This window comes from Cebidichthys violaceus, unplaced genomic scaffold (assembly GCF_023349555.1).
Source record: "Cebidichthys violaceus isolate CVI_PGR_0920_01 unplaced genomic scaffold, fCebVio1.0.p SCAF_74, whole genome shotgun sequence".
NCBI lineage: Eukaryota > Metazoa > Chordata > Actinopteri > Perciformes > Stichaeidae > Cebidichthys > Cebidichthys violaceus.
The window spans coordinates 935425-1058610 of record NW_027176958.1 but is presented as its reverse complement, the minus strand read 5'-3'; the positions used below and the strand labels follow the sequence as shown (position 1 = coordinate 1058610).

Sequence of the window (123186 nt, the reverse complement as noted above, 5' to 3'; positions counted from 1 at the left end):
GGAGCGGGGGCCTTTAAGCGAGGAGCTGACACCATTGCAGAAAACATGGAAAGAGGAGGAGGAGGAAGAAGGGGGAGGGAGGGGGATCAGCCAATCTGGATATGGAGAGCAAGAGCTGTATTAGCCACCCTAGCTACACACTATCTGCTCATTACTTAGTCATTAGCAGGGCCATGGTTTTTTAAGGAGGGAGGGATCAATCAATTGTCATGGGTCAATGTTTCGCAGGCCCATTATGAACCTTGGGTGGCTCTGTAAATTAAGCACAGTAATTACTCATGTTAATTACACAAAGATGGCGGTCGCATTGATCTACAAATACGTTTTTTTTTTCCATAATGTAAATGGTATGATGAGTAAACACCGGGTCGCACTTGAGTATTTAAATGGTCGACCCCCGCGCTGATCAGATGAGAGCGGTAGAAAGGGAGCTCTGAGGGGTTTCTAATCGTGTTTTTATTTTTTGTACAGTGTTAGCGCTGAAACCATTAGTTAATCAATTAGTCCATTAACAGGAAAAAAAACTATTTTGATGAACCATTTGTCATTCCAGCTTCTCAAATGTGACGATTCGTCACTTTTGGCAGCTTGAAATACTGCAGGTCAAACTAAAACAAGCAGTTTGACGACATCGTGTTGGGTTCTGGGAACTTGTGGCACTATTTTCTGGTTTAATACTAAATGATTAGTCAATTAAATGAAAGAATAATAATCTGGAGGAAGCTGCAGCTAGCGATTAAAGCTCCAGATTTAGTGGAAATTTTGGCAAAGGGCGTTATCTGGTCATCGCATACCCTGAGGGCTTCAGTGAGCAAATGTGAATTTCACATAAATAATCTGAGAGCATTTCTCTAAATCTAAACCTAATGAGCAGGGACAGTAACCAAATCCCTGGACACCCGAGTCCTGAGAGACAGAGACAGTCTTCCTCACTCTGAGATATTCAATTCCTCCACAGGGAGCACTGTGTGTGTTTGCTCTTGATTGGAAGATTACTGTGTTTGATACATAGTTTATACACAGACGCTCAACAGGCACTTTTAGGGGGAGAATCACTGAGCTGCCTCTCAAGCTGCAAAAAAAAAAACATTGTCAGCAGCAGTCCCTCAAGTGTTTTTTTTTAAAGATAATTTATTTTGCTCTTTACATATATTTAAACGGATATACATCTGCACGACCCAAAGTTATGTGTCCCCAGATGTTTCACTATTAGAGAGGCCCAGCTCTTTGGGGATGCGTTGCCTCCAGAGGCAGATTTAGAAAGCCCAGACCACGATGAATACTATATTAGAGGTTTAATTAGAGGCCCTTCGCGATATAAGTGGCAGCAGAATTAGAAAATGGAAAATCAGATACAGCCGGGCAAATTTTCACCGTCGGCGGTTATCAGCTGACAGAACAATTAATCAGTGCGTGCACGTCGTGGAAGGAAATCCTCATCAGGAAGTCATCAGCCGCCATCAGCACTTCCACGCCAATGCATGAGACAAAACACAGGTACAAACAGGTTTGTTTAGGCTCTGCATCTTCCCTCTCTGCATGCATCTGGTGCCATCTGGAGGCAGGAATTCTGACTGTACCAACACGTATCCCACAGGCCAACAGTGATGTCTTTTGGAAAATAATCCTCATAATCTTATTAGTGCCACTTCACTGCTGAATGATATGAATGCAGCTATAAGCACACAAAGGGATGTATGCTAAATGTATGGTAAAACCCATATACTGTATATATTTTATTTTTATATATTTGAGAATATATTGGTCTACTAGAGTACATTTCTTCCCTGATCCTCAAGCATAAACATAACAGCATTCCTTTAATTAAGACAAGGTTGGCAATAAATAAATAACATTTATTTAATTATGACACCTAAATCCCTTCTGGAGATATTACACCTTTTAACCGCTAGGGGTCAGCACTCACTTGAGACCGACTGCGCTCGCGCTCCGTAGACTACTCTTTCTTACTGTTGTTGTGCGTAGGTTTATGTTGCGTTCAGGTACTTCTTGTAAACTTGTTTTTTTCTACAAAGTTTAAACAAATACGGGTTTTCGTGAGCTTTACCATCATATTCCGAATACTTTGGGTCTGGGTTGTCTATAAATTAAAACAAGATAGACGATACGATAAAACTCAAGTCACCATACATACTTTTCGTCACAGATTTGTTAACCTTTAAGGAGTTAAATTCCTAGATTACCGGTGAACCCTGAAGGCAGCGCTTGCTGTAAGCTCACATGCTATCTTGCCATCGCATTGCACGTAGCTAGCCGGATGCTAACATTTACACAACATGGCAAAGTAAAGCAACAGCGTGCTGGTTACGAGCGTAGACTTGCTCCGCTGTAATGAGGACACAACTGTAGTGTCATTATTCCGGTCGTTATTTGTTGAGGAGAAGCTGCCAACATGGTGAAGGAGCAGTTCAGAGAGACGGATGTGGCCAAGAAAATGTGAGTATAGGAGCACTGCTAGCTAACTTTTAACTAGCTAGCTCGCCCGGTTAGCCAGTGTCAGTCAGTCAGTGCTGCAATGTGGCTAATATTGACCACTTTGTTTCTGCACGTTCATAATAAAGAGGATACAGTGCCCCCCCCATGTTGACATTAGAGTTAACGTCAGCTATGATGTGGGGTAGAACGTGGAGTCAATGTGTATATATATATATATATATATATATATATATATATATATATATATATATATATATATATATATATATATATATTTTGTATTGGTTCTTTATTGTTTTTGTTTTTTGTTGCTTTACTCTTTGCATGTGTTTACAGAAGCCACATCTGCTTTGGGATGAAATCTGCTGAACAGATGCGTCAGCAGGCCCACATCCAGGTGGTCAGCAAGAATCTGTACAGCCAAGACACCAAACACACTCCACTAGCCTATGGAGTGTTGGACCACCGCATGGTATGATGCATCGCATGCACACACATACACAAGAAACCAACATGCAACAAGGATGTTGTCGCCCCATCGATGCAGCCCGTGTGGTCCCTCCTCACACTTGCAGGCGCTCACGGCCCCTCTCTTGTCTCTCATGTTTCCCTGCAGGGCACCAGTGAGAAAGACAGACCCTGTTTGACATGCGGGAAGAATCTGGCAGACTGCTTGGGACACTACGGCTACTTGGATCTGGAGCTGCCGTGTTTTCATGTCGGCTATTTTAAAGCCACCATAGGAATCTTACAGGCAGGTTTACAGTGTGTTGCGATGTCACGGTGATTCCACAGCCAACCGTCTGATGTTGTCTTCCGCGATGCATTAGTCGCCGCACGCATTGTGGAAGACAGTGTCAGATGGTTGGCGTACGTTAATAGGGAGATACCTCCATCTGTAATGCCAGCGAGCAGAAATATATTTTTCCTGTAGGTGTCACTAGAGTATCAAAATTAGAACAATATATCACCAATAGGATCATGTTTATCCGGCTTTTATTAGAGTTTTATCCAACTTTCGTATAATGTATGTAAAGTTATTGCTGTTTTCTATATATTTTATATCATTAAACAACTCGACCGTATCTATTTATGTATTCGTAATAACTTGAGCGTTTCTGTGAGAGTCTGTTTCCCTGGCCCTCATTGTGATGCGCTACGTCGTCGTGTCTCCAGATGATTTGTAAGACGTGCTCGAGCATAATGCTGACGAAGGAAGAGAAACTGCAGTTCATGGATTTGTTGAAAAGGCCCAACCTGGCCTATCTCCAGAAGCGAGGGTTGAAGAAGAAGATCTCCGACAAGTGTCGCAAGAGGACAATCTGCCTGAGTTGTGCAGCTTTCAATGGTGAAAAGAGCGATTTTTTTTTTTTTTCATTTTTGATATTTACTTTTCGACACCAACCCTTTTTTGGTGTGTTCCGTCTCGATGTAATAACTGGACAAACTTGAGTCTCCGTGTTTCTTTTTTTCTCTCTCTTCAGGACCAGTGAAGAAGTGTGGCCTGCTGAAGATCATCCATGAGAGGTATAAAACGAACAAGAAGGTGGTGGATGCCTTCGTGTCCGAGTTTCTGCAGTCCTTCGACACTGCCATTGAGCACAACAAAGTGGTGGAACCGTTGCTGACCAGAGCGCAGGTGAACTTTTTTTTCACACCGACTGTGCAGTTGGTGTCGTTAAGTGTTGACTTACAAACTTAAAAAAAAAAAATTCTTATCCCCTCTCCAGGAGAACCTGAACCCTCTGGTGGTGCTGAACATGTTCAAGAGGATCGCCCAAGAAGACATTCCCTTGCTGCTGATGAACCCCGAGGCAGGGAAACCCGCCGACCTCATCCTCACCCGCCTCCTGGTGCCTCCGCTCTGCATACGACCGTCCGTGATCAGCGACCTGAAGTCGGGCACCAACGAGGATGACCTCACCATGAAGCTCACGGAGATAATCTTCCTCAACGATGTCATCAAAAAGGTCGGTGTCTTATCATTGAGGGGGGGCTACTCGCCTTCTATCCTTGTCTTGAATACAGTTCATTGTATTTGACTTTCACGGAGATGACCCACATTAAGGAACTCTATTTGTTTGTATGATTTAGCATCGCATGACGGGGGCGAAGACCCAGATGATCATGGAGGACTGGGACTTCCTCCAGCTGCAGTGTGCTCTTTACATCAACAGCGAGCTTTCTGGCATCCCCCTCAACATGGCGCCCAAGAAATGGACCAGAGGCTTCGTGCAGAGACTCAAGGGGAAGCAAGGTACACTGCATAATACAACCTGTGACACATTGTACGACGTTGTTCAGTAAATGTCAAAAGCGAGAACATGAAAGAGAAAAAAAAATGATTGCTGAGTAAGTACCTGCCAAACACCTACATCCTCCGCTATACAATAGGGAGGGTTAGTGGTTTGCGTGGGTTCTGACATCAGTCGATTTAACCCCTTGAGACACATTTTGAAGTACTTTGTCACTTGGCAGGTATTCATTTTGTACTCAATTCAGTGAAGAAAACTGAGAAGAAGTAGACATTTTGAATTACAGAATGACTGATTTAGCTCCCGTAAAAATTCAGGTCGATTCCGAGGAAACCTGTCGGGAAAGAGAGTGGACTTCTCTGGCAGAACCGTGATTTCCCCCGACCCAAACCTGAGGATCGACGAGGTGGCCGTCCCCGTGCACGTGGCCAAAATCCTGACGTACCCAGAGAGGGTAAGCCTCCCTCTTACTAAACTACACCTTTTTCATGAGAGGAACTAAAGCTACATCTAAATGTGACGCCGTGTTATAGGTGAACAAAGCCAATCTGGAGCTTTTGAGGAAACTGGTCCGCAATGGTCCCGAGGTTCATCCCGGGGCCAACTTCATCCAGAATCGGCACACGCAGATGAAAAGGTCAGACTTTTTTAAAAAAAAAATTTTTTTATACAAAATATAAAACCCAGTAATTCCTTTGCCCCGTGGTTCACACCACCACACAAAGTGTATCGTTTCATTTCGGTCAGGTTTCTGAAATATGGAAACCGGGAGAAGATTGCTCAAGAGCTGAGGTTCGGCGACACGGTGGAAAGGCACATGATAGACGGAGACATCGTCCTCTTCAATCGACAGCCCTCCCTGCACAAGCTCAGCATCATGGCCCACATCGTGAGACATACGCTTACTGATCTTTCTTATGTGTACTGAAGCATCAATGAGGGTGGTTAAATGAGGCTGTTAAGTATCAATTATGTGAGGTTTTTTATATTGTTCTTCACATTCTCAGGCCAGAGTCAAACCTCACAGGACGTTCCGGTTCAACGAGTGTGTGTGCACGCCGTACAATGCCGACTTCGACGGCGATGAAATGAACCTTCATCTGCCTCAGACCGAAGAAGCCAAAGCCGAGGCCCTCGTCCTGATGGGGGTATACATCTCACACACACACACACACACACACACACACACACACACCTACACACACCTACCTATCAGTGTGTTGACGTTCCGCAATGAACAGATGTCTCTGGTAACCGTGGTGTTCGTAGGAAATTGACTTGCACTTTTGACACAAATTATCTTTTCTACCAGACAAAGGCGAATCTTGTCACTCCGAGAAACGGCGAACCTCTGATTGCTGCCATTCAGGACTTTCTGACAGGTCGGTGCGGCGACGTGTGGCAGTCGGTTCACAGTGGTCTGTTTTCATATGATGGGATGGGAGGCCTTCGGGTGCTTTGTCTCGACAGGCGGATATTTTAAAATGTAGCTGTTTTGGATAGGACTCCACTGCTAGTAGCATACTTTTTTGATACTTTTTAAGCAGAATTAAGTGCCTTTGCCGGGAAAAAATAAGTTCAAATAAGTTATGGCTTATTTCGACCTCCTAGGGGCTTACCTCTTGACGCTGAAGGACACCTTCTTTGAAAGATCAAAAGCATGTCAGATAATCGCTTCAATCCTCGTGGGCCAAGATGAAAAAGTCAAGGTCTCTCTCCCCCGCCCGGCTATCATGAAGGTACTGTGCACTCTGGTGAGCTTTTTACATAACTCCTCTTGTTTGTGGCCCGCCGCTAACATTTTGCTCTGTGTGTGTGTGTGTGTGTGTGTGTGTGTGTGTGTGTGTGTGTGTGTGTGTCTCCCTCCATCAGCCCATGACTCTGTGGACGGGCAAACAGATCTTCAGCCTCATTCTGAAGCCAAGCAAGGAATGTCCAGTCAAGGCGAACCTGCGGACCAAGGGCAAACAGTACTGTGGCAAGGGAGAGGATCTCTGTTCTAACGACTCGTGTGAGTTTCTTCAGTACAAACGTCCATAAACGCACCAAATGAAAAGCTTATATTTGGCAAGTTATGAAATGTGTTATGTCCGTTATTTAACCATTTAATGAGAGAGAGAGAGAGAGAGAGAGAGAGAGAGAGAGAGAGAGAGAGAGAGAGAGAGAGAGAGAGAGAGAGAGAGAGAGAGAGAACATAACAGCTATTTGTGTCTTTTTATAGTCTTATTCAGCACAGGTCAGTTTCACTTTTGTGAAATGTAAACATCTGCAATATGTTTCTTATCACCACACTGTTTCCAGTGGGAGTTGATGAACGAGGATTCTTTTGAATAATTTCCAGCTGAACGTCTTCCAGCCTTCACCAACGCCCCCGAGACGCTCGCCCGCTGTGTCTGCTTCTATCCTAATTATATATATATGTATGTATTCTCACGTTTCCCAGTCGTGGTGATCCACAACAGCGAGCTGATGTGTGGCTCTTTGGACAAGGGTACCTTGGGGTCTGGCTCCAAGAAAAACATCTTCTACATCCTGCTGAGAGACTGGGGACAGCTGGAGGCGGCCAACGCCATGTCTCGCCTGGCGAGACTCGCTCCGGTGTATCTATGTAAGGCGTCCTCAGGGACGTAACATTTTGTAACGAAAATTGAGATATCCGTCAATCTTATCACCTGTCAAACAGAAATAGATGATAACAGAATAAGTGACTCTGAAACTGGAGAATCTATAGAGATGCTGATTGCAATTTTTAGTTTTTTTTTAACCCTCAACTTTTAGCCAACCGCGGCTTTTCTATCGGCATTGGCGACGTGACACCTGGCCAGGGTCTGCTGACGGCCAAGCAGGAGCTGCTGGATGACGGTTACCAAAAATGTGACGAATACATCGAAGCGCTGCACACGGGCAAGTTGCAGCAGCAGCCGGGATGCACGGCGGAGGAGACTCTGGAGGTAGGCGTGCATGCATATTCATTATGCATCATCATATTCTTTTAATCAGCCGTGTGCACGCCTCGTACCATGTAAGGTCTTTCGTCCAATACCTTAATTAGCAACTGACACCTTGTCCCCTCATGGCACTGACTGGATGACTCATCAGTGACTCATCAGTGGCGTGAACCTCTTCCTGTTGCAGAAGAACCAGTAATTGATCTTTAAAGTGAATTAGATGAGCGTTGAAGTTTGCGATTTTGGTTTCTCAGAAGTATGTAGACTAGGGTTGCAAAATTCCGGGAATATTCAAAGTTGGAAACTTTTCATGGGAATTAACGGGAATGAACTGTAAATTTTGGGGTAATTTAACTGTATTTACCTTGTCATATGTGACAAGGTAAATACAGTTAAAAATGACATTTTTGACTTAATCCATTTGTAAGTAGTTGGTTTACAGTAGCTGCATTCTTTGCAAAGAAACGCAGCATGTGCTTTAAAATATAGTTTTGAATCATGTTTTTATTGCTCAGCCTTTCATTTGCAGTAATTACTTTTATTTATGATGAAGTCGCCCAACTCGCGCTTTTTGATGGACCCCAACAGCCGTGAATAATGGAGGTGATGGTGTACTTTAGTGTGGACATGCATACATCCTACTGTCACTGCTGTACACAGTTAGCCTACTGTACACAAATAAACGTGTTGTTAAAATGGACATGGCTTCAGTTTACCAAGTAATCAATATGCTAGGTGATGACGAAGACGTTCTATGTTTACGGTTCTGGCAGACAATGTTCCCAACGAGCTGCATCCAGGGTCCAGCTGAGCTAGGCTTGCATAGTCTTGTTCTCAACTACATTTAAGTTCCCTGTTATATGCTTTTGCAAAAAAAAAAAAAAAAGAGGTCAAAATTCCCGAGCTTAATGGAAAGTTTTCGAATATTTACCGAAAATTTTCCGCCCCTTTGCAACCCTAATGTAGACTAATGTTATTAATCTATAATTATATCAACCACTATTGCTGTAGTATCGCATCACAAACAAACCTGCACAACAATGCTGCGATATATCTTAAGAGATCTCACTTTTGCCGGGTACCTGTTGAAATACAGGTGTGTCGAAAATGAGCCGGAATCTTGATTTAAAAGCCAGTTTTGATAGATGCAAGTCTTTTTAGCTGCAATTCATCAAAACTGCACTAACTAGGCGGTCTTTGCCTCTAACAATAAACTTCATGTTTAGAAATAAAGGAACATTTAAATTTAATGTTCTGTCTAAAGACGGAAAAGTTGGGAGAATTTCAAGTTTAATATTTTTATATATATCTCTTTTTTTTTTTTTTAAATATATTTTTTTCACCCGATCACAACGCAAGAAATCAGAGACTGAATAAAATCTATAAGCGCAGACGAACCCGATCCCTTAGAGGAGCAGTCGCTCACCAGAACACCGAAATTATTGGTTATCGAAAAAGACTCGAAAGGCATTCAGACTCCTACAAGCGCCGCTCAGTCGGCGTTTGTGGAATGTTTCAAAAGGCTTCTCGCGTGGTTAATAACATGTTGTTTGCCTTTTTTTGTGTTGCCTGTTTGTCAGCCAACAAGGTTGTTTTATTCAGAACATCTTTCTTAATAGGCTCTCATCTTGAAAGAGCTGTCTGTCATCAGAGACCGAGCTGGCAGCGCCTGCCTCAGGGAGCTCGACAAGAGCAACAGCCCTCTCATCATGGCTCTTTGCGGCTCCAAAGGTAAGCTCACTTGAAAGGAAACTTTAATAATCATTTTAGTTTGGCTCTGTATATTTTCGATTTTTTTTTTTTTTTTTTTTTTTTTTTTTATGAATGCTGAGGCAATGGATGAAACTGGGGGAAACCCCCCATCAGGAGCATCAAAGGATGTCATTTTTCCCCTAATTATCCTTTAATCCTGTACAGACTTTGTTTACTCTGACGGTTGTTAAGTGCTTAGTTAACCACATGTGTGTGTGAGTCAGTCGTTCTACAGGACTGTGATGGCTGAAGTTTCAGTAAAGTGGACTAACGGTGACTTCCAAAATACCAGCAGGAAGTAGATGACTCCTTTTCTTAAGAGGACTCTATGCAGGATGCAAAGTACTGAGTTGCAATGAAAGATGGAGCCGTTGTCATGCCGCTCGAGGAAAATGAGAATAAAGCGTCTTATTGACTAGACGGTGTGGCCTTCTGCTGTAGTCTATCGATATTCACAATCAAGACCGTGCCTTTCTAGTCATGTGGTTAAAAACAAAGAAGGGACAAATTCAGTTACTTACAGAGGAAAGCTTGTGAGACGGGAACAAAAGAAGGATAAAAGCCTTTATTTCTGAGCGGTCCTTCTTTAAAGCAAACCGAATGAATTGGAATCCAAGCGTGTGTTCTGATTTCATTATTATCAACTTCTGGTTTGTTTACCGTATCTCGTGTTTTTCATCCATTTCCTCTACATGTACACACAGGCTCTTTCATCAATATCTCCCAGATGATTGCCTGCGTGGGCCAGCAGGCCATAAGTGGCTCTCGAGTACCTGATGGGTTTGAGAACCGCTCCCTTCCTCACTTTGAAAAGCATTCAAAAGTAAGATCCAGTTCTTGTCTTTATTACTGTGCTGTCTTTTCCCTTTTTTAAAGGGATCATACTTGTTGTAATCGGAATCTGTTTGTTGGGATATACAACCATAGATTAGAGCTATTTGAGCTTTTTGCAAATGGCTACGACGCATTACGTGTTTAAATAGGTCCTGTTTTTATTGACCTGTTTGAATCCTGGTGTGTAGCCGTGGCGTGTCTCACGCGTTTAAGTGTTTTGACGTAGGAACCATTATTTTAACCCAGCATCAGTGCATTCAATTTCTGTTACATCTTTATTTATATCTTTGTTTATCCAACGGCGGCGGGGGGGCACACACACACACACACACACACACACACACACAGGCTCCCTGCTTGAACTTCCGTTCCCGTCTTCCAGCCTGATTTAGCTTCATCATTTCATTAAATTGATACTAAACCTAACTAAGTAGTCTTGTTGTTTTAACCTAACTAAGTAGTCTTGTTGTTTTAACCTAACTAAGTAGTTTTGTGGTCTCAACCTAACTAAGTAGTTTTGTTGTCTCAACCTAACTAAGTAGTCTTGTTGTCTCAACCTAACTAAGTAGTCTTGTTGACTCAACCTAACTAAGTAGTCTTGTTGTCTCAACCTAACTAAGTAGTCTTGTTGTTTTAACCTAACTAAGTAGTCTTGTTGTCTCAACCTAACTAAGTAGTCTTGTTGTTTTAACCTAAGTAGTCTTGTTGTTTTAACCTAAGTAGTCTTGTTGTTTTAACCTAACTAAGTAGTCTTGTTGTCTCAACCTAACTAAGTAGTCTTGTTGTTTTAACCTAACTAAGTAGTCTTGTTGTTTTAACCTAAGTAGTCTTGTTGTCTCAACCTAACTAAGTAGTCTTGTTGTTTTAACCTAACTAAGTAGTCTTGTTGTCTCAACCTAACTAAGTAGTCTTGTTGTCTCAACCTAACTAAGTAGTCTTGTTGTCTCAACCTAACTAAGTAGTCTTGTTGTTTTAACCTAACTAAGTAGTCTTGTTGTCTCAACCTAACTAAGTAGTCTTGTTGTCTCAACCTAACTAAGTAGTCTTGTTGTCTCAACCTAACTAAGTAGTCTTGTTGTTTTAACCTAACTAAGTAGTCTTGTTGTCTCAACCTAACTAAGTAGTCTTGTTGTTTTAACCTAACTAAGTAGTCTTGTTGTCTCAACCTAAAGAGTAGTCTTGTTGTCTCAACCTAACTAAGTAGTCTTGTTGTCTCAACCTAAAGAGTAGTCTTGTTGTTTTAACCTAACTAAGTAGTTTTGTTGTCTCAACCTAACAGACTTGTGTGACTTACTCATAATAATTAATGTTGTTCCTGTTATGATGTCATTTATTTTGTTTTTATTGTATCTACTTCTATTGTTTCTGTTCTTACCTTGTAAAGTGTCTTTGAGCACCTTTTTTAAAGGGCTATACAAATACAATGTATTATTATTATTAATGTGATATATATGTATGTATGTATGTATGTGTGTGTGTATATGTATATATACAAAAAAAGATGCATTGAAATACATGTTTAGACGTGGATTATCATGGCTCTGGTCAAAGTCTTAGAGGCTCATTTTCCGTGTTTCAAGAATCCCCAGCAGGCCTGCTTCACTGCTTCACGGCTTAATGTTCTTCCTACAGCTGCCTGCTGCGAAAGGCTTTGTGGCCGACAGCTTCTACTCCGGCCTGACACCCACCGAGTTCTTTTTCCACACCATGGCTGGCAGGGAGGGTCTGGTGGACACTGCTGTGAAAACTGCAGAGACGGGATACATGCAGGTAACGCCTGAAGATCTTTCCCCCCCGGGGTTCACTCCTGTTGCCATGCTGACGCCGCGTATCTGAATGAAAGGACGTGTCCATCTGCAGTGTCCTTCACACTTAGTAGTAACTATTCTGCTGCACAAACTTATAATACTGTGTTTCCAGCCTATAAGCTTCTTTTGGAACAAAACACCCAATACAGGCGACTGTAGAGGGGCAGTTAATTATCAGACGTCTTTAACTAGACGTGCATAACTGTTCTACATTGGTGCCACTTCAACGTTTTGCATGGTATGCTGGGACTTTTCTGACAACAGAGAGCATTCTTTAATTATCAATTATCGTTTAATCTGTAATGCAATACATTTTTGGAAAATGACTACCAAATATAGTTCATAGAGCCCACATTACATAACATTTGGATGTTTTACAAACGAAAGAACAAAAAAATTCAAAATTTTTTTGTTTTTGTTCTTTCGTCTGAAACATTTTGTTTCAGATGGATGTTTAGCTGTCCGGGTCGTGACTTCAGTGTGTTTTTATTCACTCTCACCGCTCTCATATTTTTCCATCTTTCTAATGTAACATTTTGTCTAAAAAATAAAATAAGAAATACCCAGGAGGACATCCCTCCGTATATATATATTACCAGCAGTCCAAAACCCAAAGACATTCAATCTAAAATGGTTCACTGAAAAGCAGAAATCCTCGCATGTGGAAGCTGCAATTGGTGAATATTTTCATTTTTACTTAAATGACAAATAGATTATCAATAATAAAACAATAGAGCACTTAATTAGGTTGCATCTCTGATGTATTTTCGCACATATGCCTGAACCCAAAGTATACTTTCAGGTCAAGTCAGATGCTTTTTTTCACTGTGATATGTTTCTTGTGTTCCTGCTCATGCTTGCTTGGACAGAGGCGTCTGGTCAAGTCCCTGGAAGATCTGTGCTCGCAGTACGACCTGACGGTGCGCAGCTCCACCGGCGACATCATCCAGTTCATTTATGGCGGCGATGGTCTGGATCCAGCTGCCATGGAGGGAAAGGATGAGCCGCTGGAGTTTCAGAGAGTCCTGGACAACATCCGGGTGAGAGGAGAGCTTTCGGGCCTGCTTTGCTCGGCGTTCTTTTCCTTCTTCTTGCCTGCTGTTTTTCTTCCTCAGCCTTGCTTTCCTTTGGTCTCATACGTCCGTATCTGAACTTTCATGGACTATTTTAATGCCGGTGCTCTGGGAGGGAAAAACATTTTATCCTCCTGCTGCGGTGAGCCGACTGCCCGCTTCAGAAGCCGCTCATTAGCAGAGAAGCTTTTCATGCGGAAATGGACAAATTACAGCAAATAGATTTTTTTCTCAGAAATACGTCAGCATATCCAGGCAACTAAAAGTTTACATTAATTTCCCCCGGTGGGAAAGTGGCTGAGTTATTTGATCAATAGATTCTAATAGATGTTCTGGTTTACTCGATCTATTGGCCGTCGTCGACGTCCTTCTTTTTAAATCAACAAAACCTCCTCGGTCTGTACATATTCGTATCCGTTATCGGGTTTAGATGCTGTAGTTCCCAGCTGTTTCCGTGTGTTCTCCTTATTACAGTGGGATTAGCAGTCTGCAATCTGAAATGTCACCTGTGTTTACCGCAGTGACTGGTGATTGAGACGAGACTGATCCCAGAGAATGTGAGCTCTGCAGGAGAACCACCTGCTCCGTGTTGCTGTTATGTTTATTTATATGGTGCATTTCAAACCAATTCAAATGACATGAAGGAATAATAAAGGAGTTATCAATCATAGTAAAAGAGCAACAGTTATTAATTACGTCTGTCCGCTTCATCGGTTTACAGTAAAGCGATTACATCCATCTATCAAGAGGTTAGAGGACATGTAATGGTACAAGCAATTGTAGTGATTTTATTTTGTTTAAAAGCAAAATAAAAGCACTTGCTAGTAAATGGAGATCAGATATGACATAAGTAGGTGATTTTTCTGTAAGCGTTGGGGCGAGTAGTTTCAGATGCAGCGAAACGACTACAATTACCTTCTTTTTGATCCTCTCCGTTCCCCCGCAGGCGATCCACGGGTGTCCAGACGAGCCTGCGCTCAGTCAGAACGAGCTGGTCCTCACCGCCGACGCCATCACCAAGAGAGTCGACTTCTTGTGCTGCAAAGGCAGCTTCTTGGAGGTAGGGGTCCGTCGAAGTTTTCTCTCCCGATACGTTTTTGTTTTTTTTTATTTACGAAAAAGTTCTCCGCAACTACCTGCCGTCAAAAGACTCTCTCAAGAGCTCAAAACTTCTACTATCGAGTAGCTTGTCGATGTTAAACGATCACTGAAATGTGTCTTCAAGTCGTCGCTTCAGGTAAGTTCACTAGGTAATGAGAGAAGGATGCGTCTTTGGTGTCTTGCAAAGTTAAGACATCCAAACAACAATTCTGGATTTGCACCAAAAAAAGGCCTTCTGAGTACGAATGTATAGTTTTTAAAAATGTCTCGGTAATTTCATATTTTTCTCTCCTACAGACTGATACTCCTGTTTGAGTAAAGTTTGCTAAAAACTGTCAAACTTTAGTCAAACAGGATTATTTCTTCCTGAATTTATACACATTCAGTGCACTACTTATTGTATTTACGTGGGGATTTTATCAAAATAAACTACAGTGCTCCTGTCCACCATAATAAAAGAACATGTGACGGTAACAACGGTGTAGCTCACTGATGTGTTTTTAATAGTTTTGGGCAGAGACCAATAGCTTGTAACAGGCTTTGGCTATGCTTGTTGACAATAATTAAACATTTCCACAGTTTATATTTTCTGCCCGTCCAGCTGCAGAAAACACAAGAATTATTTCACCAAAACGCAACAGATGGATGCACAAAGAAACGTCCATGAAAAATCAAAAGTTGAGGCAAAACACCCACACGTCCACACGTATTTTAAGGTCGATATTCAACACTTATTTGAAAAAGCAGCTTTTTTTTTTTTTTTCTTTTCTTGACTGATTATCAGGTCTGGTGAATGGTGCAGACAGAAAACCTTCCACCTCCTGTGGTTATTATGCAACGCCTCCACACTCATGAGTACAAAAGAAAACTTTACTTTATATCCTGTCGGCTTTTGACAGCGTGCTGTAATAAGGAATTACATGGCAGCAAAAAATCAAGTCAAGAGCCATTTGCCTGCAGTTACTCATGTGAACCTTCCCCCCCCCCCCTTTTTTTTTTTTTTTTTTTTGTGAAGGAGTTAACTGACACAGGCTCAGAGAAGTACCTGGAGGTATAGTGACCGAGCATGCTGGATTGCGGTTTAACCGATTCGAGAATGTTGTGACAACAAGACCTTGAACAGATTATGTATTTAATAACCACATTGTTGCTATTTCAAAAGCCCCTCGTCATTCGTGCTTTCACATCTGACCGCTCTCTTTAAAGCAAAGCTGGTGTTTTTGTCTTTTAAAGAGTTTTGCTCGATGTGATTTACTGGGTCATGCCTTTACCGTAATATCTATAATAACTGCATGACAGTGTGTCGTGTCAAACAGCATACAGTTTGGTCATCCCGAAAGATACTCCTGTGAAATTGTTGATTTATTTTCCCTCAACTTTTTTTTTTTTTTCTTTTTTTTTTTTTTTTAGGAGATCAAGAAATTTGTCAAGAGTATCTCAGAACGGATCAAGAAGACCAGAGACAAGTACGGAATCAACGACAACGGCACCAGCGAGGTAGGCGCCGCACGGCTGTATGCAGCCGTATCCTGAAGCTCCGCTACCTTCTGAAACCTAATCGCTCGTCGCTACCGTTTTGTGTTGCAGCCCAAAGTTCTCTATCAGCTGGACCGCATAACCCCCACCCAGCTGGAGAAGTTCCTCGAAACCTGCAGAGACAAGTACATGAGGTACGACTTTATGTCTTATTCTACGGCTCATCGTCTTTTTGTTTGGTGCACATTTTCAGCAAAACAGGAGCAGATTGATGTCCCCATGCTGCCAGAAGACACTGAACTGTAAACAGCATACTTTTGGGACAACACAAATTTTGCCTGTGGTAATAGAAAGTAATAGTGGGGAAAAGACAAATGAGCTGCTGAATATGTTCCCGAGTTCCTCTAAGTAGAAACCATCCTACGGGTTCGGGCTATGCTGCAAAATGACTGGTTCTAATGAAGTGTTGTCGAACCACGTCAGAGGGCAACTGTCAAATAGTGTGACGAGAGAAGACGACGACCTTTTTAACCTAGACGGCAGCCGCGTGAAGTGGCCGAGAATGTGAGATTGTCAGTTTCGCAATTGAGAAATGTCACTCACATCCACAAATGTCAAATTCACGGTGACAACAGAGTAACAGGCCGGATCCCCTAATTATCCGGTCTGTGCCGAATTTCATGGCAATCCATCGAGTAGTTGTTGAGAGACAGGCTGCCAATCCCCAGATTTAATTAAAATATGAAATAGATAAATGATAAGATAAATGCGTTGGTAATGCTTCCAGCCGATTCTGTAGGAGTAGATTATCTAGTTATCTTTATTTAATCCCCACATGCACACTCCTCTGTACAGTCATCTGAGGGCTGTTGAGATGACGATGACGTCCGTAGAATAATTGCCAATCTTCTCTCAGTTTATTGAAGGCTGCGTCGGCTCTCTCTCTCTCTCTCTCTCTCTCTCTCTCTCTCTCTCTGATCATTCCTTTGTTCGCACAGAGCCCAGATGGAGCCCGGCTCAGCAGTAGGGGCCCTGTGTGCCCAGAGCATCGGAGAGCCCGGCACTCAGATGACTCTGAAAACCTTCCACTTCGCCGGTGTGGCGTCCATGAACATCACTCTGGGGGTGCCTCGCATCAAAGAGATCATCAACGCCTCCAAGAACATCAGGTAGGCTATTTAATTAGGTTTCCTTATAGGTTTCCCTTTTTTAATATTTGAGCAGAAGAAGAAAGATGGAAGCAATTACCGTGTTTGACATTTGCATTTTTAGAAAGTTTTGGAGCTCGAAGTGGCCGTAGCTACTTTTAATGAAGCATCCATGGTTTAGACACTGAATTAGGGCATTTAGTTGTATCTTCGTTGTGTCTTCGTCACGCCCCCCTCACTTGTTTTGAATAAATCCATTGAAAGCCCTCTCCTCGCCACTCAGCACCCCTATAATCACGGCTCATTTGGATGTGGAAGAAGACGCCGACTTCGCCAGGCTGGTGAAGGGAAGGATCGAGAAAACTCTACTCGGAGAGGTATTCGACCAGCGGCGCATTTTAATAAACGCGGCGTTTTCCCCCTTTTGTATACGCCAGTAGTTTCAACAGAGTCATTCAGAGTATGAAGCCGACGTCTCTCTCTTGCTTCTCTGCAGATCTCCGAGTACATAGAGGAGGTTTTTCTACCTGACGACTGCTTCATCCTGGTGAAGTTGTCACTGGAGAGAATAAGGCTGCTGCGGCTGGAGGTATCACGGTTTCTTTTCTTTTTACTGACACATTGTTGGAATACTTCAAATTTATCCCCAACTTACTTTCATACCCATACATTGATTTAAAGAGGAATTCTAGTTTGTTACAACCTGGCTCTTATTTTTGTAGGTTTTGGCTTTAATTTCCATAATACACTCACAGCTTATTGAGCGTGCTACACTATAGATTAGGGCTTTTGTGTTGCGCGTTAATCACTACGGTAGCTGTGCCTCTGATTTGAGTTTTTCGTCTTTCAGGTAAATGCAGAAACGGTGCGTTACTCCATCTGCATGTCTAAACTGCGAGTGAAACCGGGCGACATCGCTGTGCACGGCGAGGCGGTGGTGTGCGTGTCTCCGCGAGAGAACAACAAAAGCTCCATGTACTACGTGCTGCAGTCGTTGAAAGAGGAACTTCCTAAGGTGATCGGTGAATTGATGATTGGAAAACTGTTTGTTTCTAAAGCGCTGATCAGTAAAGAGGGAGGAGTATGAACGTGCGGTGCTTAAAAAAAAAAAGTAAATGTGTGCATTGTCTTTCTTCTTCTTCTTTTTTTTTTTTCTTTTTTTTAACTGTTTCCAATTTCTCCCGTGGAAAGGTGGTGGTTCAAGGCATACCGGAGGTTTCCCGAGCGGTCATTCACATTGACGAACAGAGCACCAAGACCATGTACAAACTCCTGGTGGAGGGGGACAACCTGAGGGCCGTCATGGCAACGCACGGAGTGAACGGAAGCAGGACCACGTCAAACAACACTTACGAGGTAATCCGTAACGGGAGATCGAAACCCCGGTGGGGCCGAAGCTTGGATTGGAGCCCTGCATGCGTCCTTTATTTGGTTCCACATCTGCCGCCTCATTATCCACGCCGTCGTCTCATTTCTAGGTCGAGAAGACGTTGGGTATTGAGGCAGCGAGATCCACCATCATCAACGAGATCCAGTACACCATGACGAACCACGGAATGAGCATTGACCGCCGTCACGTCATGCTTCTAGCAGATCTCATGTCCTACAAGGTGTGAGCAGTCTAAATCTTGATGTTTCTTCAATGTGTGTGTGTGTGTGTGTGTGTGTGTGTGTGTGTGCGTGTGTGCGTGTGTGCGTGTGGTTAGAGCTCTTTTCACCTGTGTGCATACTGTCTTAAAAGGGGGAGATTCTGGGAATTACCAGGTTCGGTTTGGCCAAAATGAAGGAGAGCGTCCTCATGCTGGCCTCCTTCGAGAAAACAGCTGATCATCTCTTCGACGCCGCCTACTTTGGACAAAAGGACTCAGTCTGTGGTAAAGTGACGCTTCATCTCTGCAGTGAAATTGACCCTTGACCCCCTTTTGTCTTAATTGGGCCTTGACGTTTTGCCGCGTTCCTGTTCCAGGTGTGTCCGAGTGCATCATTATGGGGATTCCGATGAATATCGGAACGGGACTGTTCAAACTGCTACACAAGGCTGACAAGGATCCGTCTCCGGTCAAAAGGCCGCTCCTCTTCGACAGCGCAGACTTCCACATACCTCTGATCACATAGCAGCAAGGAAGGCTGAGAGAGAGCCCGCTGTCTAAAGACCTCTTGTGCCTGCCAAAGTGTCAAATGATTTCCCTTTTTGTTGGGATCAAAAACTAAATATATCGTTTTGAGGGGCGGACTGTGAGGACCCTGCATTCATTGTTTGCATTGAGAAGTAGTGGACTTGCTTATTATTTCAGTTATCTGTGAGGAGATTACAGAAAACTTCAGATGCGTTGGTGTTCTTTTTACTTGTTTGATCAACGGTGTGTTTCCTCTGTTGTTAAGATGTTTCATAATCTTACTCTCCCTCAATGTAACGGCACTGAACACGTGTGCAGCAGACGTAAAGATGACCTCTTAATCATGAAGCAGACCTGATGTCTTCAGGTTCGGCACTTAGTTTTACATTATACTAAGAACTGCTTGTTTTTAGCCTTGCAGCTTCGAGACGTCTTTTCTAAAAAAAACAACAACTGCTGTTTTCATACAAGAATCGGATCAGCGATGGTTCATCAGGTTGGCTTCCTGTTTAAAAGCCTATTCATGTAATAATGTATATAATGTAATAAAATATATGACCCAGGAATCGGGTTTTTTTTTTCCATCAGTTAATCTCACAGATGCATCTGAACATTGTAAACCAGTTTTTGAGAGATGCTCTGCACAGTAGTTCAGATTGTATGAGTGTTTGCCACACTTTGATCTGTTGTCACATGGGCCTCATGTCCCCCAACTAAATCCTTTTTGATTACTTCTCACTGATACTTGACTGGTTCTGGAGGCATATGTAGAAAACCTGGTGATTCTGACTTTTTTTTTTATGTCGTACTATATTATGTAATTTTTTATGACTTTCTTCATAACATCCTGTGCCATGACTTTTTAAATGAATTATTTTATGACGTGCTATAAAGTGACTTTTTTTTAAGGCTTAATATCCAATGACAATTTCTATGATTTTCTTATGACATACCATATTACTTTTTAATGCCATACTATACTATGGCTTTTTATGACATTCGAAACTATGACTTTAAATATTCTATGATGTACTGTGCAATGAGTTTCGATGGCATGTAGTAAACTGACCTTTTTCTCAAATTGTTAATGGCATACAATACTATGACTTTTTTTGGACATACTATGACGGTTTTCGACATACAATTCTAAAAAAATGTATGAATGATGCTATACTATGACTTTTTCATGACAATACTCTGAATATGATATTACAGTATATTTTTTGACATTCTATACAAGCTTTTTTCAACATGCTATACTATGACTTATGATTTTTTTTACATGAATGCCTATTTTTATGACTGACTTTTTTCAACATAAACCTCTTTTCAACCTTTTTTATGTATTTCTTATGACTTTTTTCAACATGCTATACTATGACTTTTTTTAAGACTTGCTATATAGAATGTCAAAAAAGTGTATATATATATATAGTAAATATTAATGCGTTTAAAATAATTCCTTACACATTTAAGTACTTTAGCTCACCTGGTAGAACAAGCGTTTCAAGACCATGTCCTGAATCACAATAACAGGTTCGGAACCTGCATGTCCCGTCCCTTAAAACATGTCACCGTAAACCATAGAAAGAACTTGTCAACATATTATGTTATATAATATGACTTTTTTCGACACGCTATACTATGACTTTTTTCGACACGCTATACTATGACTTTTTTCGACACGCTATACTATGACTTTTTTCGACACGCTATACTATGACTTTTTTCGACACGCTATACTATGACTTTTTTCGACACGCTATACTATGACTTTTTTCGACACGCTATACTATGACTTTTTTCGACATGCTATACTATGACTTTTTCAACATGCTATACTATGACTTTTTTAAGACTTGCTATATAGAATGTCAAAAAAGTGTAGTGTGTTGAAAAAGTCATAGTACAATCACAGCATTACGTATCAAATAGTCATACCATATTAGTAATGCAATATTAATGTGTTTAAAATAATGCCTTACACATTTAAGTACTTTAGCTCACCTGGTAGAACAAGCGTTTTAAGACCATGTCCTGAATCACAATAACAGGTTCGGAACCTGCATGTCCCGTCCCTTAAAACATGTCACCGTAAACCATAGAAAGAACTTGTCAACATATATTATGTTATATACTATGAATTTTTTTGACATGCTATACTATGACCGTTTTTTTCACTTTTTTCGACATGCTATACTATGACTTTTTTCGACACGCTATACTATGACTTTTTTCGACATGCTATACTATAACTTTTTTCAACATGCTATACTATGACTTTTTTAAGACTTGCTATATAGAATGTCAAAAAAGTGTAGAGTGTTGAAAAAAGTCATAGTACAATCATAGCATTACATATCAAATAAAGTCATACCATAATAGTAATGCTGTATTAATCCGTTAAAAATTATTCCAGACACACTTGAGTCCTTTAGCTCACCTGGTAGAACAAGCATTTAAAGACCATGTGCTAAGTCTTAATGATAGGTTCGGAACCTGCATGTCCTGTCCCTTACAACATCTCTCACCATAAACTATAGAAAGAAATTGTCAACATATATTATGTTTAAAACATTGTCTTTCTCGCCGCAGCTAAAAGTTTCCTATCAGCTGGACCGCATAAACCTCACCCACCTACGCTGGAGAAGTTCCTTGAAACCTGCAGAGACGAGTACATGAGTTACGACACGCCTCGTCTTATTCTACGGCTCATTGTCTTTGTTTGATACACACTTTCAGCAAAACGGTAGTTTTTTTTAAAAGGAGCAGATTGATTTTAAGTACGCCACGCACCCAAAAGTTTTGTTGTATGCTGCAAGAAGACACTGAACTGCAGATATCTGTAAACAACATATCCTAACCATCCTGAGGGTTAGGGTTATGCTGCAAAATGACTAGTTCTAATGAAGTTTTGTCGAATCACATCAGAGGGCAACTATCAAATAGTGTGACGAGAGACGATAACCTTTAAATATGAGGATAACGGCAGGCATTTTCAGTCAGTTCAAGAGTTAAAACCCTGCTTACTTTCTCACCTCTGCACAGCTAGACAGTAGCTGCATGAAGTGGGCGAGAATGTCAGATTGTCAGTTTCACAAAAGCGACAATTGAGAAATGTCACTCGCATCCACAAATGTCAAATTCATGGTGACAACAGAGTAAAAGACTGGATCCCCTAATTATCCGGCTCCCTAATGGTTCATCTGGGACCAACGGATGGCTGCACTAAATTTCGTGGCAATCCATCGAGTAGTTGTTGACAGATTGACAGCCTGCCACTGCATCCAAACCAACTGTGTTGGCTCTGGAAATGCTATATTTGTAACCAGATTTTCACTTTTGTAAGATTTGTTTTTAAGCTCTTTATTCCCCAGATTCAATTAAAATATGAAATAGATAAATAATAAGCTATATGCGTTGGTAATGCTTCCAGCAGATTCTGTTGTAGGAGGAGTAGATAATCTTTATTCAATTCCCCACATGGACACTCCTCTGTACAGTCATCTGAGGGCTATTGAGATGACGATGACGTCCGTAGAATAATTGCAAATTTTCTCTTGATTGTCAGTTTAATGAAGGCTGTGTCAGCTCTCTCTCTCTCTCTCTCTCTCTCTCTGATCATTCCTTTATTCGCACAGAGCCCAGATGGAGCAGCAGTAGGGGCCCTGTGTGCCCAGAGCATCGGACAGCCCGGCACTAAGATGACCCTGAAAACCTTCCACTTCGCCGATGCGGCGTCCATGAACATCACTCTGAGGGTGCCTCGCATCAAAGACTGTGAGGACACTGCATTCATTTTACAAAGCAAGTTTGTTAGCATTGAGAAGTAGTGGAATTGCTTATTATTTCAGTGAGGAGGTTACAGAAAACTCCAGATGCTTTGGTGTTCTTTTTTCGACCTTTTTACTTGTTTGATCAACCGTGTGTTTCCTCTGTTGTTAAGATGTTTCATAATCTTACTCTCCCTCAATGTAACGGCACTGAACAAGTGTGCAGCAGACGTAAAGATTACCTCTTAATCATGAAGCAGACTTGATGTCTTCAGGTTTGGCACTTAGTTTTACATTATACTAAGAACTGCTTGTTTTTAGCCTTGCAGCTTCGAGACGTGCTATACTCTGACTTTTTTCAAGATGCTATACTATGACTTTTTTGACATGCTATACTCTGACTTTTTTCAAGATGCTATACTATGACTTTTTTGACATGCTATACTATGACTTTTTTCAAGATACTATAATATGACTTTTTTCAACATGCTATACTATGACTTTTTTCAACACGCTATATTATGACTTTTTTCAAGATGCTATACTATGACTTTTTTCGACATGCTATACTATGACTTTTTTCGGCATGCTATACTATGACTTTTTTCGGCATGCTATACTATGACTTTTTTCGACATGCTATACTATGACTTTTTTCAAGATGCTATACTATGACTTTTTTCGACATGCTATAATATGACTTTTTTCGACATGCTATACTATCACTTTTTTCGACATGCTATACTATGACTTTTTTCAACATGCTTATACTATGACTTTTTTCAACATGCTATACTATGACTTTTTTCGACACGCTATACTATGACTTTTTTCGACACGCTATACTATGACTTTTTTCGACACGCTATACTATGACTTTTTTCGACACGCTATACTATGACTTTTTTCGACACGCTATATTATGACTTTTTTCAAGATGCTATACTATGACTTTTTTCGACATGTTATATTATGACTTTTTTCAAGATGCTATACTATGACTTTTTTCGACATGCTTATACTATGACTTTTTTCGACATGCTATGGTATGACTTTTTTCAACATGCTATACTATGATTTTTTTTGACATGCTATACTATGACTTTTTTGACATGCTATACTATGACTTTTTTCGACATGCTATACTATGACTTTTTTGACATGCTATACTATGACTTTTTTCAACATGCTTATACTATGACTTTTTTCGACATGCTATACTATGACTTTTTTCGACATGCTATGGTATGACTTTTTTCGACATGCTATACTATGACTTTTTTCAACACGCTATACTATGACTTTTTTCGACATGCTATACTATGACTTTTTTCAACACGCTATAATATGACTTTTTTCAACACGCTATACTATGACTTTTTTCGACATGCTATACTATGACTTTTTTTGACATGCTATACTATGACTTTTTTCAACATGCTATGCTATGACTTTTTTCGACATGCTATACTATGACTTTTTCGACATGCTATACTCTGACTTTTTCAACATGCTATACTATGACTTTTTTCAACATGCTATGCTATGACTTTTTTCGACATGCTATACTATGACTTTTTCAACATGCTATACTATGACTTTTTCGACATGCTATACTATGACTTTTTTCAACACGCTATACTATGACTTTTTTCAACATGCTATAATATGACTTTTTTCGACATGCTATACTATGACTTTTTTCGACATGCTATACTATGACTTTTTTCGACATGCTATGGTATGACTTTTTTCAACACGCTATATTATGACTTTTTTCAAGATGCTATACTATGACTTTTTTCAACACGCTATACTATGACTTTTTTCGACATGCTATATTATGACTTTTTTCAACATGCTATATTATGACTTTTTTCAACATGCTATACTATGACTTTTTTCAACATGCTATACTATGACTTTTTTCAACACGCTATACTATGACTTTTTTCGACATGCTATACTATGACTTTTTTCGACATGCTATACTATGACTTTTTTTGACATGCTATGGTATGACTTTTTTGACATGCTATACTATGACTTTTTTTGACATGCTATGGTATGACTTTTTTGACATGCTATACTATGACTTTTTTTGACATGCTATACTATGACTTTTTTCGACATGCTATACTATGACTTTTTTCGACATGTTATACTATGACCTTTTTCGACATGCTATACTATGACTTTTTTCGACATGCTATACTATGACTTTTTTCAACACGCTATACTATGACTTTTTTCCACACGCTATACTATGACTTTTTTCGACACGTTATACTATGACTTTTTTCGACATGCTATATTATGACTTTTTTCGACATGCTATATTATGACTTTTTTCAAGATGCTATACTATGACTTTTTTCGACATGCTATACTATGACTTTTTTCAACATGCTATACTATGACTTTTTTCAACACGCTATACTATGACTTTTTTCAAGATACTATAATATGACTTTTTTTGACATGCTATACTATGACTTTTTTCAACACGCTATACTATGACTTTTTTCGACATGCTATACTATGACTTTTTTCGACATGCTATACTATGATTTTTTTCGACATGCTATGGTATGACTTTTTTCAACACGCTATATTATGACTTTTTTCAAGATGCTATACTATGACTTTTTTCAACACGCTATACTATGACTTTTTTCGACATGCTATATTATGACTTTTTTCAACATGCTATACAATGACTTTTTTCAACATGCTATACTATGACTTTTTTCAACATGCTATACTATGACTTTTTTCGACATGCTATACTATGACTTTTTTCGACATGCTATGGTATGACTTTTTTCGACATGCTATACTATGACTTTTTTCAACACGCTATACTATGACTTTTTTCGACATGCTATACTATGACTTTTTTCAACACGCTATAATATGACTTTTTTCAACACGCTATACTATGACTTTTTTCGACATGCTATACTATGACGTTTTTTGACATGCTATACTATGACTTTTTTCAACATGCTATGCTATGACTTTTTTCGACATGCTATACTATGACTTTTTCGACATGCTATACTCTGACTTTTTCAACATGCTATACTATGACTTTTTTCAACATGCTATGCTATGACTTTTTTCGACATGCTATACTATGACTTTTTCAACATGCTATACTATGACTTTTTCGACATGCTATACTCTGACTTTTTTCAAGATGCTATACTATGACTTTTTTGACATGCTATACTCTGACTTTTTTCAAGATGCTATACTATGACTTTTTTGACATGCTATACTATGACTTTTTTCAAGATACTATAATATGACTTTTTTCAACACGCTATACTATGACTTTTTTCAACACGCTATATTATGACTTTTTTCAAGATGCTATACTATGACTTTTTTCGACATGCTATACTATGACTTTTTTCAACATGCTATACTATGACTTTTTTCAACACGCTATACTATGACTTTTTTCAAGATACTATAATATGACTTTTTTCGACATGCTATACTATGACTTTTTTCAACACGCTATACTATGACTTTTTTCAACATGCTATAATATGACTTTTTTCGACATGCTATACTATGACTTTTTTCGACATGCTATACTATGACTTTTTTCGACATGCTATACTATGACTTTTTTCAACACGCTATATTATGACTTTTTTCAAGATGCTATACTATGACTTTTTTCAACACGCTATACTATGACTTTTTTCGACATGCTATATTATGACTTTTTTCAACATGCTATATTATGACTTTTTTCAACATGCTATACTATGACTTTTTTCAACATGCTATACTATGACTTTTTTCAACACGCTATACTATGACTTTTTTCGACATGCTATACTATGACTTTTTTCGACATGCTATACTATGACTTTTTTTGACATGCTATGGTATGACTTTTTTGACATGCTATACTATGACTTTTTTTGACATGCTATGGTATGACTTTTTTGACATGCTATACTATGACTTTTTTCGACATGCTATACTATGACCTTTTTCGACATGCTATACTATGACTTTTTTCGACATGCTATACTATGACTTTTTTCAACACGCTATACTATGACTTTTTTCGACACGCTATACTATGACTTTTTTCGACACGTTATACTATGACTTTTTTCGACATGCTATATTATGACTTTTTTCGACATGCTATATTATGACTTTTTTCAAGATGCTATACTATGACTTTTTTCGACATGCTATACTATGACTTTTTTCAACATGCTATACTATGACTTTTTTCAACACGCTATACTATGACTTTTTTCAAGATACTATAATATGACTTTTTTTGACATGCTATACTATGACTTTTTTCAACACGCTATACTATGACTTTTTTCGACATGCTATACTATGACTTTTTTCGACATGCTATACTATGATTTTTTTCGACATGCTATGGTATGACTTTTTTCAACACGCTATATTATGACTTTTTTCAAGATGCTATACTATGACTTTTTTCAACACGCTATACTATGACTTTTTTCGACATGCTATATTATGACTTTTTTCAACATGCTATATTATGACTTTTTTCAACATGCTATACAATGACTTTTTTCAACATGCTATACTATGACTTTTTTCAACATGCTATACTATGACTTTTTTCAACATGCTATACTATGACTTTTTTCAACATGCTATACTATGACTTTTTTCAACACGCTATACTATGACTTTTTTCGACATGCTATACTATGACTTTTTTCAAGATGATATACTATGACTTTTTTCAACATGCTTATACTATGACTTTTTTCGACACGCTATACTATGACTTTTTTCGACACGCTATACTATGACTTTTTTCGACACGCTATACTATCACTTTTTTCGACATGCTATACTATTACTTTTTTCAACATGCTATACTATGACTTTTTTCAACATGCTATACTATGACTTTTTTCAACATGCTATGCTATGACTTTTTTCGACATGCTATACTATGACTTTTTTCAACACGCTATACTATGACTTTTTCGACATGCTATACTCTGACTTTTTTCAAGATGCTATACTATGACTTTTTTGACATGCTATACTCTGACTTTTTTCAAGATGCTATACTATGACTTTTTTGACATGCTATACTATGACTTTTTTCAAGATACTATAATATGACTTTTTTCAACACGCTATACTATGACTTTTTTCAACACGCTATATTATGACTTTTTTCAAGATGCTATACTATGACTTTTTTCGACATGCTATACTATGACTTTTTTCAACATGCTATACTATGACTTTTTTCAACACGCTATAATATGACTTTTTTCGACATGCTATACTATGACTTTTTTCGACATGCTATACTATGACTTTTTTCGACATGCTATGGTATGACTTTTTTCAACACGCTATATTATGACTTTTTTCAAGATGCTATACTATGACTTTTTTCAACACGCTATACTATGACTTTTTTCGACATGCTATACTATGACTTTTTTCGACATGCTATACTATGACTTTTTTTGACATGCTATGGTATGACTTTTTTGACATGCTATACTATGACTTTTTTTGACATGCTATGGTATGACTTTTTTGACATGCTATACTATGACTTTTTTTGACATGCTATACTATGACTTTTTTCGACATGCTATACTATGACTTTTTTCGACATGTTATACTATGACCTTTTTCGACATGCTATACTATGACTTTTTTCGACATGCTATACTATGACTTTTTTCAACACGCTATACTATGACTTTTTTCGACACGCTATACTATGACTTTTTTCGACACGTTATACTATGACTTTTTTCGACATGCTATATTATGACTTTTTTCGACATGCTATATTATGACTTTTTTCAAGATGCTATACTATGACTTTTTTCGACATGCTATACTATGACTTTTTTCAACATGCTATACTATGACTTTTTTCAACACGCTATACTATGACTTTTTTCAAGATACTATAATATGACTTTTTTTGACATGCTATACTATGACTTTTTTCAACACGCTATACTATGACTTTTTTCGACATGCTATACTATGACTTTTTTCGACATGCTATACTATGATTTTTTTCGACATGCTATGGTATGACTTTTTTCAACACGCTATATTATGACTTTTTTCAAGATGCTATACTATGACTTTTTTCAACACGCTATACTATGACTTTTTTCGACATGCTATATTATGACTTTTTTCAACATGCTATATTATGACTTTTTTCAACATGCTATACAATGACTTTTTTCAACATGCTATACTATGACTTTTTTCAACATGCTATACTATGACTTTTTTCAACATGCTATACTATGACTTTTTTCAACATGCTATACTATGACTTTTTTCAACATGCTATACTATGACTTTTTTCAACACGCTATACTATGACTTTTTTCAACATGCTATACTATGACTTTTTTCAAGATGATATACTATGACTTTTTTCAACATGCTTATACTATGACTTTTTTCGACACGCTATACTATGACTTTTTTCGACACGCTATACTATGACTTTTTTCGACACGCTATACTATGACTTTTTTCGACACGCTATACTATGACTTTTTTCGACACGCTATACTATGACTTTTTTTGACACGCTATGCTATGACTTTTTTCGACACGTTATACTATGACTTTTTTTGACATGCTATATTATGACTTTTTTCGACATGCTATATTATGACTTTTTTGAAGATGCTATACTATGACTTTTTTCGACATGCTATGGTATGACTTTTTTCGACACGCTATACTATGACTTTTTTCGACATGCTATGGTATGACTTTTTTCAACACGCTATACTATGACTTTTTTCGACATGCTATGGTATGACTTTTTTCGACATGCTATACTATGACTTTTTTCGACATGCTATGGTATGACTTTTTTCGACATGCTATACTATGACTTTTTTCGACATGCTATGGTATGACTTTTTTGACATGCTATACTATGACTTTTTTCGACATGCTATACTATGACTTTTTTTGACATGCTATACTATGACTTTTTTTGACATGCTATACTATGACTTTTTTCGACATGCTATACTATGACTTTTTTCAAGATGATATACTATGACTTTTTTCAACATGCTTATACTATGACTTTTTTCGACATGCTATACTATGACTTTTTTCAACACGCTATACTATGACTTTTTTCGACACGCTATACTATGACTTTTTTCGACATGCTATGGTATGACTTTTTTCAACACGCTATACTATGACTTTTTTTGACATGCTATGGTATGACTTTTTTCAACACGCTATACTATGACTTTTTTCGACATGCTATACTATGACTTTTTTCAACACGCTATACTATGACTTTTTTCAACACGCTATACTATGACTTTTTTCGACATGCTATACTATGACTTTTTTCAAGATGATATACTATGACTTTTTTCAACATGCTTATACTATGACTTTTTTCGACACGCTATACTATGACTTTTTTCGACACGCTATACTATGACTTTTTTCGACACGCTATACTATCACTTTTTTCGACATGCTATACTATTACTTTTTTCAACATGCTATACTATGACTTTTTTCAACATGCTATACTATGACTTTTTTCAACATGCTATGCTATGACTTTTTTCGACATGCTATACTATGACTTTTTTCAAGATGCTATACTATGACTTTTTCGACATGCTATACTCTGACTTTTTTCAAGATGCTATACTATGACTTTTTTGACATGCTATACTCTGACTTTTTTCAAGATGCTATACTATGACTTTTTTGACATGCTATACTATGACTTTTTTCAAGATACTATAATATGACTTTTCTCAACACGCTATACTATGACTTTTTTCAACACGCTATATTATGACTTTTTTCAAGATGCTATACTATGACTTTTTTCGACATGCTATACTATGACTTTTTTCAACATGCTATACTATGACTTTTTTCAACACGCTATAATATGACTTTTTTCGACATGCTATACTATGACTTTTTTCGACATGCTATACTATGACTTTTTTCGACATGCTATGGTATGACTTTTTTCAACACGCTATATTATGACTTTTTTCAAGATGCTATACTATGACTTTTTTCAACACGCTATACTATGACTTTTTTCGACATGCTATATTATGACTTTTTTCAACATGCTATATTATGACTTTTTTCAACATGCTATACTATGACTTTTTCAACATGCTATACTATGACTTTTTTCAACACGCTATACTATGACTTTTTTCAACATGCTATACTATGACTTTTTTCAACACGCTATACTATGACTTTTTTCGACATGCTATACTCTGACTTTTTTCAAGATGCTATACTATGACTTTTTTGACATGCTATACTCTGACTTTTTTCAAGATGCTATACTATGACTTTTTTGACATGCTATACTATGACTTTTTTCAAGATACTATAATATGACTTTTTTCAACACGCTATACTATGACTTTTTTCAACACGCTATATTATGACTTTTTTCAAGATGCTATACTATGACTTTTTTCGACATGCTATACTATGACTTTTTTCAACATGCTATACTATGACTTTTTTCAACACGCTATAATATGACTTTTTTCGACATGCTATACTATGACTTTTTTCGACATGCTATACTATGACTTTTTTCGACATGCTATGGTATGACTTTTTTCAACACGCTATATTATGACTTTTTTCAAGATGCTATACTATGACTTTTTTCAACACGCTATACTATGACTTTTTTCGACATGCTATATTATGACTTTTTTCAACATGCTATATTATGACTTTTTTCAACATGCTATACTATGACTTTTTCAACATGCTATACTATGACTTTTTTCAACACGCTATACTATGACTTTTTTCAACACGCTATACTATGACTTTTTTCAACACGCTATACTATGACTTTTTTCGACATGCTATACTATGACTTTTTTCAAGATGATATACTATGACTTTTTTCAACATGCTTATACTATGACTTTTTTTGACATGCTATACTATGACTTTTTTCAACACGCTATATGACTTTTTTCGACACGCTATACTATGACTTTTTTCGACACGCTATACTATCACTTTTTTCGACATGCTATACTATTACTTTTTTCAACATGCTATACTATGACTTTTTTCAACATGCTATACTATGACTTTTTTCAACATGCTATGCTATGACTTTTTTCGACATGCTATACTATGACTTTTTTCAAGATGCTATACTATGACTTTTTCGACATGCTATACTCTGACTTTTTTCAAGATGCTATACTATGACTTTTTTGACATGCTATACTCTGACTTTTTTCAAGATGCTATACTATGACTTTTTTGACATGCTATACTATGACTTTTTTCAAGATACTATAATATGACTTTTTTCAACACGCTATACTATGACTTTTTTCAACACGCTATATTATGACTTTTTTCAAGATGCTATACTATGACTTTTTTCGACATGCTATACTATGACTTTTTTCAACATGCTATACTATGACTTTTTTCAACACGCTATAATATGACTTTTTTCGACATGCTATACTATGACTTTTTCGACATGCTATACTATGACTTTTTTCGACATGCTATGGTATGACTTTTTTCAACACGCTATATTATGACTTTTTTCAAGATGCTATACTATGACTTTTTTCAACACGCTATACTATGACTTTTTTCGACATGCTATATTATGACTTTTTTCAACATGCTATATTATGACTTTTTTCAACATGCTATACTATGACTTTTTCAACATGCTATACTATGACTTTTTTCAACACGCTATACTATGACTTTTTTCAACATGCTATACTATGACTTTTTTCAACACGCTATACTATGACTTTTTTCGACATGCTATACTATGACTTTTTTCAAGATGATATACTATGACTTTTTTCAACATGCTTATACTATGACTTTTTTCGACATGCTATACTATGACTTTTTTCAACACGCTATACTATGACTTTTTTCGACACGCTATACTATGACTTTTTTCGACACGCTATACTATGACTTTTTTCGACACGCTATACTATGACTTTTTTTGACACGCTATACTATGACTTTTTTCGACACGTTATACTATGACTTTTTTCGACATGCTGTATTATGACTTTTTTCGACATGCTATATTATGACTTTTTTCAAGATGCTATACTATGACTTTTTTCGACATGCTATATTATGACTTTTTTGAAGATACTATACTATGACTTTTTTCGACATGCTATGGTATGACTTTTTTCGACACGCTATACTATGACTTTTTTCAACATGCTATGGTATGACTTTTTTCAACACGCTATACTATGACTTTTTTCGACATGCTATGGTATGACTTTTTTCGACATGCTATACTATGACTTTTTTCGACATGCTATACTATGACTTTTTTTGACATGCTATGGTATGACTTTTTTGACATGCTATACTATGACTTTTTTTGACATGCTATGGTATGACTTTTTTGACATGCTATACTATGACTTTTTTTGACATGCTATACTATGACTTTTTTCGACATGCTATACTATGACTTTTTTCGACATGTTATACTATGACCTTTTTCGACATGCTATACTATGACTTTTTTCGACATGCTATACTATGACTTTTTTCAACACGCTATACTATGACTTTTTTCGACATGCTATATTATGACTTTTTTCAACATGCTATATTATGACTTTTTTCAACATGCTATACAATGACTTTTTTCAACATGCTATACTATGACTTTTTTCAACATGCTATACTATGACTTTTTTCAACATGCTATACTATGACTTTTTTCAACATGCTATACTATGACTTTTTTCAACATGCTATACTATGACTTTTTTCAACACGCTATACTATGACTTTTTTCAACATGCTATACTATGACTTTTTTCAAGATGATATACTATGACTTTTTTCAACATGCTTATACTATGACTTTTTTCGACACGCTATACTATGACTTTTTTCGACACGCTATACTATGACTTTTTTCGACACGCTATACTATGACTTTTTTCGACACGCTATACTATGACTTTTTTCGACACGCTATACTATGACTTTTTTTGACACGCTATGCTATGACTTTTTTCGACACGTTATACTATGACTTTTTTTGACATGCTATATTATGACTTTTTTCGACATGCTATATTATGACTTTTTTGAAGATGCTATACTATGACTTTTTTCGACATGCTATGGTATGACTTTTTTCGACACGCTATACTATGACTTTTTTCGACATGCTATGGTATGACTTTTTTCAACACGCTATACTATGACTTTTTTCGACATGCTATGGTATGACTTTTTTCGACATGCTATACTATGACTTTTTTCGACATGCTATGGTATGACTTTTTTCGACATGCTATACTATGACTTTTTTCGACATGCTATGGTATGACTTTTTTGACATGCTATACTATGACTTTTTTCGACATGCTATACTATGACTTTTTTTGACATGCTATACTATGACTTTTTTTGACATGCTATACTATGACTTTTTTCGACATGCTATACTATGACTTTTTTCAAGATGATATACTATGACTTTTTTCAACATGCTTATACTATGACTTTTTTCGACATGCTATACTATGACTTTTTTCAACACGCTATACTATGACTTTTTTCGACACGCTATACTATGACTTTTTTCGACATGCTATGGTATGACTTTTTTCAACACGCTATACTATGACTTTTTTTGACATGCTATGGTATGACTTTTTTCAACACGCTATACTATGACTTTTTTCGACATGCTATACTATGACTTTTTTCAACACGCTATAATATGACTTTTTTCAACACGCTATAATATGACTTTTTTCAACACGCTATACTATAGTATAGCGTGTTGAAAAAAGTCATAGTATATTATGTCGAAAAAAGTCATAGTATAAGCATGTTGAAAAAAGTATGTCATAATATAGCATGTGCAACAAAAAAATCTGAATAAACTATGTCAAATAATGTCAAACCATAATAGTAATACTGTACTAAGGAACCTAAAATGACTTTGTACCACATGCTATAATATGATTCATTGAACACTTTTTTGACATGATACACTATGACTTTTTCCTGACATACTATAAAATGCCATTCATAGAACTTTCAAACAGTCCCTAAATTAGAATGCCCTTTTTGGATGCATGCTGAAAACAAAGAAACAAGTCACAATAAGTAATTTTATTCAACTTAAAATTTAATATACCAGCAGGATTATGACCTTAATTACTGCAAAATTCTTGCAAGGAGACAGGGCACAACTTTCAATAAATAATTGCGTGACAGAAGCCAAGAACAGAGCCTACTGACATTGTAATCCAGTGATCTGCATAAAATATTTATAAACAAAGAAACAAATTAATTTACAATGATGATTTAAATTTTAAAGCAAAATGTTTAAAAGTAACAATCTGTACAGAACAATGAATAAAAGCCAAGCTGTTGTTACTAATCAAATTACAGAAAGTCTTTCCGACTTTAAAGGTACGCCAAAATGATAACATTCACAAAAATTGCATCTAGATATCAACGTTACAAAAATATTCCACAGCACCATAAAGCACACCCATTAAAACTAGACTTGTCCTTCGTTTGTGAGTAATGCCACAACTCCCTTCAGTGGATCCAATTTACTTTTTTTTTTAAAAAAAGATTTGTGTGAAATCTATTTTACTACAGTGACAGAAGAAAGATGCTGCGATTCATCTTGTCGTGATTCAATTTGTCTCATATCTAATAATAAGAGGCTGCATAAAATTACAAGTTTTGTGTGTTATCAGGTTTGATCTAACAAAAGGCTGGGTCTAAGTCCTGCATGGTGTTCAAGGAGCACCTTTTAAAGAAAGATGTACAAGGGCTGTGTTTGCAGGGCCATCTATTGATCATCAACAGGTCAAAGACTTTTGACCCCTAGTGTGAAGGGGTTTTTCCATCATCTGATATCATTTTTTATTAAGTAGCTGTCTCTGAAATCTCATTAAACCTTATTAAAATACCGTCTCGCAATTGAACCTGAACTGAACTCAGTTTCATGCTGACTTGTACGGATTTAGCGGTGCAGTAAAAGCAGAGGCGCAACCCTTTCCTGTTAAAGTCAGTGTCCTCCATGTTGTCTGTTCCGAACAGTTCTCAGTACTTCATACCACCGCCGTGGTAACAGTTTATGCTTATTTGAGATGGAATTGAACACGGTTCCCTTTCGACAAATCATAAAATGCCGACTGAGAGAGTCTATATGTCCTGCAGATTTCAGAGACATCTCAACAGAATTGATTTCTCTATTCAGGTAAAAGAAGAAGGTGTTTCACTGTCTGAACCCTGGTCCTGAATGCCCCAAGTGCAGCAAAACTGCCCCTTTTTTTGTTATTCCTTCATTTCCTTTCTACTGTTTTCCTGACCCGAATGAAGAACACGCTCTGACCTCTGGCACTGCAGAGAGAGATTTTGAACCACAACTGTGAGATTTGAAATCACATCTGACGCACCTGCAGCTGTTGATTGACAGTGTTCAATACACCTGAACTTTGAGCCGGTTCTCATTTGACTTGAGAGGAGCTGTTTGCAGGGAGCTCCGTTTGTATGGTGGAGATTTTTTCTCCTATTACTTCTAGCAAGCCATCTCCGTGCAGCGAACTTGTAGGTCCTTTCTCTGCCGAGTGCTGGTTCAAGCTGTTGCCTTCATCTGACACCAGGAAGGCGTCTCTGGTTTGGGGTTTGATGTACTGCACGGTCAGTTTCGGCATCGCCACGGCGCCGCCTTGCTGGTTCGGCTTATGAATGCAGTGGGACAGGGTGGAGACGCAGCTCTTCTTGAAGTTCTCGTTCATGAAGGCGTACACGATTGGATTGTTGAAGCTGTTGAAGAACCCGATGGCCTGAACGACGGCGATGATCATGTTTAATGTGACTCCGTCATATTTTCTTTCCAGGTCATCTGGACAACATTCACACAAGACAAAGAGATACAAAGTCAAACTAATTAGCTGGACAGATACTTTAAATAAACAGCTATATGCTACATTACATATTCACAAATTCATATAGACTCCAGCGGTACTTACAGTACTCAAACAGCATGTGGACTGTGTGGAACGGTGCCCAGCAAATGGTGAATAGCAGAACAATGGTGATCATCATTTTAACGGCTCTTTTCTTTTTCCTGCAGACGAGTTGACTCGTTAAAGCAGGAAAAGCACAGGTAAAACTAATAGCACTAATGATTGCACTCATGCATTCAAATTTGCCAATCAGCGTGGAAAATATTAGGACCCCGGCAGGAAACGTCCAGAATCTATGAATATGTAAATACTTTTCATGTCAGACGTCTCCAACTTCACTGAAAAGTCCATCCTCAGTGTGCACCGCGAGCTTTACGTTTCCACATCACACTTGGAAGTTAAAGTTGAGCACAGACAATGTGAAACATTGTGTACACGGCCTTCTAATGTAAAACTACTCTGTGAAGATCAAACATAAGTGACATTTTTTTGAGTTTGAAATCAACCGGGATTTGCAGAAACGGCCTGAAAATGCGATGCGCGTTGCCCTTTAGTTACCGACATTGACGAGCAAACATCTGACATTTTGCACCCCTGCCTATCACAAAATTAAAGATTTTTTTCACATTCAGTAGCAAAGGCAGAAAGCAGCAAACACGAGGTCAGGATTAATGGATTGGTTTCCAAAGTGTGTTTGCCTTTCTTCTTCTTCTTCCCTAAACATTAACATCATTTATTTGGCATCATGACGATCTTCAGTTTAGGCTTTCAGTGGCCTAAACTTGATAAGTTTAAAAGGACCAACATAACGATCCTTCACTGGCTTCCCATCACCAACTACAGCCAATTTAGCTTTTTGAAATGCGAAAAACAAAGCCAAAAATACTACTCGGAGGAGTTAAATCCATACTACCAGGAGACATGCTGCCTAGAATAAATATGTCTATGTGATAAAAATATGACAGGGAAGACACCTGCGCTGTCTAACGTACCTTGAGATCTTACTGATCTCCCTGTGGTTCATGGTGTTGAGGACCGAGGAGTCGCCCACCCTCTTGCGGATCCACAACTCGATGCCGATACGCGTGTAGAGGAAAAGCATGGCTGCCAGGGGGATCAGGAAAAGAGCCACCATGATGAAGGTGGTGTACACCTGCCTGTGAGAGAGCGAGCGCCAACTCTCCTGACAGCACACGTGGTAGCGATCATACAAGAAGTCGTACTTCACCTTTGAGAGGGAAGGAGAAAAGCCGTTAGTCCTGGAACAATGATCCGGGCAGATTGAGATTTGACTGACGGGGTGGTATTCATGAGTCCTGTGGGAGAGAAGCTGACAAATACATGATATTGCAGCCGCTTTTGATCAACTTGACTTAAGCCCTACACGCCTAGTACTGGTATTACCGGGGGGACCTTAAATTAATGTGATTCAGAAATGTAGCCGCCTCTACGTCTGTGTTTTGTGCGGCACGTTCGCACAAGATAAGTGAAGTCTGAACTTTACTCGACTCTAACGTCATCATCCCCTTGGTATGACGCAATGGCTCTGCTTTACATCTGCCTGTATAAAAAAAATATCACACCGTTTATTTGTAGAAATATGATATCATATAAGCCTATTTATGTTTATATAATACTCTCAAAAACCTCTTGATCCAGTGCAAATGGGTATCCATGCTGTGTTGCGAGTGAGGCTCCACAGTTTGCACCAAAAAATACTTAATTTATGATTGGCAACGCACACTGCTAAGCTCGACCAGAAAAAGACATTGCGGGAAAAAAATACGACCCCAGTTCACGAGATTCCGATTTGCACAAGGACTGATAGTATCGCATGACCTCTGTGTGAAATGTAATTTGTGTTTTTCATAGGACTAAGATCACAGACAAGCTCCGCAATTATTACAAACTACTAGAGGTCCGCAGGTAATACTGATCTTGTGCAAATAGGGCTTAAGAAGTTATATTAAGTGGTGCGACAGATCTGCTGACAGAAGAGGGGCAGAACTTTGTCTGTGGGCCCGCTTCCCCATTCCCTGAATACAAAAATCCGTAAAATTGTTCATAAACAGTCTAAACACTAATTTAAAGTCAATCATCTTAAGCCCTGTATAATACTCCTATGATATCTCTGTTGGGATTTAGAAATGTACAATCAGCTGAAAATACTACGGTAAAAATATATAAATTCCTCATTGCAGCATGTCATTTCTGATAAATAAGCATATAGTAATACATGATTTTTGGGATGTTTTTACACCCGGTGGCGGCACAGACAGACGGTCAAAGGAAGATTAACTGTCAGTCTGTGCTCTCTGTCCAGAGCTTCTCCGAACAGCAGGTAAGAGTCAAAGATGCTGCTGCAGCAGTCGTATCTGAACAGCATGTTACTCATGCTGTAGAACGTGCACACCGGGATCACGACGCCATGAGTGGCGCCACTGGCCTTTGGTTATTGGATTACCACAGAGCAACAAGACACCATGCAAGGCAATGATTCACACAGTGTTCTGCCAAACCACAAGAACCTCAGCATCACTTCAGTAGCGAGGAGAGCACAAACCACAGGTCAGAGTCAATCAATAGACAAGCTTTTACTCTGTAAAAAAAAATTAAAAATACCATCCTCACTATCGACAATTTGAACAAAACCAGCATAAGTGCAGTTAAAAAAAACCCAACTGATTTAAGGGGATACCAGACTCTGTAGTGACACCATAACGCCACCAGAATACAGAGGTGCAGGTGAACGGTGGACACGTCGCCCACTGCTGCGCCTCAGTGTGGCTCCCTTGTGTTCTCCTGTCTTTTGTCTCTTTTGTTTTTGTGCCGGACTTGCAGACCGCTGACTCGGCTACGGTTGGTAATTTGCCGCCCTATGGCCGGTTGAATCGTGCATTCGACGTGACCGCATTTTGCAGGATTACGTTATTCATATCTGGAGAGACCTCATCCGATGATGGATGAGGAGCGTGGCTGTGATGGAGGCGAGCGGGGTGGAGGAGGGTCGCGTCCGACTACTGACAGCGGCAGAGAGCAGAGCATTTTTTAAGTTTGAAAGCAAAGCTGTGATTGGCTTCAGGAAACCATGGCAGCTCTGGTTGGTTAACTTAAAAGTAAATGCCCACAATCAGCTGATAGGGTGGAAGTCACAGCCCAGAGAGAGAGAGAGAGAGAGAGACAGAGGTTCATGAATGAAAGGAGTGCAAAGAGAGTCTTCCTCACTGAACTTCCGCTAAGCTAAGCAAGCTGAAAAAAAAAAGCCAACAGCAATTCTCAGCCATTCAATTCAATGTGAAGTTGTGGTCCATGACATTCACACTTACCTCCAGCCGCTGCACAAACAGCATCGGTGAACCCACTATCACCGAGGCGATCCATACCAGCCCTGCGGGATACCGACAAATAAAACAATTACAAGCTGGAAAGAATCTGCAGAAATCACGGTTTAATTACCACTCGGCTTGATGCAGTATATCTGGCAGTGACACTCGTGGAGAAACCTGCCTAAACAGCAGTCGCAGCAGCTGCAAAATTAAATAACTTTCACGTGAATAACAAGCTGCCAATTATGCCGAGCGCAAGGTTCCTCACGTGGCGTTGTATTCAGTGAGAGTGCGTGACATGCTACGTGACTAGACCTCATTTCAGTCACTTACTAAACATACATACATAAATCAAGGATTATTTCATATGAGGAAACTAATATTAATTCATTCTGTTGTGGGCAATTTGGGTTTCTTCTCCTTAACATTCATATTTTTGTCGAGGAGAACTTTTTTTTTTTTTTTAGGTAAACAGTTAACTTTACCATCACTATACCATATCATCATTATAGCAATATTAAATACATTTTGAAAATAAACCTGAGTTCTATATGACATTCATCTTATCTAATATGTACAGTGTTGTCGTTGCCGATGTACCATTGGGGCAGAACCTTAAAGTTTAACCTCGAGGAGAACAACAAAAATGTCCAATTTTGCATTCAAACATTGGGATAAATCTTTTGAGAATTGAAGAGGTTAATACATTTTCATGTTGAATTCCCAGCAGCACATTCATACTGCCCTCGCTGTACGAGGGATTAAAGCTGGAACACGCTCCTTTTTCTCCTGAGGCGTTTGCGTTGCTGTTTTCTCCGACATCACTCGTATCTCAACTCGTATCTCAACCCGCTGACAGGAAGTTGGATGAACCGCTCCGTTTTTTTTGGCCGCATTGGGCTGGAGTGCAAGCCGATTGGTTAATCCAACTCTTTTTTTTTTGAGAAGTAATTTCCAAAACGGAGACGAAAAACAACACGTAAGCATTGCATATTAAAAAAAATCAGAAAACAAACCTCTCATGCGTGTTTGTCTGAATGCACCCACCTTCATTCAAGCCTCTGACCTACTGTTACCCACAGCACCCTTTAGCCTGTGTAAGTCCTCAGAGATGTTTGCATATTTATCCACACACACACAAGTATGATTCTAGCTTCAATCGGGTCTCACTGACACAAAGCGTTAATTTGACCCCAGAAGAAAAGCAGGATGTGCACCAGAGGCTAACAGAATGGTTATTTACAATATAGAATACCTAGCATATTGTATGCTCTTTTCGACGAGTACTGCCTCCTCATTTTCAGTGGGAATACAATGCCCTGGTATCTCTCGATGGCAATGCAGGTCATTGTGAGGATGCCCGTCACGATGGCTGTAGTCTGTACAAAGGGAACCGTCTTGCAAACCAAAACCCCTGCAAGAAAAAAAAAAAAAAAACAGACGGTTACTGAGAAACAGCCGAAAGCATGTATTTCTGTGAGAGTTGTGCTGCAGTCCTTTTGTTGATCGGAGGCGAGCTCTTCCTCATTCTTTTCATCTTCCTGGGGGGGGGGGGGGGTTTCATTGAAACGACAAAAACCACCTCTGATTACTCTTGAACATACATACATGTCACAGCTAATGAAGCACGGAGCTTGAAACCCTGGAGAAAATTAGCATCGCGGTGAAGACCCTCGTGGTTAAGTCTGCTTTTATTCACCAACCCGAACTAATTGTGAGCGCGTTTTAATAGGAGCGCATGCTTGGAGCTGGCCTTCGATTGCTACGATACATTGAATGTTGCTACATTTCAACAAGGTGTCCCTGTTGGTGTCAGACGTGGTCGCAATACTGTGAAATATGAAAGCTGTAAAGCTGATCATGCTCAGTTCATGAGGACACCAAGGCAAACAGGTGTTTGGATTCAGCTCTCTGGTGCCTTTTAGAGGCTGTAGAAGAGTTGAATATTAATAATAATTAATATTATCAGGCGTCTACCTGGACATAGTAAAAGAAAAGCCTCTAAATGTTATGCGATGCAGTATTTTTTACAACAGAAACAATTCATTAGACTGTAATGTGACTGCACCTTACGTTAGGGCATCACAAAGTATGAATAAACACCTCTGACTAATTTATTTTTATTTTCTTAATTACATAGCATTATTCGTTGGTTATTCTGTGTCCTCTACCCTCCTCTATCCTCAGTTTGACATGAGCATCACAAATTAAAATAAATAAATAAGCCTGTTTTATTCCAAGGCTAAATGTGACAATCATCAATGTATTTATTGATCTGTGTAGAAATATTTTAAAGATATTTATATATATATATATATATATATATATATATATATATATATATATACCTAAAACTCCTGACAGTTCAGGGTCTAAAAAGTCAGTTTCTGTTTTATTTATATTGAACCCCAGAGAACACATGAGGGCTGTCATCTAGCTCGTCTATTAGCTTCTGATGCAGCTAGCCTCACTCCTTAAAAGGGATCAATGCTTTTATGACACACTTATATACTATGATATATTTTTGTTATATTTATGGCATGCATTACTACCACTTTTTCATGGCATACCATATGCTAAGACGTTATTATTACATTTCTATGACATACAATGACTTTTTATGACACTATACTATGACATTTTATGACATTTTCAGTGACATTTTATGACATTTTATGACATACTACCTTGTGAGATTTCCAATGACATTTTATGGCATACTATACCCTTATACAGACTGACAGCACCCTGAATTGGAGCATCAAAAAGTTGAGTCAGCACCTCTGAGTTACACTTCAGTCATTCGTTGTAAACATTTGCTAATGCGACAGACATTGTGCATCCTGCAAAAACAACAACAACAAAACTGTAATATTCCATTAGTAAAGAGCTACATGTGGCACCCATCAATACGTGCATTGATCCGCGTAAAAAGCTCCTGCAGTCGCTGGCTTGAAGGGATCGATGTTTTGCCTTAATTGCCTCATTTCCCCCTATTTTCAAGATAACGCCTCGCATCGGTGTCAGTAGCCAATGAAAACATAAGATGAGGAGGTTTTAAAAACTCACCTCCGAACCACTCGGACGTAATGTTCTGCAGCAAAGTGAAAGGTATGCAGAAGAAAGTGATCAGCAGGTCGCTGACCGCCAGAGAGCAAATGAAGATATCAGTCGCCGTCTGCACCGCGCGTTTCTTCAAAACTATGTAGATGACCAAACTGTTCCCAGCCAGCGCGAGCACGAAGATGAGCATGTACATGAACACGAAGGTGGTCTTGGCGCTGTACGGCAGCTCGGGGATGTAGACGAGCGGCTGGATGTTGTAAGTGTTGATGAACTCTTGGCGGCTCAGGTTGTAGTGCTCGAGCATCTCCTGGAACGCTTCGGGAGTTATCTTGGTGGCACCTTGCCCTGAATCGGTCGAAGCTGCTGCCATCCTTGACACGCGTCTTCAAAACGATGAGAACATAAAAAATAATTTTAAAAAAAGCTCTCAGAGCCGAGAGCGTCTCTTTAACCCACGAGCGCGTCCGGGTGGTGCGCTTCTGCCTCCATCAGCTGTACAGCTGCTTGCAACTGTTGCTCTTTGAGCGTGTGTGTGCGTGCGTGCGCGTGCGTGACATATGCGTGACATATGTCATACTTTATGGTCGGTAATTCACGTTTATATTTAGCCTTGAATCTGCACACAGACAAATGTATGCAAATCATTGCAATTACATTTCACTATATAATAATAATAATAATATCTCTTACTAACTGCAGATGGAAATCAAGAAATCAAATTGACAGAGCATGGTCTGTATTATGACATGATTGTGACAAACTATGTTTTTTATGTCATACTATGACTTTTTATGGGATTTATATCACATGCCATGAACATTTTATGACATATGGCCAACTATACTACGCCTTTTAAACATGTTTTCTATGACATTTGTTTCTATGACACCATATTTTGACATTTTAATGGCATACCATACTATGACCTTGTCTCCGGTACTGTCTCCACCTGTTGAGTGTCTGTCTCTAGACAGATGTTTACCGCTATAGCGTCGCACCTGAGCAAGATGCAGTCATTCAACTTCACAGATGCGATTGGAGATGGGTGTCGAGAGTCAGAAGCAGTGAAACAATGAAAATATTCTGAGATGATTAAAAAAAAAAAAGAAGAGAAATAGAATAAAAAGGTTGAAAACAAAGAAAATAAAGAAGAGTTAAAACAGGCAAAGAAAGGCATTGATTTACAGATGTTTCCATCCTGATGTGTTCAGCCAGGGGGTGCCAAAATGGCCGTCCAGACTGAACAGTTCTTTCAGCCAATTTGGACCGACCTGCTTGAGGATTCCAGCCTGCACTGTGCACTGTGTGTGTCTATAACGAGGCAGCGTGGAAATGAATAAAATATGGCCCTAAATCTGAGCCATGGGGGACAACACAGGTTCAACGACCTCCTCTGAAACAAAATAGTGTTAATTAATACGTTCTAAAAATACAACTAACACCGCTACGTTTAAGGTTTACTTTGATAGGAACAACAATGACCCGACCTCCTCCGCATGCAGACTCTGTAAGCTACTCACTTCTCTGTTTTCCGAGAAACATTCTCCGTTCAGATCCCAACATAAATGTGTCAAAAATTGGGGATTTGCAGATGATCAGAATGTAACATGTAATAGGAACTAACTGCAATCAGCAGCAAGCAGTGCTGACAACGTGTTTAAAATACAGATGAAACATTTTTATTCTTTAATCCTTGATAGCTTAGATATGACACCTTCAAGTACCTGCAACCAAAAAAAAAAAAAAGGGTTGAGGTCTAGTACATGAACTCAGCTGCAAGTTGCACCCATCTCAAAGTAGTACAGTCTAACGCCTTGATTTAACATTGGTTATGGCATGTTAGATACCGGATGGGAATGTGACAAAGGAAAGCTAATATAGGAAAGAATACACTGGTGTCATGCTTGCAGTGTGCTTCAAGGCATGGCAGTGTCTTTCTTTTCCGTCCACCTATATCTGTAATGGACTGAAATAGCTCGACTGCCATTTATTGGACTGCCATGAAATTGTGGAGTGACATTCATGGTCCCCGGATAATGAGTCCTACTTTGGCTTTTTTCCTCTTGCTTTCAACCTTTTCCACGTCCTAAGGTTGACAATAATTTGCGGCTAGACATGAGAAGTGTAGATGAAGATGATCGAGTCGTGAACTGGGAAATAGAAGAGCCGATCACAGAGCTAGTGGTGTGAAATCAAGCCTTAGAACATTCGACCGTATCGTATAGTTTCCATTTAGAGCTTCTGTCGCTAAATGACTCTTGAAGTTTCTGTTCTTTCTGCTTTTCTTTGCTTTTGATATCTGTGATGAGGTTATTTATGAGGTTATTGTGTTTAACAGCAGCTCCTCTAAATTGAGCAATTGTGTCTTTAAATGTTCTTAAACATAGAGACTCAAATGAAGGTAGGAGGAGGGGGGTGAGTGAAGGAGTCGAAAAGAAAAAAAGAGACATCTACCACAAGAGCTGGTGTCAGACCAAACAATAGAAACAGATTGTAACCTTTGGTGCGAGTCGGTCCACTGAAAACATTGAAATAACCAAGGACCAATCTGAACACAAAGAGAGATTAAAAGAAACAAACTTTAAGATAAAAGGTTTTTTGATAAAGGGCTTTTATCATGAATCCTGAAAGTGATGAAATGAAGATATGAAAGTGATCAAAAGGTCTCCAGGCTGAAGAATATTCAGTCTTAAGAAAACATTCTGCACCATGAAAGCATTTAAACATTACAAAGGCTCGAAAAGTATACCGGGCATAACCTTTTGCATGCCCTAAAGAGGTTCTGTGATTTATTTATTTTAACCCAGAAAGAGCCAACTGCTCTAAACCTCAGGAAAGACTTGAGAAGTGAAACGAAAGAAGCTTTTATCGATCCGAGTCGTGAAGTAAAAGAACTTAAACGAGAAGGCGGCAATACCCGGGAATAGGTGGGCGGCGGAGGAGAGGTCTATGCATGTTGGAAGAAAGAGAGATAATCCTCAGGGAGATAATAAACCATCTACTGAGAAATCAGAACAACATGGCCAATAAGATGGACTTTTTAGATAGGAGAGAGAGAGCGAGAGAGAGAGCGAGAGAGAGAGCGAGAGAGAGAGCGAGAGAGAGAGAGAGAGAGAAACTTTATTCATCCCCAGGGGGAAATTAGTTTGTAGCAGCAGCAATTTACAGAGTAAAATATAAAATATTACGTATGGAAATGCACAATATATAGAGTACAATAAAATAACAGAGCAGAAATAGAATTTGAACCAATAGAATAATAAAAATAAGATAAAATAGAATACGAAATGCTAAATATGCACAGTCTATACGATGAATTAGAATGGTATTAAATTAACAACTAGGTAACCTAAACTCTGTTGTAGTCATTTGAAGGATGATGATCCGGCCAGAGGTGATTTATTGTAGAGCGTTTTAGCCGAGGGCAGACATGTTCTCCTGAACCCGTCCTTGTGACGGCGGAGCTGGATCAGTCTGTTGGAGAAGGCGCTCCGCTGTCCCTGCAGCAGGTGGTGGTCCGGGTGGTCCGGGTGGTCCAACATGGATAACAGTCTCTTCAGTGTCCTCCTCTCCACCACCTGTTACAGATTGTCCCGTTTTGCAGCTCCAAGAAGGAGCTGAGGACGACGACATACAGAAGTTGATTTTGTGAAAAGGACTTCTACTGGACAACACTGGGAATAGGCCAAGACCAGGATGAGGGATGAGAGAAGCCAAGCTCACCTCTCCGCTCCTATGGGGATTCTCAATTGTGGCAAATTTCCTAAATTGGGACTGATTTCTTTTGAAAAGTAAATAAATTGTGTTTTAGGGAAACAGAAGTCCTGATCAATTTGATTTACTTGTATGTATGTATGTATAAAAAATAATAACAATGATAATCAAGCTATAACTATTATCATTATTATTATCGTTTCTACAGGACCACTCAAATTAAGACTCATCACCTTGTCAACTCGCTGCTCTGTGGTGGTGAGGCGAGCTGAAAAGATGCTCGATTTAAGTTTTGAAAAACACAACGTTGAGGATTTTATGGAAGACATTTTGAATGTTACAATTGGCAATAAGGTCGAGAGACATTTTATTTTACCTTTGTTTGAACCTGGTCTAAGCCACAATCCACAGCTCGCGACAGCAATTACAGCCAATAGCAATTACAGCCGACATTTTAATATGTCGGAATAAGAGATAATTTCTAGATAACTAATTGATAAGCATTTTAATCTGATTACTCTACTGTAGCCATAACTGGTTTTGCGTTTATCTAGAACTACATGTACTGCAGCACTTCATGACAACAGTGCATCAGACGCTGACATTTAAAACCCTACAGGCAAAAAGTTCCAGTAGATGCTTTGCAGAAAAGTCAAGAAACAAGCAGCCAGAGACTCATACAGTACTGCTGTATTGACAAAACCCACAATTGACTGACCTCCTGTCAGACCGCAGACGTATCAGATGTATGCTTTACTCGCACGTCTATATATATTAAGTATATATAAGTCTATTCTTTAGTCAGCCATAATTGGCCACCCCAAAAACCAGACGTGCTCACTCACTCACTCACTCACTCACTCAAGGAGGCACAATTCTCCTGGCGGAGACAGTTAATAGAGAGACATTTAGCATTTGTTTGTGTCACCAGGAAATGATTGCCTTCCTGCGTTTTTCCACAGATGCCACACATGCTGTTTGGGATCTATTCCAGTCGACTAATAAAGGCCGAGACCGGTAGCATAATACACACACACACACACACACACACACACACACACACACACACACACACACACACACACACACACACACACCAGAACAACCTTCAATTTAAAACATTAAGAACACTGTTTGGTAAAGACAAGTCTACTTTATCTCAGACCCATGAGAGAAAATGCTGGGGGGAAAAAAAGCACATTTTGAATTGATCATTTAAGTTTTGTGCTTTTTAGATTCAAACACTAATGATGGAAAACTCTGGACTGGATTTTTAACCAGCCGCCCGATCGTCCCACCGGACAAGCGCTCGACTGGACGCCATTGCAAAAGGTTTCTCATTAAACCACGCGGTCTGATTGTGTCTCACATCAACCTCTGGTCAAAGTCTGTGGGGGAAGACGGCTTAAAATGATCCCCCACTGACTTACTTATTACTGGATCAAATTAAACAGATGAATGTAAATTATGTTATTATTTGAATTCCTAGCTAACAGAGTCCAACATGTAAAGATAAATAAAGCTCCCCCAGTTCTCTTCACAGTAGTGACGTGTGAGCAAAACTCCCCAAAAATGACATTGTGAATCTCTCAAATTCTTGGTTCACTACTAGGGATGCACAGATCCACGTTTTTCACTTCCGATACCGATACAGATATCTGAGGTTTAGTATCGGCCGATACCGATCTGATACCGATCTAATAGAGAAAAACAGTGCTGAATCGATTTAAAGAACGCAGCCGACGCTACGCGCCCCCAGGTTGTCCATCGCTTTTCTCGTGTTGCTGGCGTTGTCCCTCAGAATCACGTGGATTTTGCTCAACTAAATTTGCCACTTGTCAAACATTTCCTTCAGGCTAGCTGCTATCGCTTCGCTGGTGTGTGACCCACGAAAGTTTGTTGCATTTAACATTGCACTGTGTGGCACAAAAGTTTCATCCAGCCAGTGTGCTGTTAAACTTAAAAGTGACACAGGGGAAACGTCGGAGCTCCAGATGTCTGTCGTGAAACTTATCGATTTGACATCTTTTATCTCCTTCAATATGCGTTTGCACACTTTACCGTGCAGTTCAGGTAGCGCCGTCTCCGACAAATATTTTCGGCTTACCATGTCGTAGCGTGGTTCCAGGTGGTTAACTAGCAGCCGGAATCCCTTATCCCCGACAACTGAGAGCGGCTGCCCGGTTCCAGATGGCTGATCCTTTCGCTCGCTCCATTTTGAAAACAATCTATGCGGCCAGTTCGCTAGCACATGACGTTACGCAGAGCACAACGCATATAATTGGACTGAATAGATTTGCCTTTATGGATCGGTCACATTGTCACCGATACCCGATCTAGAATTTGTTCCTATATCGGGACCGATACAGATATTGATATCGGATCGGTGCATCTCTATTCACTACACCAAAAATCAAGACCACTTTTTCCACTTTGAGATCAAAGTTTACCCATAAATAAAGTTCCTCATATAAATATCTTTGGGACAAAAAGTAAAATTCATTCCATGCTCCATCGAAATATTAAAAAGCAAGAAGTGATATTATACGATATGATTTTATCGAGGACTAATACTCTCTTTGGAGACTAAGACAAATTTCACAATAAAGTATATCTTATCTTTACAACAGGGTAATGTGTAGTTGTGAGAAGTCACTCAGGATACCTAGTAATAACACATTTAGCAGGGAATAAAGCTTTTTGTACCCCGCTGTGTACTGAACAGTCTACCTGTGGTCGGCTACAAAAAATATAACCCGTTTTATTATTTCCTTCCTTTCTTCACTGCCGGTGAATTTTCATGAAATGAACCGGGGAATGAACACAAATGTTCTAGCAGCAGTCTGGTTGTTTCCTCACATATGCTCAGTCACAGGGGTACAAGTGACATATTAAGTGATATTGGGGGGGGGGGGGGGGGGGGGGGGGAAGAAGGCCTCTCTTTTAAAAATGATTTCCCCAGCGGGTCTGGAGGAGCTCTGAACCCCCATGTCTACGTTTATCCAGCATGATTCAAACACCGCTGCTGACTGAACGCTAACAAAACGTCCTTTAGCTCAAGTGATCCATTGTTGTGAATTGTGCAACATCTGGTTTGAACCTAATGTCACTAATTGCTTCTTTCACACCTGGTTGACCCTGAACCATCTCGCTTTACGAATCCTCTTTCTCTCCGTCGCTTCCTGAAAGGAATGCATGCAGACGCTATTCAGGGCTGAAAATCATACTCCAACATCTCTATATATATATATTTCTATTACCAGTTTATATTCTGCTAAAATGACACTAGAATTGAACACCAGTCAAAGACAGTAAAACACTCTTTTGTAGTAAAGACACAAATACAACGATATCTATCGTAAAGTGAGTGTAGACAGGATTAACCCCCACAACAAATTATCATAATTATCATTCATTATTATTATTGTTAAATAAATAGTGTGGAGATATTAGTCACTATTGCTGCAGCAAACATTAATACATATTGTGGTCAAGTATAAATGTTCATGTCGACATCCATCAACTTATTATTTTTTGTACTTTTCAACGATCAAATAACTACATATACACATACACACACACACACACACACACACACACACACACACACACACACATACATATATATGCTTCAGTTCTTTGATTAAATATCATAACATTGTTTACGGCTCTGCATGTGACAATCCACACTTGAATGAAGGTCACTCATTGTGCACAGATGCCATTGTTTCTTGTTTGTAAGGGTTTCTTAGCAACAAAGGCAACACAGCACATTGAGTACTGACGGATTTGAGCTGGAGGAGGTTTTCAGAGGTAAAGTGCTTCTTCAACCTTACATTCTGCTAGATTTGAATTTACTTCTCGGTAGAACACAAAACAAACATTTCTTGGTAAAATTTGAAAGTTATTTTTTGGACTTAAAAATTTGAGTGCTGTCTCTCTTGCTTCTTGTTCTGGTTTATGCGTCTGCACAAATTGGCGATCACAAGAGCCTCATAACAGGAATGTACTTCTTCCTTTCACTCCTTCAGAATTGAACAAAACATTCAGAGATATGTTGACGGCACAGAGTCCAGCCTCCCGCGGGAAAACAAGAGAGAGCGGTCAAACTGATCCGGTGCCGTTCACCCCTGAATTCCCCAAGACGCTGACGAAAAGCAGTCCGCGCTTTGGTGCCTTGAGTCATCACTCATTCTTCTCCCGGCACAACCCTCACCCAAACCGGGTTAAACATATTCAAGGTGAGCATGCAGCAGAATACATTTGTGTGCTTTATGACTCTCTATGACAGGAAATTGAAGTTGAATCATGCCTCACTCATATACAGTTATGTTCATAATAATAGCAGTGTGTTTAAAAAGGTGAGTAAACCTCAAAATTCTTCAAATAAATTGTATTTTAATGAACACAAATGCATTGGGGACACTGCACATTCTATTTCAAAGCAAGAAAATTGGAAAAATTTAATTGAATTTGATAATATTTTACAGAAAGTCAAGAATTATAATAAAAAAATAGCAGTGTTGACATCTTTCTTTACAAACTCAAAAATGTACTGCATAAACTAAGAAATGCTTGAATATTCAACTTTCCTGAGAATCATAAACTAATATTTAGTTGCATAACCACGGTTTCTGATAACTGCTTCACATCTGTGGCACATGGAGTCGACCAACTTCTGGCACCGGTCAACAGGTATTGCAGCCCAGGACAATTGTACTACGTTCCACAATTCCTCTGCATTTCTTGGTTTTGCCTCATGAACAGCATTTTTTACGTCAGCCCACAAGTTTTCTATGGGATTAAGGTCCGGGGATTGTGCCGGCCACTCCAATACTTGAATTCTATTTGTCTGGAACCATGATTTTGTTCGCTTGCTGGTGTGTTTGGGGTCATTGTCTTGTTGAAACACCCATTTCAAGGGCATTTCCTCTTCAGCCTACGGCAACATGACTTCTTCCAGTATTCTGATGTACTCAAACTGATCCATGATCCCTGGTATGCGATAAATAGGACCAACACCGTAGTACGAGAAACATCCCCATATCATGACGCTTGCACCGCCACGCTTCACCGTCTTCACTGTGTACTGTGGCTTGAATTCGGTGTTTGCAGGACGTCTGACAAACTGTCTGTGGCCCAAAAAGAACAATCTTACTCTCATCAGTCCACAAAGTATTACGCCATTTCTTTTTAGGCCAGTCAATGTGTTCTTTGGCATATTGTAACCGCTTCAGCACATGTATTATTTTTTTTTTAACAATGGGACTTTGCGGGGGCTTCTTGCTGGTAGCTTGGCTTCACACAGACGTCGTCTGATTGTTACAGAACTCACAGGCAATCTTAGATCTTCTTTGATCCTCCTGGAGCTGATCATTGGCTGAGCCTTTGCCATTTTGGTTATTCTCCGATCCATTCGAATAGTCGTTTTTCTTTTTCTTCCTCGCCTAGGATATTGGCTGCCATTTTGATATAATTTTAGCTGAACAGCCTATCATTTTCTGCACTTCTTTATAGGTTTTCCCCTCTTTTATTAATTTCTTAATCAAAGAACGCTCTTCTTCTGAACAGTGTCTTGAACGACCCATTTTACTCTGTTTTTCAAGGACAAATGCACAGCCAGCATATGCAGCGTCAGTTGCCTTGATCCTTAAATAAGGGCCACCTGTTCAACACCTATTTTGTTCACATAATCAATGACCTCACTAATTGAACTCGGCACTGCTATTGTTTTTGAACACGCCCCTTTCAGTAAATGATTCAGTTTCACAGAATCAGCAGCATGCACGTCACGCCTGTTGGGTCTGTTGGTTTCCTATACCTTTACTAAACCTTCTAGAAACTTACTTGCAGTGTAGAAGTTGAAATTCGAACAAAAACAGTGATTTATCTTGCTAGTGATGTGGGACTGCTATTATTTTGAACACAACTGTACTTCTCTAAATTCAAATGTTTTCTCACTCATCTGCGGAGTACAGACGTCAGTAGGGAGCAATTCATATTCATCAAATTCTATCCTCTATACTATCTCACATAACACTGATCTACTTTCGGGTTAAAAGATTCCCTCATGTGGTATTTTTCTGACACCTATTAGTGATTCTTGCTTCCATCCATCCATCCATTTTCCTCCGCTTATCCGGGGTCGGGTCGCGGTGGCAGCAGGCCAAGCAGGTCTGACCCAGACTTCCCGTCTCCCCCGCAACATAATCCCTTCAGCGTGTTTCTGGGTCTTCCCCGGGGGTCTCCTCCCAGTTGGGCGTTGGGAGATTTTTGATAGTCCTTCTAATGATGCATGATTTTTCACGTCTGCGTCATACTTTGGCGTAACTTCTTTTTCCCGTGGCGTCTTTGTCGGTGTCCGTAACGCCACCTCTTCGTGGTCCATGAAAGAGACGACTGCATTATCGGCAGAGAAGATGTTCTCTTCCCTGAGACTCTCGTGAAGTCATCATCGCAGGGTTTTTATTTCTCCAGGGCATTTGCTTTGATCGTCCCACACTTTTGGAGTGCTTTACCTTCCGTGTTTGTGTCAAACCGTGAACATCGCCTCTCTCTCTCTCTCTCTCCCACAGGACTAAACGGTAGGCCCGTCTGCATGGTGAGGGATGATTGGTTTGTCACCTCGTCATTATTTCCTCATCCACTTCTCAAGAGCCACGTCCTCAGGAAAGCAACTAATCCATCCTTAGCGTTTCTGCTCCCTGAGAATATTTATGGAGCGAGTAGTAACAAAAATAAATCAGGTACGTTTAACGTAAGGCCTACAATTTCGTATTACTTCTTGGAAAAGCTCTGCCTTTAAAGAATGCAATTGACCATCAGAATAACGGAAGTCGTTGTTCCTCTTTATTCAGCGGCACAATTCTCAGAAGCCTGGAGGGATGAACTTAAAGACCTCGCTGCAAAAGTCAGTTTGTCTCCTCAAGCACAAAAGGACAAACAAGATGTACGTATATTTGCTGTAAATCCTGTGATCTAATGTGTCTGGGTTACTTCGCGGCACTGTACATGTCATCCTTAGCAACTGTTTTACTTCTGCATTACAACGATCAATACATGGTAAATGTTGCTTTTTTTGTCTAGTGTTGTTAATTGTGTATTCCTAACTTATAAAAAGGTTATACTGAAACATGTTTTCAAGGTCGCTGTACTTATTTTGTCAATTTCAATTCCAGGCCCGACCGGAGGAAGAACTCGTCCGCCGAAAGACTCAATATTCATCTGAAACGGGGAGGATCCTCCCTCCATCCACAAGGTCTTACCAACGCAGAGCCAATTCCCAACGCCTGATGCATCCTCAGGCCTTTCACGATCAAGAACTCATGGTGAAATACCCCCCCCCCCCACACACACTGATGTTCAGCTCTTCCACAGTTTGAAAAAAAATGTGTGGGGTTGAAATGGGGCACAGCAAAGTCATATTTCACTTCAGAGTAGAAGCATTTGAAAAAAAAAAAAAGATTTCCAACATTATAGATGTTGGATTTTCAAAGCTTTTGCCGAAGGCTGTTGGAATACAGCCCTCAGTTTCGTCACTAGGCGTCTAGAATAAATGCCTAATAGCTTGAATATAAATTGATGTGGTTTGCCAGATATTGTGATAATCCTAGTTTTCTTTCCAGGTGTTTGAGCATCTTTGTCAGATCCTGCAGACAGATTCCCTGTCTACGGTCCAGCAGTGGCTTCTGCTTGCAGGTCAAAGAGGTAAAATGTTAAATAGTTATTTCAATTAAACACTGACGGAGGGTATAATTGCTCTGCTGATGAGAAGAACCACTGAGCTCTTTTACTAGTACTACTGTATTTGATGTACCCTCAGAGAAAGACCTGGTCATGGGGATGATCAAGCAAGCTATGGATGGTGTGGACGTGTCGGGCAATCATCAGCAGAACTTCCAGCAGCGCCGAGCTTTTCATACCGGTGCGTCTCCGTCCGTGTACGGTCCATCGTTTGATCAGTCGTGGAGAAAACCACGGGGAACGAGGTCAGGACGATTATACAAACATTTTGTTTATCCGATTCTTGCGTTTCGGAAAATGTTTTTAAGCTCAACGTGTTTCTTGCTCGTTTATTCCACAGCTCACACAGAGAGATGCGAGACTTCAGCGGCGACAAACCGGGTAACAGAACTGTTCACTACTCTAAATGTCTTTTAGTTTGTTGTTGTTTAAATTGTGTACATCGACCTATACTCTTGTTTTCCGTCAGCAGTCTTTTTGATAGCGCAGCAAGAGGTTCTGGAAGATATAAAAGCACTCTTTTGAAATGTTCTTTTTATGAAATAAGTGAATTTATTTCAGCTCGTCCTTCATAATATGCTATGTAAAGCAAAGACTCTGTAGGAAATTAAACTAGTCATTTAACTAGAGTATGTTAAATGACTAGTTTATGCGGTATGAAAGGATTCATTTTCTTCAAATTGTATGCCATAAAAGATCTGCTTTCAAAACAAACTATAAGAGGAAACAACAGAACATTCACAGTAAACAATTGGACCCAATTGAACACATGGACCTATCGTTAACGTCATACCACTAGCTTTGTGTGACTCAGACTCGAGTGTTCTTTTGCAGAGAGGATTGGAGATGCAGAGGTCCTTGAGATCCACGCAGGAGCTCAGAATGATCTTCAGGATCACCCACTTCAGAGCGCATAGAGTTCCCCAATTTCCACAGTGATAACTGTATTGTGGTTTCCTTATTTTGAGGATTTATTGGTTTCCCATGTTTACTGGTCCTTCGATACTGTAGCATATTTGCCATGTAGTGGTTTCTTAGAAACGCAAGTCAATTAATGAGATACCACCTGTCTGGAGGATCAGGTTTTGAAACTGAGTCTAACTTGTTTGCAAGGAAATAAAACTTGAATCTTGATACATGAAGCTTAATGTGTGCAAAAACTACTCTAGGATTTCATGCAGCGTGTCGCTCACGGAGCGGCTGTAGGGATGGCAATGTCGGTCGCTTCGTCCAGACCGAATTATTTGTCAGACGCTTACAGTTCTCAGACGATGCCTCCTGATGAAGTTGTTTTTTTGTTGAGCTTTGTGGTTTCTTTGGGTGAAACGTCTTCACTATCGTCGGATGAATTGCCGTTAAATTTGTACAGACATTCACGTTGCCGTCAAACTTTTAATCCTTGTGCGGTTAAACGTTTTAAAATTTGTCCATGCCATTCCCATCGGCCTCAGCTGTAGTCATTAGCAAACGTCATCATGCTAACGCGCTAAACTAAGACGGGGATCAACATTATACCTGCTAAAAACAATTATGTTAGCTAAAGCAGCTTCATAATCTTGTTTTGACACAGACATAATCAAGGTTTTTGATTTGTCAAATAAGACAAACAATATATTCAGAATGTTTCATCCTGATAATATGATTAGCGACAAAGTGTCGCTAATTAGCACGTTAGCATATTAGCATAATTCCGTATGATGGAAGTGCCGTCTTATCTCTCCGTCCTTCCTGTTCCTGGATCATCATTAAGATCTACAGAACAATCTGAGTCCAGGTCGGATGAATGAGTTTATTTGGTGAATGCTGGCATGTAGCATAAGTGCTTTGAAGTGCAAGTGCTTTGAGTGTCGGCGCTATATATAGTTTTAATACAAGAACATCCTGCTTCCACAGTAGCACTTATCCTGAAGCAAAAAACATCCCAAAGCACATGCACTTTAACTTGGTACTAATTATTCAATTCATGGTGTGATTACTGTATTGTAGTATGACAGTGTCTTTGTTGTGCGTGTGCTATGTGATTATATATATTTTGTTGTTGAGCGCAACGTAACAGAAAAGAAATGAATCAGAATCTTTAATCCTACGTTTTGGATTTCTAGGATGTCAGATTTTAAGGTCAGCTGTCTTGCAGTCTCTTTCAAGTTTCCCATCATGATAGAATTTCATGTAAAAAAGCAATTTTGGCTTACTTTCTTAATACACTAAATTCTAAAGTGTGTAGTCCTGGCTGAAATGACTCATTATTCAAATACCTGAATGGCAAAGACCATCATCAATCTAGACAGAGAGAGAGGAGAGGAGAGGAGAGGAGGGGGTAACGCACGAGCAGGAACTTTTTATGAAAGATTACAACAAAAGAATAGCAAAAAAAAAAATATTTAAACAATAGAACAATTATTATTAAGCGTAAAACAAATAATACAGACACCAAATAGAACACTATAGCAATAAGAGTAAAGTAAATTAATAAAGTAAAAATGTCAAATAAAATAGGAAAAGTAAAATACAACAAAGTTTGTAGAGAGACGAGGACGAGACCAGGGCTGCGGTCGAAAAAGTCCAAACATTACCTCCTAACGTCTATTCCTAACCACTTCTCCTTGCCCTCTATGGAAAACGTCACGGGGTCAAGGGAACGACGTGAAGGAGGATTCACTACACTTCCACTAAGCATCGTAGTTATGATGTCACTGACGTAGGTGTGCCGTGGCGAAACTACAACGAAGGAGGACTGCAAAAAAAAGACTAAAACATGACTCCATGACCTCTGTTACGCGGTCGCATGCAGGCTATTTAAAGAGTTTCTTTTGTGAAGGAGACGAACCGGAGCTCCTTCATTCCTGCTGCTTAACGATCAACACTGCTTCAATAGAAACCGATAATTCACTCGTGCAATATCAGTAAAACTGTTCAATATCAAGATTTCCTTTTTGCAAGAATGTAAATTAAACTGAGAACAAGAATTTGTTGTATTTCCTTTTCATTATATTTCCTATTCTTTCTTTCTTTTACTTATTTGTTACATATTTGAAGTAAATGAATACAAATAAAATGAAAAAAATTGTCACATTCTATTCATATTCATCAACTGTATGAGTAAAATTGTTAAACCCGTGTAAGATAAGCGTACCGTTTGTTTCCATGTACGGCCGAATGGTGAGTCACTTTAAATGATGCTGCTGCAAGGAATTGTGGGGCGGCATTACCTTCTTTCCTTTCGAAAAGGAAGGTCAAGTGTTTCCTTTCCGTAGCATTTTGAGAATTTTTAAAAAAAAAGCTCTCATCATTGAGGCCACGTCTGGGTCGTTTCACTCAGTTTAAGAAACTTCCGAAGCAAAAAAACTTTTCGACTCGTGTGCATTAAAACAAGAAGAAACACAGTCGTCATTAAGTTCCTCAAGGACTCTAAGTACTGCACTCTGTCATGCATTTGAAAAATACAGACAAAAAAGCTGCGATCACATGTTGAAGAGGAATGAAAAGAAAAGAAAACACGAGCAGAGAAACCAGGGCCCCGTTTCAGAAAGCAGGTTTTGTGGAAACTCTGATTAGAAGTTCTTTTCTTTTATCACAGAGAGCTGTCAGTTGATGGAACATAATTCCTATAATATCTGAGATTATATCTAAAACATTTCTGAGAGAGCCGGATCGTGGCGCAGCTGCAGAATGTAGTTTGAAGTTGAACAAGAGTTTCTTTTATCTAAATAGGCTGCATAGAGTCCGAGTGCGTTTTATTTTAGCGATTTAAAATGTACTAGATTTGTTTAAGTAGCTGAAATGAAGCCATCGTATGCCGTTGAGCAAAGATTCAAATGGATTTCAAAAAATGTAAATCCGCCCATGATGACGAATGAACAGCATGTTTATGTTGAGCGTCCCAGTGGCTATCCCACAGACGAGTCCTTGCTGCAGTATTGCCTCTCCCCCGGTGGCGTGACCGCGGCTTGGGGTCGGCTGGCCCGGTCGGCAGGTGAAGATCGGCATTGGCGTCATGAATCCTTCTCGGCAAGGTCACCCGTTCGCTCGGCGTGATAAGAGGCAGCTGTTTGCTGGTGCTCTATCAGCAACGCTCCTGCGAGGCAGCATTGAGAAGAGAGGGCGGCACTGGGCCTTCTACCAAATATTTTACAGATGTGACGGGTTACACACACACACACACACACACACACCTCACTAATGAACTTCATATCATCTGAGCAGAGAGAGAGAGAGAGAGAGAGAGAGAGAGAGAGAGAGAGAGAGAGAGAGAGAGAGAGAGAGAGAGAGAGAGGTGGCGCTTCTCCAAAGTGAGAGGGTGGAGTTGAAAGGACATAGGAGTCAGGTGGATGGAAGATTCTTAGCATACCCTTGAAAGGTTTTAGTTCACAGATGTGTAAATTATTGAATTATTTGATTTAAATGAAGACATAAACCCTAGTAAATAAATGGTAAATAATTGATTCTAGAGAATAAATTAATCTTAAGATCAAAATCAACAAATAAACAGCCACTACCATGCAAATGAGTCGATACAGAAGAATGAATGAGATTAAATGTTGTGGGATCATACTTCACATAGAAGATGTGGATGGATTAACCTCTTCCTCTGTATCTTTTTTTTTTTTTTTTTTTTAACAAGCTATATTGTGCGAGACGTGACGCCCGCATGACATTTATGGTCTCATTCTACAACCTCTCTGACATTTAATTACCATTTAGCCTAATTGGTGTGCAGACATTTTCCTTTTGCTCATCAGATACAGCAGGTTTTCTCTGTCACGGAAGCCCCGTAATTATCATTTAGAGCAGCGATTCTCAACCGGTGGGTCGCGACCCCGTTTTTCAGTGGGTCGCGGACCTTTGCCTGAAAAAAAAAAAAAAAAAAAAAAAAAAAACTTGTGCTTTTATTTTGAAGGGGAACAAGAGAGCTCCCTACTACTACGACTGCAGAGGACATGTTCAGCTCAGGTTCAGACTGCTCCATCTTTTCATTAAATACACTGGATTAGACCGTTGTACTGCAATGCAAACATTAGTTCATTTGCATCTTTGCAGATACGATTCAATTATAGCATCAGCATATCAAAAGTTATCTCCAGACACTTTTCATATAAGGCAGGTCTAGATCATACTCTAATCCAGGGACTTTTACATTTTTTGGGGGCCACAGACCCCTAACCAAAAGGAGAACATTTTTGAAGGCCCCCCTCTTAAATCCTAACCCAAATGAAGCGTACCATTTCTACTTTTAGATGCCGTTGAAGCCATTTTGCATTCCAGATTTTTCAACCCTAAATACTTCAAAACATGCCGGTTAATCGGTGCGACAGCAGTCCCTAAAAAAGGCACTAATCGCTGCCGTCTTTCAGGGTCACATATCAGGGCTCTCGGACCAGAATGAATGAATGAATGAATTCAGATTCACTCTGGTCAAGACCTACAACGCATCAAGCATCCCGCAGTGGCTTCCGCTAATCAATGCAAAAGGCTCGTAGTAAATTGGCCGACTAAATATAACCTTTCACATTCGCCCGTGATGATTTCCTCGGCAAAAGGAGGTTAGAATATGAACCTGTGCCCTCAATTTAGCATCCTTTATCCCCATCGTGCCATTAGTCTTGTCTCGCGTCCTTCACACTCTCACTATTTAAGCAATCCACTGCGAAGATTCACAAGATTCTCTTGTCATCTTTTTGATGACGCTGCGGATGCCATCCAGTATGTATATGCCCAATAAGTGCAAAGAACAAGGCTTTCATAAATAGAGGCATGAAGTGCGCATATATTATTCATTGTTGAACTCATTTGTTTTCTCCATCTCAATGTCTCCGTCTGCTTTAGTCAGCAGCATACCTCAAAAACTAGATTGGGTGGAATTTGGAGGACACTCTTAACGCTGAAGTTGCTTGCTGAGATCTCTGCACACAATGTTCCCTCCCTCATTGCCTATCATCAGATAAATGCATATCTACGATCACGATTGAATGTATCATGCTTTTTATGTCTATGCTTGTTGTCTTTGGCTTATATAGAGGTATAGTGAATACGCTATATTGAGCAACATGGTGCATACCCCCAAAACATTCAAAAAGGCAGAGTTTGAGATAGACGGAGAAGAACTGCGGTTGGATGACGGAAAAGGACGAAGAGGAAACTGGTTCAGCCGTCCGCCATGTTGAGAGCCATTGAGAGGCAATATAATTGCTCCTAATCCCCTATATTGCACCTTTAATTTACAAGGGGGACTCCAAAATAAATATTCCTTTTATTCAGTTTAGGTTAATCCTGAAAACTTGAGTTATCAGCGTTGCTTTCTCCGGCTCATTACGCACATTACCCACTCATTATGTCATTATGTGTAAATCCAAAAGCAATCCTACTTTAGTCTAGTCTTCCACATAGTGATTTAAAATGCACAACACATGTCCTCTCTGCCTTGGGTCTAACGCTTTAGTTAATAAAGCTCTTGTCAAGTGTGGCCTTCGGAACAGGTCCTATCTTCTCCGGCCCTTATCTCACCGAGGCGTCCTTCAGAGGCCAATATAAAAGACCAGAGGCGCACTCTTGTTGCTTTGCTGTCACTGCCGAAAGTCAGACAACATGCTGCCTGCTGTTGTAAAGCTCTGCTGTGGAATCTCCTACCCACACCTGAGGAGTCTAACAGGTAATAAATCTGACACCCAATAATCTGAGAAAAGGTCGTCTCCGGTTATTCCCTTTTGCACTCTTGTGTAAAACTGCTGAGCTTTTTTTTTTGTTTGTTTCTTAACTGTTCAATGGTGCAGGACTCAAACGCACAGCTGTGGCAGTGATAGGCCAGGAGCTCACACACCTGCAGCGATGGGGACGGGTCCAACATCTCAACAGAACACATTCTGGATTAAAGCATAATGGTAAAATAAAAATCATTTTCTGGTTTCAGAGTTAGTTGTTGGAAGATTACTAAGAATAATCTTTTTGCAGAGCCCAAACATGAAGATATCAAGCCTGTGCCTTCGAAAGAAGATCAGCTGCTCTATGTACGACAAGGCCAAGAAGCCATGAGGAAGGCTCTCTGCATGTTAGAAGACACACAAGGATGGAAGCTTGAGATCACAGAGGTAACGTCCGATTGACTTTTAAGCATCTCTACTTGATTGATTTTCCTCCGTTGCGATTATAGACCGTCTGCTTTGTCCGTTACTCCTCTTTTCAGAGCGAGGGCGACGAGATCTGCAGCAAAGTGATACCGGGGGCCGGGAAGGTCTTCAGGCTGGAGGCGGTCCTGGACGCCAGCGTGGACGAGCTCTACGACATCCTGTTTGTCAGAGTGGAGGAGATGCACCGGTGGAACCCGAGCATAAAGCATATCAAAGTGAGCGGCTGACCTTTGAGGAAATGGACATTTTATCATCTGTGAAAACTGTAAAAAATACCATAATAAAAGCTCGAGTTTAGAGGAGATTTAGATTTTTTAAAAACGTTTCATTACTATATATTCAGTTATGGTTTTAGTTGTCTCCATATTTTTGTTAAAAGCCCACAATTAATTGAAGTCATGCTACATATATGCAGCAAGAAATGTACTCTTACATTGCAATCGACTCCCGCAGTGCACAAATTGTTCCTTTGGTTTCTCTCGCAGGTTCTGAAGCACGTAGGAGCCGAAACCATCGTCACTCATGAGGTTTCAGCCGAGACAGCGGGGAACCTGATCGGCCAAAGGGACTTCCTGTGTGTCAGACACAGTTGCAAACAAAAGTCCAGAGTTTATCTTGGAGGAGCAGCGATTCAGCTGGAGTCCTTCCCACCTCAGGCAGGCTTCGTGAGGTAGGATCCCACGCATCACGTTTTAAATATTTATGTTGAGCAGCTTCATTAAACTCTCTCTCATAATAAACAGCGTCTGAGTAGAGTTAATAAATTCAGAGAAGGCTTTTTGATTCGCTCCATTTTCATTTGTTTTCCGACGGTCGTTCTCAGTTCTGGCTAAAATCAGCGGCCTTAATAAACCCTGGTTCAATAACTAATAAGCTATTGACTCGGCGTGTTTACAGAGCCGAGGATGGACCGACCTGCATCATCATTCAGGCTCTGGACGAGGATTTGGGAAGAAGTCGCTTCACATGGCTTCTTAACATGGACGTTAAGGTAAATGAATTCACATGTACTGACAATCCGTGAACATCAAATGCATCTGCAGACTCAAAACATGTGCCACATCCATTTACTGCAAGAAATGCGTAATAAATGAATATTTTACAGATGCACTCCCATTTGTGCAATAGTGATTTGAAGATGCTTTTCCCACTAGGCTCTTCTTCCACCAGGCCACTCAGTGAGCGACTTAGATGTGCAATTATCTGCTTTATGCAACAGACAAAATATCACAAAACACAACCCATCCACTTCAGCAGAGCAATATGCTATAATGATGTGTACGTTTCAGATGGTGCTTACTGGATTCCGTGGTTGGAAAGAGTACTCAGACAATATGTAAAAGTACCAGTAGAAATACAGTGCAAAATGTACTTCTATGTCAATGTGACTGATATATTATTATATGTGACATTTATAGATTGTTAATACCTCTGCATCAATGTCACAAGATACATCCGAGATGACTAACGGGCAGGAAAGAAGAAAAGGTTCTGCTGCATCTCTTTGTAAAAATATTGGACAATATACAGTTACTTTGATGACACAATCTGAGAAGTTTAAGGCGGTACATTATTAAAGGGTCCACACTGCACAAGGCTTTCTTGTATGGGATCACCAGTTAAAAAAAGAAGAAGAAAAAAAAAGGTCAGGATCCACTGGTTTAAGTTTTAATGAGATTTTTTTTTTTTTTTAGGCAAAATCTTAAAGTGGTGTAAAAAGTAAAAAAAAAAGCAAAAGTATTTCTCTGAAATGTAGCAGAGAAGAGGTATAGCAGACAGGGATGGAAGAAATACTATAACATTCAACTCACGTACAAGTCAAAGTATTTGTGTAAAATGTACTAAAAAAAGGTGGCTAATGTACTCTAAGTAAACGTTACCGCGTTACATTTGTTTAGGTACCACTTTGAAGCCTTTAGAATGCAAGAATAAATATACAATCTCCATTATCAGTGTAGCCTTACTAGAATTAACTAGAGAGAGGAAGCCAGAGCTCAGACTAATAGACACAAATATGTGACAATAAAGCCAGTGGAACAACAACAATCCACTCAGCATGTAAATCATTACTGCCAATTGGTATCTCTAAGACCTTAAGATGCATAACTGTTGTGTATTGTTGTGTGAATTATAAGACGGATTTCCATTCCGTGCAACTCTAATGGACGATAAACTAATCCTTATCTGAAACACCATTTACGATCAAACATTGTTGTGCTACTGCAGATATTACAGACTTAGGAAAGCATCTTTGTTTGCTATAGATCCCTGCCAAAATCGATTTAATATGTTTTTCAACGAAAAACAAGAATAATGGTGTTTCTAATGAAGCAGATCTTGTCCCATTGTCAGTCGAAATAATACCAATGAAGATGATTGTGTTGTTGTTGTTGTTGTTGTAGACAAATCAGCAGAATAAAAACATCACAAAGCACAATATGAACTCCACAGCGGCTGCAGATACAAATACATAAACACACACAGAGCTGCGTGGGTTGTTGGGTTTTTTTTTTTTTGCACAAAGTGTAGTAGACACAACGCTGTACGTTGCCTCGCAACATAGACGTGGTCTGAAGAGAGAGAGTTAGCTACGTCACAGCGAGTTTGTTTGTTGTTCTCACCTGCGTGTGGAAGTCTCGAGCGCCGCAAAGTCCTCCTCCTCCTCCTCCTTCTGCTCCGGGTTCCTCGTTCCACATATTATCCGGTCACTTCCGCATCTCGTGTCACAGTATGCACGGTCCATTCGGCCTGATTGGTCCCCACTGCGCTCTTTAAAGCGTCCAAACATTTTGAATTGAAGACGCTCTGCGGTCACATTTTTTTTTTGCCTTCCAAAACAGCCGGAAGTCGTCACACAGACAGGTGGCACGCATTTTAGCATGTAGCATGTTATCTAAACACAGCACCTGTTGGTGTTTCAGGTGGTGCATGCACTGTGAACGCTGCTTAATTGAGATGTTTGTATTAATGTCGAGGTACAACGCTAACCTTATAATATCATATTGCATCGTACTGTTCACAAACTGCAAAAATAATAGTTTGACAAATTAAACTTGATACTTTAAATTTAAAAAAAACAGAGGAAACAGTGTGGAAATTGAATGAAGTGGACACGTGCCAAGGTGGTTTTGATTTAAGACGCTATCAAGTTGCATTGTGGGAAATGTAGGATCCAGCATTTTTGGAACTTGACCCATTCTAGCCACTAGAAATCTTATCCCTCAGTAGTTTGCTCTCACTGTCTAACAGTGAGCGATAACGAAGCACACATTTGATGATGAAGACCATTAGGTGTAGTCGAAAGCTTGGGAGAATGTCAAATGGAGCTTCAGTGTCAATATTTTTAATTTTTCATTATGACGACTGTTTCATTTGGAGCACTGTGTTACTATTATTTTTAAAAAAAAAAGTGGATCATGAAACCAGAAATGGTATAATTGATGAAAACAATACTGCACGTTATTCCTCGCTCTCACCAAAAACACAATGTTCTAAATGTTGTTTCTCAGGGCTGGCTGCCAAAGTCTATTGTCAATCAGGCTTTACCCCGAGCACAGCTGGATTTCACCAGACACCTCCGCAGACGTCTCACAGCGAGCGCCACCCTGGGCTAAACTGAGGCTAGCAGACACCCACACCCGCAGCACCACCCTGTCATCGCTCAAAAGGACAACACCGATGATGGGGACACGGCGACAGACCGGCTGCTCGGGTACGAGGTCGGCCTGGAGGAGGCGCTCGGCTCCGGAGCTGGAAGGCGGCAGCCGGTTTATAGGAATTAATGTCACAGCGTGCCACTCAAACCTCAAGATGTCCTGATCAGGAGTCATCGCTTGTCTTCTGACACACGACTAACTGAAGGACAACTGTACAAAATGAATAAAGTCCTTGAATGTGCCTGTTTTTTTGGGTTTTTTTGTGCCTGTTTTTGAATACCACAGCACACAACATAACAGGCGGCTGCTCTCCACTCACATACGGTCAACCGCAAGATGGAAGTGAAGCAAGGAAAAGCCGAACAAAACAAGGACAAATGGAGGAAAGGCAAACGACAAGAATCTCGCTTCTTTCAAACTTGTTTTTACTTTTGTTCTCCATACCACTTAAAAATTCAATAAATATTAACATTTAAAGCTTTCATTACGTATATACAAGAACTATACAATAAACATAATGACGTTATGAACTGCAATGCAGGAATGATGTAACAGTATGACCAACCACAGTCTGTAGACTTACAGCATCGCCTGGATCTTCTTTAACATTGCAACATACTTCCCGCTCAATTCCTGGTTTGTTAATTTCTTTTCATAACTTGAAATTTACACTATATACATTATTATCTGAAAAATATATCAGTTACAAAATGACTTTTTTTGTTTTGTTTTGTTTTCCTTAAATCTTTTTTGTTTTGTTTTTTTTAAAGCGTTACGTGAGGCAGACAGAGGGCATGCTACAGTGGGGTTGGCCTGTAGACAGTCATGATTTCATAGCGGTGACGATAATCACCGGCATGTTGGTTTCAGGGAACAAAACAACAACAACAAAAAAGAGCACCGGGGGACAGAGGAGCTACGAGGCTCTCTGCCAGGAGTGATGTCCACGGAGTCTGGGGTGTGCCGCTGGAAGAGTTATTGACCCAACGAGTGTCTTATTACAATCAATTAATAAATACATCTTAAAAAAGCCATTATCAATTCACTACATTTGCATTTAAATGTTGAGGGATGAGGGAACGACTGCCTGGCTCTGTTGTGGCTATTTCTTAAATAAAAAGTTAGTTAGTTTGGTTGCTTGGCAACCTCACAGTGCCGACAAGACTCCAGGAAGTCACTGCCCCAAAAACTGTTTCTGTCCGCGTGTAGATTAAACAAACAAGACACAACGTGCTATAATAGAGTCCGGCTAATTGCTTCTCCCTACTTCTAGTCATGATGCTAAGCTAGCTCCACAGTTAGTTGTGGGAGCGGCGTCGCTCTTCCCAGCTGTTACGTGATGCACTCTGCTGCCACCCTCTGCTGAGCCGTGAGTTTCTGCTACTTGCTCTGTGGGTTGGAAGTTCTTTAGGATTTAGTGGCCACAACGTTTAAACATCTTGAAATTAGAGCAATCATCAAATGGAAACTGGGACAGTAAATTATGAGTGACAAATTAGTAAAGGGAACAACAAGAAACTGCTATATAAAAGCTTTAAAAAATATTTTTTTTGCAATTTTATTTTAAAATTCTACTAATTCTTGAAACAGAATTTAGAAATTGAAATGATCAATCTGCCAATTAACTTTGCGTAATTTAATTTGTCGTTAGAAATGAACAAGTTAATAACTTAGCGATGTATTAATTGATTGTAATTGAACACCGGCAGGATCCTCAACTGTTCTGGCACACTCTAGTCTCCGTATCTGACCTCCATAAAACCATGGCCTTTGACCTCTCCTCGCATGTTCACAATACAAGTTCAATAGTAGTTCTAATGCACTTGAGAAAACAGGATTACACAACTGTACACAGATAAAAAACATGAACGTAGCAATGCAGTCATCACATTTTGAACACGCCTTGAAGTCGTTTTAGTTTACAGCACCAACTTTTTTTTTTTTTTGTTCCTTCCGTTTCATATTCGAAGCGCAGAGGGCAGAGCGACGCTGCGCACAGATCACTGGAGTTTTGATGAGGTAACCATCGCTGGTCTGGTTCTAAAAATTCACTGGCATGGAAAAAAAAAAAAAAAAAAAAAAGAGAGAGAGAAAAGAGAATATCTGCAGCAGGACTGCGAGTCTATCAGACGCTGCGAAGAGAAAGCCGATGTATGAGACCGTCTCACTGAGCAGCACGTTCACAACATCGCTCGCCGTTCATTGCTGAGCCGACAGGGTTCTGTGACTCGAGTCCCTCTCGGATCCTAAATCGTCCCTTCTTGACCTGGCAGCGACTGGGCCTAAAGTGCTGTTTGGACTGTGCTCTTTAGAGGCACCGCCACTGGAGTCCGCTGAGGGCCGTGGAGGCCCTGGAGGTAGAAGAGGCCTTGGGTCTGAGTCTCCTTTCCCAGCTGCGAGGAGGGAGTCGCTGGTCGGACCCTGGGGCAGAGCAGCGCCCGTGGATGGCGAGGCGTCGGCAGCGGCGGTGGCAGCGGTGGCGGTGGTGGTGGTTGGCACCGGGGCGGTAGAGCGAAGCCGCCTGACGATAGCTTTAGTGGTTTGCGGCGTGCTCTGGGTGGTAGCGGGTAGAGGAGCCTTGGGTGACGCACGGTGAGACGCAACGGAGGTGTCAGGTTCAACCGAGGCCACTTGGGTGTTTTGGAGGTCAGGGGGGGGTGTGCCGAAGTTTTCTTTCTTGTTGCAAGACTCACAGCAAAGCTTATTGTATCCAGGGATGGAACAATATCGGGCAAGAACCTCCATTTGACAGAAAATGGATTTATCCCCCAGACATGGCTCATCTAGCGACAAGAGGGGAGAGTACATCACCAAGCAGATTCAAAGAAAAGATTTGTATGTTTTGCTCAAACAGAATTACATATTGACCTACTTGAAGAGATTTTGTGGACAGGGTTTTCAGGAGCCCTTTGGTGCACCGCTTCGTCTTTTATCGTGGAGTTTTCCATTATTCCAACGGTGAGAGGAGACCCTGGCTGTCCTGCGGAGGACAAAAATGAGGCAAAAATATATTCCTAAAATGAGACATTAAACAGCAGCCACGGAAAAAAAAAAAAACCCAAGAAAAGCTCTTGACAACCTCTTTAAGAAAACAGAGGCATCTTATTTAGTCAAGCTTGGTGCGGCACAACCTCGACGTCTTTGTTTTTGACCAAAAAAAACAACAACTCCATTTTCCACTAACATCTCAGAAAGCAAAATGAAAAAAAAAAAGACATTAACGACAGAAAGAGTAGTTCGAGCAGCTGTGGGTTCATCATTCAAATGTAGTCAATCACATCATGTTTATGTAGCTGGCATCCCAAGGCGATTGTGACTTAATGCGGTTGATGCAGTAGACGGCGACCACCCACAAGCTCTGCATAAGAAAAATTATCTTTGTTCTAGTTTTTCAATCAGCCACATTAATTAACGAGGAAACGACTCGATCTCCAACAGCGGGTGAAGACCGGAGACAAACTGGGACATTTATGAATATTTGTTCCCTAATTACATGTATAATATTTGGATCTTACCTGGACACGAAATTAGTTTGCAAATGAGGACCGTTTCCGGCTTCTCGCCCTCACATTCTCCGATGGTGTTGTCGCTGGCCTTGCAAACCACCTGCCTTTGCTGAATCCCTTCGCCACAGGTCACTGAGCACTGTGACACCGTCGACACACACACACACGCACACACACACACACACACACACACACGGATTTAATTGCAAAAGGTGATTTTAAAAATATGGTTTTGCCAGAAAATAATAAGCCCTTAATGTAACAAGGTTAATCAGCATAACACATTGGAAATGTGCAGCCTGTGCCCGCTAGACCCGTTCATTAATTCATCCTTGGTTGCTAGGTAAAACTGAAACGAAATCAAATGAATCATCGGTGTAAACACTGTTACCATACCATCATGAGCTGCGACATAACTGCCAAAAACAACAGTTTTAAGGGGGCAAGATATACTTAGTAAGAACTAACGGCTACTTAATAATTAGTTTGTGTGGCGCAACCCGCTTTATTTATATATATATAATACGAATGCAGCTCGCTAACTCACCTGAGACCACGCCCCTGTCCTCCACTGGGCGGGGCATGTGGTGTGGTTACAGGCCCTCCTCGTATCCGGCCGATCCTCAGCGCAGTGTTTGCTGTGGACGGGCCTGTTGGTGCCGTTGTGGAGCGCCTGCATGCACTGCACCACCCGGGTCTGGTAGCCGAGCTTCCCGCAGGTCTTGCTGCAGGGACTCCACTCCTCCACCACCCACCTGTCGGCACAGCAGGCATCTTTTGCAAAAAGGTTTCTTGCCACACGGCAATTACTTACATTCTATTTCAGGGTGGACACGCGGAGCTGAAGCCATTATTACCACTGTTAATGCTACTCTAGCTATTAAAATGAAACCATCTTTAGCTGGAGGGCACTTACGTGGGCTGGCTGCACTCTTGGACATTGCAGCGCTTGCGGATGGGTTTGGGCTTTTTGCTGGTTTCGCAAAAGTTCCGATGTACCAAACGGCTGTCGCTCTTCCTCCTGCATCCATATTTAGTGTACTGTATGCCTGAAAGACGGAAAGTGTGCAGACTTAACCTTCCAGCAAGATTATAGACAGACACATATCAGAATCTGAAATCTTAAACACTTAATAATTAATAATTCAGACTGGAAAACTGAAACGAGCACATGTTCGGCACGTGGCGTGAATGATTTAAATGACTGTCAAACCTGTTGTCAATTCGTTTTCTATGAATAACTCTTAGTGACTTTGTCCACATGGTGGAAAAAAACACCAGAATATATTAATTATTGCAGTTTTTCTCGGCAAACAGCAGGTAAAAATGAGCAGCTTTAATTGCTTTGTTATACATATATGCACCGTGGACCCACTGACCTCCCCCGCAGGGTTTGGAGCACTGAGACCAGCTCTTCAGCGCCCACTCGTATGTATCTAGTTCAGCCAGGAGGATATTGTTGTTGGTAATTAGTGGTAACAGGTCCTCGTGTATGATATACTTATACGTCAGGCTTATCTTTGCGTCTTCTTCCTGGGGAATGACCTGCAACAAAGCCAAGTCGATCAACAACGAAACTCCGGCAAAAGGCAAAAGTAGAAGCGTGACGATCCCGTTCAAGTGACGCTCACCAGCACTACAATGCCTTCGTGCAGAGGACCGGTTGTTTTCAGGATCTCCTTCGCACCGTCGAGAGAATACTCCCACTGCAAACCGTTCTCGATGAAGGTCTTCATTTCGGCGTCTTCACTTTTTGCATTCAGTATAAAGTTTCCAGTAACTTGATTCTTCACAGCTGTCAGTAATGAGCAAAAACAACAACAACAAAAAAAAAGAAGTTATGTGTGTGTGTGTGTGTGTGTGTGTGTGTGTGGTGGGAAAGAATGTGTGCACATAATGTTGTTTTTTTAGCTAAAATCTAAAAAATGTAACAGAAATTCTTGATGAACCCCCCGCTCCCCCCGCTCCCCTCTCCCTGCCAAACAACCTCGAAGACTTTCCTTTAAGCGGCGAACGGGCCAGTGTGTATTTTGAGATGTTTTGCGCTGCGGCTAGCCAACGGTAATTACTCCAAGTTGTGTGTCATCTCTTCTTCCCATGAGCTAATAAAATCCAGAGAGGAAACGAGCGGAGTAAAGAGGAGAGGAAGGGTTCGGGCCGAACACCACTGTGTTCCCGACTCATCATAGCCAGTCGCATACAGAGAGAGCTATTCTGAGATGAACAACGCGAGTCTGTCGCTCCTTCTCATCCGTGAAAACCTTTCAGAGCTCCGGTCTCACTACTTATGACACCATTGCTTTCCATATGAAGCCTTTATGTTCCCTCTACTGTGCTCATCTACATTCAGCTCACATGGAAAGGCATTTGCACTGCGGTGTAGCTTTAATCTGAGGGCTATTTTTGTATTTTCATATCACCCGTTATGTGCGTTAATTGCTCCGACATATACAATAATCCATAGGGAGAAAACATTTATGCTGTTCATTAGATTAAGTAGATTTAAGACACAGCACTCCATGCTAAAGGTTTGCTTCAGGGAAAAGGGAATTGTTAGTTCTTCGATTAACAACAACCGCAAAGGTGTCAAATTCAGATGTGACAACACAGGCGGTGTCCATAGAAACGTACTCTTTGACAACGTTTTAGCGTAAAACAGACTGTGTCTGTGTAACACAAACACCACAGGGGGGCATCCCATCTGGCTACACATATTGTATGTTTTTGATGTATGGCCTTATATTCTGGCATACGGTTTAATCTCTTAAAGGAATACTCAACTAAAAATCTTTCTTTTGAGTCTCAAATATGCTCTTTAAATTCGAAAGCTGCTCCGAAATGCTCCCCGGTGAAGGACGGCGGGTGTAGTCAGTCTGGATTCACAGCAGCTACAATGGATTCGAAACTCTCACACAGAGTCACTTTAATCTACTGCAGCCGAGTCGTGATACAAACCGTCTCGTAAAAACCACTCGGCCAGACTCACCAAACCTGATGAATGAGCGGGCGAGTGTTTGTGAGATTTTGAGGCATAACTGACGCCCCACAAACGTTACCCAAGAGTAAAAATAATTTCCCAACACAGAAATGAAAGATCTGCTCAAAATAAGGCAATTAGTTCTGATACAGTGAACCGACTGAATACGTTTTATTTTAATTACTTATTTTTATAAGACGTGTGACACACTCACCAATTATATGAGGGGACGTCTCATTCTCCTCGATAACAATGTGGCGGGCTCCTATCGGGATGTCGAACATTTTCAGCATTCCTGACAAGACAAAGAGACACGGAACAGTTCGGCTGGGAGCAGGAGCTCATTCTGGGGCTGTAATAGCAGCCAATTACTTATGAATCGAGACAGAGAGTTTTGCGTTATCGGCTGTGCGGTCAAACATAAGATAAATGGGAAGATGGTTTGAAGGCCTCTGGATTAGTTATTTTTTTATCTTAAAAGGTAACTTGAACTTGAACTGACTAATAACTATAGAAATGTCTGGAATTGGTCTGGACAGCAGCCGCTTAATGGCCTGCAATGTAGTCTATTGCTGGCACCGCCATTTACGTCCACTTAAAAGTGCTTCTTTTTGCCGTGAAGTGTCTGACATTTGGGAAAGAGTTCAGCTCAAGGAGAAGGCGAGTTCTGAAATCTTGCAAGATGACAACTGGAAACACTGCGTGAACGGCCGGGCAGAGTTTAATTGTGTTGGGAGCACTGAACGCTTGGCTTAGCGTCACTTAAAAGATTGTCAATATCGTGGCTGAATATTTAAATGATGATAATTACCATTCTTTTTGGGCGTCTTGGTGAGTGTCAGCTTCACGGTGCGACAGTGGGAGTTGTCCCCCTCGCACACTCCACATTTGTCCTCTTGTTTGTACGAGCCGACCTCCTTGTCGCAGCCTACATGCTGTGAGGGGGGAACAGCAGAGACAGTCAATCAAATCAGGGCAAACGCTGCGCCTGACTTTAGCGCAGGATGAGATTACTCCACTGGGATAAATGATGCCATGGGGAAAACGCTGCGCGCATCTGGTTCAGAGGTTTAACATGATGCATATTGGAAAACAAACCCCAGACATAACCGGTCTGCAACAATAAAAGTCTCAACTTTTATGTCCAAGGTGAATACGGAGAGAAAACAATGTCTGTGTTAGAAAAGAGTTAAGCCGATATCTGATGACTGCACGCCTCTGCATTCTGCTCTAAAGGCATAGAGCCTAAACTAAAAATGTTAATATATTTATAATGTATTGTTTTACACTGCCTTTAATTTGTAAATTTGTACATTTGTAAACTTGTAAATTTATAAATTTGTAAATTTGTAAACTTGTAAATTTGTAAATTTGTAAATTTGTAAATTTGTTTGTGACTGTAGTTTTTAGTAGAGACGTACCAGACACTCTCCTCGGGCGCACACGCTGAAGGGCTCCGAGTAGCTGCAGCGGGTCCCATCGTGCATCACCTGGTTCATGAACACCACCTCTCCAGTTTCCTTCGACTTGCAGCTCATCTCACATTTCCGGGCCTCTGAAAAACCCAAAATACACACACCTTGGCTCATGCAAATACCTTCAGAATCTGAGGAAGACATCAAGCAGGACACAGAGGAGAGATAACACCCACCTGAAATCTAAATATGCATGAGAGCAGTTGCTCCTGCGAATGTAATCGGCCCCCTTGTTGCTTTGCAAAGAAAAAAAACTCTGAACGAGAGAGCCGGCTTCGCTTCGCTCTGTGCAGACTTACCATCTGGGTGCTCGTACGGCAGCCAGGTGTGCTTGATGTTTTTGTGGTATTTGTTGCTCCTCTGGATGCACTGCTGAGCACGGAAGTCCTCATAAGGGCCAGCGCACTCCTCCGTGTTGCACATCTGGTAGTCGAAAGCAGAGCCGGGGCAATCTCGACCTCCGTAGGCAGGCCTGATGAATGACCAAAAAAAAAAAAAGGCATGATATTCCCAAAGATCCAAAGATCGTCCTTCTTGGTAGGAGGTTATGACGGAAAGCTGGATTTAAAAGTATCTGAACTCAATGAGGTGGAACTAATTAAATTACCCTGCAATTACCCTTTTGATCCATTATCTACTCCCCTAATCTACTTCTAGGAGGAGGTCAGGAGGGGCTGTGTTTTGAATTTTATAGGATAACAAAAACTGACATTTAAAAAAATGAAACAGTATTTTAATCGAATGATAAGACGATTGAACATTGTGTTCTTACGGTCCGTCATCGATCAGAATAGGGAAGATGCGTCACAATATCCCGTCGGAGTTAAGTAAAACTAAAAAATGTGCTGTGAATGAAGTCAAAAATGTCACCACGTAATACACGCTGAGAGCATATTTAAACTGTTCAGCCACTGAAAGAGCAGCACTCACGGAGGGTTGTTGCACTGTCTGCTGCGGGAGCGAACTCCACCTCCGCATGTTCTGGAGCAAGAGCCGGACTTTGACCAGGAGCTCCAACTCCCATCGTGGCCCTGAGGCTCCTGGCTGGATCTCCAGATGCAATGGCCCTTGAAGCACCACTAAAAATACGACGAAGACAGAAGTAAAGACAGGAGGAAAGTGGAAAATGACATTTGGAACCATTTGAGTTTTCTCTCTACTTCTATACTCCAGAGGCCTCAACTGTACAAAAACAAAACTACAATTCAAAGCTGAATCAGAGAGGTTTCCCCACCTTTCCCGGTGCACATTCTGTTCCATCCACCGGAGGACCTTTTTTGGTTTTACAAAAGTACTGGTTGTCAGGGTGACTGCACCACAGTTGCTTGCAAGGGTCGTAAGTTCGAAACTAAATGGAAAAAAACAGCAATTTTCAGCTTCGGTTATTGTTTTTGTAGATGTCAACAGACTAATGCGTGTAGAAAATCCAACCCTACTGTACTTGTCATCACGCTCGGCTAAGTCTAAGATGTGTGTGAAGGACTTACAGCGGTGCACATTTTGTAACCGACCCCAAAATCAAAGCGGCACTGCTCGTCCATAGAGTAATTTATCCCGGGGAGCTCGGGGAGCTTGGGCCACTTGTGTTCAAAGGGATCATCCAGCAGGCAGTCATAGGAGCTGAAGGACAGATTAGAACAATAGTTATATACTGTATTACAGATATTTGGAGAATAGACCACATGAGGAGATAGACAACAAAAACAAAAAATCAAGACCATATTGAGCCGCTACACACAAAAGATCCGCGGCCTTCAACCAATATGTGCAGGACATTTGAAGCGATGGGGTGGAATAAACAGAACGTACTGGATGTATCGATTGAGCTCCTGCTTGCTGCAACGTGACCAGTGGTAGCGGTGGAAAGCCGCTTGGACAAGCGGCGCCATGATGCTGCCCATACTGGTCTCATCTGCGCAACGATTCCCCTGGCCGTCGTGCTCCATGCCGAGCCTGATGCGACAGGAATAGTTTATTGAGCGGGAGGAGAGTGAGAAATATAAGGAGGAATAAAAGACCTGAGAGACTCAAACTCAATACTTATTGAGCACTGATCAAAAAAAGTGTGAATGAAGTATTGTGTGTAAAGTATTGAAGGTTGGCCTCAATGCTGCTTCAGATATGTCACGCTGATTCTTTGCGGAATGAAAAAGAACTCAAAAGCGCCACAGTTGAAAGAAACTACACCAGATGATCTCCGCTACAAAACGACCTTTAGGCTCTTTTTGGTGCTACTAGCATAAAGTGACATGTCTGAGCTCTCTATTACAGCTCTTTTGATTGACTCACTCGAAAAACAACAGCATGTCTATACACATTCAGGTCCACCTTGTAACAGTATAATCATTTACATATTTTCTCTTTGATGAAATGATGGCGTTTAGATCTTACTGGCCATGGCAGCGGTAGGTACTCGCGTATTTTTGAATATACAGACCAAAAAAATACCCCCTAGAAATTATTCTAGGGGGGGGATTCTGATAACACATGAATTCTCAAAGTTCGGTTTAAAGAGAAATTCAAGTCCATTACTCAGATATTCAGTGACGGTTCAGAAATGTATCACTGGGGAGCAACCTGCTAGTTGCCAACTAGACAAGTCAACGCATTGGCAGAAATTATTACTGTAATATGTTACATGTTGTTTCTTTAGTAACATTTCTTCTTATTTTCTTTGATTTTCTTGTTTTCTTTGACTGACTGTATGTGAACCTTTGAAGTGCCGTGAACAAACTGGAGCTACATGTCGAGGAGAAGTAGACCAGATGCCCTATTTGTCAAAAAGAAAAGTTTTTGCTCCAGTATTTGTATGGATGTGAACCCTTCGAGACCCTCGACATGGCTGGCGTGAAAGCTCTGCTTGGAGCGACGACCTCCGCACCAAAACCCGAGCTGTTTATTAGAGGCAGTGTTTCAATCAGTATAGGCTTTAGTGAGAGAAAAACAGCTTCTTATGCAAGATGGAGATTGTCTGGGTAAAATGTATTAATACATGGTGAAGTGTGCTAAGGTGCAGAGGTGCAGTACTAATGTAAAATGAAGCTGTGGACCAATTAAAGCGCCGTTAATAGTTAAAACACTGTACAATGTTCTCTGTTAACTGTATGACAAAATGTACTTAGTGACTGTTTTTCATGAAATAAGGTCCAAAGGCAAATGCTGTTACACCTGCCACACTTGTACCCAAACATATTTCAAAAGAGGGTAACAGTTTTGTGTGATGATTTGATCCATGAAGTGAAATAATGGAAAAAAAAAAAAAAAATCGAATTAAATTTGGATAATTCAGGTGAACGGCTGTTTTAGCTGCTTCTTGATGCAAAAAAAAAAAAAAAAAAAGAATAAATAAAAGCAATTATCAGATTTTCATATGCTGAACAGAACACTGCCAGCATGTGACTGGAGCAATTATAGGCAGCAAGGTGCAGAAGTCATTTACTCATTTTCACTATTCCCTGTGGCGTCTGAGAATATTTCATTTGACTCACAACTGATGGAGGAGGAAATCAAAAGAAAGCGCCACAGCAAAACGGTCTCATGTGATTTAATAAAGATCTTGGTCAAGGTTTCAGATCTGCCTTCAGACCTCGATAAGACCTCGTTAAGCGACGGCACTTGCTTTTTTCCACTTAAAACAGATGTTCGTTGATCTGCATTTGACAAGTTGTTCTGTTTTTTTTTTTTACTAGATGACACTGTTTACTGTTCACCTCGGAAGGAAGAAGCAAAGAAAAGCTTATGATTATGCTGATAATGTTTTCGTGAAGTCTAAACCTTTACATCTTCTTCAGATTGTTGCGTTTTAAAGAAAATATTGTAACAGGTCTTATAGTGGAGACGTTTCGGTTGATATTAAAGCTGTCTTACATGTTCATTCCAACTCTGCGTCTCTTGGTCAGTCAGTGTGACGGCACTCTATAACCTTTCAATCAGTCAGTCGGTCCTTAGATGAAGGGGTTAAGTGACCTTTTTTTTTCTGTTCTTTTGTGCGACGTGGCAGTCAATTAAGTCCGGCCACTTGTTCGATGTCCGTGCCGCAGCGGGTGGCGCCGTTCACAGACATTACTCCATTACTCTTTAGAGCCCCCCCCCCATTAGAGGAGAGAGGACGTTTGTGCGAAACGGACCGGCAGTTAGAGGAGGACGTCGTATGTGTACAGCCCTCTGAGGAAAATTTGTGATTTTGGGCAGTACAAATTAAATTTAAATTGAATTAAACATGATTGAATGAATTGACGGCTTATGGACACAGGCAGAGGCCGCTAATGAGTTCAACTGAAGCTCCACAGGTTCATAGGCTGAGTGGATGCAGCGACACTAAGCTTAAATAATAAGGAGCCTCAGAGTTGGACAGCGGTGGAAAGTAACTAAATATTGTAAGTAATGGTGCTTATCTTAAGTAAATATATTTTTTATATAATATAATAATATTTTTGGGGGAAATCAGGTTATTCTCTTTCTTGCCGAGAGTAGATAAGAAAATATATGTTTTTTTTTCCAGTGAATTAGCTTAGCCGGTAAGCTTAGCTTAGAATAAAGATCGGAAGCAGCTAGTCTGGCTCGGTCCAAAGGTAACAAAATCAGCCGACCCCGCACTGCTAGTACACTACGCTAGTAATATCCTAAAAGTGGTGTAAACAACATACACATGGTGACCCCTTTATCGAGTACACCTGTACAATCTAATGGAATCCAGGCAAACAGGTAATTGTTAAGACAACAAAGCCCCATTAAAGGGCTGCTACACCTTTGATTACCGACTACAGTCAGCATGCACAACTGTCGGCGTGATCGGATGGTCCTTTCACCGTCACGCGCGCCGTTACTCACACGTGGCCGGTTTCGTGAGCGACCACAAAGGCGGAGGAGAAGCCGTCCTCGTGGTTCAGGGTGCAGCTCCTCAGCGGGTGGCACATCCCGGTAACTGGAGCGTAACCTGGGCGACAGAAAAGACCACACAGCCCTAATAATCAAGAACCGGGATGAAGGTGGTGACATCGTCACGCACGGGCTGAAGATCACGGTGGAAGATTAGAGCTCTGTAAGACGTGATCGCAGTCACTGTGATGGTCTCTCACTCCGGAGCGAAGTACATAAGTGCATGGTTCTTTGAATGTCTCTTTTCAATGATAAACCCACGCGTTTGTGTCTGCGCACCGCCATTGATTGGCAGTAATATTCTCAAAATAGTAAAAACAAACCCTTTAACTTTAACGAAATGGAGTCACTACAGGGAAATATCTGTACAATATCAGGGCAAGTGTCAGCGATGTTTTCAGTGAGTCTGCATTCAGAGCCAGAAGCCATTCATTGATACTAAAGTACGTCTTTTGCCAAATTCAAACACTGAAGCCTTGACGGCAATATATATATAAAAAGGAAACCACGTTAAAAGCAACTTGCTTAGCGCTAATGGACAGCATCTCCTCTATTTACAAAAAGAAACCTGTCACCATTACCCAGCTTGCATCTGCTCCGGCATCACAACATTTCACACAGTGGGTTACCAGACCTTTAAGCAAAGCACAAACATTTAAACATAACTCGATCAAGAGGTGTGCAGCGATTAGCGCCTTTTTTTTTGGTTGGGTTCAGAAACACGCCTCCTTTTGGCGGCTTTTTACAGATCATTTCCATGCTTTCTGACCATCAGAAGACCTTTTTTTTTTTTGGCATGCAGGTAAAAAAGCAGAGAATGCAGCAGACAGACAGCCGGTGATGAAGAGTCTTAAAAAGCATTAAAAAAAAAAAGGTTATTTTTGGTGGCGTTGGAAAAAGAGCAACGTCTGCAGCGAGTCAGTTATAGCAGAGTTCTTTTTGCGGCAGAGTGATCGTGACGATGACATTCTTTAAGGCCAGTTTTCTTTTCATGAATGTCAAAAAAAATTGAAATTAGCGAAACATGAAAGCAGTTGTGTAGCATGACCTTTTATCTGAAAAGGCAGATAAGAGGAATTCGTGAGAATGCAGATTACATTCCCATGAAGGGAGGCTTTGCACATTGAAGCGAAAAAAGGTGCAGCAGCAGCAGCAGCAGCAGCAGCAGCTAGGGGTCAAAAATGTGCTTCTCACTGCTGATGTCATGAGTGAGCAGAGAGGTGGTCTCTGTCATCTGCTTGATAAACTCAAACACTGGACACACCGCCTGGAAAATTAAGTCCGCGGCCAGGAGAGCACATCAAAAAAACACTTGAAATCATTCACAAGATTTGATCGCAGTGTGTTTGTAAAATGGTTAACTCATGATCAGTTCATCCGCTTCTCGGCTACTCCACAAACTGAATGGATTTTCTATTCATCCCACGGCCACAATATCTGTATTTGGATATAGAATCTACCATCTCACAGTTAAGCTTTGACGAGAGAGTGCGATGTCGGCTCGTGACCCCCGAGACACAGCACCGGGTCCCGGCCCGACACAGCGCAGGGCGCCAGAGGAACTGGGCTTGTTATGAGCACAACACAACGGCAGCTATAGCAACATCCAGAGGTGTGACAAGCAAACCAGGTAGCCTCGGGGGCCGTCCTCTAAACATGACACGTGTGCTTCAGAAGCTAAAAATACACACGGGTCAATGCAAGAGATTGAACTTGAGCACAGAGGATGTTTGTTCGTTCGGGACTAAGTTTCTCAGAAAGTTAGGAGGGCTCGCTTCAACGTTTGTTTTGAAGGTGCTGAAAAGAAAAAAAAAATACAGCATGAGACATATGCTGAAACCGACAGAGCATGTATGGTATAAAACTCCTCCAAATCATTGCATACATGTATTATTAGGATTGAGTGGACGGGTTAAAAACAACAGTTAGTTTAAGTAAATACCTAACAAACATTTCTGTTTTTTCTCTACATGCCAAAAACAATATCAGTCTAAAGTTTTAGATCCAGGGTGGCGTCAATGTCGAGTCAGCAAGGTGTTGGAGGTGTTTGTTTTTTTCCCTGTGAGGTCAAATTGGGTTCGTAACCTCGGCGGCAGCCTCCGCTTTTTAAGTTTTCATCGACCTTACCTGGGCAAGACTTGAAGCCAACCCCTTTGTGAACGGAAGCAGATATCAGCACTCAAGTCTGCACAGTCCTCGATCGAGAAAAATACAGTACCTTGCATACCTGCGGGACCAAAATCTTGCCTTGTGAGGAAGATGGCATGATCGTGGTACTCGGCGTGGTCGGGGTCGCGGCGCTGCTGCGTGTTGGCCCACCGACACACCTGCTCCAGGCTGCGGGACGGGTTGCCGCGCTCGATCAGGCTGATGGACTGTTAACAAAAAAAAAAAACCAGCATAAACACTTTAACACTCAAACTGTGAACTGGAATGGTAATAGCTCAGCTCATCGATTCCGTGATCAGCAGTGTTTCCAAAACTCATTTTTCTGGGGCTCCCACTTTTTAAAAAATGACAAATCATCACAACACAATTCACCAGAAGAGGCTGCAATTATCAGAACAAAAACGAACACTCAGGCTCCTTCATGGAGCTCAAAAGGTGTGCTGCAGATTTAAATGTTGAATAAAAAAGACATTTGAAAGTAATTCTGCAAATGTATTTGGCAGCCGTATTAAAATCTGCTGCCAGGCCGGGAGATTTGTTAGAATCATGTGAATTTTTGGAATGAAGGACACTGCTCTTGCTAATAAATTCCTAACGGACATATTGAGCAGATCTGGCTTCCCCTCTGCTCAATGTGTCTCGCACGCCAGATTTGCAACATAAAAAAAAACCCACCAGTGTTTGTTTTTTTCCCCCCTCAAAACTGGCATTTAACTGCAACTGCAGACGATTTCCAAGAGGAAACTGTTGTTGGAAACTGAAATAGCATAATAAAGTGGAACTGGGAAAAAAAAAGTATTGTTTTCTTAGTTTTTTTTTCGAAGATCCAGCCAATTCGACAACAAAACTCAGTCGAGGATGAAAGAGTGAGCTCACGCCACAGGGTGCGTACGGACGGACGGGCGAAGACATTTGTCTTTCTTCTCCCGGTGTGTGCCGGTGACACGTTCAACGCGTTCAAGCTCATCTAATTGGTGCTGTGTAAACAGCGTGTCTCTGCTTTGGCAACCAGGCAAAAGAAGGAACATGCAAAATGCCCAGCCTCCAGGCAACAGCATCAGTCACTTATGAAGATGAAAAGGCACTCGACAAATAATAACTCCCTGCTGCACATAATTTATGGCGTAACTATACCTCTTAACTACATAATGTGTGGCCTGCTAACATCCGAATACATGAAAGCGGACATAGGTGAAAAACAAATGAATCCACACATATTGGTGTACATATGATAGACATATTATCAGCCCCTGCTGTCATGCACTACTCAACTTCTCACCTCAGGTTCATTTAACAGCTCTTTGTCGCTGATTTGAAATGTGTTTTTTTAGGCATCATATTTGGTGTAAGATGTTATGGCTGCCGTTTTCCCCCCATGTTGCACCTGTCAATCAAACAGTGGCCTGAGGCATAATCAAATCATACACTTGGAAAATGTGATCTTTTTCTTTTTATATTATATATATTGTATATATATTGTCATTATTTAACCATCAACAGATCCACTCCCCAATTGTGTTATAGCACCAAATAGCACCACAGTGCAGTAACATTTTTTGGGAAATATAAATATAAAAGTGTTTTTCGTGCACATGCTCACATGTAAAGTGCCGATTAGAAAACCCCAGTCGCATGTATAAATGGCCAAGACGTCGTCTTTCTGCTCGAGAAATCTGGCTCAGGTTTCTCTAATCCCCTAACACAATCACAGAAGCTTGGTTTCTTGATATGCTCGACAATAAAGAAATCAGATCACTGCAGAAAGCTGACTGTAAGCCAGCTGCTTAAATGCATGGATGGACACACGTTCATCTTTCAGCTTATTCCCTTTCCTGCCGAAAGTTAGATGAGAAGATCGATACCACTCTTACGTCTGTACGGTAAATATGTGTGTTAGCTTAGCTTAGCATAAACACTGGAAACAGGAGAGACAGCTAGCATGACTCTTTTTAATGGTGACAAAATAAATGTGTCTACCAGTACCTCTAAAGCTCACTAATCAACACAGTTTTTAATCCGCACTAGTTTTTTAGAAGGAGCCAAACTAACTGTTTCACCCTGTTTTTAGTCTTCATGCTAAGCTAATTGCCCGCTGGCTCCAGCTACAAATTTACTGTTCGGACGTGAGAGCGGTATCAATCTTCTCATCTAACTCTCGGCAAGAAAGCAAATACAAACTAATATCTTATCTGACATGCGTTTCACTGAGAGGTAGAGGAGTGTTTGGCAAAATGAAGCTACCATTCAATTATGTTTCTTTCTTGTTTTGATACCATTACCTCCTGAAGGCAGTAACAGCAATGTAATACAATACCTTGTTAGGAATCAATAGAGCTACAAACGGCAGTCTTTTCATTTTAAAATATGTCTTGGAACAAAGCCACAGATGCACAAAATGTCTTGCCTTGGAAAGCGGTGTGAAAATATATTTGCATATATAGAAAATAAAAGCGATGCGTGACATAGCTCACCTGTCGGTACCCGACCATTATCATGCGGACGAGGACAACATTGATGTTGGTTCCCAAAGATTCATCATGGTAGATTTCATCAACCTGAAAGGAAAGGACATTATCTGTCACTGATCAAATGATGAAGGTAATGATGAAGGCGACTCAGAGGTTGATGTGATGAAAAATTAAAATTAAAACAAGAACATTCTCCAAATGCTGGAAGAACGCTGGATCCACAGATTTTATTTCTGAGGTTACAGCTTTGCAGCAGCAGGCCGTCTAACCGTGAGTTTTTTTTGGTTTTTTTGCGTCTTTTACAAAAAGCTTAGTATAATTATGAAATACGTTTAGACATTGGCAACCATCCAATAAAACCAGTGTTCTTATGCAATGGCAAACAAGCCTGACCCAGAAGTGTGTCGGCTGCTATTTGGCTTTATAATAACGCTGCGGTATGTAGATGCTTAACCCTGGGCCAAGCTGGGATGCCATTGAAATCCCACGTCCAATTTTTAGTTGAGAGTGTTTTATTTTCACCAAATGGTCGCTGTATGTCGGCACGCCTCAGGGGCCACATGAAGTCAATCAACTGCTTCGCTTTGCGGTTGATGAATAAAGTTCAGAGGGAAAATGAGGTGTGAATATGTCTTTTTCCATTAATCAGAAAGTCATTTAGTTGGTTGCGGATTGAAAATAAACCGGGAGACTCTCAATTGGTGAACATGGAGTCATTTAGCTTCACTAAACACCTTCACATTTCACCACTGAACTTGTTACTGGGAGGAAACGTATGTTTACAACACTGCGTGTGACATCAATTTAACATTATAAGTCATGTTTCAGGCATAGAAAATCATTTTTGCAACAAAATTTATCACAATCTTTGTCGTATTTCTTTTTCTTCATCTATTAACTTTTAATTGATAACAAACACACACATATCAGCTAGTCTGCAACTTTTTTTTAACTTTTCCTATATCAGCTCTTTTGAGGAACTGCATCCCCCTGACAATACATTTTTTAATACCCCTCAGCTCACTGGTCAAGGAGTTAGATCGACTGTGAACTGTAATATTATTTTGGCTGAGGAAACTTTTTCCTATTGATGTTTCACTAACAAGGCCCACGCCAATAACAGTATGAGTTACAAGGTTGATTGCATGATGGAATGATTCGATTTCGGAAGTTGAAGGGGTAGAGGGATGAAGGAATGGGATAGAGGTAGAGGGATGAAGGGATGTAGGGATAGAGGTAGAGGGATGAAGGGATGTAGGGTAGGGGTCGAGGGATGAAGGGGTCGAGGGAGAGGGATGAAGGGGTCGTGGTAGAGGGATGAAGGGGTCGAGGTAGAGAGATGAAGGGGTCGAGGTAGAGGGATGAAGGGATGTAGGGTCGGGATAGAGGTAGAGGGATGAAGGGATGTAGGGTAGGGGTCGAGGGATGAAGGGGTCGAGGGAGAGGGATGAAGGGGTCATGGTAGAGGGATGAAGGGGTCGAGGTAGAGAGATGAAGGGGTCGAGGTAGAGGGATGAAGGGATGTAGGGTCGGGATAGAGGTAGAGGGATGAAGGGATGTAAAGAAGAAAACAAGGAGGTTGTAGAAGGGAGGTTAGGTGAGTGATGGGGGACCGTTGGTGTCCGATGGCTGGCGGGAACTGGGCGTCTGTCGTACGTCGTGTGAAAGCAAAGTCAAAAGAGGACGTGAACGGGTTCATTGTGCTTAAATACTTTGTGCACAGGAAATGCGCCGTGTTCTGGGCGTGGTCCTTGTTCCTGAACTAAGTTTGTGAAACTAAATATAAAGTTAGTTGCTGCTAAAAAGCACAATATAAGATGTATTTGTAATACCATCAACAAACGATTCCATCCCCCTCTGCAACAGCTTTGTTGAATAGATAAAAAAGGCCCCTAATCCCTGTTTCCCTCAGTGACTTGTGTCCAATCTGTCCGCCTCTGATCCTAACTTTCTATCATGAAAACTCTTTAAAGAGCTTTCTGAGCCGTTGCCTATGGGCCTCCTGACACTGTTGATGAGTCTCTCATTTGGTTTGGTCCTTGACAGGCGTGTATCCTGTCTTTTTTTGAGAAAGACCTTCCCTTGACTAGCACTCGATTTCCAAAATACCATTAGTGTCAAAAATTGTCAAAAAGGCAGTTGCCAAGCAACTGTTAGAAACAGTTTAATGGAGGAATATCCATCCGATTTTTTGTCACACTTTTGTAATATCACTAGGTTTTAGTGTAGCCTTCGATACCCTGATGATGCCACTTTAATAGAGAGACTCAGGAGTGGGCATGAATGGAACTACTTTGACTTGTTTTATTCAAGAGTTAGGTGAGAGGATCAATAACCTCTTCTACCACAAGAGTGGTATTTATCTCCTCATCGAATTTTGAGGTCTGAGGTATTTTCCATTACTTCAACAATTACTTTTATGGTTCGCCTCGGTACTTTCAACCCAAAATCATGCATACGCTTCAGCTGCCTCAGTTTACTACTTTTTATTACGAATTTATTGTAATTTTCTTTTACTATTCGAGCTCCGAACAGCAATTAAAATTGTTTTTTCAATGTTTTGCAATGCTGGTGAAAGATGAAACTGATCCCGTTTTTGTCAGTATCACTTTTTGGTTGATCACACCTCAGCCTGTCAATAACACCGATCTATCAAAGGTCAACAATTAATAGGTGTTGCTAGGCACTTTGAAATTCACAAGAGCCCTGAGGTGAAGTTTGATGTTTTCATTAAGGCTTCAGCAGAGGCACTGAAAAGCTGGGATGCTATTTATATCCGAAAAGCTTTAATCTCTCCAGCTGCATATGCAAAAAAGTCCTTCGTGAAAATTACAATCCTGACACAAAAGACGGCATATGAACATATCTGCAGAATTACAGGGAAAGCCAACCATCTGTGAAGCCAAAATTATGTATAAACCAAGGGTAGGCAACTTTAGGCGCGTGCGCCGCCATTTGCACATGGCATAACAATAGGTGTGCACGTGTTGAAGTGTTGAATTGTTGAATTGCCCTCCCATCTGCATGCTAAATGACCTCTTTCACATCCACTAGCAGATGCATGGCCTGTTGTTTACGGTAGTTTGATTGATTTTTTTTCCCCCCCACCGACATTCTGCAAAGACTCTGCCTCTGACTGATAGTACTCGCTGCCTTCTTGCTGATAAACACGATTGATGGATGGTTGGTGTTAATGATTTCCCTCAGGATGACAGTCCTCTTGTATGGTGCTCTCATATATAATTACAATGTCCTGATTATGGGAGAAAAACGCTTTCTCTAAATGTTGCTTTAATGGACGGATTAAAACTAAATATCCTAGGAGATTTAAATTTGATATGGTGTCATAATAAAACCTAATGTTAAAGTTAATGTTCATATGGCATACTGATTAACAAGAAAATAAAAAAAATTGTATTTCATATCAAAAATGTTGCCGAGGTAAAAACAACGTTATCGAAGCAGCAGCTGAAGTTTTTCTGCCATGAAATCTCTACTTTTTTGTTATCTTGATTTAAGAATAGATGTGAGAGCTACAGATAAAGCATCTAAATTCAGTTTCGGGGGTTACTTTTCATATATATGTGAACAGCGATGAAGCAGCGGCGTCCTCTTCCAGGCCCTCTTAATATCTGTCCTTGTGCAGGCTAATAAAGGTTCAGATAAGGCAAACAGAGTTCTACTCTTTGCCAAAACACTAACAAGTGTGTGCCACCGAGTTTCCTTTAGATACAAATTATGACCGTGCAGAACAAAGGCTCTGTCAGCGAAGAAAGGCTATCTTGGCTTAAGTCCAAATTTGTTCTGGGACGCAAGGTAACACCCAAGGCATTTAAGCAAATATTCCATTCACAGAAGCCCATTCAGGGCAATAAATGCTGTAAAGAACACTCAAGTGACCCCAAATTCTCCCAGATTTGTTACAAGCTCAAATTCCTAGACTGGTCTATACTGACCTATATATACGTGTGTGTATATATATATAAGAGGAAAACATCTCAAAAAATATCATCATAAAAGTTCTATGACGACTTTCATAAATACTGAATTTGCATATTTTTCTTTACTTGGGACTAATTCAGCCTTTGGTGAGTCCATCCAAACCAACGTATACCGGGATAATTACAAAACCAGGAGGAGCACACAGAGGGCTGGAATTGGACTGTTGTGGCTGAAAATGAGAATAGCAGCTGTGGGCTACAAGGCGCTAGGTGTCCCTGGCTTGTGTACAGCATCACACCGACGTGGACGAAACCTGGTCCGCGCTCAAACAAACACGGCCATTGTGCAGCAGGCACCTCGGCAGTCACCTTGGCTTTGCGCAGACAGGATGTTCAGTAATCAATCCCTCAGGGAGAGTTTCTCCAGGTGGTACTACACATTCTGCAGCCACGGAGCAGGGATTCAGAGGGATTTGAGTGGGCAGAGCTCTTTCAGACACAGCAAGCCTGTGGCTTATGAGTGGAACTAAAGAGTTTTGACCCTTGTTTGTTTGAACTTCACCTTTCTCTCTGGAAGTTGCACATTTTCTCTTATCAACTTCTACTCAGAATAAAAGAGACTATTACTTTTTAAGGACTTGATTTTCACTTGACTCTAAAAAAATGATCTTATCCTGCCAGTGATCTGAAATAAAGACTCATCAGAGAGCATTAGACGGCAATGTGTGCTAATTACAGCGTGCTCCTGCAGCCACTTCACAGCATAAACAGCCATGGTCGTTAAAATCAGATATTTCTCCACGCCGAAGACATTTGGTGGATGAAATGTGTGTGTAATATCTTAATATTAAACACATCATTCCATGTCAGAACTGCTCCCAGTCAACTCTCTAATTGGTCTAGTGCAGCTAATCAGACCACCATGCAGGAGTCCAAATGGTAACTGTTACAGAGTGAAACCAGCACCCTGTGAAAATCTGACTTGAGGGATTTGGGCCCATTAAGTAGATTATGGTGGTAGGAGCTGGTGGAACCCGTAATGAATGAGCTGGGAATTTATTTTTTATTTTTTTTTTTCACCTCTCTATCGGTAATCCATGAACAGCTAGAGAAAGTGGGGGTCTGGGGGAAAGTGTGGCAAGGTCTGATGTCAGAGAGGACAAGGAGGGGAAAAAAATGCCTCAACAGGTAGAAGATCACAAAACACAGCATTTCACGTCCTTATAGAGCATTTATAGAGGAGCAGTGAGCGTGAGTCTGATGAGCGGACTTACTATGTTCATGAGCGTCAGAACGTAATTCTGCACGTGCTCCTTGCCGTGGAATCGCACCACCGAGTCGTCCACGGCCAGCAGCACCTCGATGTTGTAGTCGTCTTTCTTCGCGTGCCTCCTTTTGCGCTCGGACTCGGACAGTTTGCCTTCGACGAGATCCAGAGCCGCAGGAAGGTCTGCGATCCCGAAGTCCGCCACTGCAAAAGAAAAAACAAGTCAATGCACAAACTGTGATAATCTGATGCATGTATGATGTGTCTTCTATTCTGCTTCCGGAGTGATTTATGTCTGCGTTAACTCGACCGTGAAACAAAGTTCCGTCTTTGAGCCTCAGGATGCGCAGGGAGGAATCCTTTGGGATTATCGTCAGGCCGGTGGACTCGATGTTTTCAAAGCCACTTGATCTCCAGTCAAAATACTCCCCTTAGACTCATAAATTGTTGGCCTACAGAGTGAAGTGTATTTCCTCTCAGTCCACATTTAGCCTAACTATAATATGTGCATTCATGGCCCGAATCCCAGCTGAGGCGCACCAAAATCCAAACGGCATTCATCCATTTCATAAAGCAACGTCAGCTGTTTAATGTTGTGATATTCATGCGCCGAGTTGAAACGCTTGAACTTGTCTCGCAGGAAAATGGCTCGTGTATCATGAAAGCTCGGCGTGCTGCTTAAAGCTATATATCAAGCTATGAATTCTAAGAATCTTCGGGTGGGCGGTAGTGATTCAAGCCCGCCAGGAACTAATGGAGACGTGACACAGTATCTTCTGCATACTGTAGCAGGAAATCAGTTGGACAAAGTATTTTCTGAAGTACAACGCAGATAAAATAAAAATGAAGAATAAACGCAGCGTTCTGCTAAAAACATTCAGACAACTGGCTCCTCGCAAAACTCTTGAGAAGCAATTCTATGAAGGCAAATCACCGACAAAATCCGAGAGTATTTGACTTTGACGAGCGCTTTTGCATCACTTCTCGGCGCTCTCGGATTTTGACGGTGATTTGCCTTCATGCAATTCATTCTACATAACCCCAAAATAAGAGACAAACACATAAATGCATAACGGACGCAAAAACGTATTTGCACCAGTGGCGGCGGAATGCATTATGGTAAATATGTTCAATAACTGCAAAAACTGGATTATTTCAATAATGGATTCATGAATAACATATATTATTGTTACATAATGCAGATAAAAGCATGGACAGAGACATTACATGAGAGCGACATTGGCTCTCCAGACAGGATGTGACAGAACTTTAAAGGAAAAAACCCATGAGAAAAATATACAAGATTAACAAATACAGGTCACTAATGCTCTCCTCTGAGAATAACATCTTCCTTGATGCGAGTTGATGACTGAACATGTTTTGCGTAGGTTCAGAAAAGGCTAAATTGGCAACAATATTAAAGAGAGAATCCAGCTGCATCACTTTATAGAAGAACGTAGCCTGTAAAGCTACAAATGAACACGGTGTTTTTCACGAGGGCAGTAAAAAAAAATTAATAAAAGAAGGCTTAGAAAATGTGAATGAGTGGCTTGATTAGTGTGTGCTGTGAAATAAATTGAAGAGATGCGTTGGAAATGGGGTGAATCTGTAAGTACGGCGTAAGAGTCTTTCTCCAGATGCTCAAGCTATTGTTATAGAAATCAAGGAAGGAATAGAAAAGGAATTCATAACGGAGCTGGGTCGTTTGACTGCAACGGAAGGGTAACCCCCACCACTCTCTCTCTCTCTCTCTCTCTCTCTCTCTCTCTCTCTCTCTCCCCTCACTGGCTCCCCCATCCTCCCCTAGTCCCCAGAACTACCACTGGAGCCCAGAATTCCTCACATTACCAGCTGCTTTTGGAGCGCTTGCATCTGCTGTTAGGCCTAATAAATATAGAGCAGTGATAGGAGTGTAAGAGCTGCACGTTTCAACTCCTAAGCTTCGAATAATGCGTACTTAAGTTCACTGGTTTCCTTTCTTTCCAGTATAGGCATTGAGCATGCTTTCATTCTTGTCCATTTACATTATTGTTGTGCTGAAATAACAATCAGAATGTGTCCGGACTTCAATATTCACTCATCTCTTACCTCTGTTTTGGTCTCCTGAGGACAATTGCTGGTTCTTTAGCTGCCAAATGTTCCACTACATTACCCAGATCGTCGCTCACTATGCCCGGTTTTATTTGATATTAATATAAAGAATGTTGATTAGCGCAGCTTAAAAAGAAAATACAAGATCTGTAGAAAAACATATTAATCTTCCACAAAGTTCAGTATCAACAACAGTTTGGAGTTTGGGTTTCAATACCAAAATGATGTTATCTGTGGTGGTTTTAGAAGTCTGCTAATAGACTTTCGGGTGACCGTGACCGTGGCTAAGTGGAGAGCAGGGCCGCCTTTCAATCAGAGGGTCGGAGATTCGATCCCCGGCTCCTGCCTCTACCAGTCTCATGTCAATGTGTCCTTGAGCAAGACACTTAACCCCAAAATTGCTCCCGTAGCTGCGTCTACGGTGTGTAGATAGATACTCGATTGTAAGTCGCTTTGGATAAAAGCGTCTGCTAAATGACTGTAATGTAATGTAATTTATAGAAATCAATGGCTTCAAAGTGTAAAGTATATATGCATTGTAATAATGCCAAACCACTGGTGATTTGAATGCAGTTAAACCCCTTAAAATGAATTGTGCAGTATTCGATTGCGTGATGTAATATCAAACACACAGTCCCGGCTGTTATGCGCTTAAACAGAGGCACTCACTCCCACGTGCACGCTCACGCACAGTCACAAACACACACAGCGCTTGTTGTTTCCGCTGATGTCAGGCTCCATTCTGCCCCGCCTACCTTCATTGCGGAGGTCCTCCCTCCGCTGGCCCGCCTCCTGCTTGACGGCCGACCTGCGGTAGACCACGTGGACACGGCCCTTCACCTCCACGTCCTGTTGGCCCTTCTCCAGGGGCTCGATGAAAAACTCCCCGTTATCGGTCCGGATCAAACCTGCCTGGAAAAAAAAAAGGGCTTCAAATTAGTGCAGCCCCCTCCTTCAAAGGATGGTTAATTCCACTGGAGTAATTATAGAGTGCCAGATCAATTGGGCGATTTTGAGATGGGGAATGTTGCAGGTAGACTCGCATTTGAGGCCCCTCACTAACAAGCCCTCCATCAAGATGCATTGAGTGCCACACTGAACAAGATAAGTAGCAATGTCTCTATTCAGCTAAACGTCTCAATGACTTTCATGTGTTTTAGTGAATTCAAAGCTCTGAGGTTGAAGTTTCACAATTTACTTTTCTACGTACTCATGTCCTTCCAACCTTCCTGATGTGCTCTACTTCAATTAGCAACTTCGAAACAAATACCCTTTCAGCTACCTGCTACCCAAGGACCCGAAGGAGCGCGTCAATGCACCATTGTCTGCGCTCTCCGAGAGCCAAAAAACCCATAGTTTTCTAATCTCCCGAGTAAAATGACAGACAAAATAAGTTGTGATGTGTCACGATGTTTCAACCTAACGTTTTAATCCAACAAGACGGACTGCAGGCAGACCAAGCTGTGCGACTTCTGTAACTCCGATGGCATTACGGCATTTTACTCATTTCGCGGCTGGCTGGTCTAGTTAGCTGGCTAGCTTGCTAATTCCGCCATGTTTTCGTGCTACAATTACAGAACATAAAAGGCACCACATGAACTGCTGGGCTAGGTCTACTTTACTTTAACAATAACTGTTTATAACAGCCGTTACCCTTTCAATTAGCTTATGCTAACCGCTAGGATGCTGACGATTGTTCCGCCTCCGTATACGCAACCTAGCTCAAGATCAAAATGTAACCACAAAAGCCAGGTTTTAACCAGTAGAGGGCACTCAAGATGCATATTTATAACACCCTACGTAGTCTTTAAATACGTTGCACTAGAGTTGTCAAGATTTGGACCTGAATCCATCAACAGCCCGACTAAAACTGGTACATCAACTCTTTCCCAACGCAGCGTCCTGATTGACATTGCGCAACACATACGCGGAACGCAAACATTTGCCGCACACTGGTTTCCATAAAGCAAACATCCTCTGCTTCATGGCGACTTTGCTGTATACCTAATGTGACTGAAGGTAAATATTTAGATGGACTGCTCGGGGAAGCCAACGTCGACCTCTGGTTCACTCTTACAGTGTCTACTGTGAAAGCTGTAATATTTATTACTGGGTCTCAATTTGGTGTAAAACAAAATTTCTACATTGATTCAGTACAGGCATTTCCTTAATACGAACACTTAAGAGTGCAAACCCAGCGTGTCGTTTGAAGTCCTTCAATGATTCTTAGAACCGGACTGATATTCAGTATTCAGTAAATTATGTAAATTGTAAATTATGTAAATTACACAGTTTTTCGACATTTATTCACTACCTTTCCCCACTCAAATATCTTCCGTTTTCGAGCAGTTATATTTCACTTGAGCGTTTAAGACTCATTTTCAGGGTTCTTACAATTGTCCATGTAACGTTGGCGTCATTAGGTAATTAAATACATTTAATTAAAATGCGTTGGCTATACGTATTGGTAGATTACCTCATCAGCTAGTTTGATTGTGAACCCACTGGGTGATGTTGTACTGTGAATAATGCATGGCGTCCCAAGTGTCCACTGCTACCCACCAGAAAAAACAAATGAAATGACCATAATTAATATTCTTCTATTGAGATAATCATCACCTGAATCTGCAGCTCCTCTCGACTTTACAGAGCTCTATAGTGACTTTCAACTAATTGTCGACAACTTCACCGTTTTAGTTCACTCTCACCGCTCTCATGAGGTTGTCTTTGGCTGTTTTCAGCTCTAAAAACCCACCTTGATCTACCTCATCAGCAGACAGACACATTCAGCAACTAGCTGGTTAGCATAGCGGCGCATTTAGCGGTTTAAGAGCCAGATGTTTCCCACAGGAGTCGGTAGAAAAACAGCTATTTGGGACATTCATCAGGTGGCTAAAAGACATGACTCCAAACAAATCCAAATATTGCTCCATAACATGTTGGATGGGCAAATTAGCAACTGTTTGTGACCAGAAAAGTTAGGCAAGTTTTCAATCTTGTGTGAAAAACATTTCCCTTCAAGCTACATAATTGCTTACATAAGCGAGAATGCCGGAAAGGTAATGCACAACTCAATCTATTATCCACTGAACATGTTTTGCCTGCTGTGTGTCGATGGAAAGCTCACTATTACAGCCTGTTAATGCTGATTCATTATCAGCATTAGCGCAGAGCTTCTACCGCCGTCCATTACGTATCACCGTTCACCCTCTGCTGGGTCACGGGAGGACAGAGACTCCTCGGACGGGTCACCAGTCTGGTGGACAAAATGGTAACGACGCTGGAACAACATTTGTCCACATCCATCCGGAGAATATTGTTCCCTCATGTGTCCTGACACGCACTCTGCCATGAGCTGTGTCCAATAACGGCAAACTGTACCCGAAAATAAAAAAAAGAAGCAATACAGGGGTAGATCCAGAGGTGCTTTGAATTGGATTTTAAGTTACAACTTGTGTTTAATTAAGCAAAACCACACGACCAAATGAAGGATAAAGGGTGTTACGTCCTCTACTTATATACTTGTAGTTAACTCTTCTTTGTGCTGCCATGTTATTTTTTATTAAGCTTAAGCACAAACTGTGCTTTCTGAATACACTGCACCGTGCAGTTCATTATATTTCTCATATTCCTTACAAATAAATCTGTCCAGCCTATCATCACTCATAAGGGAGGCACACCAACAAGACTTTGGCAAGAATGTGTGTATTTACAGCTGCAAATCTAAATGCAGTGCAGTAAAGAGGACATTGTGCTTTAAAAAAAAAAAAAAGAAAAACTCCTCAAACTCCTCGGCTTGCTGTCAGGACTAGCAACACAAACGCCATGAAATATTAAGTGTGGACATATGACAGTGAGGGCAAAGAGGAGTGAAAGAATCTGTCCAGCCCCGGACCAGGAAATGCCAAGTAAGACATGCTGGAATACTTCCTCTGTGGTCTCTTATTTCAGCAGCGGGTGGAAAGAGAAGCCGGGTCTGTGAGGGGGGGGGGGGGGGGGGGGGGGGGGGGGGGGAGAGCAGAGCAGCGGCATCTGGAAGGGCCTACAGAGGAGCCGAATGTAAACATGTGTACGCTGCATGGTGGAGTCCAAGCTGGGGAAAGGGGCACGTCTGCTGTCAGGAGTGAGAAGGGGACACAGAGCTTTTTTTTTGGGGGGGGGGGGATCTTCAGCTAATGTCAGTATTATTAATGGCTTCACCCCACTGGAAATTTAATTGAGCTGAATTAACGAAGACCTGAAAATGATTCCAGCCTCTCACATTTGAGGATTAGTTGCTTTTCTCTGTTTCATAGCTCTGTAAATTGAATATATTTGGTATGACTAAATGACCATAGGGTCTAACTTAAGTCTAAGTCATTTGTTTTACTATTTTCTGCCATTTTTTTTTAGAAAATGGATTTATTAAAAATAGCATATGTTAGGTGGTTATTATAACTCCACAATGTCACCCGTAAATTAGAAGATAAATACATTTAAAACGTCGCACAGTGATCCAGACTGAACTAATACTGGATGGATTGGTTCAGACATTGTTCTCCTCAGAATTAATTGTATTCATGTTGGTTTCAACACCATCATCAGATCATCAACAATTAAATTAGTGTTTGTCAGATGAAACAAGTGTTACCTCGTCCCCGGAGGAGAATTACACCCTTGAGTCATAAACAACAAAAGTTGTCTCATTACACTAAATTGAGCGAAACAGATTTTTGCTGGAAGTGTTGCTAATTTGCATGCAAATAACACCTCATCATCCCCATCACGGGATCAATTTAAAATGAGCTGTGAGCGTTTTAGAGTTTATTTTTTTTTCCAGATTTCACACTGTTCATGATCAAATTTAGCGATTAGCTGTGATGCAGGGGTACTCAGGTTGCTCCAATATGATGCAAGTGTTCATACATGTGGGATTATTCTTGAGACACGCAGTGCTCAGTGGAGGATACGATTTTGTGAGAAACACCCTGGAAGCTGAGGCGGTCAGGCTTCAGGCTTCCAGCGGCGTCACGTCACCGCGCAGAGAAAGGGCCGATATATAGCTAACCCTTAAACGCACCAGTACACTAAATTCCACACATCCGTAAGAGCGACTTTGAAGGTGGGCATGTACTGTATGTCATTTCCAGAGAGACTTCTTCTGCCTGCTGTGCAAACTAGCAAGTAGAGTCCGTCACCTGCTCAGTGCGGCGTGCACGGCGAAGCGAGGGCCAAATTAAGCGAAAAGATGGTGAAATCACTTCGCTGCTGAAAATAGATCTATTTAAAAGAGGACAGACGAGGGCGGAGATTTTGTTTTCAGATGAGGGGGACACAAGAAAAACATTGAAATTCATTGATCAACTGATCAATTGATCCATAGCGACTTGAGTAAGTAAGAAAATAAACGTGAAACTATAAAAGTGAGGCAGATCACTGGCCACGAACTGCTCGCATTAAATTGTTAATATCTAACGGAGATGCCCACTGCGGTGCATTAATGACAAACACAATACAGAAAATGGAATAAGTGCCACAGGCCATGCACGAGCTGCATTGCGCAAGGAAATTAAAGTCCAACCGTCCTTCCAGGGGCTTAACCTGTAATTTGTGGCACATTGTTGAAAGACGTGTAATTTCGGCTCCAGGCTTCGCTCTTTGTTGATCCACACGCGACACACGGAGAGAGGGAGAGAGTAAAAAACAAAAAAGGGCAATCCGCTCTCAACCGCTGAGATCAAGGTATGCTCACGCATCTTCTCGAGGTCACACAACATGTTGGATCAACGGAGGATCAATGAGCCGGGGAGTAAATCGTGGGCCGAGTGGTGCTTGACTCGGCAAGAGTCGCAGGTTTGAGATAATCGCATGAGACAGAAGGAGAAGGGATTACTGCCTGATTCCTTTTTTGATCAGCTGTCACGTCTCACTGTGCGGGGCCACAAAGAGCGAGCACGGCCGGTGATCACGGCCGGCATCATGAGGAGAAAATTGGGCTTGTAATTACCAGCACTCGTCTGCACGAGACTCATACCAAAGAAGAGGAAAATAACAATAATACAAGTAATTAAGGTAATTAAGGCTGCTGTGAGCGGCTAATTGGATTTAAAAAAAAAAAGAAGAAGATAGTCAGTTTAAAAGGATAAACACTCCTTTTAATATCATGATTGTTGTTATTATTAATATTTGGAGGAGTAAAAGGATATGTAGCAGCTGTAGGAGTACTGGTAGCAGTAGTAGTAATAATGTCTAGAAGTAGCGGCCATAGGAGACGTAGAGATACTAGTATTAGTAGTAGTAGTAGTAGTAGAAGTAGTAGGAGTAATACTGGCGGTATCAAAAGGTACGTAGTTGTAATAGTGGTGGTAGCAGAGGTAGTTGTATAGAAGCAGTACCAAAGATAAGTAGTAGTATTAGTAGTGTAGTAGTGGTGGATGAAGCATGTGTAGTAGTAGTGGTATACGTAATACTTGTGGTTGTAGTAGCAGTAGTAGCAGCAGAAGAGTTGTAGTAGTACTAGTAAGCAGTTTCAGGGTGGTAGTAGCAGAAGCAGAAGTAGCGGGAGTATTAGTAGTATACAGCAATGTATTATTATGCAATATTGAATTGATATGTGTGTACAGTCAAAACTCTGTTAATTCATTTGCTATTTGTTTGTTGATGTGATGTCGTTATTGTGACATTATTGGTGTGCTTACAGTTATGCGTGTCCTGTATTACAGTGTGCACTTGAATGAGCGCGCACACACACACACACACACACACACACACACACACACACACTAGCACGCGTTTATTCAGACATACTGTAACTTTAACTCAACTGAGAGGAAATAAGTCACATTGTTGGCTGAGATGCCGGGCTTCCACTGATGGACCTCTTAATTTAGTGCCTTTATCGTCGGTGCCAGCAGAGTACTGGAACACCGGAGGATTCTGGAATACTGGACCGGGACCAGGCCTGTGCAGAATTCCTGCAAACATGCATGAATAGAACAATTTATGCATGTATTTTTCCAACTGCAACGGATGGAAAACTGCCTCCACCAAACCCCCCCCCCCCCCCCCCCCCCCCCCCCCCCCCCCCACAAAAAAAAAACTAAGCCTGCTGACTGTTGCTAGGTGGCTCTCTCTCTTTTTAACTGATGGACACAGAAATAGCGCCCCCCCCCACACCCCCCGAATGCGGTTATCCGGCACTCGTGTTTCCATCACACATGTAATTCAATCAGCCCGTCATCTGCGCTAATACCCAACACATGAGCAGCAACAGTATAATCATAGCCATCACTCATCGCTCCACAACAATAGCTCACGCTCGTCCGGAGCGCTACAGCTGTTGCTATCTAAGCAGGAGTTCCCGTCAGAGGGGGGGGACATATAGCAGACATGTTGGTCAATTAATAAACACAATCTGAAAGCGAAGGCGTTTTAAGAGTCGTCTCACGTTCGCTTCATTCGCAGCCTCGGCGGACAGTCTGGGAATGCTGTGAGGCCAAATATATCCAGAAGATATCAGATTTATTTGCAGCTTTAATGCATGAATGTGTTATTTGTCTTGAGCTTTGGAATGCCATAAATCTAGCTCCACATGGCAGCAGACCAAGTTAACGTAATCTGTAACTGGTGATGTCATGCCTTGCTGTTAGGGGAGTCCTCTCTCCATGTGAGCCGGCCTCACTGCAGAGCTAGGAGCTAGGAGCTAGGAGTTAGGAGTTGTGATGTCGGATAAGTGTGTACTTCAAATCAGAGCTCTATCTAACGCAGCTGTGATATACGTCTGCTCCAATAAAGTGTGTGTGTGTGTGTGTGTGTGTGTGTGTGTGTGTGTGTGTTCTCCATAAGGGAAAGACATCAAACATACTTTTTGAAGGTTTGAGTGCTGGTGGTATGTAAAGACATGCAGCACAGCGCATCTAAGAGATTTGGCCCGCATGCGGCGACCTCGCGCCCACGACTCACGTATAGACTTCCATCTAAACCCGCTCCTTTCATCAGACGTCTCCCGCGTGTCCTTCCACATCAAGCAGATAATTTTGTCTTCAAAATGCCTCCCGAAACACCCCTTGCATGCACAGACAGGTCTGTGTTTGTGTTGGCTTCGATGCGAGGAAACACATGGACGATATTCTTAAGAGCCCGACTGCAGCCAAATCAAAAACAAAAAAAAACAACATAAAATCTAGCCAAGCGGATCATTTCGCTTGGCCGGTCTGAGACACTTCTGATGCTGATCAGAGGGGTGAGTGGACATGTTGTGATGCTCAGAGCTTTGAAATTGGACATGTGAAAAGACACAAACTGCATAATGCACATACCTCAATGGCAGCAATGTTACATGGGATAATATTTTTGTACCGAAGGTAAAAAGTAACGAAAACAGACAAGAAAAAATTGCTCTTTGTTGTGATTTGGAACAGATCTTTCAAGAAAATGAATATCACACGTGTCAAAGTCTCTAACATTGGACACACACACCGAGATGTCAGATTAGTCTTATCTTCAGTACAAATGTATTTAGACATTATGATGCTTTTGCCACTTTGGTTTTAGACCTCAAATATGCCAAGTTTACTGTCAATTTTGAGGCTTCTTCTGGGATTTACCTTCTCTTCAGATGTGGTTGACGGGAACACTCTGCAAACATACAACAATCTCCGATGACATGAATGTTTGCAAGTCATAAGAACGAGTACGTTTCTCTTTATCGACCGTCACGAAGACCCAAAGTCTCCTCCTCTTTTCATATCAATGCTGATATGTGAGAGCCGGTAAAGTCTAAAGACGTCGTCATTTTAATAAAGATAAAAACTAAATGTACTGTGTTAGCTTTCAACAACAACACACCGTGAAAAAAACACTAATAGACGATAGAAATCTCAGTCGACCCGAGACCAAGATGAGCGAAGAGCTGCTCCCGGCTGACGACAACTCAAGTTCAAGATGGCCATGTGAGGGTTAAAATACTGTGCATTGAACATATTAGCACCGTTGATTCAGTTTTAATATCCGCATCTATTTGTTCTGCCAGGCTGCTGCATTTTATTAAGCACAATTAAGCGAGTATATATTAAAACTTTCAGGAAAAAAATGCTCTCAGATGCAATTTTACGACTCGGGTGTTGCCACGGGAACACTATTTAGCGTCAGGAGCCTGCGGTCATGTGAACCTGCCTTCTGCTTTTTTTTTGTTTGTTGCGTCTGTAGAGAAGAAGAACAGAAGTCACGTCTTCTCTTTCGCTCATATTTGTTAAACCATCGTTGCGTTCTGTCTTAGGCCTCGATTCAAATTGAAGAGCACCGCGATAAAGCCTGCTGTCCAGGTTTGTAACGCACAATCCATAAAAAAAAAAACGTTGATATTGTACTCATAGCTGAATACAGCATTGTGTCGCTTTTTGGCCTCAATTTCACCTTCCAGTAAATGACTTTACATGGCATTGCCCACACGTTACTTACTGTTACGACACAAAGAAAGACTCTTTACGAATCGATTTTTCCTCGTCGTCTCAGCGTCACAGTGAGCTTTCTTTGTGTTTATACAGAGGAACTAAGAGAGCGAGAAAATACAGCGATGACGACGATGAAAGGGTACGACCATTGTTTCTTTGTGTCGCGCTGATGCCACATTGAAAGCTCAATTGTCCTGAAAAAACCCTCACCAAGAAGCAAGAGAGATGAAATTGGGATCGTGGGGGGGGGGGGTCCTTGTGAACTGTTTTGACCCCGGCTTTACAGAGCCCTGAAGCATCTTTCAGCCCGCTGTTTTTTGGGGGGGGGGGGTTTTACGGGCTGCGACTTTACGGTTATAACTCTCTTGCTGCTCTCATCAACGCCGATGTGGGATGTAGCTGCAGCATCGGTTTTCACGCGGAAAAAAAAAAAGCTCCACCCAAACGGCGCTAACTCCAGCAGCCCGGCTGTTGAACGAAATAAAAGCATTTAGCAGCTGAAGAGATATTGTTGAAAACAGAGCTATGAAGAAAGGGAAGGATTGGGCAAACATTTGCCAGGGTGGCCAGAAACTCCAAAAATGATGGCTAATATTGCTTTTTTTTTTTTTTTTACACTGCCCCCAAGTGGGCAAAACGTTAATTGATGCAGGTTTAAGTGACAAAATGAAAATGTTCTAGCTACACTCTATGCATCACCTGCTCACCAGTTTCAATAACGGGTTTGTGTTCTGCATGCTCCTGTCTACTGTCATGCACCAATGTCTGAGACGTCTCCAAGCACCCAGCTACACACTAGCAGCCACCTCTCAAGCCTACACAATGCCTGATGCTTAAAGGATGCAGTAGATTTCGGATGGAATATTGCTTTTACAATTGCAAACCCATAACATTCTGTCTGACACTGTGCCAAAGAAGAGAGAGAAAGCATGTTTTCTCAGGTACAGCCCTCGCCATCAGATTTATTTAAGCATGCTCTGACTTACCAGTCCGTCACAATTGCTGATAGCCACGGAGGCCTCCGGCATGTCGCTCACGTCCCCAGTGAAAACACAGTCCCCGTGGATAAGTCCCTTGGCCTTTTCCACGAAGTCCTCCTGCCATTCCACGAAAGCCCCCGGGGCCACCAGCCTCCTGTTGGCCCTCAGGCGGAGGTGCAGCTCTTTCCCAAACACGGTGACATTGAAAAACAAGTGCTGCGCCGAGGCGGGGGTGACCGGGGGCATCTCGGGGGCACCGCGGGCCACCCTCCTTCTGCCGCCAGAGGCCGAGGCGGCGTCACCACCGGCGGCCGCGGCACCTTTACTTCCGCTTCCAGCAGAGACCACGTGAGAAATGTACCTGCCACGGGAGTCTGTGCTGAATGGCACGATAAGACCATATTCACTTAACTTTCCAGAGAGTTTTTCTGATGGGACAGATAGTGTCAAGTGAGAATCATGGCAAGTTCTTATGGAGAGAAAAAAAAGACTATAAAGCAAAGTGAGCTGAATTATGTTTAATAGAGGAGAGAGCTGAACCTTATTTCATACTTATTATATAAAGCATATAAAGGTAGCTCAGAATGAATGTTGGTATTATGAGTAAAAATCAAACTCCAGCAGTTCAACACTTTGACTACATCCAGAGCAGTACGGCTGTCAGACTGACATCATTCTGTATCCTGATTCCTCAACAGTTAAGACTGTAGAGTGCATTTGTGTACACAGTGCAAAACAAAAGGAAGTATAGTGGAGAACTCACCATGCGTTTCTGCAGCGAAAATTGGATCCAAAAGTGAGAAGCACATCAATAAATACATACAATCCATAGCGAGGGCTATAGTGTGAGAGCTGCCACTTCAGCGCTGACTTTTCCTTTCTGTTGTAAACTTTGAGCAGAGTCCTTCCTCCTGAACAAAAAAAAAAAAAAAAAAAAAAAAAAAAAAACACGAATGCAGGAGAAAAGTCCTCAGAGTTGAGCTCCAGCGAAGCAGCCGGGCATTTCTGCGCGTTTCCCTTTCTAGACACCAAACTGACGGATATTCACAAGTTGTTTCCAATCTTTTGGTCTGTGCTGAACTGCATAGCCCACCAAGTCTGCCCCATCCATTTAGGGAGCTAAAGGGGGGGGGGGGGAGGATATCTGGGGTGCTGATGACGACAACTCTCCGGTAAAAAACCGGGACGGTTTGAAGAGGTAGTCCAAATTTTTTCTTCGTCCCTTTCTTTCCTCAGATTACAGATTTTTTAAAAGGGCAGGAGAGCAAGTTAACGCACGCCTACGTTGAAAGGGGGGGAAAAAAGTCGGAAGAGTTCAGATAAAGTGTGCAGAGACAGAGTGTCCCGGTGGTGAAACATCTGCAGTCCAGTCGTGCACCATTACGCACCAATGGTTCGGGCTGCGGGACTCTCGACTGCTCAACTTGAAGCCACTACCAGCCAACAGTGGGAGCGCCTCTCTCCGCTAGACAACCACACATTCAGCCAAGCGAACTTACTTTTTTTTTTTTTAATTTCAACTAACAAAAAGAAACTGGAGACGTAAAATCATCACGTCCACCTCCACGGCTAATATTCCGTCTTCACACATATCAGCCAGATGCACATGGTGATAACTCATATATGTTTACACGAGGCCACAAACGCAGTCGGTGACAACATGGCAGTAAATCAGGGACGGAAGAGGTCAACGCGTTCCAGTGCGCGTGCTTGAAGAAAAGACTTGTTTGGAGAGAAATCAACTTAATTATGATGTTGAATTGGTTTACAGACAGGACTGTAGTTCACAGAAAATGCACCCACGACAACAACAATCAAAAAAACCTCAAATTAATATAAATTACAAAAACTTACCAATATTAAGATTACATAAAAAAACATGTTAAAAATATAGAAAAGAAAAAGAAGATAAATCCAAAAGCAGAGACGCTTCTACCACCCAGGATGACAGTGAGAGATTTAAGGATAAATTGACATTTTTCTCCGATTTATCTTACTCATATTTGCCATATAAACCGTCTCAACCAACCGTATTTTCTAGTACAAACTTCCCTCTTTGTGTCACTTATTGTGCGATCTACATGCAGCTCAGCGAGGAAACTGTGCGGAAACACACTAGAAATAAATCTAACTTCACCACTTCTTACTCTGAACTGGTGTTTTCTATCTCTGGAGGAACACTTACAGTGCCCACACATTGTTTCAATACTGTTTTAATTAAGAAAGACTTTAAAAACCTGTGCACCCATGCTTAGAGTCAAATAAAGTGCATTTCAAAGTAGTGCCGTATCATTATAAAATCAGACACTACTCATTTTCCATGTCTATTGAATCAAATTCTAGTATCAACAAAGCATTGCATGCTCCGATTAAATGACCTCATGCAGTTTGTACCTCAAATTTTCATAATCTGGGCTAATCCTGCAGATGTCACTGTGAGCAAATGTTCTATTTGCCGAAAAGGGAACAAATCCAACACCATCAATAGAGAGGCTTGGAAGGTGTGAAAACCTCCACAGTAGATTTCATGAGTGGAATGACGGCCTGTTAAAACTTTGGATGACTGCTCAAGCAAACCAGGACTTCTTCTTTTTCAGTTTTTTTTTTGTTTATGGTCCTGGCTCACCATACTGGAGTCCAGACTTTTGTCAGACATGACCACGCAGAGACTGAACCAACAACTCTGGAATCCTTTTCAGAGGAAGAGGAGGGGGTTGGGTTGAAATTAGTTTTGACTTTTAGGTACTTTTTTTTTTTTTTTTTTTAGGGAAAAAGGTGTCTATACTGGACATTCTTTTCCCTCAACAGTTCCTCGAATGAGTCTGGTCTCTGTTGGGTCTGCCCGACCTCCCCCATGCAGTGCCTATACGCTCGCTCTGTGGCTAATTACATCCATGCTCTCAGGATAGTCAATGTAGAGCAGGTGTGGGTGTTTTATGCAGTCATCCCCCTCAGGGCGGCAATGAGAGGATTGGACGGTGATCCAAAAATTGTGCATTAATAAGCGATGGAAACTAACCACAGCATTAAAGAGATGGAAACCATTAACTGCCTTGTAAGAAGTTTTATGCTGTTTTTCCATCCATACTGTTGGAGTGTTTTGTTTTTTTTTGTTGTTTTTTGTTTCGTTCGAGTCTAAAAGCCAGGATGGCATTCCACAATATAGCATAGTATTCAATTAGACGGCGCAGTCTGTGGTTAAGTCCACACACCAAACCAATTTTCTACTACAGCGCTCTCATTAGAACACTCTGTCCCTCGCAACAGAAGTGTAAGAGCAACATGTCAATGTGTTCTGCATGGATGACCTATAAATGTACTTAAATCAAACTAACATTGTAATCTCGTCGAACCATAGTTTGTCCAGTTTTTTGGCGGGCGGAGCTTGCAAAGAATCAAGCTTCTTCCACTGTGTTTCCATTCGTGGGGAGAAGTTACAGTACGGCGTGTGGAGCTGTGGATGCCTCAGTGTGTGCTGTAATGTGGTCTAGCCATGCCAGCGTGCTGAGAAAATATGTGACTTTTCATCTCTTGAGATGCAAGGAGATGCAAAGCAGCTGCTAGTCTGCCCGGCAGCTTGAGGGACGACGGGGGCGTCTGCGTTTGCCAAGTTACAAACCAAGCAACTCGAAGAACTTGTTGTTATTGTTCTCTGCCCCGTGTGGATGGAGTCTTTCTTTCGTCACTATGTTTGTGTATATATCTCAAAAACTAGTCAACAGTTTTGAATACAATTTGGTGGAAAGTTAAAGGGATAGTTTGACATTTTGGGAAAATACACATTCACTTTCTCAAGAGTTAGATGTAGGCTAAGCCTTGTCCAACAAGTCCCCCAAATGAAACAACAAAATACAGTATTTGTCCTCAAGAACGACACGTAGAAGCATTTTTCTTATCTGACACAACTACCTTTACATCATCATTGTTCTGTGCTTTCCAAAACTGTAACAAGTCACTGTTAAAAAAATGAATACACGTGTTGCGGCAACGTACCGTAGCTTTGCTCTGGTCCGCATCAGGAAGTACCGAAACAAGCTAATGCTAGCGCTAACTGCTTTTCACTTGTGTTGATTTCTCCTTGAGTCCACATAAAAACACTTCTAAACTTTGTTACGTACCTTATGAACTTACCTTAAAGCTTTGATGTTTTTCCGCAACATGAAACAAACAAACGTTACGACGTTTGCGTCGTGCTAATTGCTAGCTAACGCTAATCGCTAATGTCTGCTCAAGTTAGATGCTCAACAGTTGTTTACATACATCATGTAGTTGTGCAAAAAACATTTCTTAAAGTTATGACCACCTTGCGTGTTTGTATAAAATCAAAAAAGCAAATCACTGTTCATTTAGTAGCTGTTGTAGAGACTTTCAATCACATCGTACAATCTTTCAGCAGATATCGCTCGTAACCGTCGCTAGCTAGTTATTTGATGCGGCATGTATTGTATAAAACAATACATTTTACCTCGTCTTATATCCTGGATACCTTGGTACGTGTTAGTAAAAAGATTTCCTTCTCTTAAAACACTTTTAAGATCATTTTCAACAAGGTACAAATACACAAATTTGTGATTTGGGGCTTCATACAAAATGACTTGACTGTTTTACTAACGCAAGATTGTGACGCATGATTAGCTTAGATATATATATAACTCAAGTCTCAATTATATCAGAGCAAGTTAAGTCTTCGTGAAATGTTCACGTCGGTGTGAATCCTGACCATTAAAACGTGGCATTTGCGCCCAGTCGTTAACGATGTTGTTCTCGTAGTTGAGACCGAAGGCCTTAGATTAGTCGAATGCACGTTAGACTGTCTCACAAAAATAAACACAGACTTATTTTAAGCCTGAAAGGTCAACCCCCTGACCCTCAAGCTAATTCAGAACCAGGAGCATTGGTTCCATGGTAACAATCAGTGACACCTGCTGACAAGTGTGACCACATGACCCCGACTCGTATCTTGTGGAGTGCTAACAATGTTATGTTGCGGAGCGAGCAATAAGAAGGGAAAGAGGTCTGTAGAGGCCGGAGTAATATCCAGTTGTGAGGACCAGTTGAGTTACCATGACCACTAAGCCCTGCTACATCTCGGCTCCAATACACGTCTGATCTGAGATTACATGTCGCTGCAGGTGTTTTGTATTGTTACCTTGCAAAATGTCCTCGAAAATGTTGAATTATTCCAGAAGGCAAACATTTTCTGCAGAGCTGAGTGTCTGCAAATTAGACTCGAACTGCAAATTAGTCTTCTTTAAGATGGTTAGACAGTTTTTGTACTGACCAAGTCTGACTTTGGTTTGATCTAAGCCACCGTCAAAGTCTTATCTCCCAAGTCCTTTCCGTGCCAGTTAGATATTCAAGTTATGTAATCATGCACAGCTGCCCGTCACTGCGTTTTCCAGGATTTAACTAATCTGACATCAGGACTTTATCTTATTATGTAGCTTAAATCCAGCTCACACAACTAGAATACACTTTAAACCAGAGCCTATAAATAGAAGAACTGGTATATATTTTGAATGGAGGACGGGGAGAAAAATAGCATTTAAGAGCTCTCTATCCATTCAATCAGTTTTGTTATATCCTGCCAGCGGAGACTTTTCATTACCTTGCTCGGTGGGGTGTGTAATACCTTGCTTATCAGGGATTGGGGCATTATTGCTCGCGGCACATGAAGGCCTTAAAGGTGTATTTGCCAAAAGCAGATTGAAGAACATCCCTTCAAAGATTTTTTTTGCCATCTTGCCGTTATTGATCAAATCCTGGAGAGAAACACTCGAGTCTCCGAGGTGTTTGATTGCTCGAGTGGATAAAGGCAGTGTTACAAAGAGGACGGCGACGCAAACATGCACCCCCTCGCACCGGCACCGTGCAGCCCTCTCATCTGCAGAGGGAAGCTTTTCACATGAAGTTCATTACATCCCCTCTCTCTGCTCACCTCTCAATGCCGCTCTTTGTCCGCCCGTAATCTCGGGATCCTTCAGAACCGCTAGCTTGGGTTTCACATTGGGGAGTATCTCAATGAGTCTGGAAAGGATTTCAAAGGCGAGGGGGCCGCTATATCATCCAAGCATGGTCCTCATGTCCTGGGCTTATCGTGACCCCGGAGTCAAGTTGGCCACATGCTGCAACTGAATAGCCCCTCTCCATATCCGAGTGTTGTTTTAACCAATTTGTCTGCGTTGCTAGAGAGAGAGAGAAACAGACGGCGTATGTATAAAAGTGTGTTCTCGTTGCTGTGCATTTATCGAATACATCTCCCCGCACACTGCCAGACCTCTAACAACGAGGGATAAAGGAGCCCATAAATTGAGCTGATGTGGAAAGGAAACAAGTGTAACAAACTATAAAAGAAGTGCTTCAATCCAAAAACCGTTGGGTTTCCATTTACAATAATCCAGGACAGGCTGTGGTGTGATAAAAATCCTAACAACTTCCGTACTCCCAAAGATAAGCCCGCTATGCACTTACAAGACGGGAAGTGATCTGGGGTATCGGTCTTTCAAAGCGGGCCAGCAAAGCCAAGTGAGCTTCACTGATGTGCCGGTCGGTGGCTTTTAATCCCCACACAGCCGTCCATTCTTGTGAGGGTGACTATATGGTTTTTTTTTTTTAATTAAGACCTTACCTGTCCACATCAAAAGGCAACTCAGATTAGTCTTTCGGTCTGCCTAAGCTCTTTATTACTGTATACTGAATATGTTAAGATTTCAGCCCAACAATGAATCATCTGTTGGGTTTTTTTTTGCGTAAAACGCGCGTGCCGCTCGATGCTCATAGACCTGCTCCTCTGCTCTCCGCGGTTGGCACTGACATAAGACAAAAGAGGCCGTCCGGATACACGAAGCGCCTTCTTAGCGGCGCGTATCTAGAGCAAAAAGATGATGCCGAGATAAGGAAGGGAAAAAAGACGGGAAGGCCAAGGAGAGGAGAGACAACTATTTGGCTCCGTCTCGAAATCGGAAACTTCAATGAAAACGGCGAATATGCAGTTGTGTGCAAACTATCCATGGTCTGAAAATCCCTTCTTCTCCTTAGCAAAGCCAAACAATAAACTGATACCAAATGCAGACCCAGGCTGTTGACTCTATTCCAATTATGTATTTGTAGAAGCACATGTACCGTCTTGCGTTAGTCCCATGAAGATGGGTTTGTCATATTCTCTCAAACATGTCATTATCAATCAGTTTCAAATTAGACTGAATCAATTATATATATGCAATGCAAATGTTTTGATGCTTTGACAGAAAATAATTTAAAAAAAATACGAATGACACACATCTGGAGGAAGGATCTTTAATTTCTTTTCCGGCTTATCTCTCTGGTTTTAAGGCAGGATTCAAGGTTTTTAAAGCACGCTTTGAACTACGAGTTACTTTACAACTAAAAACACATTAAAGAGTAACAAAAAAGAAAAAGAAAGTGTTTGGACCTTTCAAGAAATACTGTACAGTTTACGGGCATGCCGAACAAGAATTGGCATGTGGTGAAGCAGAATCAATGGTGCGATTGTTGCCCTGAATGTCTGACAGATCAATTCTAACTTTTTTTGTGCTGTGCAATAAGTGAGTCGTGCAGCTTTGGCCTCATTACACCGATGCCACCAGTGTGAGCTGCATTTGTTTAAAGGGTTCATTCATCCAGCGACATCACCTGCAGTACTACCAATTCAGAGTTGCATTGTGGGTAACGTAGGCACCAGGTTTTGATTATGGAAGAATAATGCAAGAAAAAAAAAAATGGAAGGAAGTGATGTTAGCATTTCATGGGATCATTAAAAAAAGGGTAAGTTTGCAGTTTTAAAGCAACATTGCTCCAATGTTTAAAAACACAAAGACACATTTACAGCTTTAAAGTAAAATCCGACTAAAAAATCCTGACATGCTGTACTGTTAGTACCTTCATCATGACACATGTAGATGTACATGTAAAAAGATGGACACACTATTGGCGTTATACTGTTGCTAAAGAAATTCTGAACTCACAGCATCTTGTGATAAATGCCTCTCAACGACACGCCCTCTAAATCGGCTGTAGAAAACCCAAAGATGCATTTAAATAACAACAGCTTTTATATGTACACACAGGGGGAGGGGGAAAAAAAAAAATGGAAAACATCAAGTGGAACAAATGCACAGCCGCCGATGACAGCTGTGCTGAGAAGAAAAGGACAGGGCTCAAGAAAAACATCAGGTCACTCAACAGCCAAAATGGTTGTATGACAACACAGTGGAATTTGCTCCTCTCCTCAAATAACAGCATTTAACTCAACTTGTTCCAACAGAAGTTTTAAAAGGCGGTCTCGATCTTCAACTCATAAAGAAAGAAGTAACATAAATATTAGTACATTGAAATTCTATGGTCTACCGTTCATAAAAAAAAAAAAAAAAGAAAGGCAAAGGCACAAATATCAACTTCTAATATAGGAGCAACATTCTGCTAACAGCATTAAAAGACCTACAAAATGTTAAACAATAGATGAAGATATGCATAATACAGGGGTAAATATATAGAAGGCATAATGTTGTTAATGTAAATCTCTTTTATTCTGAAAAGCACAGTACTTTTTTTTTTTTTTTTTTTTTTGGTGAGTTCACAGTGGTCCTCTCTCAGATGAACTCCCCGCGGAAAGGAAGTGACTGAATGTTTTGCTGTTGCCAGCGGCAGCGCAGCCGGGCCAGCCGCGTGTCCCTCGGGTTTTCGAACTCGGAGAAGCCCAGCTGGTTGAGGATGTCATAAACTCCGGCTCTGGCGGCCACCTACCGCAGAAAAAAAACACACAAAAAAACAGTTGATGAACAGGCAACACGGCCAGACGTGCATACATGCATAAAATGCTTTGAGTATCAGCTGTTAGGTTGAAACGACAGGAAGTGGTAGAAGAAGAATTCAGATCCTATCACCTACACCTTAATCTAAACTACTCCACGACGAGCGTGTTTTACTGAAGAACCCACTCATTTTACAAATCAAGTTCAGTTTACTTGTCACAAAGAGTTTGACGTTTTAGAAAGTCTGAAAAACAATAACCCCGATGACATCGCTATGATGTCATAGCGATGTCATCGGGGTTATCGCAGGGAGAAAAGGAAAAAGTACATCATCACCACACACCAGGAGGCTCGAATAAATGTGTTTCATTATGGTTTAATAAGTGAAAAATAACAAGAACGTTTGAACCTGATTTGGAGGAGTGTTTTCAAAACATGATCGCGCAACACCATAATCGATAAGTGGCTTCCTGCCCACGTGTCAACGCGTACTTGAACCCAAACTGTTCCGGATGGTCAGCCCTGTTCGTTGCACGGCGGTGGTGTTTGAGTGAATGTATGAATGGGTGGATGAAAGGCAACTACTGTATATTAAAACAGCCACTGAATATTATCCATAAGAGTATCCTTGTGTGCGATCGTTGCTTTTGGTTTGCAGTGAAATGACGTGGTTCGAGACATCACCGAGTCATTGAGGACAGAGAGGGACATGGAGGGAGTTCGTGTAAAGCGGGGAGGTCACGCTGACTCACGGTCTGCCTTTGGCTGTCAACCAGAGACCAGAAACATCTGGCCATAAAGCCAAAAACAATACAAACAAATTCAAAAACCAAACAACCGAAAGAACCGAACAACCCATTAGAAGTGCCACAGCGTGCCTCTGCAGCAGAGGCTCCGAGAAACGGCACACAAAAGAGACTACTTCAGTCAAATCCCGTTAACGGAAGTGTGTCAAGCTGATGTATTTCCATCAATTTGTGTATTCATTTTCACAATCCGCTCAAAGGGAACCATCAGCTGTTGGCACGTCTGCAAGAGGTCCGGGGTGTGAGTCACTGGAGGTAACGTGGCCAGTTTAACCTCTCCCTCTTTGCCTCAGCCAGTCGAGAAGTCTGTCTAATTCTAAGGGGAGAGGAATGTGCAAAGAGAGATGTTTAAAACAAGGGCATCATTTGTGGACGCACACTTCCTTCTTTTTTTTTTTTATAAACTGCATACAATAGAAGAAGAGTGAAGCACTTTTAAAAAGGTTGAATGCTGAGGAGGCCACAACGGAACAATGAACAGGAATAATAATATCAAGATATCCCTTTCACCAACAATGATTACAGCTTAGCTGGCCAGCTTTGTGCAGAAATAAACACCAGGCACCGCAGAGTGTGGTCTAGATTACCTACTTGCTGACCGTGCAAAAATCAAATCTTACAATAGATATCGTGTAATGCTAAAACTCCTGCTTTTGTAGAGTCGACGGTGGTTCAAACCCTCCCCTCGGTTTTGCGAGCGGTCTCGCTACGGAAACATAATGAGGCAGCTTCTACTGTCCCCGTCTTAATTCACCTTTTTAAAAGTAAACGCACGCACTGGTGCATCTTGCAGCACGTCCGTGTTCGTGTTTTGCGCGCGTTCCTGGAAGGCTGCCAGCCCCGGCGGCTGTACGACGTCATTGGTGGGAACAAAATGAGTCGGTGCAGCTGAACCATTAGTCAGTGGATTGGGTCTCCCAAGAGGACCTCTGGACTTTGTGGTATTAACCAGGGTACTTAACCTGACTCATGTACTCCACAGCCCAGCTGTCTAAATAGGACGTGAGAGACGAATCGGCAACAGTGAGAAGCGAATGTTGGGAATGTTGAGAGGGTGAAGGGTCTGTTGGGTCAGTGCTGAGGGCGTTCACGTTTTGTCATCTCTCTCGAAAGTGACTCCTTCACAGAGGACGCCAGATTTCTCACACTGCGCTCCAGCAACGCAACCCATCCACGTGTCCGGTGTAGTTCCAACCACAGCGGTAAATAACACCGCTTCCGTGGCACGTCGTAGCGAAGAAGCTCCGCCGAAAAGTAGTGATTTTGTGTTCAAACGGACGCACAAAGCTTTTTCTTTGCGGATGAGGCAACCCCGGTGTGGGACAGTTAGCAATTTTGACAATTTTGAATTAATATCCCTCTTGTATCTGTACACTAACTGCTCTCTCACCAGGGAACACTCACAGTACGGAAGCTAAAGACGCTCTAACTTCCGTTTTACCGGGACTTAAGACAAGACTCCTGCGAGCTAATAGTTAGCGTCAGCATGCTAATATGCTCGCATTGACAACGCTAGCATGGATATAGATCGTTAACCAGCTTATTTCGACACATTAGCATAACAACCGTCGCTAAAATTAACACTACAAAGTACCAGGGTCATGTCAATAATCCTCACTTGCGCATTTTAGCAAAGCAGAGGGATTTTAATGTATACATGCATGTGTGCGTATGTGTATTTATATTAGCTACATAAAAGGAAAAAATAGCATGTAAAGACATGAGATGTGGGGAAAGCGGCAGATCTACGGATCCGCACACAAAATCAAAACGGATCGGGTCTCTGATGGTGAATCGCGGCGGAGCCTCGAAGTCGTCGGTATGTGGCGACAAACACTCTGTGTGACAGTAAGCAGTTCTGTCAGAGAAATGCCTTTCATGCTGCGTCGAGGAGATCACAAACGCCAATACTCATTAGGCGGCTGGAGCGGCCCGGGGAGGAGCGGCGCAACGAGGAGGCGCTGGTCTTTCCCACAGTCGGCTATCTCAAAGGCTGCACATACCGGGCCTGTGTAAGAGGGGGGGGGGGAGACACAGGGGCGGGGGGACAGGGAGGCCTCTGTGCCACACATCAAAAACAGCTGGAGTGACTGATAGGGTACCTCTCCTGCAGGCATCCGTGGTATGCACTGTACACAAGTCCTGCCATTGTGTAAAGGGCCACGTTTTTGGATTAGCAAACATGGATTTCAATTCCAATAACTCCTCTGATGTTTCTTGCTCTGATGTTAATACATGGCCGCGAGGCAGCGGGCTAATGACACCGGGGACAATATTTGTCCAACGCGCACACAATGCGGCAGCAGGCAATTACTTCAAATATGCACCGCTCCATCGTTTTTTTTGATCCTGCAGTGATCGAACACAACAACAACAAAAAAAAAAAAAACATGCTCCCGTGTTCAAGCAATCGAGCTGAACAGAAACAACAAGACCAAATAGGTCAGAGGCTCCGTATCAGCTGGCACAGGCTGCTTGTCCGGCAATGACTGGAAACACTGTGCTCCTGCTTTTAGCTCGCTGTAGAGATCAAATTAGTCCATGCACACACACACACACACACACACACACACACACATGCATGCATGCATACACCCGGGACAGGATGCGGGACAGACTGTACCGCTCAGATCTGGCCAGGTTGTGTAACCGCGGATTCAAACGCACGGCCGCTGACCCCTTGACCGCCCGCCTCCGGCGTCGCAGTTTGTCATTAATGATCCTGCCACGGTCACTGGCGATAGGCTAATGATTGCGCCTTCGGGTTTGTTGGGTCAGATTGATCGAGTTGCTGCCAGATTCTGCCGCGACTGGGCCAACAAACGCCTCACAATACCGATGGTGCTGTGGGCAAAATGTAGCACGACTTGTTTGACTATTTCTTTTAGAAATTCATTTAATTTAAACTGGTCCCCGGAAGGAGCGTTTGAAAGTTCGGACGGTTCAAATGTGTATCTAGGTGACGTCGTGCCGTGTCGCATGCTTTGGAAGAATGATTATTTTTTGGAGGAACATTGTGTGAGCTGACCTGATTTAGCTTCTCTTGTTGCTGTAACTGTAATTATCATTTTGAGAACAGTGTGGGAAGCATGTGAGATTCTCACTTCAACATTATCCGGGGAAGACAAAAGATACGGAGACAACACACCCCGCAGAATCCATGCGGACAGCAAAACAAGACATTTAGATGTGCGAGCGTCTGCGTTCGTTCCATGACAGCTGCCGAAGCAACTGTCTCCCCTTACAGAATCTGACTGGTTCAAATCAATTTTGACTTTATTATTTATTTATGTTTTTGTGCAAAGTGTAACTGAGGGTCATTTTGCACGTAGGAAGTCATTAAATTCATTTTTATGGTGTGTGTTTGGCGGCATCTTTTGTGCTCGACAGTTCTGACTTTCCTTCCCAGAGAGCTCCCGTCATTCAAACGGTGCAACGACAACTCGAGGACCTTTCTTTCGACTCGGCTCGAGGACCTTTCTTTCGACTCAGCTCGAGGACCTTTCTTTCGACTCAGCTCGAGGACCTTTCTTTCGACTCGGCTCGAGGACCTTTCTTTCGACTCGGCTCGAGGACCTTTCTTTCGACTCGGCTCGAGGACCTTTCTTTCTACTCGGCTCGAGGACCTTTCTTTCGACTCAGCTCGAGGACCTTTCTTTCTACTCAGCTCGAGGACCTTTCTTTCTAGCCAGTCCAGACAAAACCCCCGCGGCGGCCGATGACGAACATACATCTAAAGAGCAGGGAAAAAAAACGCACAGGAGAATAATTATGTAGTCGTCATGTCGGCGGTCCCTACAGGTGGAGACGCGGGGCTGTTATGATGATAATGCTGTGATAGAAGTGCAGCCATCAAGGAAATTAGTTTTGATTCATACAGAAGATCCATCCAAAAAGAGCTCAGACCAGAAGTAGGACAGCGATGTGATTTTGATGAGTTCTCCACAGGAGTTTTCCGTCTGCAGCGGCCGAGCACCCCCAGCAGGTCACCCGGCAGCACATTAACACTCGCCTGCAGTGTGGGACCTGGCCGTGCAGGAGTCTGTCAGCGGGCTAGTTAGCTGCTAAACAAACTTCAGCTACTTTATAATGTGACGCAGAGTTTCCGGCGCCACGCTCAAAAAAAGTACAACTAAAGCGGGACGTGTGTTTTAACTCCCGGTCACAGGAAAAGTGATTTTCTGACGTTTACCGTATATTCTCTAATAGCAGCTTTTATTTACCTCAGAAGCAAAAGGGAACCAGGCCTTTATCTGTAATTCCTCTGTTAATGTTAACTTAAAAATTCCTCTTTGTTGACGCGTTTTCTTGATAAATTCAGTATTAATTAAAGTCATATCGGGCGTTCCAATTTGTGCAGTGTTATTCGACATTTTTTACTATATTTACCATGTAAAAATGTTCAAGTAGGTTACAAGCAATTCCAACAACGTGAGGTTGTATTTCTGCCTGGACTCTATCAGCTACTGGCTCTTATATGGTAATCTACAGGAGGAAACACAGCGCTTCAATAGCATGAAAATCCCTTGAACTCACTCCACCGGGGAAAAAAAAAAAAATGGCCCATTTTGATTTATTGCAGTGCCATCAGAGTCGTGCTCTCTGCGCAGCTGATGGATGCGCTTTGATATACCGGCATGGTTACCCGTTTTCCCCAACGGTTACACTTCCCGGTAACCAGGGAGGTCTAAATCTAAAAAGGACATTTTTTGTGATCTAACTGAGACGCGGCCCCAGGTGCGTCTCAGGAGGAGTCTGCCAGAAGTTGTGATTGGAAAAGTGAATCATAAAACACCTGTTAGGCGCCACAAGGCACCGCTGAGGTTTGGAGGTGCATAACAGACGCATAATTGAGATTATTATTTATACTAAGCTTCCAATTAAACGGATATATATATATATATATATGCATTTATAATATATACGGCTATCAAGGCCATCTAACCCTAGAAATATGTAATAATAAAGTGTATAATTTCCTCTTAGGGAACTGAGAGTAAAACATGTACACGGTAGCAGCAAGAAGAACAAGGCCATTTAAAAAAAGAACTGTCACTGTGAAAGAGCAACTCTATCAAAGGAGAAGCTAGGACGATGAACTAAATGTGTTGGAAGTGGTTGACTCAAAGATTTAAAGGGCAGAACAAGCACAACTCAGCGCTTGAAATACTTTCCGCACATCCCAACTAAAACTGCAATCAAGCTGCTTTCAGGTGTTGGCTGGTCTAATGGCCTCAACGTTCACTTCCACCTGAATTGCCCCGTCCCTTTCATGGTGTGTCATTAACTTCTACAAAAGGTCAGCGAAGTGGACATTTAAAGAAGTCCACTTTTAAAAGCAACATGTTGAAGACGGGCACATTGGAATCACTGCCTGGCTTCCCTGACATCCCATATTATGGTTCTCATCGTGACGTCTACGACAGCAGCGGGCATCAGTGTACAGTCAGTAAGGAGCTAGTGAACACGGGAGGATTTAGCAGCGTAAGAGTGAACTGTCCTGTTCACTGAGTGTTTTTCTGTTGCCTGCGTTACAGTAGAGCATTCCTGTGTCCCTGTGGGCACGCTCGTATTTTCTCACGGCATTACTGGGCCATTACAGTCACTCTGATGCACCACATATATTTGCTATTCATAACAGGAAGAATATGCTCTGATTAACCGCGCATATTTCTGTGACAAATTGTTTTCACAGCTATTGTTCCAGTCTATTTTGGAATTCCACGTTTTTTTTGGGTTTTTTTTATTCTTTGAAAATCGTTGAGTTAAAAGCTCGTCCTTCTTTGTCCTCATTGACATTTGAGGCGTTCGGCCGTGTTTCTCAAAGCCGTCTGCTCACAATTGGGAAAAGCAATTCGCTGCAAAATGGAAATATGCGACTCCTATTATTTTTTTTTTATTGGATTTAAGAGGTTTTGCTGAGCCTGCTAAAGCCGGGATAAAAACTAGACAGCTAACACATTTTAATTAAAACTAAATGCATATAATTGTAACTACACCATACAATGTGGATTTATGATGGATTCACAGTTATTTGCAGCTTAAACTGATCACATTGAATGCGTTTTGTCAACCACGTGAGTTTAACATATTGCAACATACATTTTAATTGCAGTGTGTGTGTGTGTGTGTGTGTGTGTGTGTGTGTGCACCAGCACTTACGGACTACTCATTTGTTTGGAATGCACGTAAATTCTCCACTTAACTGTAGGGGCACAGCTGGCTGAACCATTAATGCACCAAACAAACACACAGAGCCACCGAGACATTGCTAAGTTCAGTGTGTGAAGAACCGGGCCACAATAGAACCAGAACCAGCTTTGAAATATCTCAATGAAACTCCGGTAACCAGTTCACAATGCACACAAACTGTAAGTGTGTCTGGTCTTGGTCTCAAAGTCTTGGTCTGGTCTTGGTCTCAAAGTCTTGGTCTGGTCTCAAAGTCTTGGTCTTGTCTTGGTCTCAAAGCATTGGTCTTGTCTTGGTTTCAAAGTCTTGGTCTGGTCTTGGTCTCAAAGTCTTGGTCTGGTCTTGGTCTCAAAGCATTGGTCTTGTCTTGGTCTCAAAGTCTTGGTTTGGTCTTGGTCTCAAAGTCTTGTCTTGGTCTGAAAGTATTGGTCTTGTCTTGGTCTCAAAGTCTTGGTCTGGTCTTGGTCTCAAAGTCTTGGTCTGGTCTTGGTCTCAAAGTCTTGTCTTGGTCTCAAAGTATTGGTCTTGTCTTGGTCTCAAAGTCTTGGTCTGGTCTTGGTCTCAAAGTCTTGGTCTGGTCTTGGTCTCAAAGTCTTGGGCTTGTCTTGGTCTCAAAGTCTTGGTCTGGTCTTGGTCTCAAAGTCTTGGTCTGGTCTTGGTCTCAAAGTCTTGGTCTTGTCTTGGTCTCAAAGCCTTGGTCTGGTCTTGGTCTCAAAGTCTTGGTCTGGTCTTGGTCTCAAAGTCTTGGTCTTGTCTTGGTCTCAAAGCCTTGGTCTGGTCTTAGTCTCAAAGTCTTGGTCTGGTCTTAGTCTCAAAGTCTTGGTCTGGTCTTGGTCTCAAAGCATTGGTCTTGTCTTGGTCTCAAAGTCTTGGTTTGGTCTTGGTCTCAAAGTCTTGTCTTGGTCTGAAAGTATTGGTCTTGTCTTGGTCTCAAAGTCTTGGTCTGGTCTTGGTCTCAAAGTCTTGGTCTGGTCTTGGTCTCAAAGTCTTGTCTTGGTCTCAAAGTATTGGTCTTGTCTTGGTCTCAAAGTCTTGGTCTGGTCTTGGTCTCAAAGTCTTGGTCTGGTCTTGGTCTCAAAGTCTTGGGCTTGTCTTGGTCTCAAAGTCTTGGTCTGGTCTTGGTCTCAAAGTCTTGGTCTGGTCTTGGTCTCAAAGTCTTGGTCTTGTCTTGGTCTCAAAGCCTTGGTCTGGTCTTGGTCTCAAAGTCTTGGTCTGGTCTTGGTCTCAAAGTCTTGGTCTTGTCTTGGTCTCAAAGCCTTGGTCTGGTCTTAGTCTCAAAGTCTTGGTCTGGTCTTAGTCTCAAAGTCTTGGTCTGGTCTTGGTCTCAATACCCTCTGGTCTTGGTCGTGACTTGGTCTCTCGATTTAGGTGGTTTTGACTACGACACTGCCAGCAGCGTTAACTTCTAACTTCTATCCAACTTAATTTTAATTGCGACACAAGCCAGATCAATTAGTGGTTTAAAAGAAGGCCTTTCTGTCTATAATGCATATGTATATAAATAAAGTGAGACATAGTGGGGCACAGATCCCGTACCTGTTCCATCCAGAGAGCGAAGGAGCGCTGCCAGGAGTCCTTCTTCTCTAGATGCAGGTACGTGTTGAAGAGGATGAGGTAAATGTAGCGCTCGAGGTACTGCAGGCTCCTCAGCAGCAGCTGCTGACACTCCTTCTCCGTCTTACTGCTTTTGATCTGAGGAAAGAGGCAACCGAGGCTTTATCGGTACATCAAGCTGGCACGACAAAGCACTTTTCTTTCATCTCCATGCAGAGACAACAGTAGCTTACGTGTTTTATTTACATTTCTGCATTTGTCCTGTGTAATTGCTCTCTCTCTCGTTCTGTAGCTTTCAAGGTATTTAATTGCCTCCTGCGTGAAGGCCGTGTTTGCTTAATGAGAAATCTCTCTTGACATTTAACTTGCTGTGATGGTGTTTGAAAATGTTTGTGTTCATTAAACTGCCACTCGATTAAAGCTTAAATGTATCTAAAGTCTAACCGGAATATTAAAATGTTGGACAGGGTGGCACCTTGCATGGCAGCCTCGGCCATCAGTGTGTGTGTGTGTGTGTGTGTGTGTGTGTGTGTGTGTGTGTGAATGGGTGAATGTGTAGTGTACAGCGCTTTGAGTGGTCAGAAGACTAGAAAGACACTAAATAAATGCGAGTCCATTTACCAATTTTCCTTAAATAATCATAAAAATTAAGTTAAATTAATAAAGTAAGTCACTATCTGTCGCTAAAAGGAGGTAAAACAACTGGGATTGGGACCCACTGGTGAAAGTATTGCAGTATTTATATATTTGCAGTATTAGGAAATGGCCGTCTGTGGTGACATTCCCAGAAAAACAAAAATGTTGTATTACATTTTTCTCCATTGTACACACACACACACAAAAAGAATGACACTGAGCACACAGGAAATCAATTTCAACCACTAAAAATAAGAAATGGGAACTTTAACAGTTTGTTGAAAACACGATGTGATGAATAACATCGATCCCGCTCTTTCATGCCGAAACAGATACAGATTAACAGAACCACCTGCTAGCTCAGCCACGTGATTTTGATGGTTAAAAACCCGACAGTCAGAAACATTAGAACTGCGCAATTATCCAAAGACGATGACGGAGATGCTTTTTATTCAAGACAAAAGATAATAGTGCTCTCACGGGACTATTTAACCGTCTAGGGCGGAGGAGAAAGCCTTAAAGACCACAACAAAAATCATAAATGCAATAATAACAGAAGTGTTGTTTGAGTGAACACAGCTTGAACGTAGTGGTGAAGCAGCTCTGCAGCGGCCCGATTATGAGCCACTTCTCACAAAGTGAGGCTGGTAATTGGGGCCTCGCTCTTCAGTTTACAGCACCGAGGCAAACGCAGACAGGCGTTCACAGTTCATCAGTGTGGCGACTCGGTGTCAAGATGTTTTTCCCCTTTTTCTTCCCCCCCCCCCCTTCTATATTTGAAGGCAATCGAAGGCATCTAGCGAGAAAAAAAAAGACAGAAAAAAAAGGCCTGCCGTCCAGCTGCGAGGTGGAGAGCGAGGCGTGCGCAGGATTGGATAACATGTCAATTGGAGTTAAGAGAAAGTCGGGACGAGGTGCAGCGTGTGCTCAGCGAGCCGTCGGCTGCTCTTCAGACGCTTTCTCCGCAGCCGATTGTTTGTCTGCGCTCGTAATGGGCATTTCGACCGCCTCACTAACTTTGTTTCTGATGGATAAAACAGGTGATCTGCACACAGTTCGCAAGCATTATCGGGGAGGTATGTTAAATGCATTGTGGGGGCTGCCCAGAGAATAATGAAAGTTTACCAAGTAGGTGGGCTACCACTCTGAAAATGTGCACCATAATACGATCATTCCACAGCTGAATGACGCAACAGGGAGAAGGGGGGGGGGAATGAGCGGGGTTTCCTGTTCATTCCCAAACAGCCGTGGTTGGATCCCAGTTTTCCAAGCATCTGCAGCAGAGTGGAGGAGAAACTGCCCCCTACGCAAACAATGGATGTGCTGTGTGTTGTCTATCAACTCTCTCAGGACACAAGAGGAAGTAAAAAAAAAAAAAGCACACACACACACACACACACACACACACGCGCCTAACCTCGCCTAATCTTTCTCAAGTTAACGTTGACTACGGAAGGCAGAGCAGGTGAACGCCAGTGAACCTGATCACCCTGTGCGCCCTGCTAACCCGGAGGGCTTTTCAGCTATTCATCGCTCAAAATGTGCAGTGCCAAAGCCTGGCAGCTATCTGTGCACATACCGAACTCATAAGCACAAACACACACACACACACACACACACACACACACACACACACACACACGCTAAGATCAGTTTGAACAGATTACATAATTCACACCTCTACGATCTGCAGAACCTCAATTCTATGGCTGCCATCTGTCTGAGGCGTATGTGCGGTAGAGCGGCTTTTCGTGTAGTATCAGGAATTCCTTCGAAGAAGCAATGTCGGGGAAGATGTGGGGAAGTAAAATCCCTCTCGCCTTGAAAGCTTTGGATTTTGCGTGGATTACACTTATTTTGAAAAACCCTGTTCTGTGCTGATAATCATCCAATTTCGACAAGATAAAAAAAAAAGTCTAGAAAACAGTTTATTATAATAATAATTCTATCTAACAATTTCATAATCTTGTAACTTTCTACTGAGTTGGATAAACAGAACAGAGGAGGAAAAAGTGGGGGAACGACGGAATCCTCTCATCTCGCGTGGCCTTTCAAAATAAAAGAGAGGTCACTCCCTCATGACTCAGGCGGCTAAAATACGCTCCACTGTGAAAGTTCGGAACTATCCCTTTAAATGTCAAATTAATTTAAATGTCATATCTAATGATGCATTTTATTCGTTACTGACTTTGTCCTAACAGACGTACAGCTAAACTAGTTTTTCTTGTTTGTGAGTCGGCATTATGAGGGAGGTGCTGAACGTGAACTCAGGTCAATCAAAGCTTTGGTTCTATAGAACAATCTCTTTTCATTTAACTACATTTATTTGATTTGCATTATCCAAAGAGAAATGTACTTTGCAGAAACAAAAAAAGCAAATGCAGCCGATGTCTGTGATGCAATATCGCCCCAGAAAACGTTTTTCAATCTGTGCCGTTTAACTCAAAACACGTCAGACCAAGTTCAGACAAAAGTGGACAATAATCCCCGGATAAGCGTCACGGCCTGCAGCCCGCAGGTCTAGGTGTATTAAAGATAAACACCGAGGCACTCCTGAGACACACCGCCCGACCCGTGCCTTGTGCAAACAGGGAGACGGAGTATCGTACGGTTTGGTTTGAAAAGGGTTCCACATGCAGAGAAATCACAAATCCCTGATGTGAACGGGGCAACGGTGACGAGCGTCTCATTTATATTTCTGCCAGACAATTTTAAACATTAAAGATGTCTGTCTGGCAGTTCATCTCTCAGAAGCTGTTTTCAATGTGTGCAACAAGCATCTATTATTGCTAACTCAAAGGCAAATTGCTCATTTTGCCTCTTACACAAGGCAGTGACAAAAAACATCAAATGGTTAGGAAGGCAATTATTGCGAATATGAGATCCTCCCCCCCCCCAACCCCCCTTTTATTTGTCTGGAAGAAATCAGCTGTTTTATTCGTGCAGCGAGCGCCCCAGTCTTCCGTAGGACTGTTGTTGGGTCATTGTTCGTAGCTTTGGGGTGACAGTGGCTAAGTGGAGAGCAGGGCCTTCGATAAGAGGGTCGGCGGTTCGATCCCCGGCTCCTGCTCTGCTCATGTCAATGCGTCAATGTGTCCTTGAGCAAGACACTTAACCCCAAAAATGTCTCCCGTAGCTGTGCCTACGGTGTGTAGATAGATACTGAATTGTAAGTCGCTTTGGATAAAAGCGTCCGCTAAACGACCGTAATGTAATGAACTTCCGCACCAATCGTCTCTTACTGGCGGCCATTAAGCCAGCTGAGCGTGTTGAGTCAGCAGCGGAGGCAGTCAATAAAAAGAGAGCTCATTAGCACATGGATGAAGAAAAAGAAAAAGGACTACAATTTGTTTAAATTATACAATAATGTGTTGTCTTTCCTCAAACCTGGGACTTCTTCTTCCGGATTAGGAATACGGACATCTCAAGAAACTAAATTGTAAAAAATAAAATCAGTATTTGAACGTTGTTTGACAGCGTTTTCTCCACTTGTTCCTCACACCTATAATAATATTGGATTATTTCTGAGCTGTGTTTGCCACAAGAGGACATTCCCAAATGTACATTTGTGTTCTTCTGGGTGTACGAGGACACAAAATGTAGATGAAAATAATTTTAAGAGTAAAAGAGAAAATGTTGAGCCTTACAGATTTTGCACCAACTGTAACTTAACATAAAATATTTTATATTCAAAAAAGGAATTAGGTCTGGTTCATCTGTAAATGTAATGCATGTCCTTTGGAGACACAGTTCAACCCTGGAACGGTGGCAGACGAGTGTCGAGGGTCGACCTCTCCGTGGGCACGGAGCGAATTGAGAAGTGCGCATTATAGAGAGGTCCGTCTGCTTGACACATGGTGCCAATTACCAGCCGATGGGGTTGCCGAGGTAAAAAGGCCAATCCCGCGTATTGGCCCTTCCCACCCGGGTTTGCACAAGCAGCCATTCATCAGATTCCGCAAGAACACCTCCCACCCAAGTCCTAAACCAAACCCGGACCCGTCTAGAGCGGACAGGCAGCCTACACATGGCTCCTCCACTCAATGTACAGACGCCTCAAAGTCAAGTATACATGCCGATTTTCAGGTAAGTTCATTACGAAACAGGCACCGACTGCAACTTTCTGGAACTACTTTCCATCCAATATGACTATATTATATATATAGTATATAGTCACATATATATACACGTATATGAGACATTCTTTGATACCGTTTGTCCCTCTCTGTGGATCTTCTTCTTATATGGACACAAAAGCGCACAAAAACAAAATTGGCCAACAGATCTTTAAACGCCTCAAAGAGGTTAATAACTTGTATGATTTCCATTTGAGGACATCTCAGACTCTACTATCAGACCTGGCTTAACTTTCACTCATCTAAGCCTTACTTAAGACTCTGATGCACTTAAGATACATTGCGATCTGAGCTGAATGTTCAAAAGTTGCATTTGACACGTGCATGTTTATGTCGTGTGCCAAGAAGCATATAATTAGCATATTCAGCTGCATGTTTGACGGTTGTTAGATCTTAAAAAGGTACCCTGCGGAGTTTTCTAGCAAACAAACAAAAGGCAATAAAACATCTGCAAAGTCAACATTTAAAATCTGGTATTGTTTACAT

The 123186-nt window shown here is 41.3% G+C and overlaps 6 protein-coding genes across 7 annotated transcripts in view; 3 read left to right on the top strand and 3 right to left on the bottom strand.

Annotated features, from left to right (window-relative positions):
* Positions 1-2262: 2262 nt before the first annotated feature.
* polr3a (polymerase (RNA) III (DNA directed) polypeptide A) lies at positions 2263-19535 on the top strand. Its single transcript, XM_068736953.1, has 31 exons — positions 2263-2457; positions 2794-2929; positions 3074-3211; positions 3634-3805; positions 3942-4096; positions 4188-4427; positions 4552-4714; positions 5030-5166; positions 5246-5349; positions 5460-5601; positions 5720-5860; positions 6025-6094; positions 6324-6451; positions 6585-6723; positions 7156-7320; positions 7491-7663; positions 9280-9391; positions 10117-10235; positions 11879-12016; positions 12924-13094; positions 14074-14187; positions 15639-15725; positions 15816-15898; positions 16703-16873; positions 17136-17229; positions 17349-17441; positions 17703-17867; positions 18044-18208; positions 18331-18462; positions 18594-18726; positions 18819-19535. Exons 1-31 carry the CDS (start codon positions 2414-2416, stop codon positions 18965-18967), a joined length of 4173 nt encoding a protein of 1390 aa, XP_068593054.1. The 5' UTR covers positions 2263-2413; the 3' UTR covers positions 18968-19535.
* Positions 19536-35248: 15713 nt separating this feature from the next.
* qrfprb (pyroglutamylated RFamide peptide receptor b) lies at positions 35249-43624 on the bottom strand. Its single transcript, XM_068736945.1, has 6 exons — positions 43195-43624; positions 41381-41539; positions 40126-40187; positions 37792-38027; positions 36863-36960; positions 35249-36735 (listed from the first exon to the last, which is right to left on the bottom strand). The coding sequence occupies exons 1-6, from the start codon at positions 43559-43561 to the stop codon at positions 36338-36340; spliced, it is 1320 nt and encodes a 439-aa protein (XP_068593046.1). The 5' UTR covers positions 43562-43624; the 3' UTR covers positions 35249-36337.
* Positions 43625-50650: 7026 nt separating this feature from the next.
* tbata (thymus, brain and testes associated) lies at positions 50651-56364 on the top strand. The gene is made up of 9 exons (XM_068736947.1): positions 50651-50718; positions 50937-51146; positions 53481-53651; positions 53763-53854; positions 54084-54233; positions 54531-54612; positions 54728-54893; positions 54989-55029; positions 55483-56364. The coding sequence occupies exons 2-9, from the start codon at positions 50960-50962 to the stop codon at positions 55563-55565; spliced, it is 972 nt and encodes a 323-aa protein (XP_068593048.1). The 5' UTR covers positions 50651-50718; positions 50937-50959; the 3' UTR covers positions 55566-56364.
* Positions 56365-61210: 4846 nt separating this feature from the next.
* Positions 61211-65666, top strand: star2 (steroidogenic acute regulatory protein 2). Its single transcript, XM_068736925.1, has 7 exons — positions 61211-61294; positions 61416-61523; positions 61594-61730; positions 61826-61984; positions 62255-62439; positions 62667-62760; positions 65279-65666. Exons 1-7 carry the CDS (start codon positions 61231-61233, stop codon positions 65381-65383), a joined length of 852 nt encoding a protein of 283 aa, XP_068593026.1. The 5' UTR covers positions 61211-61230; the 3' UTR covers positions 65384-65666.
* A 167-nt stretch (positions 65667-65833) lies between these two features.
* Positions 65834-101530, bottom strand: LOC137892030 (A disintegrin and metalloproteinase with thrombospondin motifs 14). Of its 2 annotated transcripts, none has more exons than XM_068736923.1 (22): positions 101372-101530; positions 100615-101036; positions 90953-91109; positions 88114-88310; positions 82902-82985; positions 80480-80636; positions 78214-78319; positions 75193-75336; positions 74871-75003; positions 74618-74731; positions 74314-74462; positions 73683-73855; positions 73330-73463; positions 72720-72843; positions 72123-72203; positions 70563-70726; positions 70311-70476; positions 69848-69980; positions 69479-69686; positions 68941-69070; positions 68298-68405; positions 65834-68208 (listed from the first exon to the last, which is right to left on the bottom strand). In XM_068736923.1, exons 1-22 carry the CDS (start codon positions 101436-101438, stop codon positions 67625-67627), a joined length of 3735 nt encoding a protein of 1244 aa, XP_068593024.1. In that variant the 5' UTR covers positions 101439-101530; the 3' UTR covers positions 65834-67624. The 2 variants fall into 2 exon arrangements, with proteins under 2 accessions (XP_068593024.1, XP_068593025.1); XM_068736924.1 differs by having other exon boundaries at positions 80489-80636.
* Positions 101531-107890: 6360 nt separating this feature from the next.
* Positions 107891-123186, bottom strand: part of pald1a (phosphatase domain containing paladin 1a) — a 31483-nt gene continuing 16187 nt past the window's right edge. Inside the window, exons 16-17 of the mRNA XM_068736955.1 lie at positions 117911-118066; positions 107891-109367 (exon numbers count right to left, since the gene is read on the bottom strand). Of these exons, the coding sequence (XP_068593056.1) occupies positions 109218-109367; positions 117911-118066 (306 nt within the window). The 3' untranslated portion in view covers positions 107891-109217. The remainder of the gene's footprint in view (positions 109368-117910; positions 118067-123186) is intronic.

Excerpts from the sequence above, each read along its gene's own strand:
- star2 (XM_068736925.1), top strand. The coding sequence starts at position 61,231 with ATGCTGCCTGCTGTTGTAAAGCTCTGCTGTGGAATCTCCTACCCACAC. Across the intron at positions 61,295-61,415 it reads ACACCTGAGGAGTCTAACAG|GACTCAAACGCACAGCTGTG; the intron begins GTAATAAATCTG and ends TCAATGGTGCAG. Across the intron at positions 61,985-62,254 it reads CGAGCATAAAGCATATCAAA|GTTCTGAAGCACGTAGGAGC; the intron begins GTGAGCGGCTGA and ends TTTCTCTCGCAG.
- LOC137892030 (XM_068736923.1), bottom strand. The coding sequence starts at position 101,438 with ATGGATTGTATGTATTTATTGATGTGCTTCTCACTTTTGGATCCAATT. Across the intron at positions 91,110-100,614 it reads TCAGCAATTGTGACGGACTG|GCAGGTTTGATCCGGACCGA; the intron begins GTAAGTCAGAGC and ends TTTTTTTTCCAG. Across the intron at positions 75,004-75,192 it reads GAGCTCAATCGATACATCCA|CTCCTATGACTGCCTGCTGG; the intron begins GTACGTTCTGTT and ends TCTGTCCTTCAG.
- tbata (XM_068736947.1), top strand. The coding sequence starts at position 50,960 with ATGTTGACGGCACAGAGTCCAGCCTCCCGCGGGAAAACAAGAGAGAGC. Across the intron at positions 51,147-53,480 it reads CCGGGTTAAACATATTCAAG|GACTAAACGGTAGGCCCGTC; the intron begins GTGAGCATGCAG and ends TCTCTCCCACAG. Across the intron at positions 53,855-54,083 it reads CACAAAAGGACAAACAAGAT|GCCCGACCGGAGGAAGAACT; the intron begins GTACGTATATTT and ends TTTCAATTCCAG.
- polr3a (XM_068736953.1), top strand. The coding sequence starts at position 2,414 with ATGGTGAAGGAGCAGTTCAGAGAGACGGATGTGGCCAAGAAAAT. Across the intron at positions 3,806-3,941 it reads GAGTTGTGCAGCTTTCAATG|GACCAGTGAAGAAGTGTGGC; the intron begins GTGAAAAGAGCG and ends CTCTCTCTTCAG. Across the intron at positions 15,726-15,815 it reads ACGACAACGGCACCAGCGAG|CCCAAAGTTCTCTATCAGCT; the intron begins GTAGGCGCCGCA and ends TTTGTGTTGCAG.
- qrfprb (XM_068736945.1), bottom strand. The coding sequence starts at position 43,561 with ATGGCAGCAGCTTCGACCGATTCAGGGCAAGGTGCCACCAAGATAACT. Across the intron at positions 38,028-40,125 it reads TGTTTGTGCAGCGGCTGGAG|GTGAAGTACGACTTCTTGTA; the intron begins GTAAGTGTGAAT and ends TCCCTCTCAAAG. Across the intron at positions 36,961-37,791 it reads GAGATCAGTAAGATCTCAAG|GAAAAAGAAAAGAGCCGTTA; the intron begins GTACGTTAGACA and ends ACTCGTCTGCAG.